Source organism: Rhinolophus sinicus, chromosome X, assembly GCF_036562045.2.
Source record: "Rhinolophus sinicus isolate RSC01 chromosome X, ASM3656204v1, whole genome shotgun sequence".
Taxonomy (NCBI): domain Eukaryota; kingdom Metazoa; phylum Chordata; class Mammalia; order Chiroptera; family Rhinolophidae; genus Rhinolophus; species Rhinolophus sinicus.
The window spans coordinates 568625-712803 of record NC_133768.1 but is presented as its reverse complement, the minus strand read 5'-3'; the positions used below and the strand labels follow the sequence as shown (position 1 = coordinate 712803).

General features: G+C 38.3%; 1 protein-coding gene across 1 annotated transcript; it reads right to left on the bottom strand.

Annotated features, from left to right (window-relative positions):
* Positions 1–39313: 39313 nt before the first annotated feature.
* On the bottom strand, positions 39314–97150 carry LOC141569717 (gamma-taxilin-like). Its single transcript, XM_074324051.1, has 11 exons — positions 97034–97150; positions 91532–91835; positions 78682–78773; positions 62018–62188; positions 60382–60576; positions 55322–55363; positions 49159–49278; positions 47610–47684; positions 44890–44982; positions 42432–42527; positions 39314–41513 (listed from the first exon to the last, which is right to left on the bottom strand). The coding sequence occupies exons 1-11, from the start codon at positions 97148–97150 to the stop codon at positions 41211–41213; spliced, it is 1608 nt and encodes a 535-aa protein (XP_074180152.1). The 3' UTR covers positions 39314–41210.
* Between the last annotated feature and the right edge of the window lie 47029 nt (positions 97151–144179).

Below are 144179 nucleotides of genomic sequence, written 5' to 3'. Positions count from 1 at the left end.
GGGTTTAAACTCTGTCAGGCAGAAAACAGAAATCAAAGACATGGAGTTTGGTGACATACGCACACCCATGGCTCACTCCACCACCACATTCCCAGCATTATAAGTGGGCTCCAGAAGAAATGGGAGCATGGTTAGATTAAAGAACACAATATCTATAGTCCTGAGAACTGGAGCAATGTTCCTACAGCTGTAGAAACATGGTACATTACTAATCCTGGAGATAGGGAAAGAGCTGTGAGAGCAACAATTTAATAGAAATGGTGGCATGAGGTGAGCTTCTTGAAATCTCCCCTAGAATTTACAACAAAGTGAACAACTATAATTCCACAAAGCACTACCTGTGCAGCAGACGGACAAGACTAAGAGGCAGGCAACTGATCTCATCTAAAGGTGGGCAAGTTGGGTGAGCTGGGGTGGATTGAAGGGGGAAGTGCAGAGACATGGGCTGTGCTGGCAAAGGATGCAGACCTGAGCTCAAGTTCGAAGCTCCCTGCATCCTGGAGCTACTGCAGTTATGGAAGAGGAAAGAATTCAGACTGCTAGTGCTCCCATTATGGCTCACAGTTCCACCGCAGCATTCAGTATATAGCATGGCTGAAACCAACGCTCATGGCAGAGGCTTCAGAACAAAAACTGAAGGAAGAAGGGTGAAAGTGGTACTTTAAGCCCTCACTGCCAAGCAGAAGACAGAAAGCATAGGCACAGAGCTTAGCTGAACTCTCTCCACCCTCTCAGAGCTTGCCCCACTCCCACCTGCCCAGTCCTAGAAAAATGATATCAGTGTCAGATCAAAACAACAGCGTGTTTGCAGTTCTGAGAACTATAGCCTGCAGCCACAAACTCATTGCCCAAATAGTTCAGGTGAAGGGGAGAGAGCCTTAGGTGCAGGACTGGTGCAGTTCATCGAACTTGCTCAGAGCTGCTTCTTGTAACCCACTCAGCCCATGCCACCATCAATCTGGGTGGATCTCTGCAGAGGTAAAGCGACTGAGACGCATAAGACCTGAATGTGGTGCAGGAGGAGCTTTGGACTACTCCACGTTCCAAAGCTTTGAAGCTCTCCATGTTCCTTAATGCAGGTGGTACCCTGAGTCCCAGGTGACTTGCTCACAAATAAGAAGTCCACATTCCAAGGAATGCCCCAATTGAGTGAAAAGTCAGAACAGTGCAGCGAAAATATAACACTACAGCATGAGAGAGAATAAAAAATTGCAGTCAGAAAGAAAATAAGGTATTCTACCAACACATACTGGAAAGCAAAAGAAAGACATCTTCATATCAACCTGTTGAGCCCACTCTGTAGATGCCTAGAAAGAGAAATAATAATGCATGCATTTCCATGAATAACTGATGCTTAGAAAGAGAAATAATAATGTATTAATTGTCATGAATAACCAAGGTAACAAGATAGCTCAAAAAAAGAAAAAAGAAAGAAAAAAAGGAAAAAGAAAAAAGAAAAGTCTGAAGAAAATGAATTTAAATACATGGAAATAAGGGACTTAAATGACAGAGAATTCAAGATTGCAGTACTTAAAAACTCAACAACATGCAAGAAACCACAGACAGGCAGTTTAATGGACTCAGAAACACAATAAAAAAACAAAAAAACATTTTACCACAGAGATTGAAATTTGTGAAAAGAACCAAATACATTTCTGGAGATGAAGGCTCAATTTGAAAAATGAAGAATTAAATAGCCAGATTAAGTAATGAAGCTGACCAGATGGAGGAAAGAATCAGTGACATCAAAGATAGAAATCTAGAAATGACCAGATTGAAGAGAGAGACTTGAGAGTTAAAAGAAATGAAAGCACTCTCCAAGAACTTCCTGACACCATCAGAAAGAGCAATAGATGAATAATGGGCTTACCAGAAGACAAAGAAAGGGAGAAGGGAACAGAGAATGTATTCAAACAAATAGTTGATGAGAATTTCCCAAACCTGCAGAAAGAACAGGATTCTCAAATCCAAGAAGCAAATAGAACACCTAATTACATCAATCCAACAGGCCTGCTCCAAGGCATATTGCATTGAAGCTGTCAAACACTAACAATGAAGAAAATCCTCAAGGCAGCCAGGGAAAAGGAGATGGTAACCTACAAAGGAAACCCCATTAAATTATCATCAGATTTTTCAGCAAAAACTCTACAAGTCAGGAGAGAGTGGACTCAAATATTCACACTATTAAAAGAGAGAAATTATGAGCCTAGAATAATATGTCTGGCAAAGATATCCCTTACATATGAAGGAGGAATAAAGACTTTTCCAGACATACAGAAGTTGTGTGGATTTTCTAACACATCAACTGCATTACAAGAAATAGTGAAGAGACTATTTGACCTGAAACAGAGAATCAAACGAGTATAAAAACATGAGCAGTATTATGAAGACACAGAGACAGGAAATGGTAACCCTACACCAAATAAGACACTGTACACTTAAATATAACATACAGGGTAAAGAAGAAAAAAAAAACCTTAAAAAAGGAAAGAAGACAACTTCTTTCTGCAGTGCAGAAATCAACTCACAGCATAAACGGGGAAAATTTGTGACAACAAATACATAAAAAGAAAGAGAATAAAGGTCAGAACCAGCACAAGGGAATGAGGGAAGTAAGCTTTCTGAAAAAAGTGGAATATTCTACACATGAAAACTTTTTAAATAAAAACTTAATGGTAACCATTCAAAAAACATCCAGAACTGATATATATATATGGCATATAAAAGAAAAAAAAAACAGGGAGAAAAATCATAGAACACCACCACACTGTAATAATAGACAGCAAAAAAAGGCAAAGAAACAAGAGACACAGTCTTACCAGAAAAGCAGACACAATGTAGGAATTGTTCATATATCAATAATATCCCTAAATGTAAACAGACTAAACTCACCAAAAAAAGGAACAGAGAAGCAGATTGGAAAAAACAACCACACACAACCATGTTGTGCCTCCAACAGACACATATCAGCTATAAGGACAAATACAGACTCAAACTGAAAGGGTGGAAATTGACACTCCAAGCCGATGGCATTCACAGAAAAGCAGCTGTAGCCATATTGATATCAGATGAAACAGACTTCAGGATAAAACAAAGTGAAAAGAGACAAAGATGCACATTTCAATGATATGGGAGGGTTATACAAAAAGAAGACATAATAGTCATCAATATATATGACCCCAATCAGGGAGCAATGAAATATACAAAGCAACCATTAACAGAACTAAAGGGAGAAATTGACCAAAAAACAATTATAGTAGGGGACCTAAATACATCATTGACAGTTATGGATAGATCACCCGAACAGAAAAGAAATTAAGAAATAGCAGACTTAAGTGACACATTAGATGAAATGGACATAATTGACCTTTATGGAGTATTTCATCCTAGAACATCGGACTATACATTCTTTACTAGTGTCATGAATTATTCTCCAGGATAGATCATATATTGGGACATAAAACAAGCCTCAGCAAATTTAAGAATACTGAAATCATACTAAGTATATTCTCTGATCACAAGGCTTAAAATTGTATATCAACTTTAAAAAAAAGGAAAAAGTGCAAATATGTGTAGATTAAACAACATATTTTTAAAGAATGATTGGGTCAAAGAAGAAATAAGAGGAGAAATCAAAAGATACATAGAAAGAATGAAAATACACCCTACTAAAATTCTTGGGATGAAGCAAAGGAAAAGGGAAATTTATATCATTACAGGCCTATCTCAAGAAAGAAGAAAAATCTCAGATAAACAACTTCTTGTTACACCATAAAGAACTATAAAGGGAAGAAAAAATGAAACCCGAAGACAGGAGAAGAAAGAAAATAATAAAAATCAGACTATAACTAAATGAAATACAGAACAAAATGACAATAGAAAAAATTAAAGCAACAAAGAGCTCTTTCTTTGAAACGATTAAGAAAATTCACAAACCCTTGGCTAGAATCACTAAGATTAAAAAGAGAGAAGACAAAAACAAACAAAATCAGAATGAAAAAAGGGGAAGTTCCATGGATGTCACAGAAATACAAAGGATCATCCAAGAATACTATGAAGGACTATATGGTCCCAAATTCAATAACCTAGAAGAAATTGACAAGTTCTTAGACACAGATAGCCTTTCTAGGCTGAATCCATAGAACTCATAATCTAAATAGACAGATAAACAGTAAGGAAGTTCATTCAGTCATCTGAAACCATCCCCAAAGGAAAAGTCCAGGACTAGATGGCTTCACTAGTGAATTCTGCCAAATATTCAAAGAGGATCTAATACCTGTCCTATTCAAACTCTTCCAAAAAATTGCTGAAGAGACAACATCCCCTAACTCACTTTATGAGGCCACCATTATTACCCTGACACTTGGTAAGGATAATTTAAAAAAAGGAAATTACAGGCCAATATCTCTGACAAATACAGATGCAAAAATCCTAAACAAAATTCTAGCAAATTGAATGCAACAGTGCATTAAAAAGATTATACATCATGACCAAGTGGGGTTCTCCCCAGGGCCACAAATTTGGTTCAACATATACAAATCGATCAATGTGATACACTACATAAAGAAAATAAAGGACAAAAATCTTATGATTATGTCAAATGATGTAGAAAACACATTTTACAAGACACAACACCCATTTATGATAAAAACACTTAGTAAAATGGGTAAAGAAGGAAAATACCTTAACATAATAAAGGTCATATATGACAAACCATCAGCGAATATCAGAATTAGTGGTGGAAAACTGATGCCGTTCGCTCTACATTCAGAAACACGACAGAGGTGTCTCCTATCACCTCTGCGTTTCAACTTAGTAATGGAAGTACTAGCCAGAGCAATCAGGCAAGAGAAAAGAATAAAACACATCCAAATAGCGAATGAAAAAGTTAAATTTCACTTGTTGCAGATGACATGATGCTATATAGGAAACCCTATTAGAAAAATTCTATTAGAATAGAAAAAGCTATTAGAAACAATAAACAAATACAGTAAAGTTGCTTTCTACAAAATCAACGTACAAAAGTCCACTGCATTCCTGCATACTAACAACGAAATCTCAGAAATATAAATTTTAAAAAATTCCTTTTGCAATTGCAACAAAAAATTAAATGCCTAGGAATAAATTTATCCAAGGATGTGACTTATATATATGAAAACTATAAGACATTTTAAAAGAAAATGAAAAAGACATAAATGAAAAAATAATAATAAAAAGACTTTCTCTGATCAGGCATTGGGAGAATGAATATAGTTAAAATGGCCATATACACAAAGCAATATGCAGATTTAATGCAATCCCCATTAAGATGTCATTCGCATTTTTGAACGACATACAACAAAATATCATCAGATTTGTATAGGAACACAAAACAACCCAATAGCCAAAGCAATCCTAAGAAAAAAAGAACAATGCTGGTGGTATCACACTCCCTGACTTCAGCTTGTACTACTGGGCAACCATAATGAAAAAAAAAAAAAAAGGTATTGGCAGAGAAACAGACCAAAGGAATAGAGCTGGAAACCAGAAATACTTCCACATAAATATGGACAGATAATTTCTGACAAAGAAGCAGAAAACATACAATGGAGAAAAGACAACCTCTTCAACAAATGATACTGGGAGAATTGGAAAGCCACGTGAAAAAGAATAAAACTCAACCGCTATCTGTCACCATGTACCAAAATTAACTCAAAATGAATCAAACACCTAAACATAAGACCTGAAACAATAAGGTTAATAGAAGAAAACATAGGTACTAAACTTATGAAAATTAGGTTCAAAGAGCATTTTATGAATTTGACCTCAAAGGCAAGGGAAGTAAAAGCTAAACTAAATGAATGGGACTATATCAAACTAAAAAGCTTCCGCACAGCAAAAGAAACCACCAACATAAAGAAGGAACAAATTAAATGGGAGTAGATTTTTGCAAATGATGACTCGGATAAGGGGCTATATCCAAAATATTTAAGGAACTCATACAACTCAACAACAACAACAACAACAACAACAAAATCCAATTAAAGAAAAGGGGCAGAGGACCTGAATAGACATGATTCCAAAGACATACAAATGGCTAATACACATATGAAAAAATGTTCAACATCACTTATCATCAGAGAAATGCAAATAAAAGCCACAATGAGATATCACCTCACCCCAGTTAGAATGACTCTTATCATCAAGACAAATAATAACAAATGTTGGCGAGGCTGTGGAGAAAAAGGAACTCACATTAGCTGTTGGTGGGAATGCAGATTGGTTCAGCTGCTATGGAAGGCAGTGTGGAGGTTTCTCCAAAAATTATGAATAGAATTACCATAACCTAGCAATCTCTCTCCTGGGTATCTACCCAAAAAATCTGAAAACATCTATCCATGAAGATATATGAGCTTCCATGTTCATTGCAGCTTTACTTACAGTGGCCAACAAACATGGAAACAACCAAAGTGTCCTTCGATAGATGAATGGATAAAAAAGTTGTGGTATATATACACAATGGAATACAATTCCATAAAAAACACATGGAATAGTAACATTTGTGACAACATGGATGGATCTTGTGATTACTATGCTGAGCAAAATAAGCAAGGCACTAACAGTTAGGAACTATACAATTTCACTGATCTGTGTATACACAACTGAAAAGAACAAAAGAACAAGAGAAGCAAAAAAGAAAGAAAAAATTATAGACACAAATAATAGTTTAGTGGTTACCAGAGTGTAAGACGTGGCAGGGTGTAGATTAGGGTAAACAGGATCCAATACACAGTGATGGAAGGAGAACTGACTCTGGATGGTGAATCACATCCATAAATCAATGTGATTTATAGATGATGTGTTACAGAATTGTACACCTGAAATCTGTGTAACTTTACTAACAATAGTAACCCCAATAAGCTTTAATTAAAAAAAAAAAGAACGACCTGTATAACCAAGAAATAAGAAATCAAAAGATACATAGAAACAAATGAGATTTGAAAATACCTCCTACCAAAATTTTGGGGATGCACCCAAAGCAGTTTTAATTAGAAAATTCTATCTCAAGAAAGAAGAACAGGATTTCCGGAAAAATGGCAGCGTGAGGTGAGCCTCTGTAAAGCTCCTCTGGAATTTGCAAACAATCGAACAACAAAAACTCCACAAAGGACTCCCTGCACAGCAGACAGGCAAGACGAAGAGGCCCACTACTGACTGAAATCACCTACAGGTGGGAAATTCGCGCAAGTGGAGGGAGGAGTAAAGGGAGAAGTGCGCAGAGACGGACCCACGCGGGCGCAGGACACAGACCTAGCTCAGTGCACCGAGCTCCCTGCTTCCTAGAACTACCGCAGCTGCGGGAGAGGAAAGAACTCGGACTGCAAGGGCTCCGCCAGGGCTCCACAGGGCTGAGGGGACAGCATATAACACGGCTGAACCCAATGCTCACGGCAGAGACCTCGGAGAAAAGACTCAGGGAAAAAGGCTGAAAACAGTGGTTTAAGCCCGCCCTGCTGAGCAGAGAACGAAGCCTTATGCACTGAGACTAGCCGCCCCCTTCCTTCCCTCCCAGAGCTCACCCCGCCCCCACCTGCCCGGTGCTAGAAGCGAAACAGTAGCAGTGTCAGATCAAAACAACAGAAAATTTGCTGTTTTGAGAACTGTGGACCACAGACACAAATTCACAGCCCAACTAGTTCCGGAAAAGGGGAGGGAGTTGTGGAAGCAGGACTGGCTGTGGTGGTGGTCGCCGCCATTGCTCTGGGCCACCTCTCACAACTCACACCGCCCATGACCCCACCTATCTGGGCGGATCCCTGCAGGAGTAAACAGAACTGCTGAAACATATGGGCTCTGAATCAGGAGCTAGAAGAGCTTTGGAATACCAAAAGTTCTCGGCATACCCACCGGGACACTGAGCCCTGTGACCTAGATGAACTATTAACAGAGGAGAAGCCTGTCTCCCAGGGAATCCCCTCATTGTGTGAGAAGCTAGAGTAGTGCAGAGAAAACATAGCACTACCTTGTGTGAGAGAAAAAAAGCCTGCAGTTGGGGAAAAAGTAAAACATTCTTCCAACAAGTACTGGAAAACAAAAGAAAGACCTCTTCCTATCAACCTGTTGCAGAAGTCACTCCTGTAGATGTCTAGGAAGAGAAATAGTAAACCAGTAATCGCCATGAATAACCAAGGCAACAAGATAGCTCAGAAAGAAAGTGAAAAATCTCCAGAAAAGGCACTTAAAGATACAGAAATATGTGACTTAAATGACAGAGAATTCAAGAAGCAGTTCTGAAAACACTCAACGAGATACAAGAAAACACAGATAGGCAGTTAAATGAACTCAGAAACTCAATCAAAGAACAGCATGAGCATTTTACGAAAGAGATTGAAATTTTAAAAAAGAACCAAATAGAATTTCTGTAGATTAAGAACTCAATAGAAGAAATTAAGAATGAAATAACCAGCTCAGGTAGTAGAGTTGACCAGATGGAGGAAAGAATCAGTGACATCGAAGATAGAAACCTGGAAATGACACAAATAGAAGAAGAAAGAGACTTGAGACTTAAAAGAAATGAAAGAACTCTACAAGAACTTTCTGACTCCATCAGAAAGAGCAATATAAGAATAATGGGCATACCAGAAGGAGAAGAAAGAGAGAAAGGAACAGAGAATATATTCAAACAAATTGTCGATGAGAACTTCCCAAATTTGTGGACAGAACTGGACCCTCGAATCCAAGAAGCAAATAGAACACCTAGTTACCTCAATCCCAACAGGCCTTCTCCAAGGCACATTGTATTGAAGCTGTCTAAAATCAACGACAAAGAAAGAATCCTCAAGGCAGCCAGGGAAAAGAAGACAGTAACTTACAAAGGAAAGGCCATTAGATTATCATCAGATTTTTCAGCACAAACTCTATAAGCCAGGAGGGAGTGGAACCAAATATTCAAACTATTGAAAGAGAGAAATCATGAGCCAAGAATAATATATCCAGCAAAGATATCCTTTAGATATGAAGGAGGAATAAAGACCTTTCCAGACATACAGAAGCTGAGGAATTTTCTAATACACGACCTGCACTACAAGAAATACTAAAGGAGGCTATTCGACCACCATCAACAGGGACAATTTGTGGCAACCAAACTCAAAAAGGGGGAGAGTAAAGGCCTGAACCGGAATATGGGAATGGAGAAAGTAAGCATGCTGAAGAAAATGGAATACTCTAAATATCAAACTTTCTTTTACATAAACTTAAGGGTAACCACTCAAAATAAATCCAGAACTGAAATATATACTGAAATAAAAGAAGAAACAGAGAGAAACATCATAGAATACCACCACACAGAAATAATAGACAACAACAAAAAGGCAAAGAAACAATGGAGACACAGCCTTACCAGAAAACTAAAGATAGAATGGCAGGAAATCCTCACATATCAATAATCACCCTAAATGTAAATGGACTGAACTCACCAATAAAAAGGCACAGAGTAGCAGATTGGATCAAAAACTAAACCCAACCATATGCTGTCTCCAAGAGACACATCTCAGCTACAAGGACAAGCATAAACTCAAAGTGAAAGGGTGGAAATTGACACTCCAAGCAAATGGTACCCAGAGAAAATCAGGTGTAGCCATAATGATATCAGATGAAACAGACTTCAAGGTGAAAAAGATAACAAGAGACAAAGATGGACATTTGATAATGGTGAAGGGGACTGTTCAACAAGAAGACATAACAGTCATCAATATTTATGCCCCCAATCAGGGAGCACCGAAATACACCAAGCAACTACTAACAGAACTAAAGGGAGAAATTGACCAAAATACAATTATACTAGGGGACTTAAATACATCATTGACAGCTATGGATAGATCATCCAAACAGAAACTAAATAACGAAATAGTAGCCCTCAATGACACATTAGATGAAATGGACATAATTGACATTTATAGAGCACTTCATCCTAAAACATCAGACTATACATTCTTTTCTAGTGTACATGGAACATTCTCAGGTATAGACCATATATTGGGACATAAAATCAGTCTCAACAAATTTAAGAAGATTGAAATCATACCATGCATATTCTCTGATCACAAGGCTTTGAAATTGGCTATCAACTGTAAAAAGAAAGCGGAAAAAAACACAAATACATGGAGATTAAACAATATACATTTAAAGAAGGACTGGGTCAAAGAAGAAATTAGAGGAGAGATCAAAAGATACATAGAAACAAATGACAATGAAAATATATCCTACCAAAATTTTTGGGATGCAGCGAAAGCAGTTTTAAGAGGGAAATTTATCTCATTACAGGCCTATCTCAAGAAACAAGAAAACTCCCAAATAAATAACCTCATGTTACACCTTAAAGAACTAGAAAAAGAAGAACAAGTAAAACCCAAGGTCAGCAGAAGAAAGGAAATAACAAAAATTAGAGCAGAACTAAATGAAATAGAGAACAAAAAGACAATAGAAAAAATTAATGTGACAAAGAGCTGGTTCTTTGAAAAGATTAACAAAATTGACAAACCCTTGGCTAGACTTACTAAGATAAAAAGAGAGAAGACACTGATTAACAAAATCAGAAACGTAAAAGGGGAAGTTATCACGGACACCACAGAAATACAAAGGATCATCCAAGAATACTATGAAGGACTATATGCCACCAAATTCAACAACCTAGAAGAAATGGACAAGTTCTTAGAAACATATAGCCTTCCAAGGCTGAACCATGAAGAACTGGAAAATCTAAACAGACCGATCACCAGTAAGGAAATTGAATCAGTCATCCAAAACCTTCCCAAAAGCAAAAGTCCGGGACCAGATGGCTTCACTAGTGAATTCTACCAAACCTTCAAAGAGGATCTAATACCAATCCTGCACAAACTCTTCCAAAAAATTGAAGAAGAGACAGTACTCCTTAACTCATTTTCGAGGTCAACATTACCCTGATACCAAACCTGGTAAGGACAACACAAAAAAAGAAAACTACAGACCAATATCTCTGATGAATACCGATGCAAAAATCCTAAATAAATTCTAGCAAATCGAATACAACAATGCATTAAAAAGATTATTCATCACGACCAAATGGGGTTCATCCCCGGGGCACAATGGTGCAGCCGTTATGGAAGGCGGTGTGGAGGTTCCTCAAAAAATTACGAATAGAATTGCCATATGACCCAGCAATCCCTCTCCTGGGTATCTACCCAAACATCTGAAAACATCTATAGATAAAGACACATGTGCTCCAATGTTCATTGCAGCTTTGTTTACGGTGGCCAAGACATGGAAACAACCAAAATGTCTTTCGATAGATGAATGGATGAAGAAGTTGTGGTATATATACACAATGGAATACTATTCGGTGGTAAGAAAAGATGATATAGGAACATTTGTGACAACATGGATGGATCTTGAGAGAGTAATGCTGAGCGAAATAGGTCAGACAGAAAAAGCAGAGAACCATGTGACTTCACTGATATGTGGTATAGAAACCAAAAACAACAAAATAACAAGATAAACAAATGAGAAACAGAAACTCATAGACACAGACAATAGTTTGGTGGTTGCCAGAGGGTAAGGGGGGTGAGGGATGGGGGGTGGGAGATGAAGGTAAGGGGGATCGAATATATGGTGATGGAAGGAGAACTGACTCTGGGTGGTGAACACACAATGGGATTTATAGATGATGTAATACAGAATTGTACACCTGAAATCTATGTAATTTTACTAACAATTGTCACCCCAATAAATTTAATAAAAAAAAAGAAAAATAGAAAGAAGAACAGTCTCTGATAAAAAAAACCTCACGATACGTCTTAAAGAACTAGAAAAAAGAAGAAGAAATGAAACCCAAAGTCAGCAGACTGAAGGAAATAATAAAAATCAGAGCCAAACTAAATGAAATAGAGAAAAAAAAGACAATAGAAGAAAAAATTAATGCAACAAAGAGCTCTTTAGAAAAGGTTAATAAATTTGGCAAGCCCTTAGGTAGACTACTAAGATGAAAAGAGCGATGACACAAATAAACAAAATCAGAAATGAAAGAGGAGAAGTTACCACAGATGCCAAAGAAATCCAAAGGCTCACCCGAAAATAATATGAAGGACTATATGCCACCAAATTCAATAAACTAGAAGAAATGGACAAGATCTTAGAAACACATAATCTGTCTAGGCTGAATCATGAAGAATTGGAAAAAGCTAAACAGACACATCTCCAATAAGGAAATTGAATCAGTCATTCAAAAACCTCTAAAGCAAAAGTCCAGGAACAGATGGCTTCACTAGTGAATTCTACAAAACATTAGTAGAGAATCTAAAACCTGTTCTAATCAAACTCTTCCTAAAATTGAAAAAGAGACAATACTCCCTAACTCATTTTATGAGGCCAATATTACCCTGAAACAAAACCTGGTAAAGATAACACAAAAAAAGAAAATTAAGTACCAACATTTCTGATTAAAATGATGCAAAAATCCTAAACAAAATTTTAGCACCTCAAATGTAACAATGCATTAAAAAAATTACACACCACGACCAAGGGGGGTTCTTCCCAGGGGCACAAGGATTGTTAAACATAGCAAATCGATTGATGTAATATACCACATAAACAAAATAAAGGATAAAAATTATATGGTTATAGCAATAGATGCAGGAAAAGTTTTGGCAGTTTGAAATATCCATTTATGATTAAAATACTTAATAAAATGGGTACAGAAGGAAAATACCTAAACATAATAAAGGCCATATATGACTAACCTTCAGCTAACATTATAATTAGTGGTGAAAAATGAAACCCTTTGCTCTAAGTTCAGGAACACGACGGGGCTGTCCCCTATCACCTCTGCTTTTCAACATACTATTGGAATTCTAGCCAGCGCAATAAGGCAAATTAAAAACATAAAAGGCATCCAAATTGTTAATGAAAAGTTAAATTTTCACTTTCTGCACGTGACATGATGCTATATGTAGGAATCCTAAGAACTCCACCAGAAATCTATTAGAAACATTATATGAATACAGTCAAGTTGCTAGCTACAAAATCAATGTATATAAGCCCATTGCATATCTATGTACTAACAATGAATATCAGAAAAAGAAATTTAGGAAGAAAAAAACAAAACATTTATTCTTTTTGTTGCAATTGCAAAAATACCTACGACCAAATTTAACAAAGGATGTGAAAGACCTATATACTGAAAACCAGAAGACACTTTTAAAAGAAACTGAAGGAGATAGAAAGAAATGAAAAGACATTTCATATTCATAGATTGGAAGAAGCAATGTAGTTAAAATGGCCATGTTACCGAAAGCAATATACAAATTTAATGCAATCCCCATCAAAACCCCAATGGCATTTTTAAAAGAAATACAGCAAAATATCCTCAGATATGTATGGAACCACAAAAGACCCTGAATAGCCAAAATAATTTTGAGAAAAAGAACAATAATGGAAAAAAAACAATGCTGGAGAACACACTCCCTGAATTCAGCTTGTACCACATGGCAACAATAATCAAAACCATCTCAGATTGGCAGAAAAACCAACACACAGAATTATGGAATAGAATATAGAACCTGGAATAAACCCACATAAATACGGACAGATAATTTTCCGCAAAGAAGCCAAAAATACACAATGGAGAAAAGACAGCGTCTTTAATAAAGGTTGCTGGGAGATTTGGAAAGTCCTGTGCAAAAGAATGAAACTCAACTGCTATGAGTCACCATGTGCCAAAATTAACTCAAAATGGATCAAAGACCTAAACATAAGACCTGAAACAATAAAATTAATAGAAGACAATTAATAGAAGGATTTTATTAATTTGAATATAAAGGCAAAGGAACAGGTAAAATAAATGAATGGGACTATATCAAACTAAAAAGTTTCTGCACATTAACTGAAACCATCAACAAAATAAAGAGGCAACCAACCAAATGGGAGAAGATTTTTGCAGACAACACATCTGATAAGGGGCTAATATCCAGAATGTTATGATAGAGGAAAAGTAATTGTGGTTTTTGTAATAATTTTTAACCTTTTAAACTGCAATGACATTTACACCAACCTAATATATAGGAACTCATACATCTCTACAACAGAAAACACACTATCCAATTAAAAAATAGGCAAAGGACCTGAATAGACATTTCTCCAAAGAGGACACATATGGCCCATAGACGTGAAAAAATATTCACCATCACAAATCATGAGAGAAATGGAATTAATGCAAATAAAAACTACCCCTTATGTGTTAGAATGGCTATCTTAAACAAGACAAATAATAACAAGTGTAGAAGAAACTGTGGAGGAAAAGCAACTCTCATACACTGTTGGTTCGAATATAGATTGGTGCAGTTGCTGTGGAAGGCAGTGTGGAGATTCCTCAAAAAATTAACAATAGAATTACCATATGACCCAGCAATCCTTCTCCTCGTCATCTACCCAAAACATCTGAATGCATTTATCCATAATGGTATATGTTCTTCGATGTTCATTGCAGGTTTTTTTATGGTAGTTAAGACATGGAATCAATGAAAGTGTCCTTCAATAGACGATTCAATAGAATATGTGGTATATATACACAATGGAATACTATTCTTTGATTAGAAAATATGAAATAATGCCATTGGCAACAACATGGATGCATCTTGAGATTATTATACTAAGTAAAATAAGTCAGACAGAAAAAGTAGAGAACTATATGATTTCACTGATATGTGGGACATAAAACTGAAAACAGCAAAAGGACAAGACAAACAAATGAAGAAACATTCATAGACACAGACGATAATTTAGTGGTTACCAGAGGGTAATGGGGGTGACGAGTGTTAGAGGAGGGTAAAGGGGGTCAAATATATGGTGATGGAAAGAGAACTGACTCTGGTTGGTGAACACACAATGTGAAATATAGATGATGTATTACAGCATTGTACACCTGAAATCTATGTAACTTTACTAAAATTGTCACCCCTCCAAAAAATGAAAAGCAAATGTGACATTAACATACAATGGAATATCATTCAGCCAAAAAAGTCTTGTCAGTCTGGCATCATTGAGCAATCTGGAGAACACTAGCCATGTGACATAACCCCAGACAGCAAGACAAATACTGAATTATACCACTTTATGATTAATCTTAATTGTCATTTTACAAAAGTAGAATGTATAATGGTAGTTACCATAAGCTGAAAGGAGCAGAAAGTTAGGGATTGTTGGGCAAAGTTTCCACACTTCATTTATGCAAAATGATTAAATTCTTGAGATTTAATGTACCACATAGTAGCTACAGTTAACAAAACAATATTATAAAGTCAAAACTTTGCTAAAAAGGTAGATCTTGTGTTATATTTTTACCAGAAATAAAATTTGATAGAGTATGTGGGAGGAAATGTGGGAATGTTTATGGTGATGATTTTAAAGATACCTGTGTGCTCCAAATATACCATGATTTTTACATTTATCATGTACAGATTATTAATATCAATCATATGTTAAAAGTATGGGTTTTTATTTATAAAAATAACAAAAGTAAACTTTATTGGGACTTCCAGGATAACCACTGAAGGAATACTAAAAGGCATACAGAAAAACCAAACAAAATGGGAGAAATATTGAAACTAAAGTCTGGTTCTTTGAAAATTCAAAATTTGAAAAGTTTTACTAGGCCTAAGTACATAAGCAACATTGAGGATTCAAATTACCAAATAAATATAGAAACAGAACATTATCACATATTTTCCAGAGACAGAACAAATTACAAAAAAAGACTCTGGATAACTATAGTAGCATAGAATGAACTGGATGAAATGCACAAATTTCTAGAAATGCATAAACCTCCAAAACTGACCCAGGAAGAAATGGTAAATCTGAACTTATAGCAAATCTGACTATGACAGCTAGAGAATGTACCCATAACCAAAACATTTCAACAAAGAAAATCCCATGATCAAATAGCTTCACTGATAAATTCCATACATGCACACAAAAAAGAAGAAAAATAAAAAAAGAATTCTTTTCAAAATCTTCCAAAAATTTGAAAGAAGGAAACACCACTTAACTCATCCTATGAGGCCAGCTTTATCTTGATATCTAAACCAAATAAAAACTTCACAGGTAAAGAAAACTATAGATCAATATCTCTTATTAATTTAGATCTACGAATCCTAAAAAACTACAAGCAATCAGTCTATTATCTCACTAAAAGTTTTATGTACCTTTATCAAGTGGGTATGTACCGTTCCATGAGTGGCTCCACACATCATCAATCAATGTGATCTATCAAGTTAATATGAAATGACTAGAGTGACATCAGAAACATGACAGCAGTCAGGGGTCTCCTTGATTTCTCTCCTTGAAGTTAGAAGAAGCTGAACACATAATTCAACAAAGCAACACTCAAAGCTTTGGCTATACTGAAAGACCCATTTATTGCAACATCAGAAGGTGAGTGAATTGAACTAAATGGGAGGAAGGAAGGGAAAAGAGCAGAGCTGGGTGCTACAGACACAGCCCGGAGCTCACTGTGAGTCTCAGGAGTGGGGAGGATTTAGGCAGCAGGTGCACTCTCTGTGGCCCTGAGCTTTCCTTCCTGAGTGATCAGCATATAATACAACTGAACCCATTGACAGAGGCAGAGATGGAACACAGAGGTGCCACAGCTGTGGTCCAGCAGCGACCATTTCCCACCAGAAAACAAAGTCACGGAGCCTGGCCACCTCCCCCGCCCTCTCAGAGCTAGCAGTGGGTCCCAAGGAGATGTAGCAGTGGGGGTTGGCTTGCAAAGCAAAATTTCTACAGCCCTGAGAACCAAAGACATGGTTCCTATGATAGACACACACTGTGGCTAATCCCAGTGACAAGGGTAGAGATGCAGAGGTGAGAACACTGAGGCCTGGCACATTCCACTACTGGAGGGAAACAAAGATATAAACACACAGTCAGTCCCAGACCATTCCTATCCATCCTTCACAGCTGATCCAACAGGGCCACCTGGGACGTGTCAAGCAGCAAAGCCCTACATCTGGCTGCATGGGCAGCTCTGGGAATCAGGATCTTAGAACCCCAATGCCCACCACACTCTCCCATGTAGGTGGGTCGCTGGGAGTGAGGTGACATGGTAACAGAAGAGATATCCACCTTCCCGCAAAAAAGAAGCCAACTGACACTGCCCTGCAGAGATCTTAGAGGCTGGAGAGCTGCAAGAGAAAATAAAATGCTCTGATGTCACTTAACGGTAAACAAAAGAAAGACCCGTCTTATCAACCTGTGACTGTATTCACACCCATAAATGCCTAGACATAAATAATTTATCAAAGATCATAAACAACCAAAATAACAAGGCAGCTCAGAGAGAAAATGAAAAATTTCCAGAAAATGAACTTAAAGACATGGAAATATGTCAATTAAACGGTAGAGAATTCAAGACTCAGTTCTGAAAAATCTTAATGAGGTGTAAAGGGAAAAAAACAACAAAAACCTTCAGGTAAACACTTTAATGAACCGAGAAATGAAAATCAACGAACAAAATGAATACTTCACCAAAGAGACTGAAACTTTAAATAGGAACCAGATAGAAATTCAGTAGATTAAAAAGAGAGAGAGAGAGAGAGAGAGAGAGAGAGAGAGAGAGAGAGAAACAGTCAGCTTAGGAAACAGAGCTCACCAGATGGAGCAAAGAATTGGAGATATCAAAGTTAGAATTCTGGAGATTATGCAGATGGAAGAAAAGAGACTTGAGATTAAAAAAAAAAAGAAAGAAATTACTTTAGCAGGCCTATCTGACTCCAATAGAGAGAGCAATATATGAATAATGAGTATAACAGAGGGATGAGAGGGAGCAGGGAACAGAGCGCTGACTCAAACAGTCAATGAGAATTTCCCAAATGTGCAGAAAGAACAATATCCTTAAAACCAAGAAGGAAAGAGAAACCTAACTTTCTCCATCCAAAAAGAGTTTCTGTTAGGCACATTATACTAAAACTCTCAAAAAAATAAAGACAAAGAAGAATTCTCAAGGAAACCAGAAAAAATAATGCAGTAACTGATAAAAGAAAGCCCATTAGACGATTATCTGATTTTCCAGCAGAAACTCTACAAGCTAATGGGCACTAGATAAACATTCAGACTACTGAGAAAAATGACCAGTGAAGAGTATTACATCCAACAAAATTATTTATATATAAAGAGGGAGTGAAGACCTCTTCAGACATACAGAAGCTGAGGAAATTTTTCCACCACAAAGACTGCATTACACGAAATGCTGAAATGGGTTATTCCACCTGAAACAAAAAGGTGAAAAGGATATAAATCTATGAATAAGATGACTAGCAGACAAAAAGAAGCAGAAAATAGCAACTTTTATTCAGAATAGGGCACTATGCACTTAAATATAACATAAAGGTCAAAGACAGTAAAGACATACACAAGAAAAAGAGAAGAAGACTACTGCAACTCGGAAAATAACTCACAGTCTACATGGGGATAATTTGTAACAACTAAAACACAAAAGGGCAGTGGGTAAAGGTCTGAATTTTCACAGGGGAATCAAGAGAAAGTGTATGAAGAAGAAAAAGGACTATTGTATTTACAAAAATTTTATTATATAAACTTAAAAGGAAACACACCCACACACAAATCTAGAACTCAGACACAAAACATAAAAAGTAAGGAATAAAGGTAAAAATTAAAAAATACCACCAAACTAAAATAGCACACAGAAACACAAGAACAAAGAAACAATAGCTGAGCTACAGCAAACAAAGGTCAACTGGCCGTAGGAAATCCTCATATATCAATAATGACCCTAAATATAAATGATCTTAAGGCACCATTAAAAAGGCACAGGATAGCCCATTGGATCAAAAAATAAATCTCACAATGTACTGTCTCCAATGGATACATCTCAGCTGAAAGGACAAATATGGCACAAATTGAAAGTGTAGAAAATGATACTGCAAACAAATGGCATCCAGAGAACAGCAGTGTAGTTGTATCAGACAAGATAGACATCAATGTAAAAAAGGTCATAAGACACAAAGCAGACATATAATGATAAAGGGGACAACATATCAAGAAGACATAACACTTATCTATATATGCTCCCATCAGAGAGCACCAAAATATATAAAGCAACTATTATCAACTAAAAGGAGAAAGTGACAGGCACAAAATTATAGTAGTGGATTTAAATATCTCATTGACTGCTAGGGATAGATCATCCAAACAGAAAATCAGTAAGGAAATATCAACCTTAAATGACACATTAGAGCAAATGGATGGAATTGACCTTTTCAGACCCTTTATCCTAGAACACCAGATTGTATAAACTGCTCTAGTGCACAGGGGACAGTCTCAAGGATAGACCATATAGTTTGGAGAAAAAAAATACCTTCAACAAATTTAAGAAGACTGCAATCATACCAAGCATATTCTCCTACTACAATGCTTTGAAACTCTAGATCAACTGAAAGAAGAAAACAGAAAAAGCAAAACTATGTGGAGCTTAAACAGCATGTTACTAAAAAATGACTAGGTTCAAGAAGAAATTAAAAGAAAAAAAGAAAAAGATAAATAGGGGGAAAATGAGAATGAAAATACAACACATCAAAACTTTTTGGGTACTGCAGATGTGGTAATAACACGAGAAGTGGAGTGTACCATAAGACAGATAGTCAATGGTATTGTAACCGGTATATAAGATGTCAGAAGGGTAGTTGCTTGGGGGAGAGGGTCATTACTTTGTGAGGGGGTTAATACTTTGTGAGAGGTACCCGAACTATTATTTTGCTTTTTCCCTCTGAAACTAATAATAATAATAATAATAATAATAATAATAAAAGAGAAATTAACATCATTACAGGTCTCTATAAAAAAATGAAATATCCAAAATAAACAATCAAACATTACATCTTAAAGAACTAAAAGAAAGAAGAAATGAAACCCAAGTTCAGAAGAAGAAAGAAAATAATAAAAATTAGAGCACAACTACATGAAATAGAGGGAAAAAAAGACAAAAATTAATGCAAAAAAAGAGACGATTCTTGAAAATAAAATAGACAAACCCATTGCTACACACACAAGGAGAAACGACACAAATAAACAAAATCAGATTTGAAAGAGAAGTTACAACAGATACCACAGAAATACAAAAAATACAAGAACACTAGCAAAACTATTTGCCACCAAATTCAATAACCTAAAAAAAAAACAAAAACAAAAACAAAAACAGGTTTTTGGACAAATATATTCTTCCTAGACTGAGTCATGAAAACTGGAAAATCTAAATACACTAATCAACAGTAAGGAAATAGAAACAATCATTCTAAACCGCCCCCAGAGAAAATACTCAGGTTTCACTAGTGACTTCTACCAACCATTCTAAGAAGATTTAATGCCTGTCCTTCTCAAACACTTTCAAAAATAAATTGAAGCAAAGGCAATACTTCCAGTTTCATTCTATGAGCTCAGCATTACCCTGATACCAAAACCTGGCAATAGCAACACACACACACAGACACACAGACACACACACAGACACACACACACACACACACACACACACACACACACACACACACACACACTCCTCCCAAACAAACAGAAACTGACAGACCTATATCTCTGATGAATACAGATGGAAAAATTCCTAAACAAAATACTAGCAAATTATATGCAACAATGTATTGAATAGATGCAAGAAAAGCATTTTACAAGGTTCACCATCTATTTCTGATTAAAATACTTAATAAAATGGTATAGGAGGAAAGTACCTCAACATAATACAAGTCATATACCACAAACCCTCATACAATATCATACTTAATGGTGTAAAACTAAAAGCTTTTCCTCTAAGATGAGGAACAAGACAAGGATATCCCCTCTTATGACTCTTATTCAACATTGTATTGGAAATCCTAGCCAGAGCATTCAGGCAAGAGAAAGAAATAAGAGGATTCCAAATTGGAAATGAAGAAGTTGAATTACCACTTTTGCAGACAACATAATTCTTTATATTGAAACCCCTGATGACTCCACCAAAAGACGATTAGAAACAATAAGCAAATACAGGAAAGTAGGACACAAAATCAATGTACAAAAATCCATGTGACAGATAAATAAATCAAACAAATATACAAAATAAAAAAATAAATTGTGTTCCTATACACTGATAATGAAATTTCAGGAAAAAGAAATGAAAGAAAAATTCCTTTTGAGATAGCAACACCACCGACTACAAAAAACATCTAGAAATAAACTTAAAAAAGGATGTGAAAGACCTATGCTCTGGAAACCTCAAGACATTGTGAAAGGAAATTGAAGACAAACAAAATGGAAAGGTATTTTGTGTTCATGGACTGGAAGAATCAACAAAGTTAAAATGGCAATATTACCCAAAGCAATTTACAGATTTAATGTAATCCCTATCAAAATCCAATGACATTTTTCTTTTAAAGAAAGAGAACAAAGATTCATTAAATTTGTGTGGAATCACAAGACCTTGAATAGCTAATGCAATGCTGACAAAAAAGAACAAGGCCCAGCTATCACACTCCCTGACTCTAAATTATACTACAAAGTAACAATCAGCAACACTGTGTGGGCAGAAAAACAAACACAGGCCAATGGAACAGAGTTGTGAACTCAGAAATATACCTATATAAATATGGGCAAATAATTTCCAACCAAAGAGCCAGAAAGACACAATGGAGAAAAGAAAGCCTCTTGGATAAGCGATGCTGGGAAAATTGGAACATCATGTGCAGACGACTGAAACTAGATTGCTATCTAGCACCATACACCAAAATTAACTCAAAATGTATCAAAGACCTATTTATAAGACTTGAAACAATAGATTGCATAGAAGAAAGTATAGGTACTAAGTTGATGGACCTTAGGTTCAGAGAGGCCTTTTATGAATTTGACTTCAAAGTCAACGGAAGAAAAAGCAAACATAAACGAATAGGCCTGTATCAATGTCAAATGCTTCTACAGAGCAAAAGAAACCATTAACAAAACAAAGAGGCAACCAACCAGATGGGAGAAGATATTTGCAAACAACACATAGGGACTCATATCCAAAGTTTATAAAGAATTCATGTAACGCTACAGCAAAACAACAAAAAATCCAAATAAAATAGAAGCAGAGGACCTGAACAGAGACTTTTCTAAGAAGACATATAAATGGCCAACAGATGTGTAAAATGATGCTCAACTTCACTACCTATTAGAAAAATGCAAATCAAAACCACCATGAGATACAACCTTACACCTATTAGAATGGCTGCTTATAACAAGTCATAACAAGTGTTGGAAAGGCTGTGGAGAAAACAGAACCCTCATACACTGCTGGTAAGAACGTAAATTGGTATAGCCACTATAGAAAAACTATGGATGTTCCTCAAAAAATTAAGAATAGAGTTAACATGCAGCCCAACAAGTTCTCTTTTGGGAATCTACCACCAAACTATGACAACATGTATCTGTAGAGATATATGTATCCCGATGTTCATTGCAGTATTATTCACATTGGCTAAGACATGGAAAAAGATGAGGTATCCTTCGATAGATGATTGGATAAAGAAGATGTGGTGTATGTATATACACACAATGGAATACTATTCTGCTATAAGAAAAGATAAAAAACCACCATTTGCAACAATATGAATGAATGTTGAGATTATCATGCCAAGCAAAATAAGTGAGACAGAAAAAGTCAAGAACCATATGATTTCACACATATGTGGGATGTAAAACAAAATAAAAAGCAAGACAAAGAAACAAAAACTCATAGAAACAGACAATAGTTTAGTGATTTCCAAGGGTAAGTGTATGGGGGGGGGGTTGTAGAAGAGGGAACATGGTCAACTATATGAAGATGAAAGGAGGACTGACCTTGGGAGATTAGCACACATTGCAAAACACAGATGATGTATTACAGAATTGTACACTTGAAACTATATAATTTTATTAACTCATGTCATCCTATTAAATTAATCAAACACATTCACAGTGTTGTACAAATACCACCTATGTCTAGTTCTATAACATTTTCATCCCACAAAAGTAAACTGTTTATGAAGCAATCATTCCTTCTCATGACCCCTGGAAAATACCAAACTTCTTTATGTCACAGTGCATTCCCTATTTGTGTTTTAAATGTAGGTTATGATATATAGGTAAGATGAAGCCAATGGATTAGGAAACAATTTCCAATGAAAATCAGGTTTATTATACTCACTGATTCCATGAAAAACCCTATGAGGTGCCCCATGGAAAGCACGAGGATAAGCCTGGATGCAGGAGGCAGCAATGTGGACAGGAGCCTTGACTCTGTTTCTGTGGAAATGTGCAGGTGAAACTGTAAGGAGGTTTAGGTTTGCCTAATTTGAATAACTTCAGTGCAGTCTTGGGCATAGAGGCTGGTTCCTAGTTGCCTAGTACCTGGCCCTGAGGTGTTTAGAGTAGGGGAACAAGTTACCCAGAGTATGGGAAGCACTTGGAAAAGTGGGCTCTGGATTGGTATTCATATGCAAGCTGTGCTCAAGGGTGAGTTGTTTCAACACCTTTTAAGAATTATCTAGCCCTGGGAAGGGCAGTCCCTCATGTGAGCAACCTCAGACATCAAAGCATCAAAAATACAAAAATAAAGACACATTTTACACAACTTTCTGCAAATGGAATCATGTGCAACCTTTTGTATACAACTAAGCCTGTTTTTGGTTCATCAACTTTATGGCAAGCATAGTACTTTATTCTACTTATAGCCTTATATCATTGTATGGATAGTTCAGCATTTGCTTATCCATCTATTGAAATTAGGATTCTTGCCTTTTGGAGAGAAGAGTACTATGAGTGAAACTATTCATACATATATGGTACCTTTTTTCAGTTCTCTTGAATAGAGTTAAATTGCTCTATCAAGTAATTCTGTTTAATCACCAAACTGTTCCACAGCAGCTGCACTTCACATTTCCCTAAACAATTTTTAAGAGTTCTGGTTTCTCCATATTCTCACCCTGTTAATTTACCTAGTGATTATTAGTGCTATTATGGCCTAGTGGGTATGAAGCAGTATCCCAAGATTAGTCATCCCTGATGATGACTAATATTGAGCTTTATTTCATTGGCTTGTATCTTCTTTGCAGAAATGCTGATTCAAGTCCTTTTCTAAATGTTTATTGTCTTTTTGTTGTTGAGTTGCAAGAGTTCTTTGTGTATTCTGGATAGTATGTTTTCTGGATAGACTTATTCTGGATAGACATATTTACTCCAATTTTACCACATTCCTTTTCACTTTCTAGATAATATTCTTTGATGTAAAACATTTTTAGTATTGCTTGTTTACACACAGACCTGATTCTTGGCATTTTCCAGTGCCATTTTCAGTGATGTTCCTCTTTTATTTTTCATTGAAGTTTCTGTGGTGACAGTTGTTAGTAAACTTACATGGATTTCAGGTGCACCATTGTCCGAGTGGGACAAGGTGTTTGTGACTTTCCGAGCTGGAAGAAGATGCTTGGAGCTAAAGGCAAAGTAGACATGCTTTATTTACAGGCTTCCTGGGACACAGCCAGGGGTTTCTCACTGCTGCACATAACTGGACATTCTCAGGTTACAATCCATAGCCAGCAGCAGTCTCATAACTCAGCAGCCCACAGCAGCAGCAACCCCATCCCCCACCCCTTAAAATGGCTGGACATTTTTATATCATACAGGGACAAAAGCCGCTCACAGACGAGGTGCTGACATAGGATTTACTTTTTTTTCCACAGTAACGTTTTTAGGATGAATGGCACCTGTGCAGCATTCCTTCTTATTGGCTGCCCAGTCAGCGTCACTAACCGGTGGAGAGAAGGAAGCCTGATTGTCTCTATTTTCCCTACATCCATTCTGTAAAACATCATCTATATATCACATTATGTGTTCACCAAACAGAGTCAGTTCTCTTTCCATAAGCATATATTTGATCCCCCTTAACCTCATCTACCAGCCCCCACCTCCCTTGCCCTCTGGTAACCACTAAACTATGGTCTGTGTCTAGGAGTTTTTGTTTCATCATTTGTTTGTCTTACTCTTTTGTTGTTTTCAGTTTTATATACCACATATCAGTGAAACCATATGGTTCTTGACTTTCTCTGTTGGACTTATTTTGCTTAGCATCATAATCTCAAGATCCATCCACGTTTCGCAAATGGTACTATTTCATCTTTTCTTATGGCACAATAGTATTCCATTGTGTACATATACCACATATTCTTTATCCATTCATCTATTGAAGGACGCTTTGATTGTCTCATTTTGGCCACCCTGAATAAAGCTGCAATGCACATATACCTTTACAGATAAATGTTTTCAAGTTTGGGGGTATATACCAAGGGGAGGAATTGCTAGATCATGAGGTAATTCTATTTGTAATTTTTTTTAAAATTACATTTATTGGGGTGACAATTGTTAGTAAAATTACATAGATTTCAGGTGTACAATTCTGTATTACATCATCTATAAATCCCATTGTGCGTTCATCACCCAGAGTCAGTTCTCCTTCCATCACCATATATTCGATCCCCCTTACCCTCATCTCCCACCCCCCACCTCCCACCCCCCTTACACTCTGGCAACCACCAAACCATTGTCTGTGTCTATGAGTTTCTGTTTCTCATTTGTTTGTCTTGTTCTTTTGTTGTTTTTGGTTTATATACCACATATCAGTGAAATCACATGGTTCTCTGCTTTTTCTGTCTGACTTATTTCGCTCAGCATTACTCTCTCAAGATCCATCCATGTTGTCACAAATGTTCCTATATCATCTTTTCTTACCGCCGAATAGTATTCCATTGTGTATATATACCACAACTTCTTCATCCATTCATCTATCGAAGGACATTTTGGTTGTTTCCATGTCTTGGCCACCGTAAACAAAGCTGCAATGAACATTGGAGCACACGTGTCTTTATCTCTAAATGTTTTCAGATTTTTTGGGTAGATACCCAGGAGAGGGATTGCTGGGTCATATGGCAATTCTATTCGTAATTTTTTGAGGAACCTCCACACCGCCTTCCATAACGGCTGCACCAGTCTGCATTCCCACCAACAGTGTATGAGGGTTCCTTTTCTCCACAGCCTCTCCAACATTTGTTACTATTTGTCTTGTTGATGATAGCCATTCTGACTGGGGTGAGGTGATATCTCATTGTGGTTTTGATTTGCATTTCTCTGATGATTAGTGATGTTGAGCATTTTTCATATGTCTATTTGCCATTTGTATGTCCTCTTTGGAGAAATGTCTCTTCAAGTCCTCTGCCCATTTTTCAATTGGGTTGTTTGTTTTTTTGTTGTTGAGTTGCATGAGTTCCTTGTATATTCTGGATACTAGCCCCTTATTGGAGGCACTGTTTGCAAAAATCTTCTCCCATTCAGTTGGTGGCCTCTTTATTTTGTCAATGGTTTCTTTTGCTGTGCAGAAGCTTTTAAGTTTCATATAGTCCCATTCGTTTATTTTAGCTTTTACTTCCATTGCCTTTGGAGTCAAATTCATAAAATGCTCTTTGAACCCAAGGTCCATAAGTTTAGTACCTATGTTTTCTTCTATGCAGTTTATTGTGTCAGGTCTTATACTTAAGTCTTTGATCCATTTTGAATTAACTTTGGTAAATGGTGACAAATAGCAGTCCAGTTTCATTCTTTTGCACGTGGCTATCCAATTCTCCCAGCACCATTTATGGAAGAGGCTGTCTTTGCTCCATTGTACGTTTTTAGCTTCTTTGTCAAAAATTATCTGTCCATATTTATGTGGTTTTATTTCTGGGTTCTCAATTCTATTCCATTGGTCTATGTGTCTGTTTTTCTGCCAATACCATGCTGTTTTGATTATTGTGGCCCTGTAGTACAAGCCAAAGTCAGGAAGTGTGATACCTCCATTATAGTTCTTTTTTCTTAAGATTGCTTTGGCTATTCGGGGTCTTTTATGATTCCAACCAAATCTGATGATTTTTTGTTCTAGTTCTTTAAAATATGCCATTGGGATTTTGATGGGGATTGCATTGAATCTGTATATTGCTTTGGGTAATATGGCCATTTTAACTATGTTGATTCTTCCAATCCATGAGCACGGAATGTCTCTCCATTTCTTTGTGTCTTCTTCAATTTCTTTCAAAAATGTCTTATAGTTTTCAGCATATAGGTCTTTCACATCCTTGGTTAAGTTTATTCCTAGGTATTTTATTCTTTTTGTTGCAATTGCAAAAGGAATTGTTTTTTGTATTTCTTTTTCTAAGATTTCATTGTTGGTATATAGGAAGGCAATGGACTTTTGTGCATTGATTTTGTAGCCAGCAACTTTACTGTATTCGTTGATTGTTTCTAATAGCTTTTTTGGTGGAGTCTTTAGGGTTTTTATATATAGCATCATGTCATCTGCAAAGAGTGATAATTCAACTTCTTCATTCCCAATTTGGATGCCTTTTATTTCTTTCTCTTGCCTGATTGCTCTGGCAAGGACTTCCAACACGATGTTGAAAAGCAGAGGTGATAGGGGACATCCCTGTCGTGTTCCTGAACGTAGAGCAAAGGGCTTCAGTTTTTCTCCATTAATTATGAGATTAGCAGAGGGCTTGTCATATATGGCCTTTATTATGTTAAGGTATTTTCCTTCTATACCCATTTTATTAAGTGTTTTAATCATAAATGGATGTTGTATCTTGTCAAATGCTTTTCTGCATCAATTGATATAATCATATGATTTTTGTCCTTTATTTTGTTTATGTGATGTATCACATTGATGGATTTGCGTATGTTGAACCATCCTTGTGCCCCGGGGATGAACCCCACTTGGTCGTGATGAATAATCTTTTTAATGCATTGTTGTATTCGACTTGCTAGAATTTTATTTAGGATTTTTCATTGGTATTCATCAGAGATATTGGTCTGTAGTTTTCTTTTTTTGTGCTGTCCTTACCAGGTTTTGGTATCAGGGTAATGTTGGCCTCATAAAATGAGTTGGGGAGTACTGTTTCTTCTTCAATATTTTGGAAGAGTTTGTGCAGAATTGGTATTAGATCTTCTTTGAAGGTTTGGTAGAATTCACTAGTGAAGCCATCTGGTCCCGGACTTTTGCTTTTGGGAAGGTTTTGGATGACTGATTCAATTTCGTTACTGGTGATCGGTCTGTTTAGATTTTCCAGTTCTTCATGGTTCAGCCTTGGAAGGCTATATGTTTCTAAGAACTTGTCCATTTCTTCTAGGTTGTTGAATTTGGTGGCATATAGTCCTTCATAGTATTCTTGGATGATCCTTTGTATTTCTGTGGTGTCCGTGATAACTTCCCCTTTTACGTTTCTGATTTTGTTAATCAGTGTCTTGCCTCTCTTTTATCTTAGTAAGTCTAGCCAAGGGTTTGTCAATTTTGTTAATCTTCTCAAAGAACCAGGTCTTTGTCACATTAATATTTTCTATTGTCTTTTTGTTCTCTATTTCATTTAGTTCTGCTCTAATTTTTGTTATTTCCTTTCTTCTGCTGACCTTGGGTTTTACTTGTTCTTCTTTTTCTAGTTCTTTAAGGTGTAACATGAGGTTATTTATTTGGGAGTTTTCTTGTTTCTTGAGATAGGCCTGTAATGAGATAAATTTCCCTCTTAAAACTGCTTTCGCTGCACCCCAAAAATTTTGGTAGGATGTATTTTCATTGTCATTTGTTTCTATGTATCTTTTGATCTCTCCTCTAATTTCTTCTTTGACCCAGTCCTTCTTTAAAAGTATGTTGTTTAGTCTCCATGTATTTGTGTTTTTTTCCGCTTTCTTTTTACAGTTGATAGCCAATTTCAAAGCCTTGTGATCAGAGAATATGCTTGGTATGATTTCAATCTTCTTAAATTTTTTGAGACTTATTTTATGTCCCAATATATGGTCTATCCTTGAGAATGTTCCATGTACACTAGAAAAGAATGTATAGTCTGATGTTTTAGGATGAAGTGCTCTATAAATGTCAATTATGTCCATTTCATCTAATGTGTCATTTAGGGCTACTATTTCGTTATTTATTTTCTGTTTGGATGATCTATCCATAGCTGTCAATGATGTATTTAAGTCCCCTAGTATAATTGTGTTTTGGTCAATTTCTCCCTTTAGTTCTGTTAGTAGTTGCTTGGTGTATTTCGGTGCTCCCTGATTGGGGGCATAAATATTGATGACTGTTATGTCTTCTTGTTGTACAGTCCCTTCACCATTATGAAATGTCCATCTTTGTCTCTTGTTATCTTTTTCACCTTGCAGTCTGTTTCATCTGATATCATTATGGCTACACCTGATTTTCTCTGGGTACCATTTGCTTGGAGTGTCAATTTCCACCCTTTCACTTTGAGTCTATGCTTGTCCTTGTAGCTGAGATGTGTCTCTTGGAGACAGCATATGGTTGGGTTTAGTTTTTTGATCCAATCTGCTACTCTGTGCCTTTTTATTGGTGAGTTCAGTCCATTTACATTTAGGGTGATTATTGATATGTGAGGATTTCCTGTCATTCTATCTTTAGTTTTCTGGTAAGGTTGTGTCTCCATTGTTTCTTTGCCTTTTTGTTGTTGTCTATTATTTCTGTGTGGTGGTATTCTATGATGTTTCCCTCTGTTTCTTCTTTTATTTCAGTATATATTTCAGTTCTGGATCTTTTTGAGTGGTTACCCTTAAGTTTATGTAAAAGAAAGTTTGATATTTAGAGTATTCCATTTTCTTCAGCACGCTTACTTTCTCCATTCCCATATTGCGGTTCAGGCCTTTACTCTCCCCTTTTTGAGTTTGGTTGCCACATTGTCCCTGTTGATGGTGGTCGAATAGCCTCCTTTAGTATTTCTTGTAGTGCAGGTCGTGTATTAGAAAATTCCCTCAGCTTCTGTATGTCTGGAAAGGTCTTTATTCCTCCTTCATATCTAAAGGATATCTTTGCTGGATATATTATTCTTGGCTCATGATTTCTCTCTTTCAATAGTTTGAATATTTGGTTCCACTCCTCCTGGCTTGTAGAGTTTCTGCTGAAAAATCTGATGATAATCTAATGGGCTTTCCTTTGTAAGTTACCATCTTCTTTTCCCTGGCTGCCTTGAGGATTCTTTCTTTGTCGTTGATTTTAGACAGCTTCAATACAATGTGCCTTGGAGAAGGCCTGTTGGGATTGAGGTAACTAGGTGTTCTATTTGCTTCTTGGATTCGAGGGTCCAGTTCTGTCCACAAATTTGGGAAGTTCTCATCGACAATTTGTTTGAATATATTCTCTGTTCCTTCTCTCTTTCTTCTCCTTCTGGTATGCCCATTATTCTTATATTGCTCTTTCTGATGGAGTCAGAAAGTTCTTGTAGAATTCTTTCATTTCTTTTAAGTCTCAAGTCTCTTTCTTCTTCTATCTGTGTCATTTCCAGGTTTCTATCTTCGATGTCACTGATTCTTTCCTCCATCTGGTCAACTCTACTACCTAAGCTGGTTATTTCATTCTTAATTTCTTCTATTGAGTTCTTAATCTCCAGAAATTCTATTTGGTTCTTTTTTAAAATTTCAATCTCTTTCGTAAAATGCTCATGCTGTTCTTTGATTGAGTTTCTGAGTTCCTTTAACTGCCTATCTGTGTTTTCTTGTATCTCGTTGAGTTTTTTCAGAACTGCAATCTTGAATTCTCTGTCATTTAAGTCACATATTTCTGTATCTTTAAGTGCCTTTTCTGGAGATTTTTCACTTTCTTTCTGAGCTGTCTTGTTGCCTTGGTTATTCGTGGCGATTACTGGTTTACTATTTCTCTTCCTAGACATCTACAGGAGTGACTTCTGCAACAGGTTGATAGGAAGAGGTCTTTCATTTTCCAGTACTTGTTGGTAGAATGTTTTACTTTTTCTCTGACTGCAAGCTTTTTGTTTTTCCTCTCTCACAAGGTAGTGCTATGTTTTCTCGGCACTACTCTAGCTTCTCTCACAATAGGGGGATTCCCTGGGAGACGGGCTTCTCCTCTGTGAATAGTTCGTCCAGGTCACAGGGCGCAGTGTCCCAGTGGGTATGCGGAGAGCTTTTGATGTTCCAAAGCTCTTCCAGCTCCTGATTCAGAGCCCGTATGTTTCAGCAGTTCTGTTTACTCCTGCAGGGATCCACCCAGATAGGTGGGGATAGGGGCGGGGTGAGCTGTGAGAGGTGGCCCAGAGCAATGGCGGCGACCACCACCACAGCCGGTGCTGCTTCCACAGCTCTCTCCCCTTTGCCGGAACTAGTTGGGCTGTGAATTTGTGTCTGTGGGCCACAGTTCTCAAATATAGCAAATTTTTCATTGTTTTGATCTGACACTGCTACTGTTTCGCTTCTAGCATCGGGCAGGTGGGGGCGGGGCGAGCTCTGGGAGGGGAGGGAGAGGGCAGCTAGTCTCAGTGCCTAAGGCTCCGTTCTCTGCTCGGTAGTGAGGGCTTAAACCACCGTTTTCAGCCTTTTTCCCTCAGTCTTTTCTCCGAGGTCTCTGCCGTGAGCGTTGGGTTCAGCCGTGTTATATGCTGTCCCCTCAGCCCTGTGGAGCCGTGGCAGAGCCCTAGCAGTCCGATCTCCCGTAGCTGTGGTAGTTCCGGGAAGCAGCGAACTCAGAGCACTGAGCTAGGTCTGCGTTCTGCGCCCCCGCGGCTCCGTCTCCGTGCACTTCTCCATTTCCTCCTCCCCCCACTCGCGCAAATCTCCCACCTGTAGGTGATTTCAGTAGGTAGTGGGCTCTTCTCCTTGCCTGTCTGCTGTGCAGGGAGTCGTTTATAAAATTTTTGTTGTTCGATTCTTTGTAAATTCCAGGGGAGCTTTACAGAGGCTCACCTCACACCGTCATTTTTCCGGAACTCCAGCTATTTGTAATTTTTTGAAAAACCTGCATACTGCCTTTCATAACGGTTGCACCAGTCTGCGTTCCCACCAACAGTCTATGAGGTTTTCTTTTTCTCCAAAGCCTCTCCAACACTTGTTACTATTTGTCTTGTTGATAATAGGCAGTGTAACAGGTGTGAGGTGATATCTCATTGTGGTTTTTATTTGCATTTCTCTAATGATTAGTGATGTTGAACATTTTTTCATATGCCTATTGGCCATTTGTATGTCCTCTTTGGAGAAATGGCTATACAGGTCCTCTGCTCATTTTTCAATTGGATTTTTTTTTTTTTTTTTTTTTAGTTGTATGTGTTCCTTTTGTATTTTGGATGTTGACTCCTTATAGGAGGCATATTTGCAAAAGTCTTCTATTTGGTTTGTTGCCTCTTTATTTTCTTGATGAATTATTTTCTGGTTAAGAAGCTTTTTAGTTTCATATAGTCCATTCATTTATTGTAGCTTTTCTTTCCTTGCCTTTGAGGTCAAATTTATAAAATCCTCTTTGAACCTAAGGACCATAAGGTTATGTTTTTTTTTCTATGCAGTTTACTGTTTCAGGTCTTATGTTTAGGTCTGTGATCCATCTTGAGTTATTATTGGTACACCGTGACAGATAGCAGTCTAGTTCCATTCTTTCGCATGTGGCTTTCCCATTCTCCCGGCACCATTTATTGAAGGAGGTGTCTTTTTCCATTTTATTTTTGGCTTCTTTGCTGAAAATTGTCTGTCAATATTCATGTGGATTTATTTCTGGGGTTTTGGTTCTGTTCCAGTAGTCTATGTGTCTGTTTTTCTGACACTACGATACTCTTTTGATTATTGTTGCCCTGTAGTACAAGATGAGGTCAGGCAGTGTTATACCTCCAGCATTGTTTATTTTTTATTCTTCTTAGTATTGCTTTGGCTATTTAGGGTCTGTTGTGGATCCATACAAATCTGGTGAATTTTTTGTCCTACTTCTTTAAAAAAAATGCCATTGAGATTTTGATGGGGATTACATTAAATCTGCATACTGCTTTGTGTAATATGGCCATTTTAAGTATGTTGATTCTTCAATCCATGAACATGGAATGACTTTCCATGGTTTTTGTGTGTTTTTCAATTCCATTTAAAAATGTCTATAGTTTTCAGGGCATAGGTCTTTCACATCTTTGGTTAGTTTATTCCTGGGTATGTTATTCTTTTTGTTGCAATTGCGATAGTTTTCAATTTCTTAGTCTGAGGTTTCATTGATAGTAAATATGAATGCAATTGACTTTTATACATTGATTTTTTTTATAATTTGTACTTCCCTGATTTTTTTATGACTTTCAGGTGTACAAAACAATGTAATAGACATTTCACCCCTCACCAATAACCACCCTCCTCCAATCAACTGCCCCTCTGACACTGTATATATCTATTAAAATTCCATTGACCCTAATCCCTATGAGTACTCCACATCTCGTGACCATATGTATACTAAATTATACTTGACATAAAATAAGATTCAGCTTCAGCCTCAGCTTCAGGTGTACAGTACGGTGGTGAAAAATCTACACCATCTAGACGTGGTCTCCCTCATAAGACATGTGCCCATCAGAGACCTCACAAAATAATTACAACATAATTGATTATAGTCCCCAAGATATCTTTCACATCACCTTGGCAATATTGTAGTTACCAATTTATGCTGGCTAACCCTTCCCCTTCTCCCTCATCCCCACCCCTCTTCCATCTAGCAACAATCAGTTTTTCCTTTATATCTCTGTATTTCTGTTTGCTCATTTAGTCAGTTCTATAGATTCCACATATAAGTAAAATCATGTAGTATTTGTCTTTCTCTGACTGACTTATTTCTCTTATCATAAATGTCTCTAGGTCCATCCATACTGTCATAGATGGTAAGATTTCATTCTTCTTTATACCGAGTAATAGTCCATTGTACAAATGCATAACAGTTTATTAATCCAGTTATCTACCAAAGAGGATTTATGGTGTTTTGAAATCTTGATTATAGTAAATAGTGCTGCAATAAACAGAGGTGTATATTGTACGTTGATTTTTGTAGCTATCAACTTTACTGTACTCATTCGTTGTTTCTAATACCTTTTGGTTTGAGTCCTTAGGGTTTTCTATGTACAGCATCAAGCCATTTGGAAAAAGTGACAATTCAACTTCTTCATTCCCAATTTGCATGCCTTTTAATTTTTTTCTTGCCTGATTGCTCTGGCTAGGATTTTCAATACATATTGAAAACCAGAGGTGATAGGGGACAGCCCTGTCATGTCCTTAATGTAGAGCAATGGGATTTAGATTTTCACCACTAATCATGATTTTAGCTACGAGTTTGTCATATATGGCCTTTATTATGTTATTTTCCTTCTATACCCATTTTATTAACTGTTTTAGTCATAAATGGATATTGTATCTTGTCAAAACGTATTTCTGCATCTACTGGTATAATCATATGACTTTTGTCCTTTGTTTCTGTGTTTTATCACATTGATCAATTTGCATATGTTGAACCATCCTTGTGCACCTTGGATGAATCCCACTTGGTCGTCATGTATCTATATTTTAATGTTCTGTTGCATTTGATATTCTAGAATTTTGTATCTGTATTAGAATTTTTGCATCTGTATTTATCAGAGATATTGGTCTGTAATTTTCTTTCTGTGTTTGTTAACCTTTACCAAGTTTTGGTATCAGGGTAATATTGGCTTCATAAAATGGATAGAGAGTATTGTCTCTTCTACAATTTTTTGGAAGAGTTGGAGTAGGACATGTATTAGATTCTCTTTGAAGATTTGGTATAATTCACTAGTAAGGCTCTCTGGTTCTGCACTTTTGCTTTTGGGAAGGGTTCAGATGACTGATTCACATGCCTTACTCTTGATCTATTTAGATTTTCCAATTCTTTGTGATTCAGCCTAGGAAGTCTGTATGTTTCTAAGAACATGTCCATTTTTCCTAGGTTATTGAATTTGGTGGCATATAGCATTCATAGTATTCTTGGATGATCCTTTGTATTGCTGTGGCATCTTTGGTAACTTTCCCGCTTTCTCTGCTCATTTTTTTATATCTTTTCTCTATTTACCTTAGTGAATGCAGCTAAAGGTTTGTCAATTTTATTAATATTTTCTAACAACCATCTCTGTTGCATTCATTTTTTCTGTTTTTGTTGTTGTTGTTCTCTATTTCTGCTCTGATTATTATTTCCTTCCTTCAGCTGACTTTAGGTTTCACATGTTCTTCTTTTTCTAGTTATTTAAGGTGTAACATTAGGTTATTTATCTGGGATTTTTCTTCTTTCTTGAGATAGTCCTGTAATGATATAAATTTCCCTCTTAAATTGCTTTTGCTGCAGCCCCAAAATTTTGGTAGTATTTCCATTCTCATTTGTTTCTATGTATCTTTTGATCTCTCCTCTTATTTCTTCTTTGGTCCAGTCTTTTTTTAAAAGCTTGTTGTTTAATCTCCATATATTTGGGTTTTCCTGCATTCTTTTTGCAGTTGATATCCAAATTCAAAGACTTGTGATGTCGAGATCATGCTTGGTATGATTTCAATCATCTTAAATTTGCCGAGTCTAGTTTTCTGTCCCAATATATAGTCTAACCTTCACTAAGTTCCATGTATAGTAGAAAAGAATGTATAGTCAGTCTCATGTTCTAGGATGAAGTGTTCTATAAATGTCAATTATGTCCATTTCCTCTAATGTGTCATTTAAGGCTAATATTTATTTATTTTCTTTTGGATGATCTCTCCATAGCTGTCGATGATGTATTTAGATCCCCTACTATTATTTTGCTTTGCTCAATCTCCCCCTTAGTTCTGCTGCTAGTTGCTTGGTATATTTTGTTGCTCCCTGAATAGAGGCATATATATTGGTGACTGTTATGTCTCCTTATTTTATAGTCCCCTTTATCATTATGAAATGTTTATCTTTGTCATCCTTTTTTTTTATCCTGAAGTCTGTTTCATCTGACATCAGTATGCTCCACTTGCTTTTCTCTGAATAACATTTGCTCGGAGTGTCAATTTCTACCCTTTCACTTCGAGTCTGTATTTATTCTTGTAGCTCAGATGTGTCTCTTGGAGACAGCCCATGGATTGGGTTTAGTTTTTGATGCAATCTGCTACCCTGTACCTTTTTATTGGTAAGTTCAGTTCATTTACATTTAGGCTGATTAGTGATATATGAGCATTTCCTACCAATCTATTTTTGGTTTTCTAGTAGGACCATCTCGCTATTGTTTCTTTGCCTTTTTGTTGCTGTTTATTATATCAGTATGGTGGTATTCTATGATGTTTCTTCTTTTTTATGTTACACATTTCCAGGGGAATTTTTTTTTTGTGTTTACCATTAACTTTATGTCAAACAAGTTTCATATTGAGAGTACTCCATGTTCTTCAGCATTCTTCGCTTCTCTATTCCCGTGTCTTGATTCAGACCTTTAGTATGTCCCTTTTTATGCTTTTGATGTCACAAATTATCCCAATTTATACTGCGAGTTGATTTCTGCCCTGCAGTAACAAGCTGTATTTTTCCTTTTTCTTTTTCTTCTTTACTCTGTATGCCATGTTTAAGTGTATAGTGTCCTATTTGGTACAGGGGCTGCCATTTCCTGCTTCTGTCTATGTGTTCATAATGCTACTCAAGGTTTTGTATTCTTTTACTTTTTGGTTTCAGGTTAGACTCCTTCAGGATAGACTCCTTTAACATATTTTGTAGTGCTGGTCGTGTGTTTGAAACTTCCCTCAGCTTTTGTATGTCTGGAAATACATTTATTCTTTTTTCATACCTAAAGCATATCAATGCTGAATATATCATTCATGGCTCATAATTCCTCTTTACATAGTTTGAATATTTGATTCCACTCTCTTCTGGCTGGTAGCTGATGAAAAAGCTGATGATAATCTAATTGGCTTTCCTTTGTAGGTTACCATCTTTTCTTTTTTCTTTTCTTTTTTTTAATTAAATTTATTGGGGTGACAATTGTTAGTAAAATTACATAGATTTCAGGTGTACAATTCTGTATTACATCATCTATAAATCCCATTGTGTGTTCATCACCCAGCCATGGCTGCCTTGAGAAGTCTTTCTTTGTCATTCATTTTTGACAGCTTCAGTATAATGAGCCTTGTAGAAGGCCTGTTGGGATTGAGGTAATTATTGAGTATTTTGGGAAGTTCTTTCCAGAATTTGGGAAGTTCTCATTGAGTATTTGTTTGAATATACTCTCTGTTCCTGTTTCCCTTTCTTCTCACTCTGGTATGCCCATTATTCCTATATTGCTCTTCCTGACGAAGTCAAAAAGTTCTTGGAGAGTTCTTTCATTTCGTTTAACTCTCATGTCTCTCTCTTTTTCCGTCTGTGATATTTCCAGATTTCTGTCTTAGATATCATTGATTCTTTCCTCCATCTGGTCGGCTCTATTACTTAAGATGGTTATTTCAATCTTCATTTGTTTTATGGAGTTTTTAATCTCCTGAAATTTTATTTGGTTTTTAAAATTTCAGTATCTTTGGTAAAATGTTCATTTTGTTCTTTGATAGTGTTTCTGAGTTCATTAAAATGCCTGTACTTTCTTGCATCTTGAGTTTTTTCAGAACTGCAATCTTGAATTCTCTGTCATTTAAGTCACATATTTTCATATCTGTAAGTTCATTTTTCAGAAGACTTTTGGTTTTCTTTCTGAGCTGCCTTGTTATCTTGGTTATTCATGGCAATAATGAATTATTTATCTTCCTAGGCATGTACAGTTGTGGATTCTGCAACAGGTGAAAGGAAGGGGTGTCCTTTCCAGTAGGTGGTGGTAGAATGCTTTATTTTTCCTTCTAACTGTAGCCTTTTATTCTCTCTTGACGTAGCGTTGTATTTTCTCTGCATTTGTTCCTGCTTCTCACACAATAGGATAGGGTGTTCCCTGGAAGATGGGCTTTTCCGCTGGAACTGTCTGCCTGAGTCTCACGGCACCACCCCCGTGGGGGGATGTGGGAAGATCTGAAGTTCTAAATCTCCTCCTGCACCCATTTCAGGGCCTGTGTGTTTCAGTGTCTGTTTACCCCTGCAGGTATCCACCCAGATACATGGGGAAGGGGTGTGTTGGGTTGTAAGAGGTGGCTCTGTGTAATGGCGGCAGAGTCAGTCCTGCACTTCAGGTTCCCTACATTTTGCCAGAACTAGGTGAGCCATGGGTCTGTCTTTGGGTTGCAGTTCTCAGAACTGGAAATATTGTATTATTTTCATCCAATACTGCTGCTGTTCCACTTCTAGCACTGTGCAGGTGGGGGTAGGGCCAGCTCCTGGAGGGATCGACTAGGCTCTGTGACTATGCCGTCTGTCCTCTGCTTGGCAGTGAGGGCTTATACTGCCATTTTATCCCTTCTTCCCTCAGTCTTTGCTCCGAGATCTCTCCTAGGAGTGGTGGGTTCAGCCGTGTATATGCTGATCCCTCAGGTGAGACTGTGGGCCATAAAGGGGAGCGCTAGCAGTCAGAAGAATTCTTCCCTATCCCGCGACTGATGTAGTTACAGCTTGCAGGAAGCAGAGAGTGCTGAGCTCAACATGGGTTATTCCATCCCCCCTACCTGACCCAAATCTCAGCACTTCCTCCTTCCCTCCTCTCCTGCTTGCCCTGTTTGCCCATCTTTAGATGATTTCAGTTGCACATCTCTGGGCCTTGCCTGTCTGCTGCACAGGGAGTCCTTTGTGGAGTTAGAGCTGTTAAATTTGTTATAAAATCCGGGGAAGATTTCAAGGGGCTCACCTCACACCACCAATTCTATGATGTAATCTATCAGTGATGTTACTCTTGACATCTGTCTTTTAATGTGTACCTTTACTGGGTCAGCAAATCTAGCTTCCTCCCAGGCTGTTCACCTACAACATAAAAACTTGCTTACGTGCTTTTATAGGATTAGATGGAAGTAAGTGGTCATCAACAACTATTAGGTTGGTGCAAAAGTAATTGCGGTTTAAGAGGTTAAAAATGCAACCACCACAATTACTTTTGCACCAACCAAATAATTCATTTAAAAGCCCCTGAAACTCTCTATATAAGTGCCTCTTCCTAAGGAAAGCTACGACTAAAGAAATAACAGTCCTTTTATTTGACCCCCATATACGGGACACCTTTGACCCTCCTGTACCACCCCCTCCTCCCTCACTCTCTGGTAACCACTTACCTGCTGCGTGTGTGTATAACTTTTGGTTTCTTTGTCTTGTTTGCTAAAGCTTTGCCACAAATTACATTATAGAAATGTTCTAGGATTTAATGGGGTAAAAACATGGTCAACAGTCCTCTGGCTGAATAAAATGACTTCTGTCAACCGATCAGAGTGTCCTGCTTATTTAAATTCTGTGCAATTGGCCATGGTGTAAGACCTGAGAAATCAGGTATTTATAATTTTCTTTGCAATTAATTGCTGTCATAGTTAAAATCACATCAAATACAAAGAATAGAGCCTGTTAATCACTATATATTTACTAAATATTAAGAGAGTACATAAAATAACATTCATATGAATGAAAAATCTCTACAAAATGTCTTTGACAAGCAAAAATAAGACTCTCTCATCAATTCTGTATCTCCATGAAAGATGTGAGCTGCAAAAATAAAGCAGTACTTTAACTGTTATTTTCACTTACAGTTTGAAACAGGTAGATTTTTCTGCAACATCCAAAAAATGTATAGTGATAACCACATGTAATGTAAGAGTTTCAAAGATAAATAAAAACTACATGTCTTATAACCACCAAATGTATTTGTATACATTTGAAGATGAAACGTCTGTTAGTCTAGATCCTTTTTTTTTTCCATACCTTGGAATCCACTTCCACTACGAATTTTACAATTCCAAAGTTGGTACAACAAACACAATTTGATCTCAGCATTTAAACTACTCCTGGGCCAGTTACAGTGTTTTCCTACAAGGGTTGCAACAAAGTATCACAGAACAAGTATTTAAGGACTTGTTCAAATCAAGCTGTAGCATGAAAGCTACAACTGGTTACAGAGAGGTTTGTCAACTCCTGTTATGGAATATAGTAGATACCGGGATTTTACAGAGCCATTTAGAAGGGAACCCTTCAAGTTGGGTCCTTCCACCCCACAATTCGGTAACAAGAGGGAAAATTCTGAAAGGCAACAACAAGCTTCCCAAACAATGCAGATCCTTTTATGATCTTGTATTGTTAGTTCACCCAAATCGGTAGAGCAAGTGTCAACCACACTGTGGATTGACCTTCCACACAAAACAAGTGGCACAAGGAAGTGTGGAGGGCCACACAACTACCTGATGTGAAGAAGTTACAAACGAACGGTCCTGCTGAAGTATGACCACTAACATTCATTTGAAGTGAAAGTATACTTGACATCCTTTACTTCCTCTCAGAAAAATGGGCCCAATATTCATTCAGCAGCTGAAGTAGAACTTATAAAACATTGATAGGGGTTGTTTGGTTTTACTATCTGGGCTCTTTTTTCTATTAGATATTTTTTCCATTTTCACCCATTTTCGTTCATGAGTGTGACAGGAACACTGAAATCACATAGGAGAATATGGAACAAAATTATGAAATGCAGGATATTCCCCATTCTAAATGAAGATACTAGATAATGGTTTTTTCATTTGGACTCTGTTATAACCTGAAACTAAAGCAGTTTAGCAGTTATCATATAAACATTAAACCTATTTGTCCAATGACTCGCCTGAACATCCATCACACTTTCTGTACAAATGATATCTTCATATATATATTCTGCCACAACTCTGGGATAGTCCAGACTTGAGATCATGTCAACTTGTCCAGTGTTAAAAATATTATTAAAAAAACTAATCTGATCAAACATACTAGGCTTATTTCATATTCCAAGGCCAAGTTTTTTTCACTTCACATTTAAATGAGCTACTGAAAAAAACTATAATACTTTCTGTAGTTTTCCTTTCTATATTAGTGGACTGGAGAGTTTAAGTTAATTTCAGTTTTCACATAGGGAGCCACTGTCAGAATAAATCTAAATTTAATTATGATAATTATATGCAAGGGGCTGGGTAATTATATGATGAAGTAATGAACACATGAATAGACACACTGAAAGGACAAGGAAATGAAGGGGGAAAATAAGGCATATGTGCAATATAGTTGTGGAAGATGTACACCCTAAAACTGCAAAACTGCTAGGCACCCATCTGTATACATACCTCAATAGTTCTAAGAAAATACAGATGTGATAGGAAAAGTAAGAACACTTTTATCAGGAAACCAATACTAACCTACTACAGAAAAATTATACACAAACTATCTCTCTCAACACAGTGTTCACAGCTCATCTGATCAACTGAATCAATGCCCAGAAGAGGTCAGATCATGTGGAAAGGGGCTTTGATCTGCATTTTGTTTTCTTCACACCCTTGGGCTCAACTCGCAAGTATACTCCTGGAGCTCTTTTAGAGGAAGTGTTCAACTCTTTCTGAGACTCAAGAGCAATACAGGGCTGCATCACAGGTGTTGCTAAATTTACATCTGCTTCTTTTACAGAGTCCTTCTTTTTTAGGACTTCCACCTTCTCACGGAGCTCATTTCTTTCCATTTGAAGAGCTCTAAACAGCTTCTCTAATCGTTCCAGTTTCATTTGAAAGGTCCTATACTCTTTGTCACGAACAGATTTCTGAAAAACAAAGAAGACAGAATTTATGTAACCTCTGTACATGTAAATACAAACTAGGTTACTGAACCCAGAACATACTCTGAGCCATAATGGAAACTGCTTTTATTACTTCTTGAACTTCTGGAGCAATGCAAAAATATTAAATTCTCTCTGTTGTATTTCCTTAAACTTACCTAAACATCTTGGCTTTAAATCAAGTATTAAATTTACTTAATGAAGTATTAAGGAAATTTATCTTCTTCACTGAATATGCTAGAAATAAGAATACATTAAAATTTTCATTCCTACGTTGATTTTACTTCTCCTCCACCATTTCTGCGCCCTCATCTTTTCTCTTGTGAAATGTTATATACTAGTCCTGTCAAGTTTATGAAAGTAAGAAACTTAGTAATTGCACATGGGACATATATGTCAGCTTTACTTACAAGAAATCTGACCAAAAAATCCTCTGTTGCCTTTCCAAAAGAAGTGGAGCTAGAAAAGCAGCTGAGTTACAAGTTTGTTCTCTCTCCACAGGAAATGGGAGTAACAACATTTGTCTTTACTAAGGAATGGGGACACTCAAGTTGTGGCCCTAGAATCAGAAAACTTGTTACAAATGTGAATTTTGTGGCCACCCCCTAAATTTAATGAATCAAAAACTATGAGGGGAGCAGCATACCCATTTTAAAACAATTTATTCTGCATAAGATCACATGCTATAGAAGAAAGCAAAATCTGATGTTTTATAGCTGGCTACAACACAAACCAGACCTAATTATTTGGTGAAGGAGGTAAATACCTCACTCAAGACCATGTAATTTATTGCAGGAAAGTAATAAAACCTGCAACTAGTTTACCAAACTTCCCAAACTTCAAGTCTGCCTTAATACTGAAATAAATGAGCATGCACTGTCCAGTCATGTGAAAACTTCTCACCTCTTCAGCCATTTGCAGAAGTACTTTATGATTATCTTCCCATTTGGTGCGCCAAACTATCATTTTTTTTTCCATTTTTGCAGTTTTCTTTGTCATCTGTGAATCAACACAATTGCAAATTTAATTTCTAAGCCACGCTCCCTGAAGCTCCACAGAAACATTTCATAACGTTCCTCCCTTCCCTTTTCATAATACTTGCCTCAACCAGCTAGTAATACATATCCTGTTTCTTTGAAAATAAGAACTAGCCACACAATCAGCTCTAATGCGTCTTTTGAGCAAAAATTAATATAAGACTTGGTCCTATTTTACTACAACATAAGACCTGGAATGTGACTGTGACAATTGTGGCTGTGATTGTGATTGTGATGTGATGTGATGTGATATATAATACTGGGTCTTAATTTTTGATCCAAATGACACATTAGAGCTGATTGTCAGGCTAAGTCTTATTTTTGGGGAAACCAGGTATGCCTTTATAAAAGCAGGTGTGCCTGTCGGTTGTTAGCAGAGCTAAGAGAAGCCCCAGTGATGGTGGCAGCAGGAACCAAAGTAGGGAGCTTCATATCACCAGAAGAACAAATTTGACTCCTCAATTTCAGAGGAAATAGCAAATGAGGGCTTCAGATACTATACTCTGAAGTCTTTCAGTTAAGGCTAGAAACTCATTCTAGCTGAAGGTAGCAAGAGACAAGGCTTCCATCTCCCTACATGTATTACAAAAAAAGTGTCCATGTTTTTTACTTTTCTGGAGAGAATTAAACAAATTCATCAGATCCTTGGAAGGATAGATTAAGAATAAAACCACATTAGTATCAGAAGTAGAGGCAGGATAATTCAAGTAAGTGAGAAGGAAAGTGATGTTAAAATTACTAAATCCTTAGCTGTAGGCATCTTCACCAGCCACATGTACATTTTACTTCAGATTCTGTTGAAGATCAAATTATTACAAAGCTAAGGGCACTGTTCTTAATCCAATGGTACAAGATCCCAATTTTCAGAACTTGAGAGTAAGATTCAGCTATGCCCATCAATCACCTTAGTTTGCAATATTCCTCTACCACCTTTGTCCCAAGTAGGGATTCTGAGCCAGGCACTGTTAAGAAAACAAGGATAAGACAGAGCCAAAGCCCTATGCTATGGGTAATCACCCACAAAACTATACTACAAGGCAGAGTGAGACAAAGGCCATGGGAAGAGGGTATGGAAGGCCTGGGAAGAGTGCTAACGTACAGGGATCTTTATAGTCATCAGCAAAGAGGAATGTGTTCCAGTCCAGAGGATTCTCCAGAAGGATAGGAAACTGGGGAGCCCCTCTATCAAAACGGAGCCCCTCTCTCCATACCATGTGTGTGCTGGAGTCCAGCTCACACTTTCAGAGTTCACCCTCATTGAAGCTTCACCTGAAAGGACTGGCAGGCAGAAATAATCTGTTCAGGCTCACTGACCTTTCCACATTACTGGGTCTACAAATACCCACAGGTGGTAACTACAGCACTTAACACGACCAAGCAGTGCCCCAAATACAGCAGATACTTTCGTTGTTCTGATTTTCAGCAATGAAGAAACAGAAATGCTAAACAACTTGTCAATGGTCTACAATAAATGATGCAAGAATTGTTATTAATCCAAGAAATTTCACTAACAAGTTATGTGCTGTCAACCACTATGTAAGACCTGAAAATAATGACTACAATCTACTGACTGCTTACAAAACGCCAGGCCCCCACTGTTCCCTAATGACCTCCAGTTTTTAAAATGGCAATTTTAAAGGGGAAATGCCAAAGTAGATAGCCTGCCCCAGGGAAGTCACACAAAGCAAACAACAGGTCTCAGTGCTAGAGGCCATGCTCCTAACCAAGGTGCTCCCTGTTTTTTGCAGGACTGATGGAGATAACCAGATTCTTTGCAATTTCCTTTTAGCCCATATTCTGAACTGGAATGACCCAAACCATTTTCCACACCAAATATTAACAACTTGTTTTTAAATTCTATATGAATGCCCCTGTAATGTTGTATGTACAAATACCAAACTTAAATGAGTAAACATATTTTAGGCATTAGCTTAGATCCCGAGGCACATTCTGTTTCAATCAAAATATATTATTAATTTCCTTGGCCTGGATCCTGAAAAAATAATTTACACAACTCTTTGGGAAAGAACTTGGGAGAGATCAGTGAAGTGATGTTTGTTTGTTTAATCTACTTCTAACAACAAACTGTCTTTTATAGAAGAATTGTCTTTACCAATGATAGAATGTTGAAAGTATTGAGATAATTAGTAACTTGGGACAATTTCAGGGCATAATACCTCAATATGCCAGTGGAGCATTAGAAAAGATAAAATTAAGATCATATCAGATCAATATAGACACATCCAACTGATAATTATGCTTAAAATCATCACATGCAAACTTAATAGCAATATTCTACTATAAACACGTAAATGTGTAAATACTTTTTCAACTTCCTGTACAAAGTCTGTAAAGAGTTCACTCCTTCTTATCAGGCTAGTCTGGAAATCTTCAGTCTTATCCATATAAAGAGAAATCTAGAGGAAATAAAGTATAAAATATTCTGAGTTTCAGGTAAGTAGTTTAAAAGTCCCAAAGATTTTGAAAAGAATGTATATGGATAAACATCAGTAACTTCTTACATGCAATAATAAGAAAAACAAATGCATACTAAATCTCTGGACAGCCACAGGATGAGTAAAGTTCTTATAACCAACTTAAAATGCATTGAAATTTAGAATTTTTATTGGTTTAATATAAGAGTAAATGCTTAAAATGTACAAATATTTACTAGCTCCATCCCATCAACTATAATCAGAGCTAAAGAGTGGTGATGTAACTATAAGTTTCAAATAACCATAATGCTTTATGCACCAGCCCTTCTCCTTATATTTGAAAACCTGTTCTTGGATAAGAGCATTCCTTTAAGGGTCCTATCTGTACAGTTCTTTGCGGGCTATCAAGGCTATCTCTTTCCTTAAAGTAGAATGGTAACATAGCAGAAGCCACAGAATGGTTTGGTTGGAAAAGAAAGAATTTAGCAGGAGTACAGTTGAGAAAAAACTACAACAGGTAGAAACACCAATTTTTGTTTAACTCCACCATCAAGGAATTTTTATTCTAGGTGGAATATATGCCAATTGAATGCACAATGCAGACTCCCTTTTTCCTTCCCCCTCAGAAAAGGAGTTGGTGGGGAGCTGGGGGCAAAAGAAGGAATATGCACAGTAGTGGTCAGAAGTCTACATGGGTGAGCTGAGTTACATCTCAAGTGTGCACTAAATTTGTTATTTACAACAGAAGGGAATGCTTTAGAGATGATCTAATATAATTATTATCTTCAGGACAATAGAACAGAAGCCCATAGAAATATAGTGTTCTATGTTCCAAGGGACCATGTTCCAAGACCCCCAATGCATCATGAAACCATGGGTGATACACAACCATAGTACATACGTACACACACACACACACACACACACACACACACACACACACACACAGTCTTGATACGTTTGTTCTCTCCTATACATACCTGTGATAAAGTTTAATTCACAGTGTGGTCCAGTTACAGATTAACAATGACTAAGAATAAAACAGAACAATTTGAAGAATATACTGTAATGAAAGGTATGTAACTATGGTGTCCCTCTCTCCCTCTCACCCTCTCTGTGTCCCTGTCCCCACCACTATCTCTCATAACAGACTGGATACCCCAGTAGTATATGCAGTGTGGAGATGCTGGAAAAGGTATATGATTCATTTTATCATCCAGAACAGAGCAGGACACTCCAAGATTTCATCATGCGACTCAGCATGTGACACAGTTTAGAATTTATGAATTGTCTATTCCTGGAATTTTCTACTTAGCATGCTTGGACGGAGGTAACGGACACTACGGAAGAAGAAACCGTGGGTAAGAGGGACTTACTGTAAAGTGTTTTGCCCCGGACTAGGGGAAAAGAAGAAATGACAAGCAGAGGCCAAGAAATTGCCTTTCCACTTTCCCCTTTCATCAGTGCTGTATTAGGAATACTGAACAGATCCACATGATCAGGACGGGGAAGAAGTAGGCTATGGGATGGACTCAGCCCTCCCACAATTATCAGGAGAGATGGGCCATGTGGGAAGAATTTAAAAGCCAACTCTGCTTTATGTGAAATGGGGAAACTCACTGAAAGCATTGTTACCACTGGCATTAGTAGACAAGATGACTATGAGATATCCAAACCAGGCCTGCAGAAAGGTGAGGGCAGGGGCGAGCGTGAATCAAAATTTAGGGGCAGAATGCAGAAGAGTGCAGACTGATAACAACAGTACTCCAGAATCAGAGCTGGCCTTGAGAACTTGCTTAGAAGGCCCTCTGGTGACTTATACTGGAAAACTATCAATGGCTCCCACCTTCAAGGACATCTTCAAAATGATATACAGACTTTTTAAACCTCTTCCACATCAATTCTCTTCTCCATTTATGTGGGCAGTTGAATGCATAGGGCTACTACGTAAGGGGGTTTAAATTTTCCAGAACCATGCTAACAGGATAATAATTATCATGGAAAGTACAGAAAACTTTTCATATTTAATTCCTCTTCAATTTTCACTGTAAGTTAGGCTAGCGTTACAGACTATCACTACATTATAAACGTCCCCAAAGAAACATAGCACTCAAAGAAGTTGAATGCTAGTCTTCAAGTGGTAGTGTACTTTACAACTAACTAAGGGAGTTCTTACACTAAATATCTCTCTCTCTCTCACACACACACACACACACACACACACACACACACACCATTCATTACCTGGAACAGGACCTGTGTAAATATATGCAGTTTTTTAAACTACTTATAAACAAACATGCATTTTATGCCTGTTTTATTTTCCTCGTAGAACAAAATTTGAATGATAGTAGAGAAAATATGTAGGATGATAGAAAGGTCACACTGAAATAGGCTGACCAGCCATCCAGATTTCCTTGGAATGAGGTGTTTCCTGGGACCTGTGACTTACAGTGCTAAAATCAAGGCAAGTCCTTGTCAAACCACAATTAGTCACCCGAAATCAAGCGGAAAATTCCAAGAGAACAAGCGATCTATTCTTCCATTCTAGCTGACACTGCCTTGAAATAAGGAGACCCATAAGTTCTTCTGCCTTCTGTTGTAGTTACCTGCTGTTTTAACTGTACTTCTTGATGTTTCATTTCTTCATATCTGTGCCTCGATTCTGTTGCTTCTTTTAGTAACTAGAAAACAGAAACATTCTGGCAACGTACTAATACTAATTACAATATGACCAAAATGTCAAATGACCAGATACGTAGGTTCAACCCTTCCTTGCATTATTTTAGAAAGATCCACGGGTCATGGGGTAAAACATCCTAATAACAACTGTCAATCACCGTATTTTCGATCTGTAACACTTGTGAGCACTTAGGAATGTAGGAATAACCTTTAAGCTGCTTAAAGATTAAGATTAAGAGAAAAAAAGTACCTTAGGAGTCTAAAAAGCTTAAGAAACTTTAGGGTAAGTTGTAGTCATTGAGGTGAAATTAGAAACCTGCAGTTAGAAGCAAACAAAACAACAAAACACGTAAAAAAAAGCTATGATTCTTGACATTATCTGGGTGGTTTAGAAGCCTCTTTATTCTGGCAGAATTGAGGTGAGACTGGTGGAAAGGGTATGAAGCAAAACCATCAGAAGAGAGATCATGTTTTGGAATACATTTTCAAAAGCTGTGGAGAGCAGGGGATAGGTGAGTTTTAAAGAAAATTATACAGTGAACTTGCAAAGTAGATAGTTCTGAAATTCAGTCTTTGAATTTCTGAAGCAAAATCATACACATAGTCTAAACAAGCCTTAAAGGTACTTGAACCACCAGAAAGTACACACATGTAATACATATAGGTGTGTACCTGTGTACGTGTGTTTACTGTGTATTCCAAGTCAAAAATGGCAAATATTTCTTCGGTTGGGCAATAGACCACACTATTGGCATGCACTGAAAGGTCCACGTTGTGAAAATGCACCTATGTAAGCTCAGACTCACACTTAGTACGAGTTGTTCACATTACGAGGAAGACTCAGGAACTAAGTATTCCATACCACGCTTTACCACAAAGCTTAGGCAACTCGATGACACACTGGATGGGATAGTACACACTGTTACATTCATTCTCTGCTTTATTTAAGTTAACCCTATATAGTTTACGCCGTGTATATTACTATGGGGATTTCACTATGATTACAATTATTGATAGGTAAAATACTCTGAACATACACTCAGTGGACACTGTGACATGATTGGGAAACAGAGAATTCTGTTAAATTTTATGACAAAATTATACCAGTGTAGTTACTCATGGTTGGTAAACTTGTTGTGAAATCTAATTGCCTCTAGCTTGACAGGTCTAGCTTGTCAAATAACTGTCACTATTTTGAACCTGCTGAGCATTATCTAAAAAATCAAGTTAATACTCTACACACAAGAAAAGTAAAGCATGTGCAAATGACTCCACCAACTTGATCTAAAAATTACGGTATATTTTTATATGAAAATACCATCAGAAATAAAAGAGCATGTATTCTAACATTTCTCCATCTAGACAATGAAAACCCATTTTGCATGACTCACGTCTGTGTAAAATACTGAATGAGTTTAACCGTTATAAATGGCTTTGGTTACAATTTAGTATTTTTTTTTAAGAAATAGAACTTACAAACTCTCTCTCCCTTTGATGATTTTCATCAGTTTCCTTTATTAGTTCGATTATTTGCTGAAGCTTGGAATCCACCAGCTGTTGTTGAAGTCCCTTCTGTTTGAACACTTTATCAATATCCTGCAGGAGAAACAAAATATCTTCTGTCACTTAATAAGAAAGGGTACACTATTGGTGATGAGATATAAGACAAATTGCAGTATCTCACTTTCCTGTTTTTCCTGCTAATCCAGTAATAACTAATAACACTGGATCTTTATGTCCATCTGCTTGAGGAGCATCTATTTATAGCACCTTACAAACCTTCCTGCACCTGCTAGAATGATCCCAACTGACTACCTACCCAGTGCCATCCTTGGTTGTAGGTGAGCTGCCCCATCAATGGCTTTGTATTTACTGTTTCTACTTTACGTTAAAAATTGGGCCCAAGCTATCACTGAAAAGATGGACAAGGACATCAAACAATTAAATGATTTCATCATACACACATAATTCCTGGACATTTTTTTCCCCTCATTAAATTTCCATGTATTTCTTAGGGGTTAAATCCTGGCACAGTGGATGGTCTTAGATAAACTCTACCCCTTGATGAATCGTGTTCCCTTACCTATAAAAGTTCATAAGGCCATCTACATTATGGAGTTACTATAAGAAATGACAAAATGTTTAAACTATTTAAATATTTAAGGTGCTTGTTGCCTGACACATATAGGACACCTGGTAACAGAAGTAGTTGTTATTTTTTCCCAAATCAAATTGTTAACTTGTATTTATGTACGATAAAATCAACACAATATCGTTCTCAGATGGAGACTAAAATGTCTTTTAGTCACAATATTGCATATGATAGGAAAAAATGCTGCTTGCTAACAGGCAATCTAATAAACTTTTAAGGAGGGCACCTAGTTGGCTTCCATTGCAAACAGCCTGATTAGATTATTTAATTATTCCCCCACCGAAAAAGAGAAAATTATGTAATAGCTAAAATAAACAAGATTAATAAGAGATAAGACATATACATGTACTTTCCAAATTCACTGCATTAATAATGAATACAGTCAACTTGCTAGCTGCATAAGCAACTTACAAAAACCCACAAAGGCATTCCTATAGACTAACAATGAAGTCTCAGAAAAAGAAATAAAACATATAAACAAACAATTCCTTCTGCAATTACAACAATAAGAATAAAATACCTAGGAAGAAACTTAACCAAAGATGTAAGAAACCTACATATTGAAACGATAAGACATTTTTAAAGAAATTAAAGATGATACAAAGAAACGGAAAGATGTTATGTGTTCATGGATTGGAAAATTCAACATGCTTAAGATGGCCATGTTACCCAAAGCAATATACAGATTTAATGCAAGCTCCTTCAAAAATCCCAATGGCATTTTTTAAACAAATAGAACAAAAAAATCATCAGATTTGTATGGAACCAAAGACCCTGAAAAGCCGAAGAAATCCTTAAAAATAGAATAATGCTGGAGAGATAACCCTCCTAGATATCAGCTTGTACCACAGAGCTAAAATAATCAAAATAGTATGATGGTGGCAGAAAAACAGACACACAGAAAAATGGAATAGAACTGAGAGCCCAGAAATAATCCCACATAAATATGGACAGATACTTTTCGACAAAGGAGTGAAAAACATACAATGGAGAAAGATAGCCTCTTCAAAATGGTGCTGGGAGAACTGGAATGCCACATGCAATGGAATGGAACTCGACTGCTATCTGTCACCATGTACAAAAATAACTCACAATGGATCAAAGACTTCAACATAAGAGCTGAAACAATAAACTGCATAGAAGATAACATAGGTACTAAACTTACGGGCCTGGGGTTCAAAGAGGATTTTAATGAATTTAACTTCAATGGTCAGGAAAGTTAAAACTAAAATAAATGAATGGGACTGTATCAAACTAAAAAGCTTCTGCACAGCAAAAGAAACCATCAACAAAACAGTCAACCAACCGAAGGGGAGAACATATTTGCAAACAACATGTCAGATAAGGGACTAATATCCAAAATATATAAGGAAAACATTTAACACAACAACAATGAAAAAACAAACAGTCTAATTAAAAATGGGCAGAGGACCTGAAGCGACATGTCTCTAAAGAGGACATATAGATGGCCAATAAACATATGAAAAGATGCTCAATATCACTAATCATTAGACAAATGCATATAAAAATCACAATGAGATAGCACCTCACATTAGTTAGAATGGCTATCGTCAGGAAGATAAATAATAAAAAGTGTTGGAGAGGCTGTGGAGAAAAAGGAACCATCATACACTATTGGTGGGAACACAGACTGGTGTAGCCGCAATGGAAGGCAGTATGGAGATTCCTCAAAAAATTAAGAATAGAATTTCAATATAACCCAGCAATCCAGCTCCTGGGTATCTACCCTGAAAATCTGAAAATATTTATCTGTAAAGACATATGTTCTCTGATGTTCACTGCAGCTTTTTCAGGGAGGCCAAGACATGAAAACAAGCAAAGTGTCCTTCCATAGATGATTGGATAAAGAAGATATGGTATATATACATAATAGACTATTCTGCCATAAGAAAAGATGATATAGTACCATTTGAGACAACATGGATGGATCTTGACATTATTATGATGTAAGAAGTAACTTGAAAGAGTTGAGAATGATATGATTCCACTAATACGTGGGATATAAAACTGAAAACAGAAAGAAACAAAGGAATAAGACCCAGAAACACAGAAACAAAAACTCATAGACACAGAGAATAGTTTAGTGGTTACCAGAAGGTACGTGGAGAGGGGGGTAGTAGATGAGGGTAAAAGGGATCAAATATACATACGATGAGGAAAAGAGAACCTGACTCTGGGTGCTGAACACACAATGTGATATATAGATGTTGTATTACACAATTGCACACCAGAAATGTATGTAACTTTACTAACATATGTCACCCCAATAAACTTGAATTAAAAATATATACGTACACATTTACCCCCACATCGACCCCCCAAAAAAAAGAAAAGAAAAAAGAGAAACAACAGACTCTGTGTGGTGAATACACAATTTGATATATAGATGATGCATTACAGAACTGTACACATAAAACCTAAGTAAATTTACTAACAGTTGTCACACCAATAAACTTTACTTTAAAAAAAAGAATAAGACGTCATAAAAATGGTGGCATGAGGTGACCCTCTGGAAATCTCCCCTGGAATTTACAATAAATTGAACAATTATAACTCCACAAAGAACTCCCTGCGCATCAGACAGGTAAGACAAACAGGCTCACTACACAAATCTCCTAAAGGTGGGCAAACTGAACGAGCAGGGAAGGAGGGAAGAGAGAAGTACAGAGACAGGGTCACACGGGCACAGGCTGCAGACCTAGCTTGGTGCTCCGAGTTAGCTGCATCCCGGAACTACCTCAGCTGCGGGAGAGAGAAGAACTCCGACTGCTAGGGCTCTGTTTATGGCCCACAGAGGTGAGGGGACAACATATAACACGGCTGAACCCAATGCTCACAGCAGAGACCTGGGAGCAAAGACTGAGAGAAGAAGGCTGAAAACGGTGGTTTAGGCCCTCACTGCCAAGAAGAGAATAGAAGCCTTAGGCACTGAGTCTGGCCGCCCTCTGCTTAACCTCCTAGAGCTTGACCCGCCCTAACATGCCATGTGCTAGAAGTAGATCAGTAGCAATGTCAGATCAAAATAATAGAATATTTTCACTTCTGAGATCTGTGGTCCACAGACTTAGAATTGCAGACCAACTCGTTACAGCAAAGGGGAGGGAGCTGTGGGAGCAGGACTGGTTGTGGTGGTAGTCGCCGCCACTGCTCTGGCTACATCTCAAATGCCTATCCTCACCTGTCATGGAGTATCTCTGCAGGAGTAAACAGAGCTGCTGAAGCACAAAGGCTCTAATTTGGGGCAGGAAGAGCTTTCAAACATCAGAAAATCTCCAAATCCCCCCATGGAGGAGGTGCCATATGACCAAGGACAACTGTTCACAGAGGAGAAGTCCGCTTTCCAGGGAATTCCCCCATTGTGTGAGAGCCCGTTTACTGCACAGAAAACACCACCACAGTGTGAGAGAGTATGAAAGGCTGCATTTGGAGAGAAAACAAAACATTTTACCAACATATACTGGAAAACAAGAGAAAGACCTTTTTCTATTAACCTGTTGCAGAACCTACTCCTGTAGATGACTAGGAAGAGAAATAATAAATTATTAATGACCATGAAAACCCAAGAAAACAAGACAGCTCAAAAGAAAATGAAAAGTCTCCACATAATGAACTTAAAGATATGGAAATATGTGATTTAAATGACATCGAATTCAAAACAGCTGTTCTGAAGAAACTGAAAAAGAAAAAAAAACATGGAAGAAAACATAGGAATCAATTTAATGAACTGAGAAACACAATCAAAGAACAAAATGAACATTTTACTAAAGAGATTGGAATTAAAAAACAAAACAAAAAAACAAATAGAATTTCTGGAGATTAAGAACTCAACAAAAGAAATGAAGAATGAAATAGTAAGCTTAGGCAGTAAAGTTGACCAGATGGAGGAAAGAATCAGAGACACCAAAGATAGAAATCTGGGAATGACATGGATGGAAGAAGAAAGAGACTTGAGACTTAAAAAAGAATTGAAAGAACTCTGAAAGAACTTTCTGACTCCATCATAAAACCAATAAAGCATAAAGGGCATACAAGAAAGAGAAGAAACAAAGAAGGGAACAGAGAGTATATTCAAACAAATAGTCCATGTGACTTCCCAAACTTGTGGAAAGAACTGGATCTCTGAATCCCAGAAGCAAACAGAACTTCTAATTACCTTAACCCCAACAGGCCTTCTCCTAGGCACATTGTATTGAAGCTGTCTAAAATCAACGACAAAGGAAAAATCCTCAAGGCAGGCAGGGAAAAGAAGACGGTAACCTACAAAGGACAGCCCATTAGAATATCACCTGATTTTTCAGCAGAAACTCTACAAGCCAGGAGGGAGTGGAACAAATTTTCAAACTATTGAAAGAGAGAAATTATGAGCCAAGAATAATATACCCAGCAAAGATATCCTTTAGATATGAAGGAGGAGTAAGGACCTTTCCAGACATACAGAAGCAAAGGGAATTTTCTAACACACAACCTGCACTACAAGAAATACTAAAGGAGGCTATTCAACCACCATCAACGGGAGCAATTTGTGGGAACCAAAACATAAAAAGGGAGAGAGTAAAGACCTGAATCAGAATATGGCAATGGAGAAAGTGAGCATGCTGAAGAAAATGAATACTCTAAATATCAATCTTTCTTTTACATAAACTAATGGTAACCATTCAAAAAAGAATTGAAATATATACTGTAATAAAAAAAGAAACAGAGGGAAAAACATCATAGAATACCACCACACAGAAATAACAGACAACAACAAAAAGGGAAAGTTACAATGTAGACACAGTCTTCCAGAAAACAGAAGATAGAATGATAGGAAATTCTCACATATCAATAATCAGCCCAAATGTAAATGGACTGAACTCACCAAAAAGACACAGAGTAGCAGACTGGATCAAAAAATTAACCCAACCATACATATGCTGTCCCCAAGAGACACATTTCAGTTACAAGCACAAACATAGAGTCAAAGTGAAAAGGTGGAAATTGACACTCCAAGCAAATGGTATCTAGAGAAAATCAGGTGTAGCCATACTGATATCAGATGAAACAGATTTCAGGGTGAAAAAGGTAACAAGAGACAAAGATGGACATTTCATAATGGTAAAGGGGACTATACAACAAGAAGAAATAACAGTCATCAATATTTATGCCCCCAATCAGGGAGCACCGAAATATACCAAGCAACTACTAACAGAACCAAAGGGAGAAATTGACCAAAACACAATTATAGTGGAGGACCTAAATACATGATTGACAGCTATGGATAGATCATCCAAACAGAAAATAAATTAAGAAATTGCAGCCCTAAATGACACATTAGACGAAATGGACATAACTGACATTTATAGAGCACTTCATCCTAAAACATCAGACTATACATTTTTTCTAGTGTACATGGAACATTCTCAAGGATAGAACATATATTGGGACATAAAACTAGTCTCAGCAAATTGAAAAAGATTGAAATCATACCAAGCATATTCTCTGATGACAAGGCTTGAAATTGGAGATCAACTGCAAAAAGAAAGCAGGAAAAACCATCAATATGTGGATATTAAACAACGTACTTTTAAAGCAGGACTAGGTCAAAGAAACAAGAGGAGAGATCAAAAGAAACACAGAAACAAATGAGAATGAAAATACATCCTACCAAAATTTTGGGGATGCAGCGAAAGCAGTTTTAGAGGGAAATTTGTATTATTACAGGCCTATCTCAAGAAACAAGAAAAATCCCAAATAAATAACCTGTCATTATACCTTGCAGAATGAGAAAAAGAAGAACAAATGAAACCCAACGTCAGCAGAAGAAAGGAAATAATAAAAATCAGAGCAGAACTAAATGAAATAGACAACAAAGAGAAAATAGAATATAATAATGTGACAAAGAGCTGGTTCTTTGAAAAGATTAATAAAAATAGGCAAACTCTTGGCTAGACTCACTAAGATAAAAAGACAAAACACACTAATACACAAATCAGAAATGAGAGAGGGGAACTTATCATGTATGCCACAATTATACAAAGGAAAATCCTAGAATACAATGAAGGACTATATGCCACCAAATTCAATAACCTAGAAGAAATGGACAAGATGTTCTTAGAAACATATAGCCTTCCTAGGCTGAATCATGACGAATTGGAAAATCTAAATAGACCGATCACAGTAAGGAAATGGAATCAGTCATCCAAAACCTTCCCAAAAGCAAAAGTCCGGGAGCAGATGGCTTCACTACCGAATTCTACGAAACCTTCAAAGAGGATCTAATACCTCGCCTACTCAAACTCTTCCAAAAAACTGAAGAAGAGACAGTACTCCCTAACTCATTTTATGAGGCCAACATTACCCTGATACCAAAACCTAGTAGGGACAACACAAAAAAGAAAACTACAGACGAATATCTCTGATGAACACAGATGAAAAATCCTAAACAAAATTCTAGCAAATGGAATGCAACAATACATTAAAAAGGTTATTCATCACGACAAAGTGGATTTATTCCAGGGGCAGGAGGATGGTTCAACCTACGCAAATCCATCAATGTGATACATCACATAAACAAAATAAAGGACAAAGTCCTATGATTATATCAATTGATGCAGAAAAAACATTTGACTAGATATAACATCCATCTATGATTAAACACATAGTAAAATAGGTATAGAATGAAAATGCTTGAAACTAATAAAGGCCACATATGACAAAAACTCAGCTAATCTCATAATTAACGGTGAAAATCTGAAGCCCTTTGCTGTAAGTTGAAACACGACAAGGCTGTCCCCTAACACCTCTGCTTTTCAACATAGTGTTGGAAGTCCTTGCCAGAGCAATCAGGCAAGAGAAAGAAATAAAAGGCATCCAAATTGGGAATGAAGAAGTTAAATTGTCACTCTTTGCAGATGACATGATGCCATATATAGAAAACCCTAAAGACTCCACCAAAAAGCATTAGAAATAATCAACGAATACAGTAAAGTTGCTGGCTACAAAATCAACGTACAAAAGTCCATTGCTTTCCTATACACTAACAATGAAATATCAGAAAAAGAAATAAAAATAAATAAAGAAAAACTATTCCTTTTGTAATTGCAACAAAAGGAATAAAATATCTAGGAATAAACTTAACCAAAGATGTGAGAGACCTATATGCTGTAAACTATAAGACATTTTAAAAAAGAAACTGAAGAAGACACAAAGAAATGGAAAGACATTCCTTGCCCATGTATTGGAAAAATCAACATAGTTAAAATGGCCATATTGCCCAAAGCATTATACAGATTAAATGCAATCCCCATCAAAATCCCAATGACATTTTTTAAAGAAGTAGAACAAAAAATCATCAGATTTGTTTGGAACCACAAAAGACCCCAAATAGCCAAAGCAATCCTAAGAAAAAAGAACAATGCTGGAGGTATTACACTCCCTGACTTAATTGGTACGAAAGGGCAACAATAACAACAGCATTGTATTGGCAGAAAACCAGACACATAGGCCAAGGGAATAAAATAGACAACCAGAAATAAAACCACATAAATATGGAGAGATAACTTTTGACAAACAAGCAAAAAACATACAATGGAGAAAAGATAGCCTCTTCAATAAATGTTGCTGGCAGAATTGGAAAGCCATGTGCAAAAGAATGAAACTGGATTGTTATCTGTCACATATACCAAAATTAGTTCAAAATGGATCAAAGACTTAAGCATAAGACCTGACACAATAAACTGCATAGAAGAAAACATAGGTACTAGTCTTATGGACCTTGGGTTCCAAGAGCATTTTATGAATTTGACTCCAAAGCCAAATTAGTAAAGGCTAAAATAAATGAGACTATATGAAACATAAAAGCTTCTGCACAGCAAAGGAAACCAACAACAAAATGAGGCAACGAACTGAATGGGAGAAGATTTTTGCAAAGAGTGCCTCTGATACATGGCTAATATCCAAAATACACAATGAACGCATACAAGTCAACAACAAAAATACCAAACACCCAACTGAAAAATGGGCAGAGGACCTGAGGAGGCATTTCTCCAAAGAGGACATACAAATGACAAATAGACATATGAAAAAATGCTCAACATCACTAAACATCAGAGAAATGCAAATAAAAACCACAATGAGGCATCGCCTCACACCAGTTAGAATAGATATCCAGAAGACAAATAAAATAACAAGTGTTGGAGAGGCTGTGGAGAAAAAGGAACACTCATATACTGTTGGTGGGAATGCAGACTGGTGCAGCTGCAATGGAATGCAGTGTGGAGGTTCCTCAAAAAATTACAAATAGAATTACCATATGACTCAGCAATTCCTCTCTTGGGTATCTACCCCTAAATATCTGAAAACATTTATACATAAAGACAAGTGTGCTCCAATGTTCATTGCAGCTTTATTTACAGTGGCCAAGACATGGAAACAACCAAAATGCTCTTTAATAGATTAAGAAGTTGTGGTATATATACACAATGGAATTCTATTCGGCAGTAAGAAAAGATGAAATAGGACCATTTTTGATAACATGGATGATCTTGAGATTATAATGCTAACTGAAATAAGTCAGAAAAAGTAGACAACCATATGATTTCACTGATATGTGGTATGTTAACCAAAAACACCTAAAGAACAAGACCAGCAAATGAGAAACAAAAACTCATAGACAAGACAATAGTTTAGTGGTTACCAGAGGGTAAGGGGGGAGATAAGGGGGGAGGTGAGGGTAAAGGGGACCAAATATATGTTGATGGAAGGAGAATGACTCTGGGTGGTGAACACACAATGTGACTTATAGAGGATGTAATACAGAATTGCATACCTGCAATTTATGTTACTTTACTAACAACTGTCACCCCAATAAACTTTAATTAAAAAAAAGAAAAATATACAATTGGATAAACATCAGAGTTTTTATTCTGGTACTAAAATACACAAGAGGTCTGACAATTAAGTTTGCGAAATTGCTGCCACAATGTTGCTAATCTTTTTTTTTTGTATCAGAGGGATAGTTCATTATGAATTTGGACCAATTGAACAGTTAACCAGTTTACTAGTCAGAAGTGTTGAAAAGGCAGTATGGAAAAATTAGATGTAAATATATCGTGATGGAAGGAGAACTGATTCTGGGTTGGGAACACACAATGGGATTTATAGACGATGTAATACAGAATTGTACACCTGAAACCTATGTAAGTTTACTAACAATTGTCACCCCAATAAACTTTAATTAAAAAAGAAACAACAACAGCAAAAAACCAATAAAACAAAAACAAAGACAAAAATTAGATGACCTGAACTTTTCACCAACAATTCATGGCTCCTGTATCATGACAATGCAGCAGGTCACAGCGCAATGTCTGTGAGGGAGTTTTTAGTTAGTAAACAAATACCTGTATTGGAACACTCTGGAAACTCCCTCGATATGGCTGCGGATGACTTCTTTCTTAACCCGAAGACAAAGGAAACATTGAAAGGAAGACATTTCCATGACGTTCAGTATATGAAGAGTAATAAGTCAATAGCTCTAATGGTCATTCCAGAAAAAAAGTTCCAAAATTGCTTTTAAGCGTGGACTAGGTGCTGTCATTGGAGCACAGCATCTTCCCAAGGGGAGTACACTTTCAAGATGACTGTAGTAATATTCAGCAATGAAGTTATGTTGCCCTTTCTAGGTGAGTTCACAAACTTAATTGTCTGACCTCAAATACAACTTATGTATCTTTACCCATTTTAATTGGTCAGTTTTTTCAATTATTAACTTTAATCTATTCAATTATTAACTTTAATCTGTTGTTCTGTAATGAATGCAACAAACACAAAAAAAATCACAAACCATTTTACTGAATTTAAGCACAATAATGGCAGGGGATGCATCCTACGAAAAATCCAAAACCACTTACTCCTTGCACAATCGATCTCTGAATGGTAGGAAACTAAAATGAGCAGGTTAACACCAAACTGGCTTCCAATCTAGATACTACCTGACTTCCATAGTAGGTTGTAAAATAAATGTAATGATCAGGTTTGGCAGCCACTGATCATCCCCATAAAGTTTTTTTCACTGGTTAAGTGGATACCAAGAGGAGTGGTGATGGAATAAATGGTTCATGGTGGTGTTTTTTCTCCCTAACAGTATAGTAGGTGGAATTCAAAGGTGATTATATATTGTAACAGATTATCAGAGAAGTTTGAGGTATTGAGTATTTTGGGGCCACATATTTATTTGTTGTTAGGCTAGATATGGGGGGAAAAACAATCTGTACATGAAAATCACTTTATTCCCATACCACGTGTCAAACAAGTAGAATTTAACCTGTCTCCTGAAAATTACCTCACTTGTCCAAATCCACTGACGCCTGTGAAAATCCCAAGTAGTCCTTCCATTCTCATGGTGCCTAGTCCTTTCTTAAGATTGTCTGACTTCCACTGTACACATACAAAAGCTGTAAAATGCTGCCTTATGATGTTAGTTTTAAGTTAGCAATGAATGTGAAAAGCTTTGGTAAAATGAGCTAAATAAAGAAAAGGTCTTTTTTTACCTCCTTGCTCAGTGTGCATTGTCCACTCAGAGTCTTCAGCTTCTCTCCCAATTCAATGTTTTCCTGATGGAATTTGGCACTGTGTATTTCACACCGTTCCAGCTGTACTTGGATTTCGTTTAAAGTAAATTGCAAATGTGAAGTGGCTTTTTTATGACCTTTTTCTTCTTCTTGTGCTTGCTGCATATTTTCTTCCTTATTATCCAAAATAATTAATGTCAATAGAATAAACCTACAGATAAAGGGCTCAAAAATGATGCTACTGCTAGCATTGTGGGTTCATTTAATGTTGCCCAGGTTTTGTTTCTGACAGACAATTTCTTCTCCTGATCTATGACTAGAAAGCTCTCTTTAAAAGCAACCACATTTTCTTTAGTAAATAATCAGAGACACAAAGTACCCTGCTATAAAATAAGGGAAATCTCACCATCTGGATGGATATTACTTGCAATAAAGTACAAGTGAGGAGCTTCTCCACAGAGTCCGCTTAGCTCCTTCCACATTATTTTCCTAACTACCCTACTCAGTGGTTAAGGCAGGCTATCACCCGCATCACATCAGCCGGAAGAAATTATCACCTCTAACAGCTTACTTTTTGTGTTACACCTTCCATTCCATAGAGGGCAAGGGACAAATGAAACCTTTATTTTAAAAAGCTTACTTTCCATTATTCCTATGATATAAGCATCAAAGACCTTTACCTAAATAATTATCAGTGAAGTCAAAATTTTCACTTGATATGGAGGACAGGGGGACAATCATCTATTTTTATTCTATCAAAATCCAAGGTTTCAAAAGCAAGGAAAAGAACACCCTCATACCAGGTGAGGATTAGTTTCTCACCTGGTCCTGCATTCTAGGACCGGGGGTGTTTGCTGTGATAGGGTAATTAGAGATTCTGCTTACTTGAAATCATACTTCAACTGTACCTTTTTACCTATTGCTACAAGCAGACATGTTTCCATCATGGGAATTACTTCTAATTATTCTGCTCTTTCCTTCATTCCATGTCAATGCAAATCTTGATACCTGCTCCCGCTTGCTTTATCATCAACCACGGCAAAAGTAACAGTCTCAAGTATTTAGCAACTGAACAGCTCAAGAGCCAGAGAGTAGTTAAGTAAACTAGCCAATCAGCATCCTGTACAACCTGCTTTTCATTCTCAAACACATTCCGACTCAAGTGTATTGCTACTCGTTTCTTCACTTCAGCTAGACTGTTCCCTGCTTATGCAAGGACGACATGATAATCAACTATATTAATGACCACCAGAATATCTGGCAAACTTGAGCTTCCTAAGCAGGAAAACTGTGATATAACATTCGTCAGCAAGACACTAGGTCCCCTGTGATCAAATGTGAGGACCATGAAGGAGCTCTTCCTGCATCTGAAAACAAAAGTTACATAGAAAGAGAATCTTAGATTTACAATGACCTCACTACACAGCACGAGCTCAAGTAAAATACGCATCAATGTAGTAGGTGTCTAAGAACCCACAAGCCCTCTCTTCTCTCTGGTCAGGAACCTAATCTACCAGAGGTTTCAAATAGCCCAGAGGCCACGACTATAACTAAATCTGCTAAAGAAAGTGAAGCAAGGATTTACTTCAGATAGATGCACAGTGAACCAACTAACCTTTAATGTCTTGTTATGACGCTGAAGTTCCCTGTGAAGTGACTTTAATTTGCTCCTCACCAAGGTAGCTTTGCTGTGTTCACTCCACAAATGAACTGTCTCTTTCACAATCTGGGCTTGTGTTTTCTTCAGACTCTCCATTTGCCTCTGATTATTCCTGTTATCCTCCAGCTAAAGTAATAAGCAAGTTACTTGTAAAAAGTACAGTAAAACATCTGAGTCACAGGTCAAAGAATTGGAAGTACAGTCATGGAAACTTTTCCAATACCCGCTTACTCAGTTGTGGAAGGAAAGTACACAAATAATTAACTGTACAAAGAAACCCAATCTGAATGCCTTTTTTCTTAAAAACAAAAATGAATCTTTTAGGAAAACTTCTTATGAATCAACACCACCTAGTTTTACTTTTCTTCAAAAACATACAAAAACTAGTTACTGAAACAAATAACCAGCCCTCAGGAATCCTCGTGGGGACACACTATTACAGATAGAGAGCAAATTTCTCTATTTTACCCTAACAGATAAAATGGCAGTCTTCCTGACACTTCAATAAAGCTTTCTTGAAGAACAGATGTTGACAAGTCAAACATCTGAAGAGCAAGTACCTCATGCCCAAAAAGCCTGTCAAGCAACATATTCACGGATATTAAAAACACTTTCATTAGATCACATATATACAGCTATTAAGAACACCTTCATTGACACATTAAAGAACTAGAAAAAGAAGAACAAATGAAACCCAAACTCAGCAGAAGGAAGAAAATAATTTAAATCAGAGCAGAACTAACTGAAATAGAGAACAAAAAAACAACAGAAAAAATTAATGCAACAATGAGCTGGTTCTTTGAAAAGATTAATAAAATTGACAAACCCTTGGCTGGACTCACCAAGCTAAAAAGAGAAAAGACACAAATAAACAAAATCAGAAATGTAAGAAGGAAAGTTATCACGGATGCCACAGAAATACAAAGAATTATTCAAGAATACTATGAAGGGCTACAGAAATGGACACGTTCTTAGAAACTTATACTCTTCCTAGGTTGAATCATAAAGAATTGGAAAATCTATATAGACTGATCAACAGTAAGGAAATCGAATCAGTCATCCAAATCATTCCCAAAAGCAAAAGTCCAGAACCAGATGGCTTCACTAGTGAATTCCACCAAACATTCAGAGACAATCTAATACCTGTCCTACTCAGACTCTTCCAAAAATGGAAGAAGAGACAATACTCCCTATCTCATTTTATGAGGCCAACATTACCCTGAGGTACCAAAACCTGGTAAAGATAACACACACACACACACAAATTACAGACGAATATCTCTGATGAATACAAGTGCAAAAATCTTAGACAAAATTCTAGCAAAACAAATGCAACAATGCATTAAAAAGATTATTCATCATGACCAAGAAGGGTTAATCTCAGGGGTACAAGGACAGTTCAACATATGCAAATCCATCAATTTGATACACCACATAAGCAAAATGAAAAACAACAATCATATGATTATATCAATAGGTGAAGAAAAAGCATTTGACTAGATTCAACATTCATTTATGATTAAAACACTTAATCGATTGGGTATAGAAGGAAATACCTTAACATAAAAAAGGCCATATATGACAAACCATCAGCTACTATCATAATTAATGGTGAAATACCGAAGCACTTTGCTCCACCCAGGAACATGACAGGGCATCATACTTTTGGAAGTCCTAGCTAGAGCAATGGGGCAAGAGAAAGAAATAAAAGACATCCAAATTGGAATGAAGGAGTTAAACAGTCACTCTTTGCAGATGGCATGATGTTATATATAGAAACAATAAAGACTCCACCAAAAAGCAATTAGAAACACTACACGAATACAGTCAAGTTGCCGGCTACAAAATCAATGTACAAAAAGTTAAATTGTATTTCTCTATATTAACAATGAAAAATCAGAAAAATAAATCAATCTATAAATAAACAAAACATTTCATTTGCCAATAAATACACAAAAAGGACATATTCCTATGGCCTAAATAACATATGAGAAAATGTTCAACATCACTAATCATCAGAGAAATGCAAATAAAACACACAATATACCACCTCACACCAGTTAGAATGGCTAACATCAAAATGAGAAATAATAACAAGTATTGGAGAGGCTGTGGAGAAAAAGGAACCCTCATATGCTGTGGGAATTTGGACTGGTGCAGACACTATGGAAGGCAGTGTAAGAGATGCCTCAAAAATTAAGAACAGAGTTACCATATGACCCAGTAATGTCTCAACTGGATATCTACCCCAAAAATCTGAAAACAGTTATTCATAACGACATGTGTGCTCCAATGTTCACTGCAGCTTTATTTATGGTGGCCAAGACATGGAAACAACAAAAACGTCCTTCAACAGATGAATGGATAAAGAAGTTGTGGTATGTAAACCCACTGAAATACTATTTGGCAGTAAGAAAAAAGGAAATAGTACTATTTTTGACAACATGGATGGATCTCGAGATTGTAATGCTAAGTAAAATCAGTCAGACAGAAAAAGTAGAGAACCGTATCATTTCACTGATATGTGATATATAAACCTTAAAATAATAAAAGACGACAAACAAATGAAGAACCAAAAATTCAGAGACAGAATGATGTCATAGGAATGGAAGCAGGGAGGCAGACTTCTTGAGTTCTCCTCCGGATCTTACCACAAACGGAACATCTCTAACCCATCAAAGGACTCTCTGCTCATCACACAGAACAGCTAAGAGACTAGTATGAGGATTACTTGAAGGTGGGCAAATTGGGCGAGCAGGGCAAGAGGGAAGGGAGCGGAGTGGAGACGTGGCCGGCATCCGCGGCTGCAAAGATGCAGAGGATCCCAGGACAGAACAGAGACCACCAGAGCCAGGAGGTGGGCTCTTTCCCTGCGTCCCACAACTGATCTCTCCCATGGAGACAACAGCATATCCAGCATTTGAGGCAGTAACCTCAGCTGAGACTTCCAGTTGGGCCCTAGGTTGTACAAAGGACGTAAGCTCCATACCTGGGCCCCTCCCTGCACTGTCCCAATACTACCCCTGCCCTTCCAGAGACTTCAGCTGGCCCCTGAACTGAGGAGTAGTGTCAGATTACAGAGGAACCTTAGTGCTCAGGATCTGGGAAGAACAGTGTGCAGCTCTGACCCAGGGAAGCGGCTGGGAGGAGTGTGCTATTGCTGGGCTGGGAGAGAAGAGACTTCCCCACCCCCAACCACCACCTTTTCTGGTCTTCCGGAAGAGTATGACACTGCTGGGCTGGGAGAAAGAAGACCCCTCCATCCCCAGCCCCCATCCTTTCGGGCCTACCTAGGGCAGGGTAATTACAATTGCGGGGAAACCCCAGGGATCAGTAGTAAGCGACAGACACAGTTCTGGGCTTTCAGCAGCTCAGAAATCTCCCCACCCTCCACATGAACATGAACACACACACACACATACACACGGAAGAAGTGCCCTAAGACTCAGGAGAACTGGACACAGGGCTGGTGGTGCTACTCTCAGTAAGCACATGGGCAGGCAAGGGCAGAAACTGCTCTGACTTTGGTAGTAGAAACTACCATCCAGACCCCTCAGCCCCACGCATCTAAATCTGCAGTCCCAAGGTCACTCTGGGCACCAGGTGACCGGCTATGCCTGCACAATACACAGAGGACTCTTTGGTTCAGCTGAGGACAACCTGGCGATTACATGGTGGGCTTAAGCCAAGACTGGTGCTGCTTTTTTCCTTTTATTTTGTTTTTCTATCTTTGATAGTTTTGCCTGTGTTGAGTGTGGGTTATCGGTTGTTTTTACATGTGAATGTATCTGGTTTTTTCTTTGTTGTTGTTGTTGTTGTTCTTGTACTTGGTGATTTGCTTTGTTCTGAAATTACCCTACACCAGGGCCCAGCTTAAGAGACACAAGATTCAACACACCCAGAGGCCAACTCCAGTCCAAACCAGAGTACTACCATGTTTGACCTACATACCCAGAGGGAATTCTCCACAGGCACAAGAGCTCATAGAGGCCTGTGAGGATCGAGTCCCAGAGAGCAGTTTCCAGGCTCTCAGCCTTGCGTGGGGAGGTGCTGGCTCAGGTAGTGAATGACCATCAACTGTGATTGGTTGGCCATCAGCTATAACAGGTTAGTCAATTGGCTACTGATGTAACTGCAGGGCTGCATTGATTGGTTGGTTGGTTGGTTGACAGGCAGAGAAGTGAATTGCAGACTGAGGATTGTGTGGCTACTACTGTGTGTGTCTCGCCTGGCCGCCAGAGAGAATATAGTGATGTGACTCCCCTATCTATGGCTCCGTGGGTGTTACTTTTTAGCCTAGCCATATCCAGCGTTCTTATGTGGGGAGCAGGACCAGAGGCCCCGCAGGCTGCCCTGCACGACAAATGGCGCAGCAGGCAGGGTATGGTGCCAGCCAAAACCTACCGAAGCAGGGTGGAACAGTTTGTGCATGTAAAAGCTCAGTTTCAGAAGGCCCGAGAGGGGTTGCGCCAGGAATGGGAGGCGCGGTCTGCCTGGGAGACTGGAGCCTCCAGATGGTACACCTCCCTCCTGGCCATAAAAGGCGTCACTTTCCTTTTAGTAATGTGCTGCTGTAGGCTCCGAGGGTTGTGGACATCTTACACTGAGGCCTCCACCCACTCAGACACCTGGCGCAAGATTCCAACCAGGTAGGAATGGAGTCTGACTCTGGGGAGAAGGACGTGTGGCCCCCACACAGTGTGTGGTGCCCGGTGGCCACTGTTCTCAGGAGTTGGACCCCCAAGAAGGTGTGGGAGGACATCGATGGCTCTCCAGCCAGCGTGGAGAGGGCCCTGCAGGCTTTGGCTGAGCGGTTGCCGGAAGAGGCGAAGGCAACAGCCGGCTGCGTGGGCTGGATGTTCCTCACGGCCTTGAGTCTCAACACAGAAAAGGCACCTAATGAAATAGCCCAGGTGCCAGACCAGGTCCCCTGGTTGGAGGTGCTGGAAGCTCGGGTCCACCTGTTAGAAGAGGGGCCCCAAGGTGGAGACTCTGAGGTGGAGGCGGAGGAAGCGAGTGGAGACAATGTAGCTCCCAAGCCCCAATCCTGGCCCATCTTGAAGCAAAGGGTAAAACGTGAGCAATCTTTGGGCCCCGGGGACATTGCTGCCAGCAACCAGCTGTGAAAGAGTTCACGACCTACAGCCCTTACACTCCCACTGAGTAGCAGGAGCTGGGGAGGCGGTACAGACAGTGCCCTGGAGAGCCAGTCTCGGCTTGGCTATTATATTTATGGGATCAGGGGGCAGACAACATTCTCTGCTCCCCAGCCACGATGGAAAAGCTAGCCTTCGCGACAGTGCATCCGTCCCTGCAACAAAGGTTACAGAACTGCCAGAGGTTGGCCCACGACCAGGGCAATCATTCTCTAAGGGAGTGGCTCACTGCTGCGGTACGCGCAGTATGGTGACAGGCTGGCGAGCTGCCAGATACTGAGTCAATGGCAGTCATATACGGAACTTACTCAAATCATCTGGGAAATGGGTATGAGACATGCTATTTTCAACCCTAATATGCAGGGGCCGGACGATGAGCTTTTTACAGCCAGCATGAGAGATCTGGTTTTGGATACTGCACCTGAGAGTGCTTTTGGATCCTTGGTCTCCATTTTTTTGCCCTATGTGGGGCAATGGATCCATGAAGTTACAACTGCCATGGCCATCCTAGAGGATATTGAAAGCCGGAGGCAAAGGAAGTTAAGATAGGACGTCTGAGCAGTAGAGACCTGGAAGCCCAAATCAAAAGTAAAGGGGCGAGGTTGCGCGCCTCAGACAGTAACATGCCCACAGAAGTGGCGTGATCTCGTGGCAGCAGGGTTTGATTGGGAAAGAATAGACCGACAAACCAATGCACTCTTGTTGGAACTTTGGAAACAGTTGCATCAGGAACAGCAATTCTGGAGAAGCCTAAAGGACAAGTCTGGGAAAGCGCGACCTGTGTCCCTAAAGGAATTCATGCGGCCGCCCAAGGCCAACTCCTAACAGCTTGATTAGGGGTGGGGTCATGGTACCCGGTCAGAGGGGACGAGATGGGACCAGAGGCCCCACATGGAACTGTCAGTAGAAGCCCAAACCTCATTTAAGCGGTCAAGCCTCACGCAGCAGAATATCCCTGCTGTGGGCAGAGCCAAGTCCCACAACTAGTCAGCCTAAGAGTCAATCCCATCTACTCACAAGCAAAAAGCAATTAAAGACCAACTTTAACAGGACAATATACACAACCCAAGAATCACTTTTGGAGCACACACAAAGGACAAGAAGGAAGTGGTACGAGTCAAATGTAAAGGACACATACAACATAAGATAACCCAGCAAAAACTAACAACCCTAGGGGATCTACCTAATACAACGAAGCAAACACAGAGAGTCAGCCAGAATGGGGAAACAAAGAAACATGTCCCAAATAAAAGAACAGAAGAAACCTCCTGAATTGGAACCAAATGAAATAGAGGTAACCAACCTATCAGAGACAGAGTTCAGAACACTGATAATAAGAATGTTTAAGGAGCTTAGTGACGACATAAAAAAGGACAGAGAATTCAGACTGAACAACCAGTTAGAACTATAGAATACAATAACTGAAATAAAGAACACACTTGAAGGAATTACCAGCAGGTTAGATGAAGCAGAGGATCGAATCAGTGACTTAGAAGACAAGTTAGCAGAGATCACCCAAACGGAATGACAAAAATAAAAAAGAATAAAAAACAATGAAGATGGTTTAAGAGACCTCTGGGATAACATCAAGTGCAACAACATGCGCACAATAGGAATACCAGAAGGTGAAGAGAGGGAACAAGGGATCAAAAACATATTTGAAATAATAATCTCTGAAAACTTCCCTTACCTGGTAAAGGAAACCCACATACAAGCCCAGTAAGTGCAGAGAGTTCCAAACAGGATAACCCCGAACAGGTCAACACCAAGACACATTATAGTTAAAATGGCAAAGGTTAAAGACAAAGAGAGAATCCTAAAAGCAGCAAGAGAAAGACAGAGGGTTACATACAAGAGAACTCGTATAAGACTCTCAAATGACTTTTCTACAGAAACATTGCAGGCCAGGAGGGAGTGGCAGGAGATACTCAAAGTGATGGAAAACAAAGGCCTAAAACCTAGATTGCTTTATCCAGCAAGGCTATCATTTAAAATTGAAGGAGAAATAAACAGCTTCTGAGAAAAGAATAAGCTAAAGGAATTTATTACCACCATGCCAGCATAGCAGGAAATATTAAAAGGGCTTCTTTAAACAGAAGAAAGATGAAAACAATCTAACTACAAATTTGAAAAATGGCAATAACTATATACCTATCAATAATCACTTTAAATGTAAATGGATTAAATTCTTCAATCAAAAGACAGGGTGGCTGAGTGGATAAGAAAGCAAGACCCTTGCATATGCTGTATACAAGAGACTCACCTCAGATCAAAAGACACACACAGGCTGAAAGTGAAGGGTTGTAGTAAGACATTGCATGCAAATGGAAATGAGAAAAACTGGAGTTGCAATTCTTATATCTGACAAAATAGACTTTCAAATGAAGACTATATTAAAAGACATATATGGGCACTATGAAATAATAAGGGGATCGATCCAACAAGAGGACATAACCCTAGTAAACATCTATGCACATAACATAGGAGCACCTAAATATATAAAACAGATATTGACTGACATAAAGACAGAGATCAACAATAATACTATCGTAGTAGGGGACTTCAACACAGCTCTGACAACAAGGGACGGGTCTTCCCGGCAGAAAATCAATATGGAAACAACAACCTTAAATGACACATTGAACTACTTGGATTTAATCAAGATTTTCAGAGCATTTCACCCAAAAGCTGCAGAATACATGTTCTTCTCAAGCGCACATGGAACATTTTCCAAGGTAGACCACGGGTTAGGCCACAGAAACAAGTCTTGATAAATTTAAGAAAATTGAAATCATACCAATTGTCTTCTCTGACCACAGTGCTATGAAATTAGAAACGAACTACAAAAAAAAAAAAAAAAAAAAACCTGGAAGACACACTAATTCATGGAGGCTGAATAACATGTTACTAAATAATGAATGGGTCAACCATGAGATCGAGGAAGAAATCAAAAGACATCTCAAGACAAACGAAAATGAAAACACGACGATGCAAAATCTATGGGACGCAGAGAAAGCTGTCCTAAGAGGGAAATTCATAGCATTGCAGGCCTACCTAAAGAAACAAGAAAAATCAATAATCAACAGTTTATCTTCACACTTAAGGGATCCGGAAAAAGAAGAGCAAAGAAAAAGCCCAAAGGGAATACAAGGAAGGAGATAATAAAGATCAGAGCAGAAATAAATGAAATAGAGACCAGAAAAACAATACAAAAGATCAATGATTCCAAGAGTTGATTTTTAGAGAAGATAAACAAAATCGACAAACTTTTAGCCAGACTCATTTAAAAAAAAAAGTGGACCCAAATTAGTAAACTCAGAAATGAAAGAGCAGAAGTGACAACAGATACCACAGAAATATAAAAAAAAAATTAAGAAATTACTGTGAGCAACTATATGCCAACAAATTTGACAATCTGGAGAAATGGACAATTTTCTAGAAGCAAACAACCTTCCAAGGCTAACTCAAGAAGAAACAGAAAACCTGAATAGACTGATCACCACCAGGCATTTGAATCAGTAATCAAAAATTTCCCAACAAACAAAAGCCCTCGACCAGATTGCTTTACAGGTGAATTTTACAAAACATTCAAAAAACAATTCTCACCTATTCTCCTCAAGCTCTTACCAAAAATCCAGATGGAGGGAAGGCTCTCAAACACTTTTTACAAGGCCACTATCAGCTCTATTGCTAAATCAGACAAAGACACTACAAAAAAAGAAAACTACAGGCCACTATTTATAATGAACAAAGATGCACAAATCCTCAACAAAATATCAGCAAACAGAATTCAGCAATGCAGTTAAAAGATCATACACCATGATCAAGTGATTCATCCCTTGTATGGACGGGTGGCTCAACATCCGCAAATCAATTAATGTGATACATGTCATTAACAAAATGAAAAATAAAAATCATATGATTATATCAATAGATGCAGAAAATGCATTTAACAAAATCCAGCAGGCATTTATGATAAAAACCCTTAAGAAAGTGGGAATAGAGGGATCCTATCTCAACATAATAAAGGCCATATATGATAAACCCACAGCTAACATCATACTCAATGGGGAAAAGCTAAAACCATTCCCCTTAAGATCAGGAACAAGGCAAGGTTGCCCACTTTCTCCACTTCTATTCAACATAGTGCTGGAAGTTCTAGCCAAAGCAATCAAACAAGAAAAAGAAATAAAAGGCATCCAAATTGGTTAGGAGGAAGTAAAGTTGTCATTATATGCAGATGACATAACACTATGTATAGAGAACCCTAAAGAATCCACCAAGAAACTATTAGAGCTGATAAATAAATTTAGTAAAGTAGGAGGATGCAAAATTAATATTCAGAAATCAGTTGCATTTGTATATACCAATAATAAAACACTGGAAGGAGAAATTAAGGAAACAATCCTATTTACAATTGCTTCAAAGACTATAAAATACCTGGGAATAAATTTAACCAAAGAAGTAAAAGATCTATACTCAGAAAATTATAAGACACTGAAGAAAGAAATTAAAAAAGATACAAATAGATGGAAACACATACCATGTTCATAGATAGGAAGAATTAATATAGTTAAAATGTCCATACTGCCTAAGGCAATATACATATTCAACACAATTCCTATGAAATTACCAACGACATTTTTCACAGAAATAGAACATATAATCCTAAAATTTATATGGAACCATAAAAGACCCTGGGTAACCTCAGCAATCTTGAGAAATAAGAACAAAGTGGGAGGTATAACGATACCTGACATCAAAAATAGTACAAGGCTACAGTAATCAAAATAGCATGGTACTGACATAAAAAGAGACACATAGATCAATGGAACAGGATAGAGAGCCCAGAAATAAATACATTCCTATATGGTCACTTAATCTATGACAATGGAAGCAAGAATTTATGTTGGGGTAAAGACAGTTTATTCAATAAATGGTGCTGGGAAACCTGGACAGACACACGCAAAAAAGTGAAGCTGGACCACCTCCTTACATAATATACAAAAATAAATTCAAAATGGCTTAAAGAGTTATTTGTAAGATCTGAAACCATAAAACTCCTAGAAGAAAATATAGGAAGAAACTTTACAGACATTACCCGGAGTAAGATTTTTACTGATATATCCCCTCAGGCAAGGGAGTAAGGGAAAATATAAACATGTGGGATTACATCAAACTAAAAAAGTTTTTTCACAGTAAAGGAAACCATCAATTAAAACTAAAAAGGGATCCTATTGAATGGGAAAAGACATTTGCCAATGATATATCCGATAAGGGGTTAATATCCCAAATTTATAAAAAAACTCGCTCAACTAAACTCCAAAAAAACAAACAAACCAATTAAAAAATGGGCAGAGGACACAAAGAGACATATTTCTAAAAAGGACACACAGATGGCAAACAGACATATGAAAAAATGCTTATCTTCACTAACCATCAGAGAAATGCAAATAAATACCACAATGAGATACTTCACCCCAGTCAAAATGGCCATCATCAATAAATCAACAAATAACAAGTGCTAGCAAGGATGTGGAGAAAAGGGAACCCTCATGCACTGTTGGTGGGATTGCAGATTGGTGCAGCCACTATGGAAAACAGTATGGAGGTACCTCAAAATCTGAAAATGGAACTACCTATGATCCAGAAATTCCACTCCTAGGTATCTATCCAGAGAAATCCAAAAGTATAATTCAAAATAATTTATGCACCCCTGTTTATTGTAGCACTATACACAATAGCCAAGACATGGAAACAACCGCATTGCCCATCAGTAGACGACTGGATTAAGAAACTGTGGGACATTTATACAATGGAGTATTAAGCAGCCATAAAGAAGAAAGAAATCTTACCATTTGTAACAACATGGATGGAGGTAGAGAACATTATGCTAAGTGAAATAAGTCAGACAGAGAAAGACAAATACCATATGATCTCACTTATATGTGGAATCTAAAGAAAAGAACAAATGAATGAACTAATCAGAAACAGTTTCAGAGACATAGAAGAAAAACTGAGGGTTGCTAGATGGGAAGGGGTGTGGGGATAAAGGGGACGGCGAGGGGATTAGAAAGCACAGTCAGTAACCCAAAGTTTGCCATAGGATCACGAAAGTTAATTTGGGGAATGTAATCAATAATGTTGTAAAGATTTTGTAGGGTATCCGATGGACACTTGTCTCGTTAAGGAGACCACCTCAGGGAAGACGTAGATGCCTGATCACTCGACTGTACACCTGAAGCTGAAGCTGAACAATAATGAATGTCAACTGCAATTTTATATATATGTATGTGTGTATATATATACACATACACACACACATATATGTATGTATGTATATATATATATACACATATATACATATATATGCATATATATGTATATATGTGTGTATATATATACATATATACACATATATATGCATACATAGTTACAAGAAGCAGAGTATAGTATTAAGAATAAAGACAGTGGAAATGTAACAGCTGTGTGCTATGTTAGAGGGTAGTTGATGTGGGGATTGGGGTTGACACAGTGTGAGGGATATAAGTGATAAATATCTATTACATTGTTTTGTGCAAGGAAAACTAATAAAAAAAATTCAAGAGACATACACAATAGTTTAGTGATTACCAGAGGATAAGAGGGGAGGGAGACTCTGGAAGATGGTAAACAGTGTCTACTATATGGTGATGGAAAGAGAACTGACTCTGGGTGCTGAACACACAATGTGAGGTATAGATAATGTATTACAGAATTGTAAACCTGAAATCTATGTAACTTTACTAACAATTGTCACCCCAATAAACTTCAATTAAAAAAAAACAGAAAAAAAAATTTTAGAGTCAAAAAAGGACAAACAATGAGAAGGTATTTTCTCTTTAATGAGCATTATGTACTGAGCATGTACTATATACTCTCCCCATACTTCATCTTGTAATAATTATTACTCCCATTAAAAAAATGTAGAAAAAGAAAAGACTCAAGAGATGTTGCTTTCTCAAGGCCAAGTAGATATCTTGTGGCAATGCCAAGATGCAGACCAAAAGCCTTTTATGCTAAGGTGTGATACCTCTAATGCCTATATTTCCTTAAAAGTCCACAAACACATGGATTGTGTAACTCTTGAAATCACATATGTGCGAAGCGCCATTAGAAATTTTCTCCAGTGCTTGTATCTATTAGATATGCTCTTTTTAGAATTACAAATGTGTAAGGAAAGTTCTCACAGGATAATGGGAAATGGAAACATATTAAATTACAACTACACAGATATGTCCAATCTGTATAAAAATGCATGTATCTAAATAGTCACAAACACAACCATGTGTGTATATGTATATATACCCATACATGCATACATGTATATATACATGTATGTGTATATGTGTATATGTATACATACATATGCACACATGTACATACATATGTATACATATACATATATGTATATATATAACTCTTTGTCCAGTTGGTACAAATCATAATGAATAAACCCTCTGATGTCAAAAAAGGTTAGCAACATTGTTGCAACAAGCTCATGAATTTGTCAGATATGGTAGGTTTCAGGTGTACCATTCTGTAATACAGCATCTATGTATCACATTGTGTGTTTACCATCCAGAGTCAGTTAGTTCTCCTTCTTTCACCATATGTTTTCCTACCGTTTATATTTAAGCTTCATACTACTATATAAGTAATCCACAGGATGGTTTAGTGATGAACTCATGTACCTTTTCTTTGTCTGAAAAACACTTTATCTCTCCTTCAATTCTGTATGGTACCTTTGCCAGTAGAGTATTCTTACTTGGAAGCTCTTTTGTTTGTTGTTGACCTTTTGGGCTGGAAAATTTCTGCTAGAAAACCTGCTGATAGTCTAAATAGGGTCCTCTTGTACTAAACAAAGTTTCTCTTGCTGCGTCTTTATTCTTTGTCTTTACATTTTGACATTTTAAGTATAATATGTCTTGCTGTGGGTTTATTTGTGATCAATCCTTTTTGGAACTTGCTATGCTTCCTAGATCTGGATGTGTGTTTCCTTTCCCAAGTTAGGGACTATTCAGCCATTTTTCTTCAAATAAATTCTCTACCACTTTATCTCTCTGGTCTGATTCTAGGTCCCCCCTGCGATGCTAACATTACTGCACTTGGTTTGTCCCTTGTGATTCTTAAGGTGCCCTCACTTTTCTTATTTTATCTGTGCTGCTCTGACTGCCTGAAACACACTGTGCTGTCTTCAAATGCATTGATCATTTTCCCATTCCCTGTAATCTGGTGCTGAACTCCTGCAGTGTCCTATTCGTTGTCATTACTGTATTCTTCAGTTTTGTTATTTTCATTGCAATGTTCTTATTTTTCATCTCTTTGTTTAAATTCTCATTGTATTCAACCATATGTCTCCCAAATTTGGTAAATGTCTTTATGACCATTACTTTGAAACCTGTTAGTCAAGGACTCATATCCATTTCTTTAAGGATTTTCTCTGAGATTTTATTGCCTTTCATTGACCCTGTTTCCCTGAAAATAAGACCTACCCAGACAATCAACTCTAATGCATCTTTTGGAGCAAAAATTAATATAAGACCCGTATTTTATTTTTTATTATATTACATATTTTATTATATATTATATTACATTAAAGACCCAGTCTCACAGTATAGTAAAATAAGACCAGGTCTTATATTAATTTTTGCTCCAAAAGACGCAGTAGAACTGATTGTCCAGCTAGGTATTATTTTGGGGGAAACTCGGTAGAATACATTCCTCTATTTCCTCATTTTGCTGATACTCTTTACTTTTTTTCTACGTAAGATGAAACAACCACCTCTTCCAGTGTTGAAGTGGAGGCCTCGTGTAAGAGATGAGCCCATTGTTCAACTGTGCCTCACATCTTACTTATCTCTTGAACTTTGATGACATTCCAAGAAGCCTATTTCATTTTTACTAGCTCCAGCCAATGACGGTGTGACCAGACCTGTCAGTATCCCAATGGGGGTGCAGGGTAGAATCTCATTCACCACTCTGAAGGTCCCTGACCCTTAGCCAATGACTTTTAAAGAATGCAAATATAAGCAATCCGTTGGGAACACAAAGTTAAGTGCTCCTGGCCACCACAGCAGGAGATCTGAAGGTGCCCCCTGGATGACAGTCCCTAAATCAGAACTCCAGATGTGTGTATAATCTTCCTACTAGGAGATACTGGGAGCTGCAGCAAGACATAGTGAGAGCTCAAATACTGCATCCACAGCCTCCATTCCCCGACAGCACACACCTCCAGGAGTGTGCCTTACCGGAAGCCTGCCTTCAGGCCAAAGCTGCTGCACAAGAAAATAGACCTCTTCCTCAGAAATAATGAGCATGTTTCAGTTTGCTCTGTGCAGTGCCCTGTGAGTGGGTGTCTGCTGCATGCCATCTGTCAGATTTTACAAGCCCATGGCCCCAGAAATACATGCTCTCAGCTTCCAGAGTCAGAAGATCGGGGGCAATAGACAGGAAAACCATACACCAGACACGTGTAAAACCTACCCTGCCAGAAGTAGTAGCACAGGTAGAGTGTGAAGATGGCACAGGTAAAGTGCAAAGATGGCACCTACTGAGGAAAAAGAGAAAAGAAATGGTGTTCCTGCTGCCTTTAGAAAGACTTAAGCAAGATACAGGGAAAGCACAAAAACGATACTCACTGGAAAGGTCAATGAAGGCACTCGCCAAAAACACAAATTGAAAAAGAAAAAAAAGTCTATACAGTTGAAGAAAAGGCACAAGGCAACTTTACTGAGGTAAAAAGATGGTGCAAAAATGTGCGCCAGTGTTTCCATCACTGAGGAGTATCCCAACAGGGCCCTGTCCCTAAGCCCAAGATGTTAAGATTAGTAATCCCTTTCTCACGGAGTCCTGAGTCTGGAGGCTTTTCAACAGCTGCTTCTCTGTTAGATCCTAAGGCTAGCGAGTTTGTGCATGAATCGTTTAACAGGTGTTTCTCAGTTCATCACAGCCTTTTGGATCTCCTGGGTGTGAGCCACCACCAGTTTTCAAAGACAGGTGCTTCCGGAGTTTGCACCTTAGGTGCAGACCTGGACCAGCAGCTTTGCCTACCACCTGGGAAACTGTCAGAATGCAGTATCTTAGCCATCTCCCCCAACTCACCTCACATCTCCTTCAAAGTGTCTTTTTTTCCCTCAATTTGCTGAGTCAGAGTCTAAAATATGACAAAATTCTCAGGTGACCTGCATGAGTTTAAGAAAGACTGCCCTACATAATGTGCTAGTCAATTTGCTTCTTGTTCCCTAACCTGACTGCTACAGTCACATCACCAGAGCAACGACCTAACCATGGATTCTGTTACTTTTCTACCTAAGTTTCATTCCTTTGCTCAACTTTCTTTTTCTCTTTTGGTTTTGGTCTTTTTTTCCTACAACAGCTCACTTCATTTTCATCATGTGGCTACACCCAGAGAGACTAGCTTCCATATCCTTATGCAAACATTCCTTTTCTGGCAGCCAGAAATCCAACAACTCTAATGGCTGCCATACTTGCATTTGGACAGTTGTAGGCCATTTTCATCGATGCTCAGGGATTCTGCTTCTCACACCGTATTAGAAAGTGACAGGCTACTAAGTGGAGTATACGTGCACCATTGAAAGAATAGTAACTATACTTGTCCCATCTGTAAGGGCCAGGTATTGACAGAACAGGAAATGTTTATGATATTGTTATGTAAATAAAAGATGAATATGCACAAAAGCTGTCAGCTATAAGTCACATAAGTACTTCACAAAACTTAAGAATTTTAGCACTTACATTACAACTAACTTTCCTATAGACTTCTGACAACTGTTCTTAAAGGGTTCTATGACTCTCCAATTCTTTTCTTTTAAAATGATGGCGAGGTTTCCACATTGACAGTGCATCCATAAACCCACAAAAAGAACTGCTGCTACTTGAAATAACATAGGCCAGGACAAACGTTTTCATGAGTCAACTGATTTGAAGAGGGGAAAAGGAACAATGCCTGGCATATTGGACACGCTAAGTAAATATTTCCTGAGAAACAGTATTTTTTAATGGACTATATCATGTAACTCACAAGTTCCCTCAAAATGGTTAAATCTTTGGTCTCTAACATTCTTTCATGTCTAGAGTTTAACATAGACATCACCCACTCCCAAATGACAGGCACGTAAACATACAAATGAAAATGCAGACCTAGATATGCAGAGGCTGACTGAGTTTAGGATAGCTATCACACATCTCAGAAAAGCATTACAATATTCTATGTATCGTGTCATAAAACAAAGCCTGACCATCACCACAAGTCCTAAGAAACGAGATTCTTCCCTTCAATTCTCTAATAGAATATAATTTTAAATTTAAAGCTGTATCAAAATTCCATTTTAAAAGTTTACCAAGGACACACACACATACCTTTTGCTCTATTTATACAGACCTTGCTCCCTTAATACTCACGAGATCGATGTATTTCTTACAGAGAACTGCCAGCTTCTCCTCTGGAGTTGAAAGAGTGCTTAAGGCTTGTAGCAATAACAACACTTCTTTTCCTGATGATTAATAAAATACAAGAAAAATTTACCATAACAGAAAATTAATCCAATCAATAAATTCTGCATAAGCTGTATGTTCAGAAATCCAGAATATAATTTATGGTTATGATTTGATATCGAGTCACCTGCTAAATTAGAGAACTTATTTTCAAATTATGATTCAGTAGCCCCTATTCCAAAATTTCTTCACTTACTGATTAGCACTGCTCGGTTTTAGCTAACTAGCACTTAAAACTGGCATTTAACTAGCATTTAAAGTAAGAAAAGTTACTGAGCTTTTAAAAATGCTTGCCTAACCACCGATTCCAAGTTGTTTCACAAAGGCTGTGAGTGATTTTAAAAGCTCCCTCCTCTCTGAATTCAAAAAGCTGTGTAGCTATAACACACTGTCTATATAAAAATGTACATAACCCCTTGAGATCATTTGATGTTATGATTCTTTTGTGCTATCTTACTAAGCATATTGTGGGTGTTAACCAAGTTTAGTGCCAAGAAAAAAATGTCAAATCAGCTCTACCCTTGAGGAAGAAGTTTTAAAAGACTACTGTCATAATCTTGACATGAATCAATCCAAAGCATCAATCATTCCCACTGATGGGAAAGCAGCAACCAAGGCTCAAGCAAAACAGGAAGGAACACACAAACCATACAAGAGACACAGCTGGAGCACCCAGCTCTGGTGGCCAGTGTGACTGTGCCACTGGGCCCCACAGGACACATATTACATAAGACCCCTCTACTAAGACCTGGAGAGATAGCAGTCTTAACCAATACTGAGAAACAAGCACAGGGAGGTAGCCGTAATGGAGAGACAAAGAAACATGTCCCAAATGAAAGAATGGAATAAAGCTCCATGAAAGGAACTAAACAAATTGGAGACAAGCAAGTTACCAGATACAGAGTTCGAAACACTGCTTTTAAGGATGCTCTATGATCTGAGTGAGAACTTCAACAAAGTGATGGGAAACATAAAAATGTTAACAGAAACACAGAAAAGTACAGGAATGAGTCACACAGCTACTAAAGTCAAGATTACAATAGAGGAGTGACTATGTCACATAATTGTCCGCATGACATGACTTTCTTGAAATCTCCCCTGGAATTTACAAAAAATTGAACACCTATAATTCCACAGAGGACTCCATGTGCAGCAGACATGCAAGATTAAGGGATGCATAGTTGAAATAATCTAAAGGTGGCAAACTGGGTGAGTGGGAAGGAGAAAACAGGGAAGAGCTAAGACTCGGGCCTGGCAGGCCACAGGATGCAGAAAGGTAGTCAGGGCTCCTAGCTCCCAGCATTCTGGAGCTATAGCAGTCGCAGGAGAGGAAATAATCTGTACTGCTATCGTTGCACTTATGGCCCATTATTCCGCCTCAGGAATCAGCATATAACATGGCTGAACTCAACGCTCATGGCAGAGACCTCAGAGCAAAGACTGATGAAAGAAGGGTGAGAACGGTAGTTTAAGTCCTCACTGCCAGGCACTGACAGAAGACATACGCATAGAGCCTAGCCGACACCTTCCCACCCTCCCGATATCGCTCCACTGCAAACTTGCACATGCTAAAAGCAGAATAGTAGCAGCGTCACATCAAAAGAACAGAACATTTAATGTTTTGAAAACTGCAGCCCAGCAGCCACAGACTCACAGACCAACTAGTTCCAGCAGAAGAGAAGGAACCTTAGGTGCGAGATTAACTGAGCTGGTAGTCACCGCCATAGCTCAGAGCCACGTTTCACACCCACCCTGCTCTCTTGGAGGTACCCTGCAGGGTATACAGAGCCAGGAAAACACCAGTCTCTGAATATGTTTGCAGGAAGAGCTTTGGGACTCAGAAGCTTTCCACATCCCTCTACAGAAGTGCCACCCTGAGATCCAGGCAAACTGCTCATAGAGGGAAAAACCACCTTCCATGGAATCCAACCATTGTGTGAGAATCTGGAACAGTGCAAGATAAAATATACCACAACCGCATGAAAGAGAATAAAACATTACTCCAACACCTACTAGACAGCAAAAGACCTCTTCCTATCAACCTGTTGCTGAACGTACTCCTGCAGATGCATAGGAACATAAATAATAATTCATAAATTGCCATGAATAACCTGTTGAAAGCCAACAAGGCGGTTCAGAGAGAAAATGAAAAGTCTCCAGAAAATGAACTTAAGACATGGAAATATGTGATTTAAATGACACAGAATTCAAGCTTGCTGTTCTGAAAAAAAAAGAAAAAGAAAAAATAACCTAGAAAACACAGACGGCAATTTAATGAAATGAGAAACACAATCGAAGCGAAAAATGAACATTTTACCGAAGAGATTGAATATTTAAAAGTCAAACAAATAGAATTTCTGGAGATTAAGAACTCAATAAAAGAAATAAAAAGGAAACACGCAGCTTAACTAATAGAGCTGACCAGATGGAGGAAAGAATCAGTGACATGAAGACAGAAATCTTGAAATGACACAGATGGAAGAAGAGAGAAGCTTGAGAGTGGAAAGAAATGAAGAAACACCACCAGAACTTTGTAACTCATTAGAAAGAGCAATTAAAGAACAATGGGCAAACTATAAGGAGAAGAAAGGGGAAAGAAACAGAGAGTACATTCAAACACATAGTCGATGACAACTTCCCAAACTTGTGGAAAGGACTGGACCCTCAAATCCCAGAAGCAAATAGAACACTTAATTACCTCAATCCAAAAAGGCATTCTCCAAGACATATTCTATTGACGCTGTCAAAAGTAAACGACAAAGAAAGAATTCTGAAAGCAGCCAGAGAAAAGACGACAGTAACTTGCAAAGGAAAGCCCATTCGATTTTCCTCAGAGTTTTCAGCAGAAATACTACAAGCCAGGAAGGAGTGGAATCAAATATTCAAACTATGGAAAGAGAGAAAGTATGAGCCAAGAATAATATACAGCAATGGCATCCTTTATATATGAAGGAGAAATAAAGACTTTTCCAGACAGAGAGAAGCGGAGGGACTTTTCTAATAGACAACCTGCACTACAAGAAATACTGAAGGAAGCTATTTGACCTGGAACAAAAAAAAAACAGAAAAAAAACACAAAAGAATACAAAACCATGGGTAGTATTAAAAACAGAAAGACGGAAGTCTGAAATGTCAACCCTTTTACCAAATATGACACTATACACTTGAACATAAAATACAGGGTAAAAAAGAACAAAGCACTTTAAAAAAAAAAAAAAGGAGAGAGAGAGATAACTTCCTATTGCAGTGCAGATATCAACACACAGCATAAATAGGGATAATTTGTGACAACAATAACATAAAGAGGGAGAGAGTAACTGTCAGAAATGGCACAGGGGAATGGAGAAAGTAAGCATACTGAAGAAAATGTAATACTCTAAATACGGAACTTTCTTTTATATAAACAATGGTAACCACTGACAAAAAAAATCCAGAATGAAATATATCACATAAAAAATCGAAGGAGAGAAAAACGACAGAATATAACCACACTGATTTTAATACACAGCAACAAAACGGTAAAGCAACAATAGAGACATCAACCTACCAGAAAACCAAAGATACAATGGTAACAAATCCTCATATATCTATAATCACCGTCAATGTAATTCTACTGAACACACTAATAAAATGGCACAGGGTAGCAGACTGGAACAAAAAACTAAAACCACCATATGTTGCCTCCAAGAGATACATCTCAGCTACAAGGACAAACATAGACTCAAACTGAAAGGATGGAAATTGACACTCCTTCAGAAAAATGCAGGTGTAGCTATCCTGATAGCAAAAGAAATAGACTTCAGGATGTAAATGTAACAAGAGTCAAAGATGGACATTTCATAATGGTATAGGTGACTATACAACAAGAAAACATAACAGTCTCAATATTTATGCCCCCAATCAGGGAGCACTGAAATACGCAAAGCAAGTACAAACAGAACTAAAGGGAGAAATTAACCAAAACACAATTATAGTAGAAGACCTAAATACATCATTGGCAGCTAGGAATAGATCATCCAAACAGAGAATAAAGAAATATCAGCCCAAATTATGTCTATTAGATGAAATAGACATAATTGACATTTATAAAGCATTTCATCCTAGAACTTCAGACTACACATTATTTTCTAGAGTGCATGGAACTTAGTGAAGGTTAGACCTATACTGGTACATAAAACTAGACTCAGCAAATTTAAGAAGACTGAACTCATACCAAGCATATTCTCTAATCACAAGGATTTGAAATTGGATATCAAATGCAAAAAGAAAGCAGGAAAAAACACAAGTACATGGAGATTAAACCACAAACTTTTAAAAAATGACTGGTCAAAGAACAAATAAGAGGAGAGATCAAACGATACATAGAAACAAGCAAGAATTGAAAAACATACCACCAAAGTTTTTTAAAAGCAGTTTTAAGAGGGAAATTTATATCATTCCAGGCCTCTATTAAGAAAGAAGAAAAATCCAAGGTAAATAACCTCTTGTTACACCTTAAAGAGCTAGGAAAACAAGAACAAATGAAACCCAAAATCTACAAAAAAGGAAATAAAGAAAATCAGAGCAGAACTAAATGAAACAGACAAAAAGACAATAGAAATAATGCAACAAAGAGCTGGTCCTTTGAAAATAATAATAAAATAGACAAACCTTTGGCTATAGTCACTAAGGTAAGAAGAGAAAAGACAAATAAAGAAAATCGGAAATGAAAGAAAGGAAGCTCTATGGATGCCACAGACATACAAAGGATCATCCAAAATTATATATGCCACCAAATTCAATAGCCTAGAAGAAATGGACATGTTTTTAGAAACATATAGCCTTTATAGGCTGAATGACGAAGAACCAGAAAATCTAAATAGACCGATTACAGTAAGGGAAATGATCAGTCATCCGAAACCTTCCCAAAAACAAAACTGCAGGTTTTTCACTGGTGAACTGTACCAAACATTCAAAGAATATCTAATACCTGTCCTACTAAAACGCTTCCAAAAAATGGAAGAAGAGACAACATGCTCTAACTCATTTTATGCTCCAACACTACCTTGATGCCAAAACGTGGTAATGTTAACACAAGAGAAGAAATATATAGACCAATATCGCTGATGAACATGGATGCAAAAATCCTAAACAAAATTCTATCAAATCGAATGCAACAGTGCATTGAAAAGATAATACATCATGACCAAGTGGGGTTCATCCCACGGGCACAAAGGTGATTCAACATCTGCAAACTGATTCTTGAAATGCACCACATAAACAAAAGAAAGAACAAAAATCATATGATTATATCAATAGATGCAGAAAAAGCATTTGACTAGAAACAACATCCATTTATGATATGATGAAAACACTTAATGAAATGGGTATAGAAACAAAATACCTTAAAATAATTATGGCCATATATGATACACACTCAGCTAGTATCACATTGGTGAAAAACTGAAGCCATTTCCTCTATGTTCAGGAACACGACAGGGCTGTCCGCTATCACCTCTGCTTTTGAACAAACTGTTGGAAGTCTTAGCCAGAATGATCAGGCAGAAAAAGGAATAAATTGGGAACCAATGAGTTAAATTTTCACTTTCTGCAGATGACACGATGCCACATATAGAAAACCCTAAAGACTACTGAAAGGCTTTTAGAAAACAAGAAACAAATACTGTAAAAGTGCCAGCTACAAAATCAACATATAATATGCACTTTTATGTTTATTGCAGCACTAATTACAATACTTTCGAACAACCAAATGCCCTTCGGTACACGACTGGATTAAGAAACTGTGGTACACTTATACAATGGAGTATTACTTGGCCATAAAGAATGAAATCTTATCATTTGCAACAAAACAGATGGACCTAGCGAACATATGGTAAGTGAAATAAGTCAGTCAGAGAAAGATAAATACCATATGATATTACCTATATGTGGAATCTAAAGAACTGAATAAATGATCAAATTAAACAGAAATGATCTCAGAGTTATACAGGAAGAAAAGATGGTTACTACATGGACAGGGGATAGGGATGAGGGAGAGGGGGAAGGAATTAGACAGCATAAATTGGTAACTATAATATTGCCAATGGGATAGGAAAGACAGTTTGAGGCATATAATCAATAATATTGTAAAGATTTTGTATGGTGTCAGCTGGGCACATGTCTTATTAGAGAGACCACTTCATGGACAGTGTAGATACTTGACCACTGTATACCTGAAACTCAAGTTGAATAATACTGCATGTCAACTATAACTTTATATAGTTGAAGCTATATATGAAGCCATATATATATATATATATATATATATATATATATATATATATATATATAAAGTATATATATATAAAGTATATATATATGAAGTTATATATATATAAAATTGTATATACACACATATATAGTTATATAAAATATTAAATAATAGTTATGTAATAAAGTTATATAATATAACTTCATAACTTTATTATAAAGTTATATAATAAAGTTATATAAAAAATATAAAATATAACTATATAAAATAAAGTTATATATGAAGTTATATATATAGATACACACACACACACATATATAAAGTTATATATATATATATAGTCACAGAACATGGAGTACAGCATTGGGAATGGAATCAATGGAATTGTAACAGATATATTATATACAATGCCAGAGTGGCAATAGATTTGGGGAGGCGGATAATATTTTTGTGAGGAATGAAATGTCTAACTATTATATTGTTTTGAACACCTGAAAGTCATAAAAAAGAAGTAATCTGGGAAGTACAAATTTAAAAAAAATCAACGTACATAATCTATTGCATTCCTATATACTAACAATGAAATCTCAGGAAAAAAATTCATTTTTGCAATTGAAACAAGAATAAAATACCTAGGAATAAACTTAACCAATGATGTGAAAGACCTATGCCCTGAAAACTATACAACATTTTTATAGGACATTGAAGTTGACACAAAACAATGAAAAGACATTCTGTGTTCACGGATTGGAAGAATCAACATAGTTACGATGGCCATATTACCCAAAGCAATATACAGATTTAATGCAATCCCCATCAAAATCCTAACAGCATTTTTTAAAGAAATAAAACAGAAATCATGAGATTTGTATGGAACCACAACAGACCCCGAACAGCCAAAGCAATCCCAAGAAAAAGAACAATGCTGAGGCATCACACTTCCTGACGTCAGCTTGCACTACAGGGAAACAATAAAACCAGTATGGTAGTGGTAGGAAAACAGACACAGAGACCAACAGAATAGAATCAAGAACCGAGAAATAAACCCATATAAATATGCACACAGAATTTTCAACAAAGAAGTCACAAACACAATGAAAGCGCTGGGAAAATTGGAAAGCCACATACAAAAGAAACTACACTGCTTTCTGTCACTCTGTACCACAAATAACTCAAAATGCATCACAGACCTAAATATGAGCCCTGAAACAATAATCTGCATAAACAATAGCATAGGTACTAAGCTTAGGGTCCTTGGGTTTAAAGACGATTTTATGAATTGGACCTCAAAGGCAAGGGAAGTAAAAACTACAATAAATGAATGGATTATATCAAACTGAAAAGCTCTGCACAGAAAAAAAAAGTACCATCGCCAAAATAAAGAAGCAACCAACTGAATGGAAGACTTGCAAATAATGCCTCCGAGAAGGGGCTAATATCTAAAATATATAAGGAACTCATATATCTCAACAACAACAACAAAAAGAGAAGAAAAACAACAATCCAATTGAAAATGGGCAGAGGACCTGTATAGACATTTCTCCAAAGAGGACACACAAATGGTCAATAGACAATGAAAAATGTTCAACACCAGTCATCAGGAGAGAAATGCATATTATACCACAACGAGATATCACCTCACACAAGTTATATTGGCTACCATAAAGAAAACAAAGAATAACAAATGTTGGAGAGGCTGTGGAGATAAAGGAACCCTCATACACTATTGGTGGGAATGCAGATTGATGCAGCTGCCATGGAAGGCTGTGTGGACATTCCTTAAAAAATTAACAATAGAACTACCACATGACACAGCATTCCCTTTCTTCCGTATAAACCCCACAAACCTGAAAACATTTATTCTGTAAACAGATGTGCTCCCATGTTCATTGAAGCTTTATTTATGATGGTCAAGATATGGAAACAACTAAAGTGTCCTTCGATAGATGATTGGATAAAGAAGATATCATATATATATACAATGAACTATTCTGTCAGAAGGAAAGATAAAATTATACCATTTGCAACAACATGGATGGAAGTTGAGACCATAATGCTAAGTGAAATAAGTCAGACAGACAAAGTCAAGAACCATATGATTTCACTGATGTGTGGTATATACAATTGAAAACAACAAAGGAACAAGACAAACAAATGATGAATCAAAAACTCATACACAGACAATAATTTAGTGGTCTCAGGGGGCGTAAACGGGAAGTGGGGGTGGGAGATGAGGGTAAAAGGGATTAAATATATAGTAATGGAAGGAGAACTGACTCTGGGTGGTGAACACACAACATGACATATAGATGATGTAGTACAAGGTTGTACCCTGGAAACCTATGAAACTTTACTAACATTGTCATCCCAATATATACTATTATTTCAAAAAAAGAAGACTACACTACAGGGAATCAATAGTACAATAGATTAGATTAAGCAAATGATTGAATCCATGATTTGGAAGATAAGGTATCAGAAAATAGCAAATCAGCTCATCACAAAGAAAAATAATCCAAAAAAAAAGGTGTGAAATAGTTTAAGGGGCCTATAGGTCAACATCAAGTGTCTATTGACATCATAGAGATACCAGAAGGGGAAGAGAGGCAAGGGATTGAAAACCTATGTGAAGAAATAATTACTGAAAATTTACTAATCTGGTGAAGGAAATAGATATACATACAAGCCCAGGGCACACAGAGCATCCTAAACAAGCGGAACACAAAGAAGCCAACACCAAGACACATCATAATGAAAATACACCTGAAATCTATGTAACTTTACTAACAATTATCACCCCAATAAACTTTAATTAAAAAAAAAAAAAAAGAAAATGCCAAAGGTGAAAAACAAAGAATTTTAAAAGCAGCAAGAGAAGAGCAGTTAGTTAATTACAAGGGTGATCCCACAAGACTAACAGCTGATTTCTCAACAGAAACTTTGCAGGCCAGAGGGATTGGCAGGAAATATTCAAAGTGATGAAAAGCAAGGACCTACAAACAAGTTTACTCTATCCAGCAAGGCTATCATTTAGAATGGAGGAACAGATAAAGAGTTTCCCAGATAAGAAAAAGCTTAAGGAGGGCATCACAACCAAACCAGTGTTACACAAATGTTAAATGGACTTCTTGAAGAAGAGGAGGAAGAAAGAAGAAAGTAGGGGCAGGAGGACGGCGGGGTGGGCTGTGGGCAGATGAGGAGGAGGAATAAAGGTTCAAAAATATGAATAGATACATGGCATTAACTACATATCTATCAACAAATATTTTAAACAGAAATGGATGAAATGCTCCAACTAAAATACACAAGGTGACTGAATGGAGAAACAAACAAGGCCCTTACATAAACTGCCTATAAGAGACTCACTTCAGATCAAAAGACACACAGACTGAAAGGAAACAGATGGAAAAGACATTTCATGAAAATGAAATGAACAAACAAACATAAGCTGGGTTAGCAATACATGTATCAAACAAAATACACATTAGAACAAAGGATATAAAAAGACAAAGAAGGATCCAGTCATCCCACCTCTGGAAATTTATCTGAAGAAACCCAAAATGCTATTTTGAAAGGTCCTGTTGCACCCCTATGTTCATTGGAGATTCACAACAGCCAAGTTATGGAGAAAACCTAAATGTCCACCACTGGATGAATGGATAAAGGGTATGTGGTACATGTATATGAATACAATGGAACGTTACTCAGCCATTAAAAGAAAGAAATCTTATAAGTGGAAGGTGAGAGGTTTTGAAAAATAGTCGGTAACTACAAGATGGTCATGGGGGTTTGAAAATTAATTTGGGGAACGTACAGAGGGATAGTGGATGGGGGGAGGGGGGTTCACACAGTGTGAGGGATATAAATGATAAACGTCTAAGTTTTGCTTTGTCTTGTGCACCTGAAACTAATTAAAAAACAAATAAATAAATTTGGGGAAAAAAAAAAAAAGAAGTTCATCGGCATCAGAAGTAGAACACTGCAAGATAAATTTGTAATTTGGATTCAGGGACGGCAAACAAAACATCTGAAGGAGTGGGAGAGAAGCAGCAATCTCATTAAGTGTTCCCCAGAAAGGCCTATACATAGGCAGGAGACTGATGACTCCTTTCAGAAATGCTTCACATCCCATATGCTAGACGAAATGAATATATTTTATTATTAAAAAAACCCCAAAACACTGAAGGATCCCTAGCATCCTGAAATCCACCCACATAAGGCTTAGCTGGGAAACAGAAATACCAAATTCAGTAAAGTGGCTGGAATGGGAGGGAAAGGGCAGGCACAAGACTAAGCAAGGGTCTGTAGGGGGCTTTCAACTGGGAGCTGTAATGCTCAGTTTAAAAAAAATCTTTAAACAAATATGGCCAAAACTTAAATATGACAAACATGGTAGTAGATATATGGATATTTTGCTTTGTTCCTTTTTTCAATGCCAATCTGTATTTTGGGGCTATTTCAAAATTAAAATCTAGCATAAGCATGCATCCTGATTTTCACCTGAGTATAAACTCTCCCCTCTGCAGTTTAGAATCGGGATAATTTGATACAGAGCCTAGTGCATTACTGTGCTCAGTAAGTTTTGTTTGCACAGAACTACTTAAAAGGTAATAGAAAAACCGATTTTCTGGTTCATTATTCATTCCTTTCCAAATAAAGCCACTTCATCCAAATGAAAAAGTACCAACAAAAATCGAGGTAACAAGAGATGTTCACTGGTATAAAATGTGTAACTATTCCTATTTCATATAGTCTGCAATTTTGAATTAAGACAGACTCATTAATAATAATACATATACTCGTAAAAAAAAAAAAAAAAAGAATGAAATCTTGCTATCTGCAGCAGCATGCATGGACCAAGAGGGTATTGTGCTAAGAGGACTAGATCGGACAGAGAAAGGCAGGTGCCAGATGATTTCACCTATATGTGGGATCTAGAGACGATAAACCAACAGAGCAAACAAACTCATACATACAGAGAACATTTTCATGGTTGCTTGGGTGGGGGTATAGGTATGATTTGAAGGGGGAGGGTTTTAAAAAGGTACAAATTGGTAATTACAAAATAGTAATTACATGGGGATGTAGACTACAGCATGGGAACATAGTCCCTGATACTGTAATAATGATGTGTGGTGTCCACTGGGTACCTGATTTATCAGAGTGATCACTTCCTAAATCATATAAATGTCTAATCACTGTGTTGTACACCTGAAACTAATATAATATTGTATGCCAATATTAATTCAAAAATTATATATATATATATACACACTCATATATGTATATATGTCATTTTAAGAGTAACAGGAAAAATTGTAACATTATATAAACTATCAGCACAACTCAGCCCTAGATAGCTGGAATATTTATTATTTTAATTTATTTGATTTTTAATGTGTCAGGGAGAAGGTAGAGGCTGAGATCCATGAGGGAAAAATGCTGCTTTGAGGTAAGTGATGATGTTTTCTTTCTTTCTCTGGGAGTGGGTACCTATTTATTTTCTAGAATGTTCACTCTTCTCTGTGAGATATTCTGTTTTTTTTTTTTTTTTTTAAAATCTGAAGGACACTTTGATATTTGGTGTACTTTATTGCCTGCTGTGGATTGGGGGAGGGAGGAAGAGGCTGACTTCAAAGAGAATACATTCCTATGCACATAACACTACGAAATTACTGCACATGAAAGAAATAACGGTGTAGTTAACTGTAATTTGATGATTTTTAAACTCTAGCCATTTTAAACAAAACAGTTTGAACCTGATGCCGTATTTTATATACACTGTTAGAGCTATTGTTTCTGACGGAATTCATCTTATTTGAAGAAGTTTCAAATACTGTTTAAAAATTATTTCTGTAAACTTTAAAGTCTTCAAGATTAGCATAAAATTGATAATAAAAAGAAAAATTTCCCAGTTGTAATCATGGGCAGAAGTCACTTACCTCAGACAATGGAAACGTTACACATAACAGGATAAAAAACTCAGGAACAACCAGTGAGGCAAAATAAGGCTTTCAGATTTCACTCATGAAATACAACATATTACATTCTTAGGCGAAACTATCAAAACAAGACAGCAGAAGAGCTGAAAATATCCTCGGAAATCCAGTCTAAATTCAGTTCTAGACACGGATAACATACGTCACTTCCAAATTCCAGTGAATATTCTTTAAATAAACTGAGCTCATAAACACCTTGAACAATAATTATTGGTTGGATTATGTTAAAAGATCAAACACAAGACAAATCAAAGACCACAAATGGTTTTAGGGAAAACAAGTCTAGATTATTCAGAGAGAAATGACAAAGGTTCCGGTAACTAAACTTCCTACTCTGCCATTTCTGCTTCCTGCATATAACTGCAGCAGACCAAAGAAAATAGATATATTAGCTAAACAGCACATACCTCAAAACTGGCCACGTTCCACAATCACCTGAGCTGCAGAAAATATAAGGACAATGAGTAACATGTGAAAACGTCCAGCACTAGCAGAGATTAATTATTACCTAAGGTTTGTCCTTCGTCCCTGTTGCACTTTGTATCTTGTTGACTATCAGAGGGATCTGTTCCACCTTCTGGCCCAGGAGGTTCCTCTCCTGACACATGGATGCAGTACACTGGGCTCGCCAAACTCCTGTTCTTTGTTATACAGATATTGCCTTCATCCTCTTCCAGTGAATGTCTGCTAATTCTGCCACCAGGATTTGAGTCACGATGCTGAAGATTATTCTTTGACTGAGATTTACACAGCATACGTGCTTTTACTCCTATCCTGCAAATGCTTGATTCTTCCATCGTGCCAATCAGAAGCTAGAGGAAGTTAAAAGGAAAAACATATGAAGGAAGAGGTTAAGTCAAATGTAATCAAGGGAGGAAAAATAGGCAGTTGAGAAAAATACAGTTATCCATTTTGCTTGTCTGTGTTTAAATGTACTTTTTTCTTTTACTTCGTGTACATGGCACAATCAATAAGCATGTCATCATTTGACATTGCCCTCCCTTTCATAGCGGTTTATAAAATAATGATGCTTCTTTTACCAAAGGTGGCAAAGCGATAAGGACTGTCATAATTGGGGATTACAGAACTCCAAGGCTCTAACCTTTCAACAATTAATTCCTGAGTGAATTTATCAGAATCAACTCCTGCAGAACTCTGGAATCTTCTAAAAAAACTTACAACACAAAATAAAAACGTACAGACCAAATGAAAAGCTTAGTGAATAAAAAAGCTGCTGTGTATTGGGAGAGCACTGTGTGATTTCAAACGTCCTGCCTGTAATTCCCCACATGCTAGGTCAACAGTGGCCTAAGGACAGCTGCCTACACTATCAGTGCAGGCTACCAGTGCCAAGGGAACAATACAGACATTATTTTTAAACGCTTATGGTCCCACTCAATCTTTCTTGCAGCTCCCTGAGAAACCTGTACATGAGTCAGCCTTTGTTTTATCCTTTGAAGAGCTGTCCTGGGAAGGTTTAGATAAAAACAGTGAAGGCAGAAGGATGGACTTCAGTCACCAGAGGACAAGGCACAACAATCAGACAAAACAAAACAACAAACAAAACAAACAGAGTATATCCGTACAAGACAAAGAATGCGCAAGGAGATGAATACAGGCTTTTAGAAGTTACCACACAGGACTAATCTTTTATCTATGCCTGCCCTTCAAACCCAAGTGAAGGTTAAGGCATCCAGGCAAACAGCCTGGCTAGGCATTCTAAACTGCTCAAAAGTAAAAGAGATCATTCACTTATTCTCTTCTTTAGATTCCACATATAAGTGAGATCATATGGTATTTGTCTTTCTCTGTCTGACTTATTTCACTTAACATAGTGTTCTCTAGGTCCATCCATGTTGTTGCAAATGGTAAGATTTCTTTCTTCTTTATGGCTGCGTAATACTCCATTGTATAAATGTCCCCCAGTTTCTTAATCCAGTTATCTACAGATGGCATTTTGGTTGTTTCCATGTCTTGGCTATTGTGTATACTGCTGCAATAAATAGGAGTGCATAATTTTTTTGAATTAGAGTGTTGGATTTCTCTGGATAGATACCTAGGAGTGGAATTACTGGATCATAAGGTAGTTCCATTTTCAGATTTTTGAGATACCTCCATACTGTTTTGCCCGGTGGCTGCACCAATCTGCAATCCCATCAATCACTGCACTGTATACCTGAAGCTGAAGCTGAACAATAATGAATGTCAACTACAAGTTCGTGTGTGTGTGTGTGTGTGTGTGTGTGTGTGTGTGTACTTACAATAAGCAGAGTACAGCATTAGAAATAGAGACAGTGGAAATGTAATGGCTCTGTGCGATGTCAGAAGGGTAGTAGATGGGGGAGAGGAGTTGACACAGTGTGTGGGATATAAATGATAAACATCTAAATATTACTTTTTGTGCACCTGAAACTAATAAAAAAAATCATTAAAAAAAAAAAAGTAAAAAAGTAAAAGAGAAAAAATGTTTGCGTGTGGATGTCGACCAACCCTGTCTCTTCACGTCCAGTGATGTCTCCCTGTGTAGCCTGTGCATACCCTGACTTTAGCCACCTTAAGAAAGACGGCTTCAGCTGGGGCCATGGTCTGCCCATGCCCAAATAAAACCAAAGGCTAAACACACACATCCTAGTATGTTGGCACGCTGTGGAGAATAGAGGGACACAAGCTTTTATGCCTCTGTTGGAAATAGGTACCCAAATCACTGTGCCATGTGATTCTGTAGGGGTGGGAAGTTACTGAGTTCAACGGGTGGGGTTTGGGCAGGATTCAGCAGTAAGCAAAGTAGCTAGACCAATCAGCTTTGGGCTGTATCAATGTATTATCATTATTATTATTGTTATCTGAATGTATAGTACAAATTGCGTTATATAAAATGTGCAATAACTTTGCGTTTACCATCCTCGAAGTGCCACTGGGGGTTCTCTCATTTGGAAAAACCACGAATAGAGTCTCTTTGGGGCCCAAAACCCCAAATGACTCCACTCTGCTGCAAGTCTCCATGGTAAAGGCTAGCAAATAAGAGCAGCTCCCAGAATTCCAAGATACATTCCTTTTCAAAATCAGCTTGCCTCTAGGCTCTTGCAGACACTGAACACCTAATCCACAGAGCCCTCCGAGTCTCTGGCCTCATACTCTCCTTTTGGGTTGGTCAACTCCGTCCATAAAACTAATCATGTACCAAAGGCCCAACAAGCTTCATCTTCCAAATCAAAATGGTACAGTCAAGTGTTTAGCCGCCAGAACCAACAGCATCTCAACTTTACACACAGAACTATCTGCTATTGTGTTACACATCTGTTGTCTGAAGCAAAGTCATTGCCTCAGTGGGACTCATTGAGTATCTCCAAATGTCTGGGTCTGGTTTACTGATGGTTCAGCTGAGCTGAAACCCCATGGTGTCCCACTGGCTGCCGTCATTGGTCTGTCTCAGCACCACGTATGAAGAACCAACAGAAGACATGGCTGCTCTGTTAGATGGGCACGACTCAACTACATTGCTCTGGCCTATACTCTCCCTGAAAAACCTTCCTAGCTGTGTTGTCTCCTGGCAGATTAAAGACCTCCGTCTTTAGCACCACAAACTGGTGAAATAAATCACAGCTACGAAGTCAATCATCCGGGTTATTCAAACAGATACCCGCACTCACCGAAATCAAGTTACTGATCAAGCCTGCACCACACACATTACCACGAGTGCCAACTGGATTGCGTCATTGCACTGATCGAGGCTACCTGTCCACCATCACAGACTGAGAACAAAGTAAAGCATTCTTCATTTTTGATGTGGAGTCTACCACTGCATGCTAGACTTGTGACATGTGCTAAAAGTTGACCCAGCTGTCTCCACGTTGAGAAGGGCACTGACTCCACCTCAACCTGGAAGTGTGAGTATATCTGACCTTTGAAACCTTCTCAAGGCTACTGTCTGGGGCACCCTGCTGCTGACTGTCTTTTCAGGTTATGGGGTCGCCGTTCTACACCAATCAGTTGGCTCAGGCCACACCATGGTAGCCCTTGAGATCTACTACTCTATTATGTAATAACTTTCCTGGATAATCCACAGTCTGAAAAAGTACACGTGTATCACAAAGCCACTAAAAATGGGGAGAAAGTCAAGGTACACATACACCAGCCACAAACCGTGTCATCCACCGGTGGCATCTGGTGTTATTAAGTGTTAGGACTGACCGTCAAAAATTGACACAACAACTCAGAGATATAGAGAAAATACTGAGGGTTGCTAGGTGGGAGTGAAGTAGGGATGAGGGAGGTGAAGAGATGAGAAAGCCCAAACCGGTAACCACAACAGTGTCACGGGGATATGAAAGACAGCTTGGGAAGTATAATAAATAATGTTGTAAAGATTTTGTAGGGTACCCTATGGACACTTGTCTTATTAAGGAGACCACTTCATGGACGGTGCAAATGCCTCACCACTGCAGTGTACACCTGAAGCTGAAGCTGAGTAATAATGAATGTCAACTATAATTAATATGTAAATTATATGTAGTGGAGTACAGCATAGGGAATAGTCAGTGGAATTTTAACATCTGTATACAATGTCAGAGGGGTAGCTGATTGGGAGGGGGGTTTATCACTTTGTAAGGGGTATAAATATCTAAGTATTACATTGTTTTGTACACCTGAAACTAATAAAAAAGTTTGACACAAGAAGATTCCGGGTATTACTTCCCTCCCTCAGCCTCTTATCTGTACACCCTGGAAAGGCAAGTTGGTCCTCTGAGTGTGACTGCCCCAGAATGGTATCAACCTCCTCAGTCTCTTCCTGGAGAGTGATCAGACAAAAGGATTGCAGGGTTACATAAAACTATTTTGATAATTCAGCATTCAATTTCAGAAACATTCAAAGAACCTTGACCATTATTACGTTGATGCTTCTTTATTTCCCCAACAGTGAAACCAAGTCAGGCCAGGTACAAATGGGACCCAAAACGATTTAAACTTTGGTTCACTACCTGGACTCTTTTGACCTGACAAGGTCTTAGATCACAAGGGAATGGCCACTTGTTGAGTACAATGCCCATGTAGTCTCCTTACAGTGGCCCTTATAGATCCAACAAAAGACATAATGGATCTCCACAAGGCTTATAAAAATTCCCCCATCCCTCTAGCACCTCACCCTTCGGGACAAAATGATCACTGGGAGTAGGGTACAACTGAACAAAACGTGAACTCGTTGCTACTGGAAATATACTTGTGGCAGTTAAAATATCGAGTCACTGGGGAAGTAACATGTTAGACAGTAAGGAATATGAGGGAGCAAGAACCACGAATCACACTGTGTCTTTCAAAACTTCCTCTGGAGCCTTCTTCATTAAAAACAAAAAATTGCCCTAGTGCAGTCCTCCCAAACTGTTGCAATAATCCCTTTTGGATTTAACTGACTGCTGAAAATGCCTTCCAGCCACGCAGCTCAGATGACAATTTGATTGCTCCTCAAATGGAAAACAGCAGTGGCTGTCCCAGCTCGTACATCTCCCAAATAAAACTGTGAACATCAGGGAATGCACCCCCTTCATCCTTCTGGGTAGTCATTACTAAGTCATCCCAGGGTAGATGAATGCATGTAGCTGGTGTCATGGACAGACAGGATATACTGGACTGAGTGGACATAGGCAGACCCCTCAAAAAAGAATGCGGTTCAATTACTTAACGGGAAATCCTAAGGCTTACCAGCTGGCTAGGGAGCCAAGCCGTAAGGCATTTCACAACTTTGCCAACTTGGGAACACGATTTAAGTCTCACTTGAGGAATCCCAACAACCATAACAACACTTTCTACCAGAGGTTCACATGGGCCCTTTCTTGCATAGAAGCCAGGCTTATTAACTTGCATCTGTCCAGAAAACACTGTATCTTCCACCTTAGGTCTGATCATAATAGATCACCAAGTACTTAAGGAAACAAAACCCGCAGCCAAGCACACCTCAGGCAACTGTGAACTGGTCTCCAATATGGGGCTACCTTGGCTCCGTGGATGAACTCACCAGAGACACAAGTACTCCTGGATAATGTCCACACTGCAGGTAGTTATCCCCACAACGGGAGTCATTCACTAGCAAAAGTGAGTTTAAAAATCTGTCCACAACCTGAATGCCAATCATTGATCATTTCAGGTTGAGTCTCAACTCTTTGGCTACAGTTACTGGTGAGATAAAATTGCCCCCGACTTTCCTCTCGTGGGCCATTCACAAATACATCCTGCAGCAGCTGGATTAATAACTCAGGCCAAGTGGAAAGGTAAATGCAGAGCCTTAAGGGAGAAAGCCATCTCGCATTTGGCAGTAGACTCTAGTGGTTTATGAGATTTGCTCAGCTGATTAGGTATGGGACTCTGAGCCTACAGCTTGGGCTCTTCCTGAGGCCGGGGGACCTGTCGATAGTATTTTCTGAGACAAAGTGAACAGATTTGGTTCCAGCCTACGACGGATTAAACAACGTGCCCAACGGTGTTGTGACCTCAATGGAAAACTCATCAGAACCCACGACAGTGTTTCTGCTTCTCCTGACAGCAGAGGCACTGAGTGTCTTTGTGTCCTACTGTCTTTTCAAGGATGCCCATACAGCAAATAGCCTTGGAAAAAAGGTAGAAATGGAGTCTACCTCTGAAAAATGGACAGGTTTGCTCCCTGCCCATGCTTCCAACTGCTGTTGTAATAAATGACCACAAACTTAGTGGCTTATCTCATTTATTCTCCTCCATTTCTTGTGGAGGCTCTATGGTAGAATCTGTTCCCTTGCCTTTTCCTGCTTCAAGAAGCTGCCTGCATTCCTTGGCTCATGGCCCCTTTCTCCATCATCAAATCCAGTAACGATGACTCAAATTGTATGCATTATGTTCTCTTTCTGGATATCACCCTGTTCTTGCTCTTTCATTTATAAGGATCCTTATGATTTCATTGGGATCAGCCTGAGGATCGAGGATAGTCCCTCAAAATCCGAATCTATTCATCAAATCTATGCATGTCGCTTTGGCCGACACAATAATTACCAGGTCCTTGCCTAAGACACCTACATCTTTGAGCAGCCACTATTCTCCCTAACACACCATCCATTATGAAAGACTAAGGTTCTCAGCTTAAGACTCACCATCTGTGATTCAAGTATCATCGGATTCAATTTACATCACGTGTTGGGAACCGAGGCTCAGGATACAGATGCAAATGTGGACACTCAGTAAATGCTATTACAAAAATCAGTATATTGCATGAAAATTAAAATTTCTGAGCCTTCTCTGTTTCTTGTTCAGAATTGGAATGCCAGACCCATTTCTAGAAAATGAGTGAAGTAATTTCATCAATTCCAACTGACAATATTGGATGCAATGATAACACCAAAACACAATTCAGCTAAAAACTAGAATTTTGGAAAATGTCAATCAGCCACTGTGACTCGGCAGTTTCTAGTGCTTAAAGACTTTTCTGATGAAACTGGTGTTGATATTAAGAAATGTGTGAATTTTCAGTACTGTGTAACAGCAACTGGAAGACATACACCACGCAGTGAATCAATCTTTTCCAAATGACAATGCCTTACAAAAAATGACTGAAACGTACGATATCCTCTTAAAGCATAAAACGGATCACTGGGTTTCCACATCAACACATTCCAGGTTCACTGATAGGGCTTAGGATTACACACTGGAGTCCTCAGTGATTTCTGATTAAGGTTTAAGTAAAATTAAGTCACGTGTAAATAATGTCTTCGGCACAAAATTTGAGAACTGCTGCCCTGGGTGTAACAAGGACAGAGACAGGGAGACAGTAGAAATAAAGACATGGTCTAGGAAGGCTCCATACCTTCACACATATTATCTGACATATCCAACTTTAGAGAAAATTCCGTGGAACAGGGTCAGAGGACAGGGAAGAGGAGAACCACTTCCTTCCTGGTCATATTATAACTAATAAATAGGTCTCTGTTTTTGATAAGTGGGTAGTGTATCACACCAGTATAACCCAAATGCGCGGTTAGGAAGAACAGATATAAAGCATTCTCTCAAGGTCTTTACTGCTCTGTCTCACCCTCACTAAACCATCTCCAACAGCATGTCACTTACTTCCTCACTCAGTCCGCAGAAATAATCCTCAAGCAGTTTTGACACACACACAGCCTCAGGGATGAGCTAACTTTAACAAGTCTATCCAAGAAGGTGAACAAAAAATATGGAAAAATGAGAACAAGTTATCATCACTATTTTTAATATTCCAAAGAGTATATTCTTCCACAGCAATAACTGGGTATGGGTGGACATTAAAATGGAGGAAACAGAGCATTCTAGGAGTGACTGCATATACTACCTGTCAGCCGTCAAAGGACTGAGAGTCACGATGCAGTACACAAAAGACCACACAGAGCATTCTAGGAGTGACTGCATATACTACCTGTCGGCAGTCTAAAACTTACGAAGTCACTGAGGCGGTACACTGAAGGCTACACAGAGGCACTAATAGGTACTAAGTAACCCATGCTAAACTTAGGGATGAGAAAACGTAATTTTCTTTACCAGTGAAGAAGCCAGGAACTAGCAACACAGTTTGGAAAACAGCTAGTAATTAACCAGTTTTGTTTAGTTGCATAACTTCCATAGCAGTAGCATAGTTCAGAGCTGATTCTATACTACCAGGTTCTAAAATGATAGCATGTCACATCACATATTACATTAACCTTTTAAGAGAAGCAAAACTGATTACTTTTCAGATCTAACACCTGTAGCTGTTTTCACTGTAAAACTGAAGAGGCTAAAATCACATCTAGCTCTCACTGTAACACAATGATTATTTGCAATCCGAGTGACACACATACAAGTCTAAACACTGATTTTGGCAGGAAATGATCAGAAAATCAGATTTTAATGTCCAATAAATATGCAGAGGGGTAGGGCCAAGGTTGCTCTATTATCATCTTTAAGCCACAGACTCCTAAATGCAAAATGGTCCTTTACGTTTTATGGGTTAGCAAAGTGAAACAACTCTGTCCCCATTTTGTAATGCCACCCCATCCCCCGCTCCACGGGGACCAATCATGATGCACCTCTGAAACATCAAGTCTTCCCTTTTGTACTTGCTCTTCTTACCCAGAACACTTTAACATTTGTTAACACTATGTTGAGTAGAGTTCATTTAACAGAAGTCAAAACAGGTCTCTCCACTTGACACTTCAAAAAACTGGCAACATAATTCTACTCACCTTTTCAATTTTTCCAAGTTACCCTGGAGGCAGTTCCAGGTTACTATGGATTACTCTGCAGGAAGTTACAGTACAGCACAATTCCTAATTCATATATTTTAAAATCCGCTAAGGGCCAAATGAATGAAACAGTAAGTGTGAGGCCTACAAGTATGCCTACTCATTTATGATACCTACTAATCACTGATCCCTACTAGGCTTAATAGTTTATTTTCATTTAGCAAACACTATTATTCATTTATCTACCACCAATTTTTGCTCACATTCAACAGAAGCTTATTTTTGCCCTTTACTACCCTCAAAAACTGTGTTAAGAAAACATGAGACATATGGAAAGGGTAACACCTTTGGGGCCAAAATGACACAGTCCTAGAATATATCAATTACCATACCCTGTGTGGCCATGGAGAGAGGTCAATCTCTTACGCTTCCTTATCTGTAAACTGAGTGTACAGTACATACCTTACAAAGTTGTAAGAAGATTAGATATAATGAATATAAATTGTTGCCCAGCCACAGACCTGTTATGATTTGTGAATGACAGTTTACAAAATGCATTTGTATTAGTTTCCTATTACGGTTGTCACAAACTACCACAAACCTATTGGATCAAAAATTCACATTGCTTATCTTACACTTCTGGAGGTGAGAAGTTCCAAGTGGGTCAGCTGGGTTGTGTTCCTACTGGAGACTCTAGGGGAGCATCTGTTTCCTTGTCTTTCCAGCTTCTAGAGGCTACCTGCCTTCCTTGACTCCCCACTCCTTTACCATTCTTTAAGTCTGCAGGATAGCGTCTTCGTAGATCAATCTCTGTGTTCTCTCTCTCTCTCTTGTCTCTCTCTCTCTCTGTCTCTCTCTGTCTCTGTCTCTGTCTCTGAAGTTTGCCTATATCATCACATCTCTCTCTGACTCTGACCCACCTGCTTTCCTGTTACGAGATCTCACTTGCCTACCCGCAGGACAATCTCCCCATCTCAACATCCTACAAAATCATAGATGGAGGTCCCTATTGCCTTGTCGGTAACATAGACACAGGTTTCAGAGACAAGGACATGGGCATCTTTATGAGGAGATTATTCTGTCTACCACACACAATCACATCAATGTGGTCCACAGTTCAATTCTTAAAGAAAAAATCTTCTAAACTACTGGTACAACTTCTAGCAACTTCCCTACCAAACTCTTCAACCATATATGATCAGGGAAAAAGAAAAAAGTCAATGTAGCAAATAAATACTATTTATGGCAGACTTAAGGATGAAAAGCAGGGAGAGTGAATGCCCTATTGGCATATTTCAAAAATATCATATGGTTTTCATAGAAACACCCAAGATAATAAATACTAATACAAATTATCCTCGTTACACAGGGTTTCTGTCATGGTCATTTGGTAAGTAAATCTCTTCCATCCCAATATTTACATAGGAATAAATACCAACATAAATTCATCTAGGAAATGGATTGAAGCAGAAAAATATAATTCCATTGTCTAAAAATATAATTTCACTTGAAAATGCCTCCTTGGAAAATCTAAACATCGTTGGTGTGCAATGCTGTTGAAAACGTATTAAATATTTAGAATACTTTAGCCATTTTAAATACAGTTACATCCATTATATTTTCTGAAAGTTACTGACAATCATAGTAGGAACAAAGAAAAAGGAAGTGGAGGGTGAGAAGAAAAGAGTTTGTTTACGACATTTCATTAAAAATTACATGACTACATTCCATGAAGTAAGGTCTGTTTTGTACTATCAGTTACAGTCACACAGTAACTACTGAGAAACATCACTGAGTAGGAGCTCTGTCACTGAAGCAGTATTAAATTTTAATCAAACTTCTTACCCAATAGGACTATTTTACTACTTTATGAAGTTAAGCTTAAACTGCAGAGTGGGACCTTACTGAATACTCTGTGTGTGTGTGTGTGTGTGTGTGTGTGTGTGTGTGTGTGTGTTGGGCGCACTTCCAAAACTACAACCCTATACTATAGCAATGATTAAAGTGGCAAAAACTGTCCAAATGAACTTTTCTGAAATTTTGGATTCCAATCAAAATTTACCACAATCAGGGGAAGTGTTTAATGAAGAAAGCGGCTGTTACATTTTAGGAAAAGAACATTGTGCCTTTTTAACTTACCTGCCTACTATTTCCTTATCCCGAGCTTGGACATGGCTAGTGTTTTTGGCGTGGTTTGCTGATGCCTGAGTGGGTGACTAGAGACCTTGCTCTTAGGAGCACTTGTGGTGGGTTTTGAAGCACATGGCAGCTCCCTGAGAAGCGGCTCTGGGAAATGTCTGTTTCGCCAGCCTCAGAATTTTCTCAGGGCTGGTGTAGACTCTTGGTGTGAAATGCTGAAACAACTACCACGCCTACCTGGGCTAAGGAATAATATAATATACAACACAAGTGGCAGACAGAATCAAAAGCCTGGAAAGAAGGAGGCCAAAAAAGAAACTACATGGAAGAATAAGGTTTTTCAAAGGCTCCAGGTATTCCAGGTAGTCTAGAAGACCATACATATGTCCAGAGCAGGATGCTTGCTCAGAAAGTCCTCAGAAGACCAAAGTTTTATGTATAACATCTGGTTGTACACAAACCAGAGGAAGTACATACTAAGGCAAGTTTCAAATGGCCTAGTTTTAAAATTGGTTTAAGGCGTTTCCCAAACAAAGCCAATTTTACAAAGACTAGAGGATTTTGTTTGTTTGTTGTTGCTGTTTTGTTGCTCCAGCTTCAAGAAAATGGTTTTCAAATCACTAACTGACCTCTGGGCTAACAGCAGGAAATTCGGAGACCACACAGGACAAAGAATAGAGTTGTGTTATAATTAAAACCCCACTTATCCACAGGTTCACCTTCTGCAGTTTCCGTTACCTGAAGTCAACCTGGTCTTGCATATGTTAAAGAAAAATTTCCAGAAATAAACAATTTGTAAATTCACAAAATTTTAAATCATGCACCATTCTGAGGAGTGTGATGAAACACAATGCTCCTGCTCCTTCCCTCCTAATACGTGAGTCATCCCTTAGTCTAAGTGTATCCAGGCAGTGTACACTACCCACCCAATAGTCACCAAGAAGCCCTTTTGGTTATCACTCTGATTCTCACGGTATTGTGGTGCTTGTGGTCAAGTTATCCTTACTGTCCTTAATAAGGTCTCTAAAGCACAAGAGTAATGATGTGGGCTATTTGGGTATGCCAAAGAGAGGCTCTATAGTCAAAGGTGAAAGTTTCACCTTATTAAGAAAAGAAAAGAAATTCTATGCTGAGGTTTCTAAGATCCACGGTAAGAGTGAACATTCTGTCTGTGAAACTGAGAAGGAAAAAGATATTCTAGCTAGTTTTACTGTGACCTCAAACTGCAAAAGTTATGGCCACAGGGTATGATAGAAAATTTGCTTCGTTACGATAGAAAATTTGTGTTAACATTGTGGATGGGAGACATGAACAGAAAACAAGTTCTGACTCACAACAAGCAGCATGCTGTACTACACGGCATTGAGCCTACACAAAGACTTTAACAAGGCATCCCTGACACAAGTAACACCAAATCATTTACTACAAGAGATGGGACAGAAATTCAGGGGTAGATTTGGACTGAAAAATAAAGAAATCATTACAGAGAAAAAGTAAGCGATCACATTCCCAACTTTTTTTTTTTACAGTACATCGTTTTTATTATTGTTGTTAGTCCCTTACTGACTAACCTAATGTAAATGAAACTTTATCATAGGTATGTATGTATAGGACAGAACATAGCATACGTAGGGTTCTGTACTATCCATGGTTTCAGCCATGTACTGGAGGTCTTGGATATATTCCCCACACGTAAGGAGGGGACTACTGTACAACTCTTACAAAGCAGATCACTATACAAACCTGAACTAAACACAGAACTGCAACAACCCACAACAAGCAGCAACTACAAATCCCAGGGAGGGTTGAGAATCTGATATCCAGAGTTATCCATAGTTGCTCAAAAAGTCCTCAGAAGACTAAAATGCATATAAAACCCAGTATTTTGTTCTTGTTGATTTCTACAACTGCCCACTCCTTACCTTCGGCCTTGTCATGCCCACATTTTACTCAAGCTTCTCTCCTCACAGACCCCTGAATTCTGGCTGACCTGTCATCAAGCACTAAAATACAGAATAGGCCCCAATTAACTTAATCCCAAGATTCAGCTGAAACACATTTCCCATAAACTACACCAATCACGATGTCAGTTCCCTCTCTTTTGCTTGACCAATTTCCCACTGAAAAAGGTTATACTTGATGAAAGGAGAACTGACTCTGGGTCGTGAACCCACAATGTAATACAAAGATGATGTATTATAGACTCGTACACCTGTGAAACCTATGTAACTTTACCTTTACTAACAATTGTCACGCTAATAAATGTCAATTAAAAAAAATATTTTTCTACTAAACCAGCTTACCCTTCCATAGAAGAGGAGGAAAAAAAATTCATTTTCTTCTTTGAGACATTTTCACATTTCTTAAATCGCAGTGTTCTCTCTTATGGAGGAGTCTCTTTCAGCAAGGTATTTTCTTATCTAATCAGAATTTGTTTTGTTTGACAGTCACTATAATGTTCAATACACTAAGTTGTCAACAACAAAAAAACAACAAGTCATGTGAAGAAACACCAAATTTGAGGCAATCCATAGGAATCACACAAATTAAGAAAAAATGTCCTGGATAAGCCCTGGCACTGGACGTCGTAGATGTAGTTCTTAAATCAACTGTTGTAAATATACTCAGAACTACAGAAAACATGAGAATCAGCAAATTAAAAGCTAGGTCACCTACAATTATGCAGTCTGAGATACAGAAAGAAAAAAAGAAGAAAAATTAGCTGTGCTAGAAAGCCTTATGCGACAGTATTAAGCATGCCAACACACACACACACACACACACACACACACACACACACACAAAGCAATGGAAATCACAAGAAGAGGAAAGGGACAGAAATAATATTTAATGGCAGCTACAAAGTGTTTTATACAGATGAAAACCAATACCCTACACATGCGATAAGCTCTGCAAACTCTTAAGTATGATAAACTCAAAGACCATCCTTCAAAACATACCCAGATAAACAAAAAGCTCCTTGTAGACCTGCATTACCAAAAACACAAATGGAATACCACAGACAGAAATGAAAGGAGATTACACATTAACTCAAAGCCATATAAAGAAACAAAGAATAGCAAAGGTAACTGAACAGATACATATAAAACCCAGTATTTTGCTCTTGCTTTCTTTACTGGTTTGTAAATCTTTTTTTTCCCCCCCGACATGACTTAAAAGCAAATTTGCAAAACAATAAATATACATCTACGTTATGAGTACAGCAGGTATAAAGATGTAATCTCTGACAAACGAGGAAGAGGGCAGAATTGTGTAGGAGCAGATTTTCCCTTAACCACTGAAGCTAAATGATATTAATTCAAACTAGTTTGTTATAAATTTAAGATGTCAATTGCAATCCCCAGGGAACCACTAAGAAAATAACTACAGAACGTACAAGGAAGAAGACATGAGAAGGGAATTAAAATGCTACATTACCAAAGGAGGTAGTAATGGAGGAAACGTAAAAAAGATAAAAGACATGAAAAACAAAGAGCAGAATGATACAAGGCCCTATCCTTAATTGCTTTAAATGTAAAAAGTGTTCTCTCCAATCAAAAGGCAAAAGAGCGACAGACAAATCTTTGAAAACCATAATCCATTGTAGGCTATCTACAAGAGACTCACTTTAGATGTAAAGGCACAAACAGATTGCAAGTAAAATGACAGAAAAGGCTATTCCACAAAAATCGTAAGCAAAAGAAAGGTAGAGTGGCAATCCAACCGTCCGACAAAATAGACAAAGGCAAAAATTGTGCCGAGACAAAAGCATTAAATGTTGATAAAAAGGATCAGTCACAAAAAACATAAAACTGTAACTTCTGCAGAAACAACAGAACTCCAAAATACAGAAGGAACAAGGAACATAATTGAGGGGAAAAATAGGCAACTCTAAAATAATAGAACCCAATAAAGCCCATCTCCTTGACTAAAAAGAGTGAAAGAATGGCAACTACAATTTTATATATAGGTATACATATATATATGTATATAACCATAAATTGTGTGTGTGTGTATATACATATATACATATATATATGTATATATGCACAAGTTTTATATATATATATATATATATATATATATATATATATATATATATAGTTACAAGAAAGGGAGTACAGCATTAGGAATAGGGACGGCATGCAATGGCTGTATGCGATGTCAGAGGGGTAGTAGATGTGGGGGGGATATCACTGTGTGAGGGATATAAATTATAAATGTGTAACTATTACATTGTTTTGTACACCTGAAGCTAATAAAAAGTGTTACTTCTCTTTGAATTTTTCAGTATTTTTAAAATAACATTATTTCTGCTTCCTACAAAAAGGAGTAGAGATTAGAATTAAGAAATAGTTTTTCAAGTTACAGACCCAGAAAAAATTTTAAACTTCATGGACATAAAGAACTTACTTAGAAGTGACTTTTATGAATACAAGATATTCACACAACTTTTTAAAGTGAAAATTCAAAAACTAATACTTATTTCCCTTAGCATAATATTCTCCAGGTCCATCCATATTGACGTCACTTATATGTGGAATAGAAAGAACGGAATAAATGAGCAAACTAAATTGAAAGTCTCAGAGCTAACGATGGAAAACTGATGGTTGCAAGTTGGAAGTAGGGTGGGTATGAGGGAGAGGGTGAGGGGATGAGAATGCACAAATTGATATTCACAACATTGCCACAGGGATATGAAAGACAGTTTGGTGAATATAATAAACAATGTTGTAAAGTTTTTGTAGGGTGTCAGATGGGCACTCCTCCTATTAGAGAGACCACTTCATGGACGGTGTAGATGCCTGACCACTGTGCTGTACACCTGAAACTGAAGCTGAATAATAATTCAATGTCAACTATAATTTAATATAAATATAGTCACAGGACATGGAGTACAGCATAGGGAATAGTGTAAATGAAATTGTAACAGCTGTATATGATGTCAGAGGGCCATGGATTTTGGGGGGAAGGCTATCACTTTATTTTTATTTGTTTATTTAACTTACTTTCTAAATATTAAACTGTTTTGTACAACTGAAACAAATAAAAAAATGAAAAAAAACCTAATACTTAAACATACATTTAATCCCATGCCACAGTCAACTAACTGACGAAAGAAAGCAAAAGTAGAAAGATGCCCAGAAAAGCAGACAAAAATGTAAAGTATACAAAATGAGAGTAAAAACACAAGTAGATTCTATTTTTATCCTGCTATGCACTGAAAGAGATTCTACTTTCACCCAGTTACTTACCAGAGAAGATGCTCCTCAGAGGTCATACCTTAACCTTTTAACTTGGTCAGTTAAATGTTAACTGAATAGACCTTTGTTCCTAATTCAACATCTTTCTAAACTCATGGCAAGCAGTATAAACAGGAATTTAAGTCCTAACTTGCAGTGTTTTTGTTTGTTGTTTCCTATTTTCTTCTATTTTTATTTTTAATTATTCATTTAACTTACTTATTTAATTACAGTTTATTGGTGTGACAATGCTTAGTAAAGACACATAGGTTTCAAGTGTACAATTCTGTAATACATCATCATTAATATATTGTCTGTTTTCTTAACAGAGTTTTCCCTGGGGAAAGCACCTACAAAATCATTGTTACCCAAAGTGACAATTTTTAATCCCTAGAGAAAGACAAAGCTGCAGCTCTTTTGCAGTACAGAAAGTCCTGGATATTTCTTTCGGAATACAAAGGAGGGAAGGAAGGAAGGAGAGAGCGAGAGAGTGAAAAAGCGAGAGAGTGAGAGAGTGAACCAAGAAGTAGTAAGTCCTTTATACTGAGACACATGAAAGTACCTGAGCTTAAAAACAGACCCCCAACAAAACCGAATTCTTGACACTCTGCTCAAATCTAAAGTGGGCATTTTGAAGTTCGAAGCATGTTAAAAACATATTACTTTATACTTTCCTACAAGAACAAATGTTTCCAAATGAAAGGCCCTTTCCCTGCAATTCTCCACTCCCAGGCTGAAAACCCTGGAGCAGCCCATTCATCATAACCCCTTTATCGAATTCCAAGCGCCGACTGTAAACACTTCAGATTCTCTCATTCTGAAGATGGCCGCAATTTCCCTGTACTTACAATGCAAACTCCTTCACCTAAGTAACGACTGGGTAATGGTCCAGTGTTCCCCAAATTGAGAGAGGGTAGACCGGGTAGGAGAAACACACAAGCACACACTTAAAGAAAAGGGTTGAGAGGAAGAACCAAAAAAAAAAAAAAAAAAAAAAAATGAACTAGAAAGACAAGTTCTGACAGATGTTTCCCAATTCTGTTGGACCGAGGTCCTAAGAAACAAGGAGCTATCCTCTTTTCATCCTATTTTAAGGACATATTTTAACATTAGGAAAAACGAAACAAAGTAAAACAGCTTAAAAATGTAGGTGCTCCAGTGTCGGAAACATAAAATCTCCTATTTCCTCTAGGAGGAAAACACCCAGTGGTTTGACCACCGCATCACTGACTCTGTGTAGGTGACTCCGAGAGTCAAACTTCCGAGAACCAAATAACCCCCGTCAGCTCCACCACCGCCTCACACCAATGAGCGTGGAGGTGGACAGCAAAGTAAGACCAGGAAAAGGGGCGCAGAGCAGCCCGCCTTCCCTCGCCATTGTCTTACTACGCAACAACCTCGCCTGTGCGGCCTGGGCTCACTATACCTAGACTTCTGCGAACCCGCCTACACCCGAGGAAGGTGGTCCCTTGTCCCACTCAGTCCGCGGAACAGCGGTGCCCACCGAGGAGAGCTCGGGGACAGCGAAGGCTGCCAGAGACAACACCAGGCTCCAGCGGCCCTGCGGCGCCTGCTCCACATGGCTATCACACCTGGCACACTGCTGCCTGGTCCCCTGACCCCTCAGTCAGGAATGCATTCTCTGTCCTCGGTCTTCACAGAGCCACGTGCTCAAACCCTCCCCACCCCAGTCAGTCCGATCCCAACACACACACACACCGTGCTCCCACAGTCGTCACCCTGTGAAGAATGAAGGCCGGATTTCCGTGTCCTGGCTTAGGTTGCACAGTAAACCTGCAAAGTTGTGAAAGGGTAGTACTCTTTCTCACCCTAGAGCCCCGCCAGGTCGCAGCAAGCAGTATGTCCGGAACTGAGGTGTTACTGGTTTTGTCGTCGTCCCAATACCTTCTGCTCTCAACAGCCTCCTCAGCAAAGCCACGGCCTCTTACCGGTGGTGCCTTTTTTACCCGCGTCGCTGAGACATGACGCAAGAGCGAAACCCACAGCCTGACTCAGCAGCAGGCAGCTTGCGGGTCGGGAAACCTGGAGCCAATGGCGTCACGGGAGGCTGCCCACGTGACCGGAAAAGGTTGGCCTGGAGGCGGGTAGAGTGGGCGGGAAAAGAGATTCCGTGTAAATGGAAACTGGAAGAGAACGAGAGTAGCTGTAAGGGGTCAAACCACTGGGTGTACAGCTAGAGGAAATAGGAGCTCTTATGCTTCCGACACTGGTGCACCTACATTTTTAAGCTGTTTTACTTTGTTTCGTTTTTACTAATGTTAAAATATGTCCTTCAAATGGGATGAAAAGAGGATAGTTCCTTTTGGAGGATGATGGCCATACAATTTACATTTGCTCATTAGATGGGTCCTCCACTCTAAAATAATTCAATATCACTGATAAATGAGATGGTGACTTTTTAGAAGGATAACTCACGTTACTATGGGCTCTGTATCACAGAAACTTCATTTTAGAGTTGCTGTAGGTACTAAGGGGTGTGTGTGTGTGTGTGTGTGTGTGTGTTTACAGTTAATTACTCTATCTACCAGGTAAGTGTTGCAGTGAAAAGCCACTGCTATTAAAGTACAAGGGCTGACAATTAAGGTTGCAAACTCATTTTAGAAAAAATGCTGCATACCTCATTGCTAATTATCACTAAGGTCACCTTCGAAATACTCCCCTTGGGCAGCTATGCACAGACTCCAAACCCTAGCCCACCCTTCAAAGCAAATTTTGGAACTCTTTATCTGGAATGGCCATCCCAGAGCTGTCATCATGTTATCCTTAATCTCCTGAATGGCATCAAAATGATACTTCCTTTATGTTCTGGTAAAGACAGAAGTCATTTGGGCCAGATCAGGTGAGTAGGGAGGGTGTTCCAATAGAGTTATTTGATTACTGGCTAAAAACTCCCTCACAGACAGTGCTGTGTGAGCTGGTGCATTGTCGTGATGCAAGAGCCGTGAATTGTTGGCGAAAAGTTTAGGTCATCTAACTTTTTCACATATCATTTGCAGCATTTTCAAATAGTAAACTTAGTTAACTGTCCACTTGGAACAAATTCATTATGAATAATCCCTCTGATATCAAAAAGTTTAGCACCATCATTGCAACAACTTCTCAATCTTAATTGCCACGTCTCATATGACATAGAGATACAGCATCATATTGTGGTTTATCAGGCAAATTTAACTGATGGAAATTTAATTCAGAACCCATCTATTGTGTTAAAGAAAAGCAAGCTTACTAAATGTCACTGTCATATAGTGTAAGTGACAATCTCAGTGGTTATGAATGTATGTCTGTAACCTTGGTGAAAGTGAGAAGTTATATCGTATCAAAGCATCTTGTGTTGTGCATCTCTATATTAACCACATGTATATTTTCAATATCCATCAGAGTTAAATTTACAGCTTATAAACAGCAATCTTTAAACCAAATGCTGCTACTTATATAATTGCCAATAGTGAAATAATAAGTAGTGCATGGAAAGAATACGTAATTTTTCATTTTATCTCTTCTGACACACAAGAAGGTGAATAACCATGTTTTTAAAGTGGCAAGCATGTGTGTTAATCCAGTACTTTTTGTTCAGGAAGACATGTTTGCTTTTTGTGACGCGCACAGTGTAAACGAGTGTTCTGCCTCATTTTCTCTTCTGATGCAGAATTATAAAGCTATGGTTTATACATTCAAAATATCAACCTAAGAATTAAAATCTTTGTAAGTTTTCTAAGAAACTGAATACTCTGAATGTGTTTCACAGCTTGAAATAAGTTATTCAGTAAAATAATTTGTGTTTGTATCCCCCTACAGTTAGATTTTATATGAAGGATTTTTTTCAGGAGTATATGTACTCTCTAAAATATATGGTTATTATATCAAAATGTATTTTTAAAGTGGGCATTTGAGCTTTCAGAATATCTCAGTGCAGGTGTACATTATTTCATGTAATTGCTTTTTGTATACAAATGTTTTCAAAGAAAAACAAAAAGACTGTAACAGTTATACTTTGCCTAGTGTAATACATCTGTCCTGCAGACATGACAAAGGAGACTGATGAACACTGAACTCTGAAGACAAACTGCCTTGGTGTGGGCTCCTCTAGTTGTGTGACAGGGAACAAGTAATAGCATTGTGCCTGCCTCATTTTTCCTATCAGTAAAATGGGAACCAGGGCAATACTGATCAGATTTTTTTTATGAGGATTAAACCTGTAGAATAGCAGCTGGCACGTGCTAAACTAAATATATAGATATTTCTTAAATAAGTGCACTGGGAAGAGCAGCCTGTTAGCCTCCCCTGGGGATTCCACAATCAGAAGACTAGAGTATTGGAAATCCTGAAGTAGGAGGAGGTTAATAAGGAAGGAGATTGAGATACTCAGAGAGAGATCCCTGCAGATCATGACTAAGCATGATATGATATGGGTTTTGTATGTTTCAATTTTTGTTTGTTTTTTATTTTTTGAGAATTGATGCAAGTAAATGTGGGATGGAGGTATGTAGGCAGGCAAGGATGGGAGCATCCACAAAAATGTATACAGATTTTAAGAAAAGACAAAAATGTATTAAAATTGTAACACTCAATATACACCGATAAAAGATGAATAGAGGACTACCTCACAGAAATGGCAGAGGAGTGCCTCTTGAAATCTCCCCTGAAATTTATAACAAATTAAACAGATATAATTCCACAAAGGACTCACGGCATAGCACACAGGCAAGCTTAAGAGACATAAAGTTGGAATCATCTAAAGTTGGGCAATTTGGCAAGCGAGAGAAGAGGGACGGGGGAAATGTGGAGACATAGGTCGTGGGCCACAGGATGCAGATCAGAGCTCAGAGCTCCCTGAATTCTGGAGTTACTGCAGTGAAGGGGGAGAAAAGAATTAAGATTCCTAGCACACCCCTATGGCTCAGAGTCGCACATGAGGATCAGCATATAACACGGCTGAACCCCACCCTCGTGGCAGAGACCTCAAGCAAAGACTGAGGAAAGAAGGGTGAGAATGGTGATTTAAGCCCTCGCTGCTAAGCAGAGGACAGAGGACATATGGAGCCTACCTGCCCCATCCCACATTCCCAAAGCTCAGCACACCCCCACCCTCGCAGTAGTAGAAGGGGAAATGTAGCCCTGTCAGATCAAAAGAACTGAATATTCACAGTTCTGACAACTGTAGCCACTCAGTTACAAACTCACATCACAACTCATTCCGGGGACAGGGAAGGAACTGTAGGGGAGAGATAACTGTGCCGGTAGTCACCATTGCTCAGAGCCACCTCTCACACCCTGCCAACGCCTGCACCTATTTGGGCAGATCCCTGCAAGGGTGAACACAAGAAGAAGGAGAAACTCTGAACAGACTGATTACTACCAAAGATATTGAATTAGTAATCAACAAACTCCCAAGAAGCAAGAGTCCTAGACCAGATGGCTTCACAGGTGAATATTAGAAAACTTTCAGAAACAAATTACACCCATTCTCCTGAAACTATTCCAAAAATTCCAGAAGAGGGAAGACTCCCACGCACATTTTACGAGGCTGCTATTACTCTGATCCCAAAACCAGACAAAGACGTTACAAGAAAGAAAACTACAGGCCAATATCCTCAATGAACATAGATGCAAACATCCTCAAGAAAATACTAACAAATGAGATTCAGCAACACATTGAAAAGATCATACACCATGATCAACTCGGATTCATTCCTGGTACGCAAGCTTGTTACAGTATCCGCAAATCTGTTGACGTGATGCACCACATTAAAAAAATGAAAAATAAAAATCATGGAGATGCCATCAAAATGGCGGGGTGAGGTGAGCCTCTGTAAAGCTCACCTGGAATTTACAACTAATCGAACAACAATAACTCCACACAGAACTCCCAGCACAACAGACAGGCCAGACGAAGAGGCCCACTACTGAATTCACCTAAAGGTGGGCAAATTGTGCGAGAAGGGGAGGAGGAAAGGGAAAAGTCTGGAGACGGAGCTGTGTGGGCACCGGAAGCAGACCTAGCTCAGTGCTCCAAGAACGCTACATCCCGGAAGTACCGCAGCTGGGAGAGAGGGAAGAACTCGGACTGCTAGGGCTCCGCTTATGGCCCACAGGGCTGAGGGGCAGCATAAAACATGGCTGAACCCATCGCTCATGGCAGAGACCTCAGAGAAAAGACTGAGGGAAGAAGGCTCAAAACGGTGGTTTAAGCCCTCACTGCTGAGCAGAGAACGGAAGCCTTAGGCAATGAGACTAGCCAGACCCTCCCTAATCTCCCAGAGCTCACCCCACCCCTACCTGCCCGGTGCTAGAAGCTGAACAGTAGCAGTGTCAGATCAAAAGAACAGAATATTTGCTGTTCTGAAAACTGTGGACCGCACACAGGTTTGCAGCCCAACTAGTTCCGCCAAAGGGGAGGGAGCTGTGGAAGCAGGACGGGCTACAGTGGTGGTCGCTGCCATTGCTCTGGGCCACCTCTCACAACTCACCCCGCCCCTGGCCCCACCTATCTGGGTGGATCCCTGCAGGAGTAAACAGAACTTCTGAAACATACGCGCTCAAAATCTGGTGCAGGAAGAACTTTGGAACTTCAAAAGCTCTCCGCATACCAACACGGACACTGTGCCCTGTGACCCAGGCGAACTATTAACAGAGGAGAAGCTCATCTCCCAGGGAATCCCCCCATTGTGTGAGAACCTGGAATAGTGCAGAGAAAACATAGCACTACCGTGTGAGAGAGGGGAAAAAAAGGCTGCAGTTGGAGAGAAAATAAAACATTCTACCAAAAAGTACTGGAGAAGAAAAGAAAGGCCTCTTCCTATCAACCTGTTGCAGAAGCCACTCCTGTAGATGTCTAGCAAGAGAAATAATAAATCAGTAATTCCCACGAATAACCAAGGCAACAAGACAGCTCAGAAAGAAAGTGAAAAGTCTCCAGAAAAGGAACTGGAAGATACAGAAATACGTGACTTAAATAACAGAGAATTCAAGATTGTAGTTCTGAAAAAACTCAACGAGATGCAAGAAACACAGAAACGCAGTTTCACGAACTCAGAAACACAATCAAAGAACAACATGAGCATTTTACAAAAGAGATAGAAATTTTAAAAAGGAACCAAATAGAATTTCTGGAGATTAAGAACTCAATAGAAGAAATTAAGAATGAAATAACCAGCTAGGTAGTAGAGTTGACCAGATGGAGGAAAGTATCACTGACATCAAAGATAGAAACCTGGAAATTACAAAGGTGGAAGAAGAAAGGGACTTGAGACTTCAAAGAAATAAAAGAACTCTACAAGAACTTTCTGACTCCATCAGAAAGAGCAATATAAGAATAATGGGCATACCAGAAGGAGAAGAAAGAGAGAAAGGAACAGAGAATATATTCAAACAAATTGTTGATGAGAACTTCCCAAACTTGTGGACAGAACAGGATCCTCGAATCCAAGTAGCAAACAGAACACCTAATTACCTCAATCCCAACAGGCCTTCTCCAAGGCACATTGTATTGAAGCTGTCTAAAATCAACGACAAAGAAAGAATCCTCAAGGCAGCCAGGGAAAAGAAGACGGTAACCTACAAAGGAAAGCCCATTAGATTATCATCCGATTTTTCAGCAGAAACTCTACAAGCCAGGAGGGAGTGGAACCAAATATTCAAACTATTGAAAGAGAGAAATTATGAGCCCAGAATAATATATCCAGCAAAGTTATCCTTTAGATATGAAGGAGGAGTAAAGACCTTTCTAGACATACAGAAGCTGAGGGGATTTTCTAATACACGACCTGCACTACAAGAAATATTAAAGGAGGCTATTCGACCACCATCTACAGGGACAATTTGTGGCAACCAAAACATAAAAAGGGGGAGAGTAAAGGCCTGAACCGAAATACGGGAATGGAGAAAGTAAGCGTGCTGAAGAAAATGGAATACTCTAAATATCAAACTTTCTTTTACATAAACTTTAGGGTAACCACTCAAAACAAATCCAGAACTGAAATATGTACTGTAATAAAAGAAGAAACAGGGGGAAACATCATAGAATACGACCACACAGAAATAATAGACAACAACAAAAAGGCAAAGAAACAATGGAGACACAGCCTTACCAGAAAACTAAAGATAGAATGACAGGAAATCCTCACATATCAATAATCACCCTAAATGTAAATGGACTGAACTCACCAATAAAAAGTCACCGAGTAGCTGATTGGATCAAAAAACTAAACCCGAACCTATGCTGTCTCCAAGAGACACATCTCAGCTACAAGGACAACCATTGACTCAAAGTGAAAGAGTGGAAATTGACACGCCAAGCAAATGGTACCCAGAGAAAATCAGGTGTAGCCATAATGATATAAGGAGAAACAGACTTCAGGGTGAAAAAGATAACAAGAGATAAAGTTGGACATTTCATAATGGTAAAGGGGACTACACAATAAGAAGATAAACAGGCATCAATATTTATGATCAATATTTATGCCCAATCAGGGAGCATAACTACTCAACTACTAACACAACTAAAGGGAGAAATTGACCAAAACACAATTATACTAGGGGACTTAAACACAATCTACACCAAGACTTAAGCACAAGACCTGACACAATAAACTGCATAGAAGAAAACATAGGTACTAATCTTATGGACCTTGGGTTAAAGAGCATTTTATGAATTTGACTCCAAAGGCAATGGAAGTAAAAGCTAAATTAAACGAATGGGACTATATGAAACATAAAGTACTGCACAGCAAAAGAAACCATCGACAAAATAAAGAGGCAACAAACTGAATGGGAGAAGATTTTTGCAAACAGTGCTTCCGATAAGGGGCTGATATCCAAAATATACAAGGAACTAATGAAACTCAACAACAGAAAACAAACAACCCAATTGAAAAATGGGCAGAGGACCTGAAGAGACAGTTCTCCAAAAACTCATAGACACAGACAATAGTTTAGTGGTTGTCAAGTGTGTTCTTTATTTCAGTTATTGTATTTTTTTTATTATTATTAAATTTATTGGGGTGACAATTGTTAGTGAAATGACATAGATTTCAGGTGTACAATTCTGTATTACATCATCTATAAATCCCACTGTGTGTTCATCACCCAGAGTCAGTTCTCCTTCCATCACCATATATTCGATCCCCCTTACCCTCATCTCCCACTCCCCACCCCCCCGCCCCCTTACCCTCTGGCAACCACTAAACTATTGTCTGTGTCTATGAGTTTCTGTTTCTCATTTGTTTGTCTTGTTCTTTGGTTGTTTTTGGTTTATATACCACATATCGGTGACATCACATGGTTCTCTGCTTTTTCTGTCTGACTTGTTTCGCTCAGCATCACTCTCTCAAGATCCATCCATGTTGTCACAAATGTTCCTATATCTTCTTTTCTTACTGCCGAATAGTATTCCATTGTGTATATATACCACCACTTCTTTATCCATTCATCTATCGAAGGACATTTTGGTTGTTTCCAAGTCTTGGCCACCGTAAACAAAGCTGCAATGAACATTGGAGCACACGTGTCTTTATCTCTAAATGTTTTCAGATTTTTTGGGTAGATACCCAGGAGAGGGATTGCTGGGTCATATGGCAATTCTATTCGTAATTCTTTGAGGAACCTCCACACCACCTTCCATAACGGCTGCACCAGTCTGCATTCCCACCAACAGCGTATGAGGGTTCTTTTTTCTCCACAGCCTCTCCAACATTTGTTACTATTTGTCTTGTTGATGATAGCCATTCTGACTGGGGTGAGGTGATATCTCATTGTGGTTTTGATTTGCATTTCTCTGATGATTAGTGATGATGAGCATTTTTTCATATGTCTATTTGCCATTTGTATGTCCTCTTTGGAGAAATGTCTCTTCAAGTCCTCTGCCCATTTTTCAATTGGGTTGTTTGTTTTTTGGTGTTGAGTGGCATGAGTTCCTTGTATATTCTGGATACTAGCCTCTTATCAGAGACACTGTTTGCAAAAATCTTCTCCCATTCAGTTGGTGGCCTCTTTATTTTGTCAATGGTTTCTTTTGCTGTGCAGAAGCTTTTAAGTTTCATATAGTCCCATTCGTTTATTTTAGCTTTTACTTCCATTGCCTTTGGAGTCAAGTTCATAAAATGCTCTTTGAACCCAAGGTCCATAAGTTTAGTACCTATGTTTTCTTCTATGCAGTTTATTGTGTCAGGTCTTATGCTTAAGTCTTTGATCCATTTTGAATTAACTTTGGTACATGGTGACAAATAGCAGTCCAGTTTCATTCTTTTGCACGTGGCTATCCAATTCTCCCAGCACCATTTATTGAAGAGGCTGTCTTTGCTCCATTGTATGTTTTAGCTTCTTTGTCAAAAATTATCTGTCCATATTTATGTGGTTTTATTTCTGGGTTCTCAATTCTATTCCATTGGTCTATGTGTCTGTTTTTCTGCCAATACCATGCTGTTTTGATTATTGTAGCCCTGTAGTACAAGCCAAAGTCAGGAAGTGTGATACCTCCATTATTGTTCTTTTTCCTTAAGATTGCTTTGGCTATTCGGGGTCTTTTGTGGTTCCAAACAAATCTGATGATTTTTTGTTCTATTTCTTTAAAATATGCCATTGGGATTTTGATGGGGATTGCATTGAATCTGTATATTGCTTTGGGTAATATGGCCATTGTAACTATGTTGATTCTTCCAATCCATGAGCACGGAATGTCTTTCCATTTCTTTGTGTCTTCTTCAATTTCTTTCAAAAATGTCTTATAGTTTTCAGCATATAGGTCTTTCACATCCTTGGTTAAGTTTATTCCTAGGTATTTTATTCTTTTTCCTGCAATTGCAAAAGGAATTGCTTTTTGGATTTCTTTTCTGAGATTTCATTGTTAGTATATAGGAAGGCAATGGACTTTTGTGTATTGATTTTGTAGCCGGCAACTTTACTGTATTCGTTGATTGTTTCTAATAGCTTTTTGGTGGAGTCTTTAGGGTTTTCTATATATAGCATCATGTCATCTGCAAAGAGTGATAATTTAACTTCTTCATTCCCAATTTGGATGCCTTTTATTTCTTTCTCTTGCCTGATTGCTCTGGCAAGGACTTCCAACACTATGTTGAAAAGCAGAGGTGATAGGGGACATCCCTGTCGTGTTCCTGAACGTAGAGCAAAGGGCTTCAGTTTTTCTCCATTAATTATGAGATTAGCAGAGGGCTTGTCATATATGGCCTTTATTATGTTAAGGTATTTTCCTTCTATACCCATTTTATTAAGTGTTTTAATCATAAATGGATGTTGTATCTTGTCAAATGCTTTTTCTGCATCAATTGATATAATCATATGATTTTTGTCCTTTATTTTGTTTATGTGATGTATCACATTGATGGATTTGGGGATGTTGAACCATCCTTGTGCCCCGGGGATGAACCCCACTTGGTCGTGATGAATAATCTTTTTAATGCATTGTTGTATTCGATTTGCTAGAATTTTATTTAGGATTTTTGCATCGGTATTCATTAGAGATATTGGTCTGTAGTTTTCTTTTTTTGTGCTGTCCTTACCAGGTTTTGGTATCAGGGTAATGTTGGCCTCATAAAATGAGTTAGGGAGTACTGTCTCTTCAATTTTTTGGAAGAGTTTGTGCAGAATTGGTATTAGATCCTCTTTGAAGGTTTGGTAGAATTCACTAGTGAAGCCATCTGGTCCCGGACTTTTGCTTTTGGGAAGGTTTTGGATGACTGATTCAATTTCGTTACTGGTGATCGGTCTGCTTAGATTTTCCAGTTCTTCATGGTTCAGCCTTGGAAGGCTATATGTTTCTAAGAACTTGTCCATTTCTTCTAGGTTGTTGAATTTGGTGGCATATAGTCCTTCATAGTATTCTTGGATGATCCTTTGTATTTCTGTGGTGTCCGTGATAACTTCACCTTTTACGTTTCTGATTTTGTTTATTTGTGTCTTTTCTCTTTTTATCTTAGTAAGTCTAGCCAAGGGTTTGTCAATTTTGTTAATCTTTTCAAAGAACCAGCTCTTTGTCATATTAATTTTTTCTATTGTCTTTTTGTTCTCTATTTCATTTAGTTCTGCTCTAATTTTTGTTATTTCCTTTCTTCTGCTGACCTTGGGTTTTACTTGTTCTTCTTTTTCTAGTTCTTTAAGGTGTAACATGAGGTTATTTATTTGGGAGTTTTCTTGTTTCTTGAGATAGGCCTGTAATGAGATAAATTTCCTCTTAAAACTGCTTTCGCTGCATCCCAAAAATTTTGGTAGGATGTATTTTCATTGTCATTTGTTTCTATGTATCTTTTGATCTCTCCTCTAATTTCTTCTTTGACCCAGTCCTTCTTTAAAAGTATGTTGTTTAATCTCCATGTATTTGTGTTTTTCCGCTTTCTTTTTACAGTTGATATCCAATTTCAAAGCCTTGTGATCAGAGAATATGCATGGTATGATTTCAATCTTCTTAAATTTGTTGAGACTGATTTTATGTCCCAATATATGGTCTATCCTTGAGAATGTTCCATGTACACTAGAAAAGAATGTATAGTCTGATGTTTTAGGATGAAGTGCTCTATAAATGTCAATTATGTCCATTTCATCTAATGTGTCATTTAGGGCTACTATTTCGTTATTTATTTTCTGTTTGGATGATCTATCCATAGCTGTCAATGATGTATTTAAGTCCCCTAGTATAATTGTGTTTTGGTCAATTTCTCCCTTTAGTTCTGTTAGTAGTTGCTTGGTGTATTTCGGTGCTCCCTGATTGGGGGCATAAATATTGATGACTGTTATGTCTTCTTGTTGTACAGTCCCTTCACCATTATGAAATGTCCATCTTTGTCTCTTGTTATCTTTTTCACCTTGAAGTCTGTTTCATCTGATATCATTATGGCTACACCTGATTTTCTCTGGGTACCATTTGCTTGGAGTGTCAATTTCCACCCTTTCACTTTGAGTCTATGCTTGTCCTTGTAGCTGAGATGTGTCTCTTGGAGACAGCATATGGTTGGGTTTAGTTTTTGATCCAATCTGCTACTCTGTGCCTTTTTATTGGTGAGTTCAGTCCATTTACATTTAGGGTGATTATTGATATGTGAGGATTTCCTGTCATTCTATCTTTAGTTTTCTGGTAAGGCTGTGTCTCCATTGTTTCTTTGCCTTTTGTTGTTGTCTATTATTTCTGTGTGGTGGTATTCTATGATGTTTCCTCTGTTTCTTCTTTTATTTCAGTATATATTTCAATTCTGGATTTATTTTGAGTGGTTACCCTTAAGTTTATGTAAAAGAAAGTTTGATATTTAGAGTATTCCATTTTCTTCAGCACGCTTACTTTCTCCATTCCCATATTCCGTTCAGGCCTTTACTCTCCCCTTTTTGAGTTGTGGTTGCCACAAATTGTCCCTGTTGATGGTGGTCGAATAGCCTCCTTTAGTATTTCTTGTAGTGCAGGTCGTGTATTAGAAAATTCCTCAGCTTCTGTATGTCTGGAAAGGTCTTTATTCCTCCTTCATATCTAAAGGATATCTTTGCTGGATATATTATTCTTGGCTCATGGTTTCTCTTTTCAATAGTTTGAATATTTGGTTCCACTCCTCCTGGCTTGTAGAGTTTCTGCTGAAAAATCTGATGATAATCTAATGGGCTTTCCTTTGTAAGTTACCGCCTTCTTTTCCCTGGCTGCCTTGAGGATTCTTTCTTTGTCGTTGATTTTAGACAGCTTCAATACAATGTGCCTTGGAGAAGGTCTGTTGGGATTGAGGTAACTAGGTGTTCTATTTGCTTCTTGGATTCGAGGGTCCAGTTCTGTCCACAAATTTGGGAAGTTCTCATCGACAATTTGTTTGAATATATTCTCTGTTCCCTTCTCTCTTTCTTCTCCTTCTGGTATGCCCATTATTCTTATATTGCTCTTTCTGATGGAGTCAGAAAGTTCTTGTAGAGTTCTTTCATTTCTTTTAAGTCTCAAGTCTCTTTCTTCTTCTATTTGTGTCATTTCCAGGTTTCTATCTTCGATGTCACTGATTCTTTGCTCCATCTGGTCAACTCTACTACCTAAGCTGGTTATTTCATTCTTAATTTCTTCTATTGAGTTCTTAATCTCCAGAAATTCTATTTGGTTCTTTTTTAAGATTTCAATCTCTTTCGTAAAATGTTCATGTTGTTCTTTGATTGAGTTTCTGAGTTCATTTAACTGCCTATCTGTGTTTTCTTGTCTCTCGTTGAGTTTTTTCAGAACTGCAATCTTGAATTCTCTGTCATTTAAGTCACATATTTCTGTATCTTTAAGTGCTTTCTCTGGAGATTCTTCACTTTCTTTCTGAGCTATCTTGTTGCCTTGGTTATTCATGGCGATTACTGGTTTACTATTTCTCTTCCTAGACATCTACAGGAGTGACTTCTGCAACAGGTTGATAGAAAGCGGTCTTTCTTTTGTTTGCCAGTACTTGTTGGTAGAATGTTTTATTATTTCTCCAACTGCAACTTATTTTTCTTCTCCCACACGGTAGTGCTATGTTTTCTCTGCACTATTCCAACTTCTCACCCAATGGGGGGATTCCCTGGGAGACTGGCTTCTCCTCTGTTAATAGTTCATCTAGGTCACAGGGCGCAGTGTCCCGGTGGGTATGCGGAGAGCTTTTGATGTTCCAAAGCTCTTCCAGCTCCTGATTCAGAGCCCGTATATTTCAGCAGTTCTGTTTACTCCTGCAGGGATCCGCCCAGATAGGTGGGGTCAGGGGCGGGGTGAGTTCTGAGAGGTGGCCCAGAGCAATGGCGGCGACCACCACCACAGCCGGTCCTGCTTCCACAGCCCTCTCCTCTTTGCTGGAACTAGTTGGGCTGTGAATTTGTGTTTGCGGCCCACAGTTCTCAAAACAGCAAATTTTCTGTTCTTTTGATCTGACACTGCTACTGTTTCGCTTCTAGCACCGGGCAGGTGGGGGTGGGGCGAGCTCTGGGAGGGGAGGGAGGGGGCGGCTGGTCTCAGTGCCTAAGGCTCCGTTCTCTGCTCGGCAGTGCGGGCTTAAACCACCGTTTTCAGCCTTTTTTCCCTCAGTCTTTTCTCCGAGGTCTCTGCCGTGAGCGTTGGGTTCAGCCGTGTTATATGCTGTCCCCTCAGCCCTGTGGAGCCCTGGCGGAGCCCTAGCAGTCCGAGTTCTTCCCTCACTCGCAGCTGCGGTAGTTTCGGGAAGCAGCGAGCTCGGAGCACTGAGCTAGGTCTGCGTCCTGCGCCCGTGCGGCTCCGTCTCCGCGCACTTGTCCCTTTCCTCCTCCCTCCACTCGCGCGAATCTCCCACCTGTAGGTGATTTCAGTCGGTAGAGGGTCTCTTCGTCTTGCCTGTCTGCTGTGCAGGGAGTCCTTTGTGGAGTTTTTGTTGTTCGATTCTTTGTAAATTCCAGGGGAGCTTTACAGAGGCTCACCTCACGCCGCCATTTTTCCGGAAGTCCAGTTATTGTATTCTTTAGGTCTAACTCATTGTTCATTATGATTTCTCTACTCTTCTTTGTATTATCACTAAGCTCCTTAAACATTGTTATCATCTGTGTTCTGAACTCAGTCTCTGATAGGTTGGTAACCTCTATTTCATTTTGTTCCAATTCAGGAGGTTTCTTCTGTTCTTTTATTTGGGATATGTTTCTTTGTTTCTCCACTATGGCTAACTCCCTGTGTTTGCTTCAATGGAGTAAGTAGATCCCCTAGGGTTCTTGGGTTTTCCTGGATAGTCTTATGTAATATGTGTCCTTTGTATTTGACTTGCACTACTTCCCTATTCTGCTCTGCATGTGCTCCAAAGGTGACCCTTGTTTTGAGTATATTGTCCTGTATATTTGAGCTTTAATTGCTTTCGGCTTGTCAGTAGGTGGTATTGATTTCTAGGCTGACTAGTTGTCAGACTTGGCTCTGCCCATGGTGGATGATCTGCTGCATGAGGGTTGACTGCTCAAATGAAGCTTGGCCCTTTTGGGCTCTTGTGCCTGTAGAGAATTCCCTCTGTATGTGTCACTTGTAGCTCAAACATGGTAATAAAATATTTTTGTCTGGAGTTGGCCTCTGGGTGTGTTGAATCTTGTGCCTCTTGGGTTGGACCCTGGTGTAGGGCAATTTCAGAACAAAACAAATCACCAAACACAACAACAACAACAACATCAACAACAACAAAGGAAAAACAAATACACTCACATGTAAAAACAACCAAAACCCCACACACAACACAGACAAAAATATCAAAAAACAAACAAACAACAAGAACAAAAAAAACAAAACAGTGCTAGTCTTGGCTCAAGGCTTGTCCTCTGCGGTACCAAAGAGTCCTCTGCATCTTTTGCAGGCAGAGCTGGCCACCTGGTCCCAGAGTGACCCAGGCACTGCAGTTCTAGATGAGTGGGGCTATGGGGTCTGGATGGTATTTTTTACAAAGTTAGTGCAGTGTCTGCTCTTGCCTGCATATATGTGCACTGAGAGTAACACAACCAGCCCTGTGCCCAGGTCTCCTGAGTCTTAGGTCGTTGCTTCAGTGTGTGTGTGTGTGTGTGTGTGTGTGTGTGTGTGTGTGTGTGTGTGTAGAGGGTGGGAGATTTCTGAGCCGCTGAAATCCCAGTGCTGCCTCTGACTCCTGCTGCTGACCCCTGGGTGTGTCTCCGCAGTTGTAATTGCCCTGCCCTAGGCAGGTTGGAAAACATGGGGGTTGGGAATGGTGGAATCTTGTGTTTCCCAGGTGAGCAGTACCACACTCTTCCCAGCTTCTTCCTTGGGTCAGAGCTGCAGGCGGGTCTTCCCAGATTCTGAGCGCCATGGCTCCTCTGTAATCTGACACTACTCTCCGTTCAGGGGCCAGCTTGAGTCTCTGAAAGGGCAGAGGTAAGGTTGGAAGAGTGGGAGGAGGAACCCAGGTATGCTGTTTACTTTTTTTGTGCAACCTAGGACCCAGCTGGAGATCTCAGCTGAGGTTACAGCCTCAAATGCTGGATATGCTGCTCTCTCCGCAGGAGAGATCAGCTGTGGGATGCAGGGAGAGAGCCCACCTTCTGGCTCTTGTGATCTCTGTTCTGTCCTGGAGCCCCCAGTGTCAATGATGTATAGATCCCCAACTATAATTGTGTTTTAGTCAATTTCTCCATTTAGTTATGTTAGTAATTGCTTGGTGTATTTCGTTGCTCCCTGATTGGGGGCATAAATATTGATGACTGTTATGTCTTCTTGTTGTATAGTCCCCTTTATCATTATGAAATGTCCATGTCTGTCTCTTGTTATCAGCTAGGGATAGATCATCCAAACAGAAAATAAATTCAGAAATAGCAGCCCTAAATGACACATTAAATGAAATGGACATAATTGACATTTACAGAGCACTTCATCCTAGAATATCAGACTATACATTTTTTTTTTTTTCTGGTGTACGTGGAACATTTTCAAGGAGACACCAAATATTGGGGCCGGTTATATATGTTCAATTTGAGGTAAGTTCTGGAGGAGAACTCAAGAAGACCACCTCGCTGCCGCCATTCCTATGATGTCTCCTCTGGATGTTGTATCTTGTCAAATGCTTTTTCTGCATCAATTGATATAATCATATGGTTTTTGTCCTTTATTTTGTTATGTGATGTATCACATTGATGCTTTTGCGTACGTTGAACTATCCTTGTGCCTCTGGGATGAACCCCTAATTGTCCTGAAGTCTGTTTCATCCTATACTAGTATGGCTACACCTGATTTTGTCTGGATACTATTTGCTTAAAGTGTAAATTTCCACCCTTTCCTTTCAGTCTATGTTTGTCCTTGTAGCTAAGATGTGTTTCTTGGAGGCAGTATATAGTTGGGGTTAGTCTTTTGATCCGATCTTCTGCTCTGTGCCTTTTTATTGGTGGGTTCAGTTCATTTACATTTAGGGTGATTATTGATATGTCAGGATTGCATATCATTCTATCTTTGGTTTTCTGGTAAGACTGTGTCTCCATTGTTTCTTTGCCTTTTTGTTGTTGTCTATTATTTCTGTATGGTGGTATTCTATGATTTTTTTCTCTCTGTTTCTTCTTTTGTTACATTATATGTTTCGGTACTCGATTTTTTTCGAGTGGTTACCATTAAGTTTATGTAAAAGAAAATTTCAGATTTAAAGTACTCCATTTTCTTCAGCATGCTTACTTTCTCTATTCCCATATTCCAGTTCAGGCTTTTACTCTCCCCACTTTTATGTTTTTGTTGTCACAAATTATCCCTCTTTATGCTAGTCAAATAGCCCCCTTCAATATTTCTTGTAGTGCAGGTCACGTGTTAGAAAATTCCCTCAGCTTCTGTACATCTGGAAAGGTCTCTACTCCTCCATATCTAAAGTATATCTTTGCTGGATATATTATTCTTGGCTCATAATTTCTTTCTTTCAATAGTTTGAATGTTTGATTCCACTCCCTCCTGGCTTGTAGAATTTTGCTGAAAATTCTGATGATAATCTAATGGGCTTTCCTTTGTAGGTTGCCGTCTTCTTTTCCCTGGCTGCCTTAGGATTCTTTCTTTGTCTTTAATTTTTGACAGCTTCAATGCAATGTGCCTGGGAGAAGGCCTATTGGGGTTGAGGTAATTAAGTGTTCTGTTTGCTTATTGGATTCGAGGATCCATTCTTTCCACAAGTTTGGGAAGTGTTTGTTGACTCTTTGTTTGAATACACACTCTGTCCCTCTCTCTCTTTCTTCTCCTCCTATGCCCATTATTCTTATATTGCTCTTTTTGATGGAGTCAGAACGTTCTTGTAGAGTTCTTTCATTTCTTTGAAGTGTCAAGTTTCTTTCTTCTTCCACCCATGTAATTACCAGGTTTCTATCTTCGATGTCACTGATTCTTTCCTCCATCTGGTCAATTGTACTACCTGAACTGGCTATTTCATTCCGAATATCTTCTATTTAGTTCTTAATCTCCGGAGATTCTATTTGTTTCTTTTTTTAAAATTTCAATCTCTTTCGTAAAATGCTCGTGTTGTTCTATGACTGTGTTTCTGAGTTCACTAAACTGCCTTTCTATGTTTTCTTGCATCTCGTTGACTTTTTTCAGAACTGCAATCTTGAATTCTCTGTCATTAAACTCATAGGTTTCCATGTCTTTAACTTCATTTTCTGGACTGTTCATTTCTTCCGTAGCTGTCTTGTTATCTTGGTTATTATTCATGGTAATTAATGATTTATCATTTCTCTTTCTAGACCTCTACAGGAGTGGGTTCTGAAATAGGTTGATAGAAAGAGGTCCTTCTTTTGTTTTCCTGTAAGTGTTGGTAGAATATTTTATTTTCTCTCTGACTTCAGCCTTTTATTTTGTTATACTGTCGTGTTCTATTTTCTCTGCACTATTCTGGTTTCTCACACAATGGGGGGATTCCCTGGAAGGGGAGCTTCTCCTCTGTGAACTGTTCTCCTGGGTCATAGGGCGCCACCTCACTGTGGTTGTGGAGAGTTTCTGAAATTCCAAAGCTCTTTCTGCCCCTTATTAAGTGCTCCTCTGTTTCAGCAGCTCTGTTTTACTCCTGCAGGTTCCACCCCGATAAGTGGGGACAGTTGCAAGGTGGGTTGTGAGAGGTGGTTGTGAGCAATGGCAGTGACCACTTGCACAGCCAATCATGCGCCAAGGGTGCTCCCCCTCCACTGGAATTAGTTGGGCTGTAAGTCCATAGCTGTGGGATTCAGTTCTCAGAACTGCAAATATTCTGTTCTTTTGATCTGACACCTCTATGGTTCAGCTTCTAGCACTGGGCAGGTGGGCGTGGGGTGAGATCTGGTAGGAAAGGGAAGGTGTGGCTAGGTCCAGTGCCTCTGACTTCTGTTCTCTGCTCAGCAATGGGGAATTAAACGATCATTTTCAGCCTTCTTCCCTCAATCTTTGCTTTGAGGTGTCTGCCGTGAGTGTTGGGTTCAGCTGTGTTATATGCTGTCTCCTCAGCCCTGTGGGCTATAAGTAGAGCCTTCACTCAGTTCTTCTCTCTCCCACAGCTGTGGTAGTTCCGGAATGCTGTGCGCTCTGAGCACTGAACTAGGTCTGCGTCCTGCGCCCACACATCCCCATCTCTGCACTGCTCCCTTCCATTCTCCCCCACTCACAGAATTTGCCCACCTTTAGATGATTTCAGTAGTGCACATAATCTTGCCTGTCTGCTGCACAGTGAGCTTTTGTGGAGTTATTGTTCTTCAATTTATTGTAAATTCCTATGGAGATTTCAAGAGGCTCACTTGACGCTGCCATTTTTATGACCCAGTCCCCAGATAGACTGTTGATTTGAGTTTTTTCTTGTTTCTTTAGGTAGGCCAGCATTGCTATGAATTTCCCTCTTAGGACTCCCTCATGGCATCCCATATATTTTGGGTCATTGTGGTTTCATTTTCGTTTGTCTTGAGGTATCTTTTGATTTCTTCCTTTATTTCATGTTTGACCCATTCATTACTTAGTAACATGTTATTAGCCTTGATGTGTTTGTGTGTTTTCTTCTTTTTTTTTTTCTTGTAATTAATTTCTCGTTTCACAGCACTGTGGTCAGAGAAGATATTTCAACCTTCTTAAATTTATTGAGACTTGTATTGTGGCCTTGTATGTTGTCTATCTGGAAAATGTTCCATGTGAACTTGAGAAGAATGTATGTTCAGCTGGTTTGGGGTGAAATGCTGTAAAAGTATCAGTTAAATCCAACTAGTCTAATGTGTCACTTAAGGCCACTCTTTCTGTATTGATTCACTGTCCATTGGTGTCAGTGGGGTGTTGAATTCCCCTACTATGATAGTGCTGCTATTGACCTTTGACTTTATGTCAGTCAATAAAGGTTTTACATATTTAGGTTCTCCTATGTTGGGTGCATAGATGTTTACTGGGGTTATATCTTCTTGTTGGATCAACATCTTTATTATTATGCAGTGTCCTTGTTTGTCTTATATTATTGTCTTCATTTTAAAGTCTATTTTTCTGATATAAATATTGCTACCCCAGTTTTTTTTATCATTTCCATTTTTGTGAAATACCTTATTCCATATCTTTACTTTCAGTTTGTGTATATTTTATCTGAGGTGGCTCTCTTATAAACAGAATATATGTGATTCTTGTATTTTTATCCACTCAGCGTCCCCATGTCTTTTGATTGCAGCATTTAATCCATTTACATTAAAAGTGATTATTGAAAGGTTAGTTATGCCATTCTGTGTTTGTATTTCTGGTCTTCATTAGTTAGATTGTTTTTATCTTTCTTCTGCTTCAAGAAGCCCTTTTAACATTTCTTGCATTACAGGAATAGTGGTAATGAATTCCTTTAGTTTGTTTTTTTTTCTGGGAAGCTCTTATCTCTCCTTCAATTTTGAATGATAGCCTTGCTGGGTAGAGCAATCTTGGTTGTAGACCTTTGTTTTTCATCACTTTGAATATTTCCTGCCTCTCCATTTTGGCCTACAAAGTGTCCGTAGAAAAGTCAGTTGATAGTCTTAGAGGAGATCCCTTGTACGTAACCCACTGTCTTTTCTTGCTGCTTTTAGGATTCTCTTGTTGTCTTTCACCTTTTCCGTTTTAACTATGAATGTGTCTTGGTGTGGGCCTGTTTGGGTTCATCTTGTTGGAACTCTTTACGCTTTCTGTGTTTGTATGTTGATTTCCTTTTCCAGGCTAGGGAAGCTTTCAGTCATTATTTCTTCAAATATGTTCTTGATTTCTTGCTTCTTCTCTTCTCCTTTTGGTATCCCTATGATGTGAATGTTGTCACACTTGATGTTTTCCCACAGTTCTCTTAAACTATTTTCACTGCTTCTTATTCTTTTTCCTTCTGTTATTCCACTTGGTGAATTCTACCACTTTGTCTTCTAAATTGCTGATTCCATACTCTGCTTCATCTAATCTGCTGGTGATTCCTTCTTGTGTATTCTTCACTTTAGTTATTATATTCTTTATATCTGACTAGTTATTTTCAAGATTTCTATATCCTTCTTTATGCTTGCTATCTCTTTGTTTGAAATTCTCATTAAGTTGCTTCATCATTCTCATCATCAGTCTTTTAAAATCTGTATTTTATAGGTTGACTGCCACCATTTCATTTAGTTCCATTTCTGGACATTTCTTCTGTTTTTTATCTGGGACATGTTTCTTTGTTTTTCATTCTGGCTGTCACTCTGTGTTTGCTTTCATGTATGAGATAGATTACATAGGTCTCTCAGTCTTTGCAGGGTGACCTTATGTAGTATGTATCTTTTGTAGGTGAGTTGTTCAGTCTCCCTAATCTCCTGTGTGTGTGTATGTGTGTGTTTGTGTGTGTGTGTGTTACAGAAGTATACCTCCTGCTGTGAGTGCTCTCCTGTTGTAGTTTAGCCTTGACTTCTTTTGGCATGTCAGTGGGTGGGATTGACACCCAGGCTGACTAGCTATAAAACTTGGTAATGCCCACAGTATATAAACTGCTGTGTGAGGGCTGAACCCTCAGAGGAGGATTCACCTCTGTGGTCTCTTGTTCTTTTTGAGAATTCCCTTTGGATGTGCTGCTTGTGGGTAAAACTAGGTAGTGCTATGGTTTGGGAGAAAGCTGGCATCTAAGTGTACAAAGTCTGACATTTATTTTCAAGAACTTGTTGCAACAATATTACTAATTTCTCTTTGATGTCAAAGGAATTATCCATTATGAATTTGTACCAATTGGACAAACAGTTAACCAAGTTTACTATTTGGAAGTGCTGACAAGGTTGCGTGAATATGTCAGATGAAAACAACGTGAGCATTTCACCAATAATTCATGGCTTTTGCATCATGACAATGCACCAGCTTACACAGTTCTGTCTGTGAGGGAGTTTTTAGCCAGTACACAAATGACTGTATTGGACCACCCCCTCTACCACCCAGTGACTTCTTTCTTTACCTGAAGATAAAGGACATATTGAAATAAAAACATTTTGATGACATTCAGGACATCCCAACTGAATGGGAGAAGATTTTTGCAAACAGTACCTCCGATAAGGGGCTAGTATCCAGAATATACAAGGAACTCATGCAACTCAACAACAAAAAAACAAACAACCCAGTTGGAAAATGAGCAGAGGACTTGAAGAGACATTTCTCCAAAGAGGGCTTACAAATGGCAAATAGACATATGAAAAAATGCTCAACATCACTAATCATCAGAGAAATGCAAATCAAAACCACAATGAGATATCACCTCACCCCAGTCAGAATGGCTATCATCAACAAGACAAATAGTAACAAATGTTGGAGAGGCTGTGGAGAAAAAGGAACCCTCATACACTGTTGGTGGGAATGCAGACTGGTGCAGCGTTATGGAAGGCAGTGTGGAGGTTCCTCAAAGAATTACGAATAGAATTGCCATATGACCCAGCAATCCCTCTCCTGGGTATCTACCCAAAAAATCTGAAAACATTTAGAGATAAAGACACGTGTGCTCCAATGTTCATTGCAGCTTTGTTTACGGTGGCCAAGACATGGAAACAACCAAAATGTCCTTCGATAGATGAATGGATAAAGAAGTTGTGGTATATATACACAATGGAATACTATTCGGCAGTAAGAAAAGAAGATATAGGAACATTTGTGACAACATGGATGGATCTTGAGAGAGTAATGCTGAGCGAAACAAGTCAGACAGAAAAAGCAGAGAACCATGTGATTTCACCGATATGTGGTATATAAACCAAAAACAACCAAAGAACAAGACAAACAAATGAGAAACAGAAACTCATAGACACAGACAATAGTTTAGTGGTTGCCAGAGGGTAAGGGGGGCGGGGGGGTGGGGGGTGGGAGATGAAGGTAAGGGGGATCGAATATATGGTGATGGAAGGAGAACTGACTCTGGGTGATGAACACACAGTGGGATTTATAGATGATGTAATACAGAATTGTACACCTGAAATCTATGTAATTTTACTAACAATTGTCACCCCAATAAATTTAATTTAAAAAATAAAAAGAAAAAAGAAAGAAAATGCTTCAAAAAAAAAAAGAAAGAAATAAAAACATTTGATGACATTCAGGACATCAAGGGTAATACAATGACAGTTATGATGACCATTCCAGACAAAGTGTTCCAAGATGTTTTGAAGGGTGGACTAGGTGCTGGCATGGGTGAATAGCTTCCCAACGGGAGAACTTTGAAGGTCACCATAGTGATATTCAGCTTGAGGTGTGTGGCACTTTTTCTAGGATAAGTTTGCAAATTTAATCCTTTGCCTATTCTACCTTGTAGGTGCCTCAAAGCTCTATGTTGTTAGCTGCTGCCTGTCCTGGACCTGGAGGCATGTGAGAGTAACCTGTGAGCTGAGGCTGTCTGTCATTCTATCGTTAGTTTTGTGGTAAGATTGTGTCTCCATTGTTTCTTTGCCTGTTTGTTGTTGTTATGATTTCTCTGTGGTTATATTCATTGACATTTCCTTTTGTTTCTTCTTTTATTATATTAGTTCCGGATTTTTTTTTTGATTTTTTTTTTTGAGTGGTTACCCTTAAGTTTATGTAAAAGAAAGTTTGATATTTAGAGGATTCCATTTTCTTCAGCATGCCTACTTTCTCCATTCCCATATCCCAGTTCAGGCCTTTACTCTCCCCCTTTTTATGTTTTGGTTGCCACAAGTTGTGCCTGTTGCTGGTGGTCAAAGAGCCTCCTTTAGTATTTCTTCTGTGCAGGTCATGTATTAGAAAATTCCCTTAGGTTCTGTATGTCTGGAAAGGTCTCCATTCCTTCTTCATATCTAAATGATATCTTTGCTGTGTATATTATTCTTGGCTCATAATTTCTCTCTTCAATAGTTTGAATATTTGGTTCCACTCCCTCCTGGCTTGTAGAGTTTCTACTGAGAAAACTGATGATTATCTAATGGGCTTTCCTTTGTAAGTTACCGTCTTCTTTTCCCTGGCTGCCTTGAGGATTCTTTCTTTGTCATTGATTTTAGACAGCTTCAATACAATGTGCCTTGGAGAAGGCCTGTTCTGGTTTTGGTAATTAAGTGTGGTATTTGCTTCTTGGATTCGAGGATCCAGTTCTTTCCACAAGTTTGGGACATTCTCATCGACTATTTGTTTGAATATACTCTCTCTTCCCTTCTCTCTTTCTTCTCCTTTCTGTATGCCCATTATTTTTATATTGCTGTTTCTGAGGCAGTCAGAAATTCTTGTATGGTTTTTTCATTTCTTTTAAGTCTCAAGTCTCTTTCTTCTTCCATCTGTGTAATTTCCAGGTTTCTGTCTTCAATATCACTGATTTTTTACTCCATCTGGTCAACTCTACTACCTAAGCTGGCTATTTCATTCTTCATTTCTTCTATTGAGTTCTTAATCTCCAGAAATTCTATTTGGTTCTTTTTAAAAATTTCAATCTCTTTGGTAAAATGTTCATGTTGTTTTTCTATTGTGTTCCTTAGTTCATTAAACTGCCTTTCTGTGCTTTCTTGCATCTCATCGAGTTTTTTCAGAACTGCAATCTTGAATTCTCTGTCATTTAAGTCACATATTTCCATATCTTTAAGTTCATTTCCTGGAGTCTTTTCACTTTCTTTCTGAGCTGTCTTGTTGACTTGATTATTCATGGCAATTAATGATTTATTATTTCTCTTCCTAGTCATCTACAGGAGTGGGTTCTGCAACAGGTTGATAGGAAGAGGTCTTTCTTTTGTTTTCCAGTACATGTTTCTAGAATGTTTTATTTTTCTCTCTGACTGCAGCCTTTTTTCCCCTCTCACAGTGTGGTGTTATGTTTTCTCTGCACTCTTCCAGCTTCTCACATAATACGGGATTCCTGCAAGGTGGGCTACTCCACTATTAATAGTTCACTTGGGTCATAGGGCACTGTGTCCCTGTGGGGAGGCAGAGAGGTTTTGAAATTCTGAAGCTCTTTCTGCACCAGATTAGAGTCCATGAGTTTCAGCAGTTCTGTTTACTCCTGCAGGGATCTGCCCAGATAGGTGGGATCTGGGGTGGGGTGAATTGTGAGAGGTGTCTCAGAGAAATGGTGGCAACCACCACCACAGCCAGTCCTGCTTCCACAGCTCCCTCCCTTTTGCCAGAAGTAGTTGGGCTATGAATCTGTGTCTGCGGACAACAGTTCTCAGAACTGCAAACATTCTCTTCTTTTGATCGGACACTGCTACTGTTCTGCTTCTAGCACTGGACATGTGGTGGCGGGGTGAGCTCTAGGAGAGTAGGGAGGGGGCAGCTAGTCTCAGTGCCTAAGGTTTCTGTTCTTGCAGCAGTGAGGTCTTAAACCAGCAGTTTCAGCCTTCTTCCCTCAATCTTTGCTCTGAGGTCTCTGCTGTGAGCATTGGGTTCAGCCATGTTATATGTTGTCCCCTCAGCCCTGTGGGCAATAAGCAGAGCCCTAGCAGTCCGAGTTCTTCCCTCTCCCGCAGCTGCTGTAGTTCTGGGATGCAGCAAGCTCGGAGCACTGAGCTAGGTCTGCATCCTGCGCCCACGTGGCTCTGTCTCCACACTTCTCCCTTTTCTCCTCCCCTGCTCATGCAATTTGTCCACCTTTAGGTGAATTCAGTAGTGAGACTCTTCCTCTTGCCTGTCTGCTGTGCAGGGAGTTCTTTGTGGAGTTATAGTTTTTCAATTTGTTGTAAATTCCAGGGGAGATTTCCAGGGGCTCACCTCATGCCGCCATTTTGATGATGTCTACAGGGATGGGCTTTCATAATCTCAGAGATAGTACAAATGCGGTGGCCTTGCATTGCAAGGTTGTTAAAAGGTTCCACAAAGGTCTGTATTTGCTCTTAATATGAGGTCTCACAATTAAGTTGAGAATTCATCCTAGAAAAACTGCTACACACATCTTTGGTGAATATCACTATGGTCACCTTCCCAGGACTCCTCTTCAAAAGCTATGCAACAACACTAGTGCCTACTCTACCCTTTAAAGCAGTTTGGTACTCCTTTTCTGGAATGGCCATTGGAGCTGTTGTTGTATTATCCTTGATGTCCTGAATTTCATCAAAATGTCTTCCTTTCAATATTTTCTTTATCTTTTGGTAAAGAAGAAAGTCATTGGGGATGAAATGAGGTGAACAGGGAGGGTGTTCCAATATAGTTATTTGCTTATTGGCAAAAAGTCCCTCACAGACAGTGTGGTGACCTTGTGTCTTATCCTGATGCAAGAGCCATGAACTGCTGGTCAAAAGTTCAGGTCGTCCAACTTTTTCATGCAGCCTTTCAGCACTTCCAAATAGAAAACTTTATTAACTGTTTCTCTAGTTAGTACAAAGTTGTAATAAATAATCACACTGACATCAAAAAGGGTTAGCAATATTGTTGAAACATGTTCACGAGCTAATTTGTCCTACCTCATACACACAACATATTTTGCTATTTCTGCCCCAGCCTGAATTTCCAGGTATAAGAATTCAAGAGGTGAAAGTGGAAGTAGCATCACTCACCATTACCCCTCGTGAGTGACAAATATTTGTGTTTCCTGTTATGTGACCTTATGCTGTCCTGGCCAAGAGGCATTCTTTTGCACGGGAAAAATGCTTCCACCTGTATATACAACAGGATTTCACTAGAACAGGAGTCAATACTGCCACACTGCTACACATGCTTCTGAATCAATAGTCAATAAGAAGTTACTGTGCTGATGTGGTGATTTTACTGAGTGCTAAGGGACATTTGAAGCAATACAGTGTAGTGAAGGATGAGTTTGTGTAGAAAACAGATCTCTCAGGGGTCTCAATGTCACAGTGTTCTGTGACTAAGGTCATTGGAAAGTAACTAATGTGAGCTACCTCCATATAATAAATCTGTATCTATCTATCTATCTATCTATCTATCTATCTATCTATCTATCTATGTGTCTTCAATCTCTCTCTCTCTTTCTCTTCTCTGTCTCTCTCTCTCCCCATATATATGATATAACTTAGTATATGCACACATAAAATCATTTTGTATCTGTATTAGTACATGTATATCTCCAGTGGGTTCTGTTTTAGAAAACCCAGACTAATACTAAAAGCAAACAAAGAAACAAACGTAGTATTGTCAGACCTCCTCCTGTCCTTTCTTTACTTGCTCACAGTTGGTGGCTAGTGGTACTAGAGTTGCCTGGTAGATACTAACATCATCCTCACATACTTCTCCTTGATTAACATGGATAAGCATCACACTCTGTATGTTTATGTGTGTTGTGCACCTGTGTACAGAAAGAGTAGATTCCCAAAGAGGAACAGAGGGGAGAATGGTGTTTCCAGGTTAGCGGAAAGCAAAAACAAGGGAGAAGAAAACATTTTTCGTTATCTACAATATAGCCAGGAATATTGTGGTGAACAAATACAGAAAAGAATAAACTGCTGGATCTTTGTGTTTGTCGAATGGGCTGATGTGTGAACAGGGTCACAAGGTTTCAGGAATTGTGTTGTCATCAAACATGGTTACAGAAATTCTGTATGTGAGTACTTTAGTGATTCAGATGTTGATCTGCATGGAGGCAGGATCTGGGAAGAGTAAGGTATCTAGGATGTGCTGCTCAATTCAGTAGATCCTATCCACATGTGATGTTTCCATTATAATTTAACTTAAAAAATTCAGTACATCACTCATACACTCTTGATTTCTAGTAGTGAGTAGCTCTGTGTGGCCTAGTGGGTACATTATTAAACAATAGAACATCTGAATACTTGCAGAAAATCCTTACACTATGCTAGATTACAAGACTTGGGAACTATAATAACAGAGAAAGGGGCATAAGAATATAACTTGTAGGCAGGTTTGTCTTGGATGCTTTGGATCAGTAATGAAAAAAAAGTGCCTGCGGTCACTCCATTTAACCAAGACAGCAAACAATGCCATAACATGAATACCAGATCCAAAGGACTTCTGCCTCTTATGTCTCAGTATGCAAGAAATAAAATGAATCTATGGAAGAGTAGGCCAAGAATATGGTCATTAAGAAGCAAAAGGATGCGGTCTGCACCAGTGGCGGTGGAAACAGAGTCCGCATCTACGGCTGTGGAGGTGCGGCCTGCACCTTCGGCTGTGACGCCCGCATCTGCGGCGGTGGAAATCCAGCCGACATCCGCAGCTGCAGAGACACAGGGGATCCCAGGATGGAACAGAGAACACAAAAGCCACGAGGTGGGCTCTTCCCCTGCATGCCTCAGCTGATCTCTCCTGCCGCGGGGGCAGCATATCCAGAATTTGAGGCAACAACCTCAGCTAATACCTCCAGTTAAGCCCTAGGCTGGACAAAGGACACAAACTCCATACCTGGGCCCCTCCCCCCACTCTTCCAATCCTACCCCAACCAATCCAGAGACTTGAACTACCCCTGAACTGAGGAGTAGTGTCAGATTACAAAGGAGCCTTGGTGCTTGGACTCCGGGAAGACTGGCAGGCGGCTCTGGCCCAGGGAGGAGGCCAGGAGGAGTGTGGTTTTTGCTGGGCTAGGAGAGAGGTGACTCCTCCTCCCCCAACCACAACCTTTTCTGGCCTGCGGGAAGATTTGACACAGATGGGCTGGGAAAGAGAGGACCCCTCCATCCCCAGCCCCCACCCTTTCTGGCCTGCCTAGGGTGGGGCAATTACATTGGTGGGGGCACTCCCAGGGATCAGCAGTAAGCTGCAAACAAAGCTCCCAGCTTTCAGCAGCTCAGAAATCTCCCGCTCGCCACACACACACACACACACACACACACACACACACACACACGGAAGAAGTGCCCTAAGACTCAGGAGAACTGGACACAGGGCTGGTGGTGCTACTCTCAGTGCGCATATGTGCAGGCAAGGGCAGAAACTACACTGACTTTGTAGAAACTAACATCCAGACCCCTCAACCCCACACATCTAAATCTGCAGTCCCAACGTCACTCTGGGCACCAGGTAAACGGCTCTGCCTGCACAGTACACAAAGGACTCTTTGCTATAGCAGAGGACAACCTGGAGATTACTTGGTGGGCTTAAGCCAAGACTGGTGCTGCTTTTGTTTTGTTTCGTTTTGTCTCTATATCTTTGATATCTTTGCCTGTGTAGAGAGGGGGTTGTCAGTTGTTTTTACATGTGAATGTATTTGGTTTTTCTTTGTTGTTGTTGTGCTTGGTGATTTGCTTTGTTCTGAAATTGCCCTACCAGGGCCCAGCTTAAGAGGCACAAGATTCAACATACCCAGAGGCCAACTCCAGACCTAACCAGAGTAATATCGGGTTTGACCTACAATGACCCATGCAGAGGGGATTCTTTACAGGCACAAGAGCCCATAGAGGCCAAACCACACTTAAGTGGTCAACCCTCATGCAGCAGAACACTCTGCGGTGGGCAGAGCCAAGTCTCACAACTAGTCAGCCTAGGAGTTAACCCCACCTACTCACAAGCGAAAAGCAATTAAAGATCTTCTTTAACAGGTCAACATACACAACACAAGAGTCACCTTTGGAGCACACACAGAGGAGAAGAATGAAGCAGTGCCAGTCAAATATAAAGGACACATACTACATAAGATAACAAAGCAAGAACTAAGAACTCTAGGGGATCTACCTACATCGAAGCAAACACAGAGAGTCAGCCAGAATGAGGGAACAAAGAAACATGTCCCAAATAAATGAACAGAAGAAACCTCCAGAAATGGAATCAAATCAAACAGAGATAACCAACCTTTCAGAGACAGAGTTCAGAATACTGATGATAAGAATGTTTAAGGAGCTTAGAGACGACATCAAGAAGGACGTAGAAAAATCATAAGGAACAACCAGTTAGAACTAAAGAACACAATTACCGAAATAAAGAACTCACTTGAAGGAATTAACAGCAGGTTAGATGAAGCAGAGGATCGAATCAGCGACTTAGAAGACAAGTTAGCAGAGATCACCCAAACAGACAACAGAAAGAATAAAGAATAAAAAACACTGAAGATGGTTTAAGAGACCTATAGGATAACATCAAGTGCAACAACATGCTCATCATAGGAATACCAGAAGGTAAAGAGAGGGAACAAGGATTTGAGGACATATTTGAAGTAATAATGTCCGAAAACTTCCCTAACGTGATGAAAGAAACCAAAATACAAGCCCAGGAAGTGCAGAGAGTTCCAACCAGGATAAACCCAAACAGGTCCACACCAAGACACATTATAGTTAAAATGGCAAAGGTTAAAGACAAAGAGAGAATCCTAAGAGCAGCAAGAGAAAGACAGAGGGTTACACACAAGGGAACTCCCATAAGACTGTCAAATAACTTTTCTGCAGAAACATTGAAGTACATGAGGGAGTGGCAGGAGATACTCAAAGTGATGGAAAACAAAGGCCTACAACCTAGGTTGCTTTATCCAGCAAGGCTATCATTTAAAGTTGATGGAGAGATAAAGAGCTTCCCAGAAAAGAATAAGCTAAAGGAATTTATTACCACCAAGCCAGCATTGAAAAAAAATAGTAAAAGGACTTCTGTAAATAGTAGAAAGATGAAAACAATCTAACTACAAATTTAAAAATGGCAATACCTATATACCTATCAATAATCACTTTAAATGTAAACTGATTAAATGCTCCGATCAAGAGACATAGGCTGGCTTAGTGGATAAGAAAGCAAGACCCTTGTATATGCGGTATACAAGAGACTCACCTCAGATCAAAAGACATAAACAGGCTGAAAGTGAAGGGTTGGAATAACATATTTCATGCAAGTGGAAATGAGAAAAAAGCTGGAGTTGCAATATTTATTTCTGACTAAATAGACTTTAAATGAAGAAAATATTAAAAGACAAAGACGGGCACTATATAACAATAAAGGGATTGATCTGACAAGAGGACATAACCCTAGTAAACATCTATGCACACAACATAGGAGCACCTTAATATATAAAACAGATACTGACTGACATAAAGACAGAGATCAACAGTAACACTATCATATTAGGGGACTTCAACACACCTCTGACAACAAGGCTCAGGTCTTCCAGACAGAAAATCAACATGGAAACAACAGCCTTAAATGGTACATGGGCCACTTGGATTTAATCGATATTTTCAGAGCATTTTACCCCAATGCTGTAGAATACACATTCTTCTCACGTGCACATGGAACATTTTCCAAGGTAGACCATGTGTTAGGCCATAAAACAAATCTTGATAAATTTAAGAACATTGAAATAATACCAATTGTCTTCTCTGACCACAGTGCTATGAAATTAGAAATGAACTACAGGAAAAAAACTGGAAGACACACAAATTCATGGAGGCTGAATTACATGTTACTAAATAATGAATGGGTCAAGCAGGAGACCAAGGAATAAATAAAAGATATGTCAAGACAAACAAAAATGAAAACTCGACGACCCAAATCTATGGGATGCCACGAAAGCAGTCCTAAGAGGGAAATTCATAGCATTGCAGGCCTACCTAAAGAAACAAGAAACATCACTAATCAACAGTTTATCTTCACACTTAAGGGATCTGGAAAAGAACAACAAAATAAGCCCAAAGGAGTACAAGGAAGGAGATAATAAAGATCAGAGCGGAAATAAATGAAATAGAAACCAGAAAAACAATACAAAAGATCAATGAATCCAAGAGTTGGTTCTTAGAGAAGATAAACAAAATTGACAAACCTTTAGCCAGACTCATTAAAAAAAAGAGAGAGAGGACCCAAATTAATAAAATCAGAAATGAAAGAGGAGAAGTGACAACAGACACCACAGAAATACAAAAAAAATTAAGAAATGACTATGAGCAACTGTATGCCAACAAATTAGACAACCTGGAAGAAATGGACAATTTTCTAGAGGCATACAACCTTCCAAGGCTAACTCAAGAAGAAACAGAAAACCTGAATAGACTGATTACCACCAGGGAAATTGAATCGGTAATCAACTATCTCCCAACAAAAAAAGCCCTGGACCAGATGGCTTTACAGTTGAATTTTACAAAACGTTCAAAAAAGATTTATCACCTATTCTCCTCAAGCTCTTCCAAAAAAAAACCAGAAGGAGGGAAGACTCCCAAACACTTTTTACGAAGCCACTATCACCCTGATCCCAAAAATCAGAAAAAGACACCACAAAAAAAGAAAACTACAGGCCGATATCGCTAATGAACATATATGCAAAAATCCTCAACAAAATATTAGCGAACAGAATTCAGCAATATATTAAAAAGATCATACACCATGATCAAGTGGGATTCATCCCTGGTATGCAAGGGTGGTTCAACATCTGCAAATCAATTAATGTGATACACCACATTAATAAAATGAAAAATAAAAATCACATGATCATATCAATAGATGCAGAAAAAGCATTTGATAAAATCCAGCAGCCATTTATGATAAAAACCCTTAAGAAAGTGGGAATAGAGGATCATATCTCAACATAATAAAGGCCATATATGATAAACCCACAGCTAATATTATACTCAATGGGGAAAAGCTAAAACCATTCCCTTTAAAATCAGGAACAAGGCAAGTTTGCCCACTTTCTCCACTTCTATTCAACATAGTGCTGGAAGTTCTAGCCACAGCAATCAGACAAGAAAAAGAAACAAAAGTCATCCAAAATCGGTAAGGAGGAAGTAAAATTGCCATTATATGCAGATGATATGATACTATATATAGAGAACCCTAAAGACACCACCAAGAAACTATTAGAGCTGATAGATGAATTTAGTAAAGTAGCAGGATATAAAATTAATATTCAGAAATCAGTTGTATTTGTATATACCAATGATAAAATATCAGAAGGAGAAATTAAAAAAGCAATCCCATTTACAATTGCTATAAAGACTATAAAATACCTGGGAATAAATTTAACCAAAGAAGTAAAAGATCTGTACTCAGAAAATTATAAGACGCCAAAGAAAGAAATGAAAGAAGATATAAATAGATGGAAACACATACCATGTTCATGGATAGGAAGAATTAATATAGTTAAAATGTCCATACTGCCTAAGGCAATATACATATTCAACGCAATTCCTATCAAACTACCAACAACATTTTTCACAGAAATAGAACATATAATCCTAAAATTTATATGGGACCATAAAAGACCCCAGATAGCCTCATCAATCTTGAGAAAGAAGAACAAAGTGGGAGGTATAACAATACCTGACATCAAATTATACTACAAGGCTACAGTAGTCAAAACAGCATGGTACTGGCATAGAAATGGACACATAGATCAATGGGACAGAATAGAGCCCATAAATAAATCCATGCCTGTATGGCCATTTAATTTACGACAATGGGAGCAAGACTGTACAGTGAGGTAAAGACAGTCTATTCAATAAATTGTGCTGGGAAACCTGGACAGACACATGCAAAAAAATGAAGCTGGATCACCTCCTTACACCATATATAAAAATAAATTCAAAATGGCTTAAAGACTTAAATGTAAGATCTGAAACCATAAAATTCCTAGAGAAAATAAAAAAAACAAACCCAATTAAAAAATGGGCAGAGGACATGAAGAGACATATTAAACAATTGTTAGTAAAATTACAGTCTGTATTACATCATCTACCTCCTTCCATCACAAATATATTATCCAATCGCTTCACCCCAACCACCCCTCTGGCAACCATAAATTATTATCTGTGTGGACCACATATCAGTGAAATCTTCTCTGGTATTTTCTGTCTGACTATTTCGCTCAGCAACTCTCAAGATCCATCCATGTCATCAAACTGTAAATATCATCTTTTCTTACAAATAGTATTCCATTGTGTATAAAGATATACCACAACTTCTTTATCCATTCATCTATAAGGACATGGTTATATCTTGGCCATTATGTAAAAAACTAACTAAACAAACACCCATCTAAATGGACAGATACATGAAGAGACATTTTCTAAAAAGGACATACAGATGACAAACAGACATATGAAGAAATGCTAAACCTCACTAACCATCAGAGAAATGCAAATAAAAACCACAATGAGATACCACCTCACCTCAGTCAAATGCCTGTCATCAATAAGTCAACAAACAACAAGTGCTGGCGTGGATGTGGAGAAAAGGGAACGCTTGTGCACTGTTGTTGGAAATGCAGATTGGTGCAGCCACTATGGAAAGCAGTATGGGGGTTCTCAAAAATCTGAAAATGGAACTACCTTATGATCCAGCAATCCTACTCCTAGGTATGTATCCGGAGAAATCCAAAACTCAAATTCAAAAATCTTTATGAACTGCTATGTTTATTGCAGCACTATACACAATAGCCAAGAATTGGAAACTACCAAAATGCCCATCGGTAGATGAATAGATTAAGAAATTTTGGTACATTTATACAATTGAGTATTACGCAGCCATAAAGAAGAAAGTAAACTTACCATTTGCAACAACATGGATGGACCCAGAGAACATTATGTTAAGTGAAATGTCAGACAGAGAAAGACAAATACCATATGATCTGACTTATATGAGAAATCTAAAGAAAAGAGTAAGTGAATGAACTAATCAGAAACAGTTTTGGAGACATAGAGGAAAAACTGAGGGATGGGGGGATAAGGGGAAGGTGAGGGTTTAGAAAATAGTCGGTAACCACAAGATGGCCACGGGTTTTGAAAATTAATTTGGGGAACGTAATCAATAATGTAAAGATTTTGTAGGGTATCCGATGGACATGTGTCCCATTTGATAAGTTTGTTTTATATGGAATCATCTGGCTTATGGGTGGTGTTATCCTTAGGCACCCCAAGTTGGTAACAATGAAGAATAGAGGTATGGGTGGTATCCTTAGGCACCACAAGTTGGTAACAATGAACAAGGCACAGATATGAAGGTGGCCAAAATGATTGGTGCCTTCAGCCATCTGACAATGGAGCAAGAATGTAGGAGGTAAGACAGTCTATTCAATAAATGGTGAAACCTGGACAGACACATGCAAAAAAATGAAGCTGGATCACCTCCTTACACCATATATAAAAATAAATTCAAAATGGCTTAAAGACTTAAATGTAAGATCTGAAACCATAAAATTCCTAGAGAAAATATAGGAAGAATCTTCACAGACATTACCCGGTGTAAGATTTTTAGTGATATATCCCCTCGTGTGAGGGACGTAAGCGAAAAAATAAACATGTGGGATTACATCAAACTAAAAAGTTTTTTCACAGCAAGGAAACCATCAATAAAACAAAAAGGGATCCTACTGAATGGGAAAATATATTTGCCAATGATGTATTTGATAAGGGGTTAATATAAATTTATAAAAAACTCAACTCCAAAAAAACAAACAACCCAATTAAAAAATGGGCAGAGGACATGAAGAGACTTTTTTTATTTTTTTTTATTTTTTTTATTTTATTAAATTTATTGGGGTGACAATTGTTAGTAAAATTACATAGATTTCAGGTGTACAATTCTGTATTACATCATCTACAAATCCCATTGTGTGTTCATCACCCAGAGTCAGTTCTGGATTCCATCACCATATATTGATCCCCCTTATTTTTGAGAACCCCCACCCCCACCACCCCTCTGGCAACCACCACTAAATTATTATCTGTGCTATGAGTTTCTGTTTTTTATTTTTTTGTCTTGTTTTTTTGTTGTTTTTGGTTTTTATATCACATATCAGTGAAATCCATGGTTCTCTGCTTTTTCTGTCTGACTTATTTGACTAGCATTTCTCAAGATCCATCCATGTTGTCACAAATGTTTATATCATCTTTT

What these genes read in the sequence shown, in the direction of transcription:
- LOC141569717 (XM_074324051.1), bottom strand. Translation starts at nt 97,150, where the DNA reads ATGATTGGCATTCAGGTTGTGGACAGATTTTTAAACTCACTTTTGCTA. An exon ending in GTAAGAAATACATCGATCTC is followed by an intron (nt 62,189 to 78,681) that starts GTGAGTATTAAG and finishes TTATTACTTTAG; the next exon opens with CTGGAGGATAACAGGAATAA. An exon ending in ATCAAAGGGAGAGAGAGTTT is followed by an intron (nt 47,685 to 49,158) that starts GTAAGTTCTATT and finishes TCTGTTTTCTAG; the next exon opens with TTACTAAAAGAAGCAACAGA.